Here is a 112,585-nt window from a genome sequence, read left to right as displayed (position 1 = left end):
AAATAATGCAAAACATAATCCATACTTTGTCTTATTTATGATAGTCAGACCATTATTTTTAACATTTACTTGAGTATACATACTTGAAGGACAGAACTTAGGTTGAACCTTTAAATTCACCCCACCTTTTAACACCAATCAAATTGACACATAAATCAATACTATTAAATTAGGAACATGACCTATTGATATATGTTTAGTCCAACTTAAAATATAACTGCATCTAATTGATTATCTAAATATATCATATAACCACCTTGATAAAATAATTTGTAACTTCCACTTTTATTCCAAAATTTTCAGATCCAATTATGTCATATACGAATGTTACTAATAAAATAATTTTGTAACTACTTCTCAGATCAGAGTGATCCACTACTTTCAATATTACAAACTGTCGACGATGAAGTCCAATAAATAAATATTATGTCATTTGGAAACAATAATATTGATACTATACTTTAATAAATATTATTTTCACCACACAAATTAATGGGAATGAACTAAGGTTTAATTAATGTTTTAAACACAGTCTAGATGTTGAATCTAATTATTTTCCGGTCATTGAGTTATTAGATTGAGGGCATAACTGGTTCAAACGCAGCGTTGCGGTTGCGGAAGTTTGCGGATGCGGGTGGTTGCGGTTACTAGCGGGTTTAAGAGATTTGTACAACTGGTTATGCGGTTAGAAATTGGTGCGTTTGTGGGATACTTAAGACTGGTTAACTACCAAATGCAACATCAGTTAAATAATAAATTAACAATATTTATATTATATAAAATTATAAAAATATCAAAAATCATAATATTATAATAGATATAAAAATTATATTTAGAAAGTTATGGTATAAATTTTTTTAGATAAAAGAAAATATTTTTATTTAAAAATTTTATAATATTAATTCAAATATAATAGATATATTTTAGTATTTTTATAATTCCAATTTAATTTTTTATTGAATAATTAAATTTTTGTATTTATATTGTTTTAAGAAAAAGAAAAAAAAAGTATCCTCCCGCAACTGTCCGCAACCGCAAACGCTAGCTGGAACCAGCTTTTGAATTTATGAGGTTTGGAGCGGTTCAAAACGATTTAAAACGGTTTGAGTGATTGTTGTAAAACGCCAACAACCGTTACCAACTGCAAAAGTTGCGTTTGCAGGTGGTAGCGGGGAAACCAGTCATACCCTCACTGTATATAACTATTTTAGTTTTTAATTTATTTTAAAATATAATTATAAATATATTAATATTAAAAATAAAAGAAAATCCCATGTTTAAAAACATAGTAAATTTTTAAATTTCAAATTATTTATTTTTTATTTCACATAAAAATATAATTTAAACAAATTTTATAACAAATTAAATTTTAAATTTTAAAAACAATAATTTAAACAAAATTAGATTATATATCAATCACCCATAAGCTCTCCCATAAGTTCAACATGCATACTCTGGTTTTAGCAGTTTTTGCGGGTTATCAAGTTCTTAATTGATGGATATTTTTTGAAACACAAACCGGATTCAAAAATAAAAACAACAAATGACATATAAATTTTATAATACATGAACAAATATTTAAATTTAACATAAAATTACTTATGTTTAAATCTTTGGTTAAAACCCCAATAAATATTTCAAATATCTCCAGTATTTCAAGCATTTTGGATTACCGTTGCCGCTTTAATGGGTTTGTGTACAAAACTCTGGAGCCACAAACTTATTTTAAATTATGATTATAGTTTTTCGGTTGTATCTAAAACTAAATTTCTTGAAATAATACAGAAAAATTGAAACAAAAGATATACCCGCCCTTTAAAGGGCGGGTCAAAATCTAGTTATTAATTAAAAAACAATAAATTAAATAAAAAATAACTACAAAAAATAAAAATGTTAATTTTAACGACGCTAACGCTTTCAGCTAAACCCTAAACCCTAAATTTTAAATTCTAAACCATATATCCTAAATTTTAAACTCAAATCCAAACTCCTAAACTCAAACCCTATACCCTAAACCCTAATCCTAGACCCTAAACCCAAATAATATACGCTAAACCCAAAAACTAGACTATAAACCTAAACACTATACCCTAAACCCAAATCTTAGACACTAAAGCCAAACCGTAAACCTTAAACCTAAACCATAAACCCAAATTCTAGACACTAAACTCAAATCATATACCCTAAACCCAAATTTTAGACCCTAAACCCAAACCATAAACCCAAATTCTAGATCCTAAATTTAAATCATAAATTTAGATTTAGAGTCTGATTTGGATTTAGAATCTAAGGGTTTAGTTTAGGATTTATTTCATGATGATATATTGGGAATTGATGATGAGATATACCAATATGTCGTAGGATTAGTAATCAAATATCACATTATCTTCTTCATATGTGAATTGGAAATTGATGTGAAGCTGAAAACCTAAAAGATGAGTCAAAAGATCACGTTCTCTTCTTGTTAAAAGGCGAACCCAAGTTTTTTCCTTAAAGGACTCCTCTGTTTTTAAAAACCAAACTAAATCCAAACCAAAACTAAAGTCTTACAAAATGCATATATTTGAATATCGAACATAAACCGAAGCTGTACCACATGCTATAACGATCATGAATAATACATGTTGGATTTCGACATGTTGAAGGGGGATGATGATTCATGAATTATATATTGGGATTTTTGAGCAATAGAGAGAAGATCTAATAATTTATTTATATTTTAATTGTTTCTAAGTTGATCACACAATATTAATCGATAAACTAACCGGTTTGTCTATGTAATATATAACTATATACTAACAAACAAAACGGAAATTTATGATGGAAAAAGTACAAAATGAAGAGAATTTTGTGAGAGAGAAAAAAACATCTTGAATTAGTTTTGTTTCTCCATAAAACTAAACATTAAGAAGAAAAAATCACCATCCAGCTTCCCATTTCTCTAACAACAAGTCTTGACCATTCGCAAAGTTCCAAAGATAAAGCCCATCAGTTTTCGCAGTCCAAACGCACTTCTTCCAACCACATCTATGGAATAAGATTACATCATCCCAAAACACTTGCACATTCATATGACCATCATCTTTACTCAAGTAGCACCAAAACAAAGTTGAGTGAAGCATGTTTTCTCCAAAATTCCATGAAAACCTATCTCCAAGACGCAGAGTATGTTCTCCTAAATCGTCTTCTTTAGATTTGCAATGGATGAAGAGAGTTTCAGACGTAGCTAAACCGTTGACTACCATGACTTGCCAATTAGAAATCTTGGGGCCTATGATGTCTCTCATGGTGGCGCTCCTGGCTACGACACGATCTTGACATGTTAAGACTAGAGAGATGTAAATGGCTAAGAAAAATTGTTTGATGTTGCTCATACTTTTGTTTCTAACAATGAGAGTACACAATGGTGAAGAGTTTTTTTGTTGGTTTCTTTTATAATGGAAGAGCGAAACGGTAAATGACGTTTAGTTAGATCATGAACTCTGAAGTTATTGCATTGCATTAGTGATGCGTCATGCTCTACATCATTTACGTGATCACGGGTTAAGTAGCATTGAAGTTGAAAGGTTATCTCCTATTGAAAAAATATCTGGTTAGTAGGAAAAATAAATCAGCAATATTATTTAGCTATTAGTTTTGAATATATTATCTATGCTGATAAAAATGTAGGATTAAATAAAAGGTTAAACTAAAATTGTGATTTATCGTTGGCAAAAAATAATAATTGTGATTTATCATCCAGTCTCATTTGAAACCTATAAATTTATTAAAATTATATGAAAGTACTAAGGATTTCAAAATGATAACTCCAATATTTATGTCAAATAAAACATTCAGGTAATTTTCGTTAGGACTTCAGCATGGTGAGTATTTATTTCTAAGAAAAAATATTTCAAAATCCTACAAAATTTTGGTTAATTATATCTTGGCAAACTTTTGGTTATCTTTTTTTTTCTGAACCAAGTACTTTTCAAGTTTTACGTTACATTGTCGGAATTAATAACAGTATTGGACACTGAAATGTCTGAAGAATTATTCCTTCCAATAAAAAACTTATATTTACAGTTCTCTTTAAAAACTAATCCGTTAATGAATAAAAATATTAAAACAAAAATTAATCCTTAGTAAGTAGTCAATTTTTAGAAAATATTAAATCAAGCAAATGCTTTTTCTTTGTGTTTGGCTGTTCCTTGACCCCTAGAGTCCACGTATGCAAACATCAAAGAATTTATATCCTGGGTTTATACTATAAAGTCTTATCTATAATCAAAAGTAATCATAGATGTTGACATTAACTTATTAAATGAAACACTCAAAATAGTCGAATATAATTTGAAAGCGGACCAAGCCAGCAAAGACACGAGTCTGATTCTAAGGACACCATAGTAACTTAAGACGCACGTTAAACAGCTAATGAAATTTTCGAAGTCCAAAACCTTACAAAGACATGATTATTATTGTTGCTCTCAAATCATCTTAAACTAGACCTTGCTCAAGGACCGTGCGAAACCTTGATCCAAAGTAACAACTCAAGGAAAATGAACTCCTCCGGTATTTCCTCCACCGGCTCCGGCACCAATACCACCGCCTATCCCATTTCCCAAACCACCGCCTATTCCATTTCCCAAGCCACCACCACCAAGTCCACCAAAACCAAGATTACCACCGGGACCAGACACACCACCACCGACGCCACCAAAAGGTAAACCATTGTCTCCGATGCCAGAATACCCGCCACCGTATCCGAGGTAGTTCTTCTGGTCAGAGAGTCCTCCTGGGTTGTTTCTTGCTCCAGAAGCAAAAGCTGTGGCTAGGGCAAGAACCAAGAAGAGTGTGAGAAACCACTTCGCCATAATCTTACTCAAGAGGTTAAGAACGGTAATATTGATAAAATAGTTGATTATGTTTGTTGCATTGCCGGGAAATCTGGGAGATTTGCTGGGACCTTTTAAAGGCAGAGACCACATACAGAAAAATGACCGGTGTAGATAGTTATTGCCACTGTAAATGCTATAACCAAACGCTCTGGTATCAAATTTAAGTTTATTTACATTCTGAAAGTGACTGCTGATTACGCGGTATTGTGAAATGTTGATAAAAATGACTTTTTGGTCCTTTTTGGTCGGTTGGGACAATTACATTAACTTTATTGCGGAATTTACATGAAGAAAGTGCCTTAGTGATCCGACGGTGCCGAGTGGAAGGGCCGTCGCATGTTTTAAAATGTGTTTTTTTTTGTCAATAATGCATTTTAACAAAATAACTAAACCGTTGGCGTTAATATGATATATTGAGTTTGATGATAGACCAAATAAGAAAAAGAGAAGGTGTAGGGTCTCCTGTTTTACAAAGAAGTAGTTTGAGTTTCTGAAATAATGTAGGCACACTTCGTTGACACAATCATGAAAGTTAACTACCATAATTATAACATGAGATAATTAGCATACATGGTAGTAGATGTATTTCGTTTGGTTAGAGGCTATAACTTCAGTTTCAAAGAAGCTCTTCTAGAGCAGCATATTTATGGATCTACCTACTGGTGGTTGTAACTATTGTTTAATCCCTTATCGGAGTTAAGTTGATATATATATGTGTGTATGTGTGCATGTAAATATTTGTAATAATTTAAAACTCATGATTCATGATCTGCGAATAGTTTGAGCTCCCACCGTATAGACCCTGCCACAAAACAGCCCAAGCAATGCATTATACTGTAGTCATCACATAATAAGATATACTCCGACAGTCCGACGATATTTGAGTGTCGACTCGATAGAAATTAGCCTCTTAGTTTTTAAACAATATTGTATCAACATACAACAACTTTCAAATCCAGTAAGATTTGGTTTTTTTAAGGGTTAGACTAGCAATATATATTTGCTGTCGACTGTTTTTATTTGGGTTAAAAGCCGTACATTGTTGGCAACAAGTAAATAAATGCTTAAATATAACAACGTACTGTATAAGCTAAGATTGTAAAACTGAATCTCGGCCATAATGGTTGAGAACAAAAATATATCGGTCATATTTTGATTTTTTTTTTTACAATGGAATTCAACAGCTGAAATTAACACTATGACGTATATATATATGTCAACTTTACAAAAGAGATTAAGTTTGATATTCATGCATGCAAACTGCAGTTACATGATCGAATATCTTGGAGCACAAGCAAGTAGACGGTTTTGCCACACGAAAAATACTCTATTTATTGATAGCACAAGGTTTCTCACAAGTAAGTTACAAAACAAAAAAAAAAGTTTCTCACAAGTAACTAATAACAAACAGCATAAAAAAAATACTTAAAACATAAAATTTGGAAAAACAACATGATAAACTGAACAAATATAAACCTTCTCGATCGATTTTTGGTTTACTGAGAGAATGAAAATAAACGCTTATATCATCAAGGGTGAGGAAGAACGTCACCGCAATCGCTTCCACCGCCAATTCCTCCCAAACCACCAACTCCGCCTATGCCACCTACACCGCCGAGTCCACCTACGCCGCCTAGTCCACCTGCACCTGCACCACCACCAAGACCTGAACCACCACCAATTCCTCCTATTCCACCACCGAGACCACCTACACCACCGCCGAGACCACCAATCCCTCCGCCTACTCCACCTACAGGTAGCACTCCAGCGACGCCACCTACTACACCACCAAAGCCTGCTCCAGCAGCTCCACCGACTCCAGCAAACGCAACAAAATTCTTTTGGTCGTCAAGACCAGCTCCGACATTCTTGGCCGGGGTCGGTCTTGCGGCGGTGACGGATTGAACCACCGTTAGAGCAACAAGAAACACTGCTAAATACCTACTTGCCATCTCTTGTTACGCTTTTTGCAACTTAATTTTGTTGTGTGTTTTTGTTAAGAAGAGCTGCAGAGTTCGTAGTGAAGAGTGCATAATACATTGGGAGGTTTATATAAGAGAATGATTGGTTAAAATTAGGGCAATGGAGTGGCAGATGGATAAGCAGTAAATGAATGTTGGTACATCTCATCTCTTATTTGTTCGATGCAGATTCCTCCACGTGTAAAGTTACTTTCTACCACTCTATATGTATAAAATTAATTAGCGTTATGACTTATAAAGTGACAAATGGGGAAATATATACTATTATAGCTTTGAAATTGGTTTAATCTCAGTGCAAAAGCTATGGGGTTAAAGATATATTAGAGCACCTGCAATAGTGTTACTCAAAGGGAAGTTCTTAGAAAAACTGTATTTTGATTTTTTAAATATTATTATTTATTTTTTTTAGATAAAATAAAATAAATATCAACCAATCGCGGGTCGCCACATGTCGTCGGGATCCGCAAATAGTGCAAGGATTCACTAAAAAAAAATCCTTATTTAAAAATTTTAAAGATTGAATCCTTAACTTTTGGTGAGGTCTACCAATTATTTAATTATTTTTTACTTAAGAACTTTTCCTTAAAGATTTCCATTGCGGATGCTCTTAGATCAACCTTCCCGTTTTAATTAACTTTCTTTGTTTGTTAGTAAAATATATATGCGCTCTTAGGATTTGCGCCATTACTCCTACGCAGATTACACTTGACATCAAGTGTTTATAATGATTCTCGTATAAACGAACGATTTGTAATACGCAATAACTTGGATTCGATATGTAGATATACTCAACGTATATAGTAGGAAGTTTAGTAGTATATTACATACACATACAAAATACAAATGCAGTAAATGAGAGCATGCTGAGCATGTGGCTGTACCCAAAACCCAGAGTTAAAGAGCATGTAAATGCATTGAATTGACAGGTTGGAAGACAAAAAGAGTAATATGGAGATTAACAAAATAAACCCGTAACAATTAGTATATTCCTCGCAAAAAAGGATGTAAGAAATTAAAGTATATCGTGACATGCTTTGTAAAGTTTGTTTCAAAATTGTCCACATTTTAAACCATTGAGAGAAAACAAGCTTAGAACATACGAAACATTTGATTTGTTTTTGTATATTTTAGAAGGGTTTGAAACGAGTCTATTATTTTAGGCATACGGACTTGGAAGGACGATCCATATATATATATATATATTTTTTTTTTGCCAAACCGATCCATAGATATGGTGAAAATCTCTGTTGAAAGCTACACACCCAAACAAGTGGAATATAAATGGCCAGTGAAAACAATAAATGATCACGAGATTTCGATCAGTTGCATAATGCATCTGCAATATTAAGAATGACAGCCTGAAAGTAACATGTAGTTGTTCGTTGGGCCTTACTTATAGTTCACTTATTTAACCTTTTTTAATGCTTTGTTGTCCCTCGTAACAAAACCAATTGATGTCTCTCGCTAAATTTAACTGACCAAACTAAAATCCTAAAGACTCCTAGATAGCTAGTAACAAAAACATTATACGTCTTAACAAATCTGACTGTCCGAACTTGGATTCTTCTTACATTTCACACTGAATTTCATACCATTACATAATTTTAAGCATTTATGATTCGTTAAATTAACAAAGATTAATTTATTGACTAGCGGGAAGACCAAGACCTCCATTTCGTTGGGCAAAGCCTGTTAAGAAATCTTTGTCTGGTTTAGGGACATCATCAGTGTCAACTGTGATACTTTGTAGTCATTCTCATTCATACCTTTCCGCTTCCGTCTAGGTGTGATTGACTCAGGTGACGGAGCACCAATTCGTGGAATTGATATTCCACCACTCCCAGTGAGTTCGCTGGAAGAAGAAACTCTAACCGAACCCTTAGTGAGACCAGCTGTTGCAGGACCAGTTGTTGAAGGACGTAAAGTGGAGATCTTGAAAAGCATTGTATATGGAGGTCTGATAGAAGCCAAGTTCCAGTTCATTGCCGTGCTACTTTTATTACCAATTAGTGTACTTGTTTGAGTGATTGTTTCCAAGTTCCAGTTCAGAATAACAAATTCCTTGTGTGTGCTTATTGAGTGTATTTGTGTGTATTTGCCAACATGGAAGAGTCAAAGAAGAATATGTATGCATTCAGTACCACCACGTATACTGGATTCCAATGCACCATTGATGAAGAAACATCTGAGAAGTTTAAGGGTGAGTTTACTGATTATGGAAAGCTTTTGATTCTCTTACTGAAAGTTTATGCTTGTAATCTCAATATACTGAAAGTCTATGTTTATGTTTAATATAAAAAAAATTTAAGAACCCTTAATTAAGAAACTACCATTGGAGCACTAAAATTAGGTGTTTCTTAACGAAAATTCTTAACTTAATTTTAGTACTTAATTATTCACTAAGAACCCACTTGGGAGTTGTCCCAATAAATATGCTCTCATATCTGTCGTCAAGGAAAATTAGAAGCGAGCCAAACTAAACCGATGCAACAGTCTTGATCTTCTTCGACTAACTCATTTTTCCTACACGCAACAGACCAACACACCACTTTAATACATGTTTTGTGATTACTGAATACACACTTTTTTATGTGTTTATTTATGTATATATACTTGACACTACGTGCATTAATTGTTTTATTGATTTTCTACACGTAAGCACAAACGTTTGTTTGTCTTTATACATGTTTAAAATTTAGTAATTCAAACATAATAAGAAAACCACTCAAAGTAGTGATGAACTCTGCTGCTTTGTTGATTGTTTCATGTGTTTTCTTGTCTTTCTTGACAACTAATCTTTATGGTAATTTTTTTTGAGTTTTGATTTCGAATTCAAATGGATAATACATTATATAGTTATATATGAATTAATCCCACCACGATTTTGTTTATGATTATAACATTTTTTATTTGTGTAGCATTTTCAATAGTAGAAGAAAATAGTGTGGGACAAAAGCGATGTCAGAAGATGATTGATGCAGCCAATTTTTGTCAGATTAGCAATTGTCGATTACATTGCTATAGTCAGCAGAACGGAGTTGGAAAATGTTTTGACGATCCTAAAGTTCCCGGAAAATCTAACTGCGGATCCCCCTTGTTAAGAAGAATATATTAATCCTAGAGTCATTTAATTAGGTATATAAAGTATAAACCATGATTTTATAAACTGAATCTAAGTATTAATGTAAAAATATTTGTAATGGGCTACTGATTATATTCCAGAAACGTCTATGGGTCTGACTGGTTCAAACGCAGCGGTTGCAGTTGCGGGAGTTTGTGGATGCGGGCGGTTGCGGTTTCTAGCGGTTTTAAGAGATTTGTACGACTGGTACTGCGGTTAAAAATTAGTGCGTTTGAGGGTGACTTATGATTGGTTAACAACCAAATGCGGTAGCAGTCAAATAATAAATTAACAATATTTATATTTAATATAATTATAAAAAATCAAAAATCATAAAATTATAATAAATATAAAATTTATATTTAGAAAGTTATAATTTTAATTTTTGAAAATTTATTGAAATTGTTTTTATTATAAAATTTTATAATATTAATTAAAATATAATAGATATATTTTAATATTTTCATAATTTCAATTTTAAATTTTTTATTAAATATTTTTCCTTTTGTATATATATTGTTTTAAAAAACATGAAAAAAATTTTACCCTCCCGCAACCGCAAACGCTAGCTGGAGCCAGCTTTTGAATTTATGAGATTCGGAGCGGTTTGAAGCGGTTTAGAGCGATTTGAGTGATTGTTGCAAACCATCGACAACCGCTACCAACCGCAAAAGCTGCGTTTGCGGGTGGTAGCGGGAAAACCAGTCGCCCCCTATATTGCCAATATTTTCTGCTAATGATATAGACATATACAAATATATATATATATATTGTTTTACATATACATATGCTAAAAAGCAGGGGCAAATCCATAAAATATCTTAATGGAAAATATATAAATTTATGTGTTTATTAAATATAATTTAATAATTTAAATTAAACTATAGTTTTTACAAGACACTACTCATTAATTTTTTTTCAAAATAAATAAAAAAATATTTTTCAGTTTTAAATATTCATTTTTAATCATATCATAAAATTGTATATACACATAGTAATTTCATTACAAAATTTATTTATTTTATTTTTGTCTTAACTATGGAAAAATAAACTTAATAAAATAATTGTTAAAGTTAAATTTTAATAAATTATGAGTTTATTATGAAAAGTATTATTTAAATAGTGATTGAAATATAATAAGTTTGCTATCGTGCACACAAAAAAAAAGTTTGCTATCAGTTTTAAAAATACTTTCAATAAAAAATACTTTAATGCATTTAGATTTTAGTATTTAAGGGGTGAGGTTAAGTTTATAGATTTTTATAAATGACTTAGTAAAGTTAGTTTAGTTATTTTTATCACACATTTAAGGTTTATGAAAATTATTCATTATTTAAAAGTAAATTTAAAAAGTAATTTCAATTTTTTGGTAAAATAAAAAAATATCCTATTAAAAAAAGTAAATAAAACAGTAATAAAAAATAGTTTTAGATAGTAAAATCAAAAAAAATATTTTATGGAATAATAGCTAAAATTGTAAAAAAAAATTGAAAGAACAGAGACACATCTCAAGGATTTGAACTTAGGGTGGGTGGGGGTTGCTTTAACCTTTAGGACCATATTAGCGACACCGTTCTATCTCTATTATTAAAATAGAAGTACCAATATAAATTGTCTTTAGTTTTCAAAGTTATTTACATTTGAATGCCACTGAAGTAATAAATTTACCTATTTTTTAGTATTCTTGTCTTTTATAGTTTAATTAATGCATTTTCCTAAAATAAAGTATAACAATTTGTGTTTATTTATTTAAAAAATGTTTCCTATAATCTGGGTAAACAATAAATTGTACTTAATCAATGTCAAAAATGTAACAAGATTTTATTATTACGGGATGGTTATTTTTTATTTTGGTATATTAACTACGTCTAAAAAACATAAAAGTGTTATAAAAATACATAATATAAACCACAAAATTTTAAATAATATATTTAATTATTTAATCGTATAAATCAAATATAAAAATAGATAACCATTTTATTTTACATTAAAATTTAGATCCATAAAAAATACATTTGCACGAACACACAATTCATATTTTAAAAATAGAGTTGTAACAGTTGACGGATCAAATAATAAAATTATTCATTATAAATTCTTAAATGATTGTGTTTAAAAATATATTAAATAATTATTTAATATATATATATATATATATATATATAAATTTTAAAAATATATATTACCATTTATATAAGATAAATTTTTTTTTTTTGCAAACAAAAAATGAATATCCATGCGGATGCGCGGATCAAGTTCTAGTTCTAATTTGTTTCGTAAGAATATATATAACGTAGCGTGTTGCACGTGCCACACCTACTCCCTACATGGGTCCGCTTCTGCAGTAGAAAGCCTGAAATCTCTGTCTCTCATTGTGCTATCCAAAATTAAAGAGAAGAAAATAACATTTGTAGGATTAGCAAGAACATGATCTGGTTAATAATATAATTACATATCTTAAAATTGTATTTATTAGCTAATAATACTACTCTGTTCATTATGTTGGCGGCAACTTTTATTATTTAAACGGTCCCTTATTTAAACTAAGTCCACTGCTATTAATTAAGTAACCTCATGTCAATTTTTTTTTATAATTTAAATAAGATCGATTACACTCTGTAGTTGACTTGATTGGTTAAGATAAAGAAACAAGTTAAGGAACGAGAATCACGTTTTTCCAACGTTAACGCCTGATTTGATCTTTGACTCAAAAGGGTCCAAATCTCATCAAGAAAACGTAAGCAATGGCGAAGAAGAATGGAGTGACGATGGACGTTGGAGAAGATGGTGTTGCTGTGATCACCATTTCGAACCCTCCTGTTAACTCTTTGTCCAGCTCAAGTACTAAAAGCTCAACACTTTTTGGATCGTTGACTATTTTACTGAACTGGGTTGTTTTTTATATATCTTTCAGTTCTTTCTGAGTGGAATGAGAAGCTTCAAGAAGCTAATCAGAGGAGTGACGTTAAGGCCATCGTCTTGACCGGTAAGCAAAAACAAAAAAAATGAAACTTTGAGCTTCTTTGTTTTAGATTTTGAAGGATTGTATGGCTCAATGAGTTTTGGATCATGTGTGGTTAGCCTTCTGTGTTCTTTCTTTAAGCTAAAGATTGTGACTTTCAATCCTTTTGTTTGCTTAGTGTCCTTGAATATATTGATCATTTCAGGGAAAGTTCATAAGACTGGTACAAAAGTTTCTTCTCTTAGTTTTTTTTTAGCCTGAAGCATGCTGTCTTCTGTGTATTGACAATCTTGTTTCTTGTCAGGTGATATGTCGCTTATGCCTGATATATCCTTTGATGTTGTGGGCACGCTGATGGAAGGTGACTTTAGTTTCAGACTATTTTTTTCTTTGAATTCTCAATAAGATAGACTGCAACTGTTATACTGATAATGGTTGCTGCTTATCAAAGACTCTAGGAAGCCCATTGTTGCTGCAGTTGAAGGAGTAGCTCTAGGTGGTGGTTTTGAACTGGCACTGGTGTGAGACTTTTCAAGTTTATTTTATCTCCTCTTCTTTCTAATGTTGTTGTGTTGATTATTATGTCATTTGAAATTCTTTTAAGGCGTCTCATGCTCGTGTTGCTGCTCCTAAAGCTCAACTAAGCTTACCAGAGCTGACACTTGGACTTATTCCAGGTTTTGGAGGTACCTATTTGTCTGTTCAGCTTTATCTTATTGTTTTATCAATGGATACAATTCAATAAACAAGATAGTTTTGTCTATGAAGGAACCCAACGTCTTCCAAGATTAGTAGGCCTTGCAAAAGCAATTGATATGATACTGGTACGGACTCACTTACCAATCCATTAGTATGATTTGCTTGGCTGAGTATTTTTTTTTTTTGTAGCTTTCCAAGTCGATATCGTCAGAGGAGGGGCATAAACTAGGTCTCATTGATGCATTGGTGCCGCCTGGAGAGTTGTTGAGCACGTCTAGAAAGTGGGCTCTAGACATTGCACTTGGACGTAAACCCTTTTTGCGCTCACTGTACAGGACGGACAAGATTGGTTCTTTATCTGAAGCTCGTGCTATATTAAAGAATGCAAGACAACTAGCCAAGAAAATAGCCCCTAATATGCCTCAGCACCATGTTTGCATTGATGTGATTGAAGAAGGAATCATCCATGGTGGATACAGTGGGATTCTTAAGGTAAATTTATCCTTAGGATTTGATGCTCACTGTATTACTCCTAGTTGCTCACAAAACTAAACTCAATGATTCACTATGCAGGAAGGAGAAGTTTTCAAGCAATTAATACCGTCAGACACTGTAAAGGCGCTTGTTCATGTTTACTTTGCACAGCGTGCAATATCAAAGGTGAGATTGGCAAAAACCTTTTAAGTGTAGTTTCCTTGAGATTAAGTAGCACTGCTTTTCTTGCTTCTAGTACTTCTAGTTTTCCACATTCAACCTTTCATTATTGGCATGTTTGAAAACACTTTTCAGGTGCCCAATGTGACTGACGTTGGATTGAAACCGAGACATATGAAAAAGGTTGCAGTTATTGGTGGAGGTCTGATGGGTTCTGGCATCGCTACTGCTCTCCTTCTAAGCAATATAAGAGTTGTGATCAAAGAAATAAACTCAGAATATCTTCTGAAGGGAATAAAATCAGTTGAAGGTTCTCAGCTCATCTTATCCAGACCATATCCATTTGAGTATCTATCTGGTCAGACCAACAAATATAAAATGGTGTTCTTAGATGAAATGTTGTCTATAGACACTTCAGTGAGTTGTTTTAGGCCAAAAGAAGCATATGATATGATGGAATAACAGATTATATGGTCTATCCATTTTTACAGTAAATGCAATGAAGTGAGTTTTTCTTTTCTTGTAACAGCAAATCTCAATAGCTTGGTCTCTAGGGGAAAAATGACCCAAGATAAAGCAGGAGAGGCCTTCTCTTTACTCAAGGGAGTACTAGACTACACAGAGTTCAAAGATGTGGACATGGTCATAGAGGTCTCTGCCTTCTCTTTGGTTTCCAAGTATATCCCACTCTAGTTAGTTTCAAGAGAGTGTCAACTACTGTATAGATATTTCCTCTATCATTTTTCAGGCAGTGATTGAAAACATTGAGTTGAAACAAAATATATTCAAAGAAATCGAAGAGGTTTGTCCACCACATTGCATATTGGCGAGCAATACATCAACCATCGACCTCAACGTAATAGGGGAAAAGACTAACTCAAAAGACCGCATTGTTGGTGCACATTTCTTCAGGTCATTCTTCACTTTCAATGTCACAAATACTTTTATGCTTTTCGTATATAAAATGTAACTAACAAAGGTTTGCTTTATCTTACAGCCCGGCGCATATTATGACACTTCTCGAGATAGTCCGCACAGAGAATACTTCTCCACGTGTGATTCTTGACCTCATGGCACTCGGAAAGACCATAAAGAAAGTTCCGGTGGTGGTTGGAAACTGCATAGGCTTTACAGTGAATAGAACATTCTTTCCGTATGCACAAGCTGCACATATGTTGGTCAATCTCGGTGTTGACTTGTTCAGAGTGGACAGTGTTATTACCTCTTTCGGCTTGCCCTTGGGTCCTTTTATGTAAGCCTCTCCTTCTACTTTGTGTGTATGTTTCTCTATGGTTATTCTCAGCGAACTTACTTCTCAGGCTAGGTGATTTGGCTGGACACGGTATTGCAATAGCAACTAAGGATATATATGACAAGGCCTTTGGTGACAGGATGTTCAGGTCTCCATTGACTGAGCTTCTGCTTAAAAGCGGGCGAAACGGTATGCCATTTGCTATTGCATTTGCAATTTTCTCATGTAACATCTGCTGCTTCAGGCAAAATCAATGGGAGAGGATACTATATATACCAAAAGGGAAGCAAACCAAAACCTGATCCATCAGTGCTATCAGTTGTTGAGGAATCAAGGAGGCTTACCAATATCATGCCTGGTGGGAAGGTAAGAAAGAAGAGGTGTTACCAAACACAAGTAGTATTACTATTTGGTAATGTATCCTTTGTCCTTGTTCTGCAGCCTATAACAGTAACTGATAAAGAGATTGTAGAGATGATCTTGTTCCCTGTGGTTAACGAGGCGTGCCGTGTCTTAGATGAAGGAGTTGTGATCAGAGCCTCGGACTTGGACGTTGCGTCTGTTCTAGGAATGAGTTTTCCTTCTTACCGGTGAGGACTTAACGCATAATCTTTTGTTATGGTGATGATCATATCTTATGGTAAGCCCTTTTTGATTGCTTGTTGCAGCGGTGGAGTTCTTTTTTGGGCAGACACGGTTGGACCAAAGTACATATATGAAAGGCTCAAGAGATTATCAGAGACTTATGGCGACTTTTTTAAACCGTCCAAGTATCTGGAGGAAATGGCAATGAGAGGAATGCTTTTGGTAAAAGTCCCCTCATGATCACAGTCTCAACTAAGTCCATCTGCGTTGTGTTAATTCATGATGTAACTCTGTTTTTTTTGGCTGCAGAGTGATCCGAAATCATCAAGGTCTCGGCTGTAAATGCACAAGAAAAGGGAGAGCTTAGTAAGCAAAATAACATAAGTTTATCAAGAAAGAGAGCCTGAAGGAGTGAAGGTGTTCATTCATGAATCATGATCAGAAATAATAAACAATGTTGTTTCACAATTAAACCATCAACATAAACTTACAGGGAAATCAGCAAATTCATACTTCAACAGAGGGCAGCGGTTCCGATTAGTACATGGTCATATCCATATAAATTTTTTTACTAATCAGTGTTTTTTTTTTAAAAAAACAACTTTATATTGATGCATTATTCATCTCCAAACCGAATATTTAACCGACTTCAAAGCTGAGTTTGATATGAGTAAAATATGACACGGTAAAGAAAATCACAACTAGACAAGTTCACAAACAAAAGAAAAAGCAGTCACAGGAAGGGAAGTGACTAAGGAAAGTTGATAGGAATCTGAAGCTCATCCAGGATGTATTGAAGTCTCTGTCTCTTCACGACGACCAGGCGATCAAATGGCAACACATCGTCTTCAGGTAACAAGCACATGCGAGACATCAGACGAAGGTACGAACGATGGAGCCACTCGAGCAGTTCCCAATGGTTAGCAAAAGGAATTGGTGGCTAAAATAATTGTTTCAAATACAAATAGTGTTTTATGTTCTTAAGTGTTTGTAGTGACTTAAAATTATGTAATAATCAGAAATAATAAAAAATGTTGTTTCACAACTAAAAACCATCAACATAAACTTACAACACATGTTAGTATCTATATATCATAATCCTAAATCTACACCAGCTAAAAGATTTAAAGAAGAAATTTTCTAAAACAAAGAAAAGAAAAACAGGAAAAAAAAACTTGACACAGTAAAAACTTGTGTTTACTATCTAATTACATGTCAATACACGCAATTGCCTTTAGAAATAAATGAAAAAAAATGAATAATACATGACTCGTTTTCTTCTATTAATGTTATATCCAAGGGTTGATGACGGCTATATCTCCAAAGTTTCATTTAGAATTTTCTTAGAAAAAGAATCCAAGAAATTAACATATCTGAGATTAGAGGGAATGACGTGATTGAAAATGATGATGCATCATCAAACAAATCATAAGAAATGTTTCAAGTGAAAGAATAATAAATATCATAGCTAAAATTGCAAAAGAAACAAAATATGATGCAAGTTTTGAATTTTTCTATATCTAGTCACATAGATTAGATGTATGTGGTTACAAAGCATATTATCTTTGTTGGTATTGTAGAAACTTCATAAATCTGAACTTTTTACTTTTGTTGAAAATTTATTTCTCGTGTTTTTTTTAATTTTTGATCAAAAATTGGTCAATTTACCAGAATTGACAATCAATAGTTATCAACTCTTTCCTTTTATCATAAATTGTCAAATTACTTTTCTAGTTTTATCATACAAAAAATAAGTTCATGAGTTGCTCTTTAGATGTGTGTTCATTCTTTAATATGCTCCAATTGGTGATCATATTTTAGGAAAAAAATGATAAATTTTTTGTTTCTCTAATTTTATACCAATCATGTTGAATTTTTGTCAATTTTATTACATATAAGTCCCGCTGAATATTTCTCTTTTCCTCATGTTTAGATGAATTAATAAAGACATTTATTCCTTCTAAATTTTGATTAGGAACAAATAGAATTTTCTTAAAGAAAAACATTCATCGATATTCCTTTTTATTTATTTATTCATTTCCTCAAATGAAAACATGTTCATTTATTTTCAATTCATTTGATTCATCTAAGTGCTACCAATTGAGCCATAATGTTTTAGTCTTAATATGTTTATGTTGCTCTCAGAAATATTAAAAAATTAAACAAAGAAAACAACTTAACAACTAGAATATGATTTATATAATTTATTTATATGTTGCTTGCTTATTCAAAACCTTAGAACACCAATAAGACGTTTTTGAAAATATAAATCACCCAAAATAAAAGTAGAGTAAATAGACTATTTAGGCTAACACAACCTACATAACAAAATAAATAACCAGACAAACGATAACACATTAAACCAAATTAAAATAAAATTAGAATTTTATAAAAATATCGTAGCGTAGTTGAATATTTTGCAAAATCAAGTAGATTAAAATATCACAAATCAATAACTCATAAATAAAGTCTTAACTAAAATATTAGAAAATATAAGACTACACAAAATAAAATAAATATTAATAAACAATTGTAATTAAGTTTATATCTTCTTTTTTTTTTGAATGAATAATTAAGTTTCTATCAGCTAGTACTTTATTGATTCAGAGGGTCTTTCTTCTCCGGTAAAGCTGGAGGTTTATGAGGATGATGAGTGCTTGAGGTATTTGTTGTGGTCTGCATCGGCTGAAACAGCTGCGGTTTGTTGACTGTAGGTTGACTAGTGGCTCGTGAAGCTCCATTCACAATTGGTGGTACTTGTTGTATCCCATTCTCCATTTTCACAGTATCGGTTGCTGCTGGGGGTGACTGTATATGCCTTCTTGCTAAATATGAACACTTTGATTCTGCAAAAACCAACAAACTTAACAGACTTTAGAGAAGAAAAGTTGCTTCAATGAGTTGTGTGAAGCACAAGAAACAACACTACAACAGTACCTTTAAATTCTGCGTAAGAAATAAGACGACTAAGGCAATCTCTGAGCTTGGTTAACACCACTCTCTCCAGCTCTGCGTAGTTCTGTGACTGCCCCTGTGAGTTTGTTCTGCAGCCACCAGGATCTACTGAACCATTAGGTTCAGATGCTGCTACCATGAACATAGTGTCTTCTTCATCATCACACATCAAAGCCAAAGTTGCTGGAGATAGCGGCTTTCCTCTAGACTTATCAGCTTGGTTTCCATCAGGTTCAGCCATCTCGACATCACCTTGTGAGTTTTCTTGTGCAGAAGAAGCTAAAGAAGTTTCTGTGTGATCTCCAACCCGGTTTTCATTTCTTTTATCTAATAAGTAAAATTCAAAGGAAGATCAATGAAACAGTACACATAGAGCCAAAACCACATCAGTACAGAGTTTTTTCATTCGAAGTCTCACCTGTTAATAATGTCTTTGCTGCTTCTCCGGCTACAGCAACCAAAACAGAGCAAAGCGCTTTCACATCTTGCGGATGGATTACATCTGCTAAGAGAGACCTTTAAAAGAAATACAGCATACAAGTCACTGTGATGCAGCTCTTTGTATCAACAATATAACTTGTGAAACACACCTATATACAAACTTTGATGGACCAGTTGCTGAAGATGTATCTTTGGTCGCATGGCTGAAGGAAATATCTTGGCCTCCTTTCCTTCTCTTAGAAGCTGGATAAGGAGCAAAGCCTGAGAAACCAACAGCGCCAGTAATGGCTGCATTACCTGCTTGTTGGAGGTAAGCCATGTTGTTGGCATGTTCACCATGAAACAGAGCTTGCCTCTCCTCACTTCCGTCAAAGTTTTTGCAATCTAAGCATTTGCAGTTCTCGGAGCAAAGAATGTTCGCTTGAAAGCACTCACAATACTTCTTAAGGCATCCTGATTTCTTGCAGTTGCATCCTTTGTTATGCTTCCCTAACAACACCATCTCCTCCTGCAAAAGGAAAAAATCAACAGTTTAAGCATCTCACAACACCTTTTATCAGTAACATTGATGATCCTTAAACTACTAACCCTTTTATCCCTCACACCATGAGCAATTTTAGGCCTGAAGGCATTTGGATTCCGCTCCAGAGTTGCTTCCACAGCGTCTCGTCTTGCAGGTTCATTGTCAACGTTATTGAAACAATTGATACAGTTACAACCGTCACAATATGTTCCGGACGCAAAGCATTCACAGTACCTGACAAGATAATAGCAGAATGTAAGTTTATGGAGGTTCAATAGCTAGAACAATCCTCTTGGAACTAAGAAGGGATGGTTCACAAAAAGACAACAACATAACAAGTTTTGATAAATGCTAAGATGAGTGGGAAGGCTTACAGTTTCAAGCAGCGAGAGTGTTTACAGTTACAATGCTTCTTCTTTTGAGGAGTCCCATCTCTACCTTCCACAATAGGCATTGGTCTAGATTGTGGAGATTCCTGCCTTCTGCCAAAAAAAAAAAGTTTAAAATTTAAAAACTATGGACAGAAACAATCAAACTAGTTTCACAAACCAGTTCTAAAGGTTGAAGATTTAAACCATTTGTCATCATCATCCCAAACCAAAAGTTTGAATTTTTTTTTCAGAAACTAGACTTACGAAAGCCTGATTGGCGCGTTGAGGATTTGTGATTGTGACATCGCCACCGGATGAAGCGAGGAAGTGACGACGGTAGGAGCCGGTTTAGGCCGTGAATGTTCATCGAGTTGCCTTGCTGGATCCCTCGCTGGGGCACCAAACCCACCGTCATTTTTTGGCGGGAGTTTACCTCCTCCGCCGGCGTTACCCATCTGAAAAACTTCGCGCTCCGTCGGGGGATACGGATCTAGGTTTTCTGAGTGTGATCTCTGAGCTGATTTGTGGAGTTTCTTCTTCTTCTTCTTCTTCTTCGTCTTCCACAGGCTCTCTCCTCCCTCTTCTCTAAACATATTTTCAAATTTCAATTTTTCTAGAGATTATATTGGACGGTTAGATCTACGTGGAGTCTGATCGTACGGTTAATGTTAGATACGATGATCCGACGATTTGAATTCATTGAGGCTTTAGGTTTCGCCGTCTTTCCACCGTTCCTTTTAAGTGTGCGTAATTCGATATCTACCAATTATAAACTGACACGTAGATAGACCACTCGTGTCTACAATGCGCACGTTTTGTCTAGTAAGCGAGAAGAACGGGGTCCTTTAAGAATAAGCGTATTTTTTATTTCGCCCCAAAAGTTTCTTTAGTTTTGCACAAAGAGCACAAATGTTTTGCAAACATTTAAAAATGGAACAAAAGAATCTAAGGTATAATACAAGGTCACATTGATTTTTTTCAGGAAAATTTTTGGACCGTCTAACTGGACTCCCAAGACATACAAAGTTTTGCATTAGTAAGAGTTTCATATCATGTCTCTGTCGCCACACTTATCGAAGTAACTGTTACGGCGGTAATCTCTGAGCGGTGGTGGACCTCTTCTTATTTGATGTGGTGGTGGACCGTCTCTCAATGGCGGGGATCTGCTCCTCTCTCTTGAATGTCGTTTCCATCTTCTCCCCCGGGGTGGACTGAGAGGTGGTCGTCTCTCAAAGTGAGGTTTTGGGAGTGGCTGAGGATGAACCCAGTCAGATACTATTCTTCTGTTAGGAGGGTAGTCAAGGTCTGAGTAACCCATCTTTCCATGTGGGATGGTCAAGTCTTGGTGGAGGGTAGTCTCTAGGGTAGCCACTTGGAGGAGAAGACCTGTAGCCGTTGAAGTTTCTTCTTGGAGAAAGATTCATGGGAGGTGGTGGCGGACTATTGACACGTGCATAGCGATGCCTATTGCACTTGTAACACACTTCTCGCCTCGCAAAGTTCAAGTTTCTGCATCTGAAATCTAGAAATTTCTGCAGAGGTCACATATAGAGCAGAAAAAGCCAAAGATAAACTTACAATGGATCTAGACAGTACCAAAACGACGACCACCAGCTCCACTTCTAACATGGCGTGGTGGTGAATAGTCTATGTATCTCCCAGAAGATTCCCTTATGCCGCTGAACTCACGCCCACGAGGAGGCGGCGGCGCACCTGAATGATTAAGATCAGAGCCGTGCCGGTGATCTTCATATGGACGATGGGGTGGTGAGGTGGAACTTGCACGAGTTCTATGTCCTACACAACAAAAAAAAAACAGTCAGCAGAAGGAGACTGGATCAACTATAGTCTCAAGACTCTTTCACCAAACAAGAGAAAAGTGAATGTTGTTATGAATCTCTAGCAGTATTTAATCTAAAGAGTAGCTTAATGTATTATGTAACTGAACTATTAGCTACATAATCAATAATAGCAAATGAGATTCTTATTACACTAGCCACAAGACAGAACAACAACCCCCATGACTTCGCCCAAACACGATATATTCATGAATTTCAACAAAATCCACAAAACAAAAAATCCGACACAAACCAATCAGACAAACATTGTTTCTCGTAAGGAGATTGTAATAAAGATGGAGGAGACACAAACCGTTGTCATCCTTATTGTAGACAGGAAAGACAAAGCACAAATGGCTTGGAAACAAAAGGAGAAAACAGTTTCAGAAACATCATGTTCTGTTTCTGAAACAGAGAAGAAGGAAGAGCTGGTTGAGTTTGGAATGGGCTTCGAGTTGTTAAAGGCAGAGACAAGTTTCACCAAGATGGGCTCAGAAGAACCAAACCAGAAGCCCATTCAAGGAGAAGTGAAACCAACGGCTACAAAACATCAAACCGAAAACAAAGAAAGAGACAAACGTAGTGGTCCTGCAACGTACGGAGGAAAGCAACCAATAGCATTGCAGAACAGATTCCAGCTGCTAGGATCCAATGAAGAAGTGAAGACCTAAAGGACAGCAAGGCTCAACTCTAGGGTTTTGTGTTTTTAATATAAATAGACAAGCTAAGTTGTAAAAGAATGTTAAGCAAGAAATAAGAATGAAAAGCTTCAAACTTGTTCTGTTTTAGTCTTTATCTGTTCTGCCTTCATGGTATCAGAGCACAGCTAGGAGATCTGGGCTTTGTATCTCTTCTCTGAACACTATGAAAGCTTTAGATCTTTATTCTCAGCCTAAACTCAACATCTCAAACTGTGTCACTATCAAGCTCACCGAACGTAACTATATTCACTGGAAGCGTCAGTTTGAGTCGTTCTTGTCCGGTGTGGGTCTTCTTGGGTTTGTCAATGGAGCTTCTCCAGAGCCGCTTGTCTCCATACATGTTCCTAACATAGCTGGTGGCTATAGAGATGTTCCAAACCCTGACCACCAACAATGGGTCAGATCTGACCAAATAGTGCAAGCGTGGCTAGTAGGTTCTCTCTCTGAAGACATTCTCAGTATTGTTCTAGGTTCCAACACAGCTCAGGAGGTCTGGATCGCCCTTGGGAATCACTTCAACAGAGTTACTTCCTCACGCCTTTTTGAGCTACAACGCTGACTTCAAACTGTCACCAAGGCCAACAAGACCATGAATGACTACTTAAAGGAATTCAAGGACGCTTGTGATCAACTTCACTCAGTTGGTAGTCCTGTCACTGAGAAAATGAAGGTCTTTGCAGCGCTTCAAGGCTTAGGTCGTGAGTATGAGCCAATCAAGACTAGTATAGAAGGTGCTATGGATTCTCCTACAGCTCCATCCTTTGAAGATATAGTCCCGCGTCTCACAGGGTTTGAGGATCGCCTCAAGTCATATGAAACTTCTCAGACCTCTGTCTCTCCGCATCTAGCTTTTCATGTGGCAACAAATGAACAACCCTTCACTCAAAATCCTTACTACACACAGCAGATGCCTCACTTCAATCAGTACCGTGGAAGAGGGGGAAACAGTGGAAGATTTGGCTATGGTAGAGGTAGAAGCTACTCTACAAGAGGGCGTGGTTTTCATCAGCAAGTCTCTTCAAACAACAACTCATCTCCTGGAGACACCTCAACTCGTCCTACTTGTCAAATTTGTGGTCGCTTTGGTCATAATGCAATGAAGTGTTACAGACGTTTTGATATATCATATCAAAGTGATGATCTACCTACTGCTATGGCTGCGTTGCAGGTTTCAAATGAACCTCCTGCCTCTGGTCAATCCTACAACGGTACAGAATGGTATCCTGACACTGTTGCTTCTGCGCATGTTACAAACTCACATCAAAATCTTCAGACTGCTCAACCGTATCAGGGACTTGATTATGTGATGGTGGCTGATGGAAACTTCCTTCCAATATCTCACATTGGGTCTACTCCTCTACAAACCACATCAGGTATCCTTTCACTCAAAGATGTTTTAGTTTGTCCAAACATTGCGAAATCATTGCTTTCTGTTTCAAAGCTAACAGTAGATTACCCATGTGAGTTTACCTTTGATTGTGATGGTGTGTATGTTAAGGACAAGCTAACCAAGCAAATCCTGACTCAAGGAAGCAGACATAAAGATTTATATGTTTTGGAAAACTCAACTTTTTCTGCTTTTTACACGGCAAGGCAAGTAGCTGCTAGTGCTGAAGTGTGGCATAGAAGATTGGGTCATCCAAGTGCTGAGATTCTTCAAACTCTATCAAAAAGACAAGCTATAAGCATCAATAAAAGTATGTCTAAGATTTGTGATTCATGTCAACTTGGCAAAAGTTCTAAACTACCTTTTCCTAGTTCTTTTTATGTGTCTAGTAGACCCTTAGAGAGAATCCATTGTGATCTCTGGGGTCCCTCTCCAGTTAACTCTGTTCAAGGCTTCAAATACTATGTTATCTTTGTTGACAACTTCTCTCGATATAGTTGGTTCTATCCTCTGAGACAGAAGTCAGACTTCTTGCAAATATTCATCTTATGGCAAAATCTAGTTGAGAAACAACTAGACAAGAAGATACTTATGTTTCAATGTGATGGGGGTGGGAAGTTTATAAGTAACAACTCTGTAACTCACCTCTCCAATCACGGCATCAAACAGATGATTTCTTGTCCGCATACGCCTCAACAAAATGGCATTGCGGAAAGAAAACATAGACACATTACTGAACTCGGACTTTCTATGATGTTTGATGGGAAAGTTCCTCAGAGATATTGGGTGGAAGCCTTCTTCACTTCATGTTTCCTTGGCAACCTTCTGCCATCCTCAAAGCTAGCTGATCACAAGAGCCCCTATGAAGCCTTGTTCAACAGAAAACCAGAGTACTCTGCACTTAGGATCTTCGGCAGTGCGTGTTACCCATCTCTCAGACCTTATGCCACCAACAAGCTTGATCCAAAATCACTTCAATGTGTTTTTCTGGGTTACAATGAAAAATACAAAGGGTACCGATGTCTTCATCCTCCCACTGGCAAGATATACATCAACAGACATGTTCTGTTTGATGAACAAATATATCCTTTCGCCTCTACCTATTCCCATCTTCATCAGCTTCATTCTACTCCTCTGATTCACGCATGGCAGCAAGGCTTCTTCCACTCCAAGTCGACTCCAAGTCCTCAAGACTCAAATGGATCAGAGAATGCTTCAACTTCATATCAAAGTGATTCTCCTCTAAGTGTCACTCCTATTCAGTCTAGGCCTCAACACAACTCTCCAACAGTTGTGGCTCCTCTACTAGAGAGCAATAGACCCAACACGACAACCAGAGTCTCAAGTGATCTACTATTGCCTTCTATCACTCCAGACATAGAAACGGCTTCCTCAATACAATTTGGCACCTTGCCACCTACTGGAGTTCAGAATATCTTCAAAGAATTCACCTCTTCGTCAGCCTCAAGAATAGCAGGAAATGTCTCCGGCTCAGATCCATCTTCTCAATCAGACAACACTGTCAACAATGTCCCAGTGAGCGTTCAACAAGACTCTGTCATACAAGCTTCATCTTCCGCTCCAGCAAATCCGTCTCTACATCCCATGATCACGAGGTCTAAAGTGGGAATCACTAAACCAAATCCACGTTATGTTCTCTTCACAGTAACTTCAACTCCAACAGAACCGAGAACTGTGACTGAAGCACTTAAACACTCAGGCTGGAATGGAGCGATGACAGAAGAAATGGTGTCCTTCGATGAGACTGACACCTTCACGCTTGTGCCTTATCAACCCGACATGCACATCCTTGGTTGTAGATGGATCTTCAGGGTCAAGCTAAATGCTGATGGAACTGTCAAATGCCTAAGATCTCGTTTGGTGGTGAAAGGATATGACCAAGAAGAAGGAATAGACTACCTGGATACTTACAGTCCTGTGGTCAAATCTCCAACGATAAGAGCTGTTCTTCATCTAGCAACTGTAAACAAATGGGATATAAGGCAACTTGACGTCAAGCATGCATTTCTGTATGGAGACTTGACAGAAACTGTTTACATGCATCAACCTCCTGGGTTCATAAATCAAGAGAAACCGGGTTATGTTTGCAAGCTGAACAAAGCTATTTATGGATTAAAGCAGGCTCCAAGGGCTTGGTTCAACAGATTCAGCGATTTCCTGTTAGAATTTGATTTTGTCTGCAGTTTAAGAGACCCTTCTCTATTCATCTATAAGAAAAATAGAGACACCATCCTGCTTCTACTCTATGTCGATGACATTGCTTTAACCGGAAGCAACAATTCCCTCATCACCAAGCTTCTTGAAACTCTGAATAAAGAGTTCAAAATGAAGGATTTGGGTCGTTTTCATTATTTTCTAGGCTTACAAGCTCAATTTCATTCTAATTGATTATTTTTAAACCAGGAAAAATACGCTGAGGACTTGCTTCACATTGCAGGCATGTCAGGAAGCACTCCAGTCTCTACTCCTCTACCTCAGCAGCTGAATAGAGTCCCTGATGAATCTGCATTGTTCCCACAGCCTACCTATTTCAGAAGCCTTGCAGGAAAACTTCAGTACTTGACTCTAACAAGACCAGATCTTCAATTTGCTGTCAATTATATCTTGTCAAAAGATGCATGCTCCAACAGAGACAGACTTTCATCTACTGAAGCGTGTGTTGCGATATCTCAGAGGAACAACACATCTTGGAATCTCTTTCTACTCTAACACAAATTCAACTGTCAAAGCCTACAGTGACAGTGATTGGGGAGGATGTTCTGAAACAAGAAGGTCTACTAGAGGATTTTGCACTCTCTTGGGTTCGAACTTAATCTCCTGGTCTGCACAGAAGCAACAATCAGTTTCCAGAAGCTCAACAGAAGCAGAATACAGAACTCTGTCTGACACTGCAGCAGAAGTAGTTTGGCTCTCAAATCTCTTAACTGAAATAGGAATTCCTCAAGCCTCTCCACTTGAGATATTCTGCGACAACCTATCTGCTGTTTACCTGTTTTCCACTCCAGCTATGCACAAGAAGTCTAAGCATTTTGAGGTAAACTTTCACTTTGTAAGGGAGAAAGTAGCTTTGCGCAAACTGATAGTACATCACATCCCGGGAGTACATCAACTGGCCGATATATTTACCAAGTCCTTGCCAACTCAAAGCTTTCAAGATCTACGTTTCAAACTTGGTGTGGTCGCTTCTCCCACACAAAGTTTGAGGGGGCGTGTAGACAGGAAAGACAAAGCACAAATGGCTTGGAAACAAAAGGAGAAAACAGTTTCAGAAACATCATGTTCTGTTTCTGAAACAGAGAAGAAGGAAGAGATGGTTGAGTTTGGAATGGGCTTCGAGTTGTTAAAGGCAGAGACAAGTTTCACCAAGATGGGCTCAGAAGAACCAAACCAGAAGCCCATTCAAGGAGAAGTGAAACCAACGGCTACAAAACATCAAACCGAAAACAAAAAAAGAGACAAACGTAGTGGTCCTGCAACGTACGGAGGAAAGCAACCAATAGCATTGCAGAACAGATTCCAGCTGCTAGGATCCAATGAAGAAGTGAAGACCTAAAGGACAGCAAGGCTCAACTCTAGGGTTTTGTGTTTTTAATATAAATAGACAAGCTAAGTTGTAAAAGAATGTTAAGCAAGAAATAAGAATGAAAAGCTTCAAACTTGTTCTGTTTTAGTCTTTATCTGTTCTGCCTTCACTTATGACGATCTGAGCGGCATATGAAGGCCAGTCACGGGAGACGTCTCCGGTGCCAGCGTGGCGGTCAACTTCTCCGTCGTTGCTTCCGGATGTACGCACGACGAGACTGCTAATGTGAGGCGCGTGATGCTGCTGCTGCTGCGTCGTCGTATGATTGTCGAGCGGAGAAGGGAAAAAACTGGAAACTTTTGTTTTATTTGATCTCATTGCTTGCTTGGTCTCTCAACTTTAGTCCCCTTTTTAAAACTAACCCCTTAAGTTAATTATTTAACATATTAGTACTACTGACTAATTTATGGAGTCAAGTCAAAGCTATGGTCATTCCTTCTTTGACTCACACTCACAGTCACAATTATGATTAGTTCTATGAGATTTTCAGGGTCAATGGCAGTAATTTGCAATTTATGTCAAAAAAGACATTTAGGATTGCAACAGTAATGATGATTCAAATGATAGTTCAATGACTAGATGACTGACTACATCTGGGACTGAGTATTTGATCTTGTAATTTGGTTAATTGAATTACCAAAAAAAAAAACTCCATGACTACTATGATTGACTTTACTCATGGCATCATTCGTCATTATGTCTCATTCAACAATCAACTTTGACCTCATTAGTCATTATGTCTCTTTCCTTTGACCATGATGAGAGAAAGTTATTACACATGTTGATATGAATATTACAAAATTGATAAACGGATAATACAAGACCAAATTTATAAACGATGAAGAAACATAGAATCAAATAAGCAAAGTTGAGTAAATATAAGATTTTTTTTTCTCATTGTAACTTGAGATGAAAAATAGGGTTAAGGCTAGCTTGAGCAACAAGAAAACTAGCTCTTTAACTAACTAAAGGCTCACACCAACTTTCCAGTTGTAAATGTTTACCGTCTTCTATTCCCAGAAAGGGAGAGAGACAACAACACAACACAATTTTGACAAAGTAGGCGGATTCAGGGAAGCCAGCGAATCAATATTCTCAACCTGCCATGGACCAATCCAAATACAAAACATTACAGAACATAAAGAGAGAAAGGAACTTAATGTTTGAGATAGCATGTAACAAGTTCTGGAAACCAAGTTGGTTCTCTCTATTCATCATCTTCATCAAACTCAGAATCATTCGCAGACTCACTCTCCGAATCACTCGGCACATACCTCATATGCTTCCTCTTTGCTCTTTTAGGCCTCGCTGAAGCAGTATCAGCCGCCACAGTCTCAACACTCTGCTCCTCACCTTCTTCCTCATTATTAGTATTAGCCAACCTCCCCAACACTAAACTACTCTTCTTGTTGAATGGTGAAGATCTCATCTTCCTCACTTTCTTCTCCGATGACACCTCAACAACCTCTGCCACTAGCTGCTGCTTCTTGCTCGCCGCTGGTGCTCTTTTTCTCGGAGCTGCCGGTGGTTTCTCTACTTTACTCGCGGCTGATGGTTTTCTCCCTCCTTTAGCTGGTGCAACTTCATCCACCTCCTCTTGACGGGCCATCATCAAGTTTTCTTCACTTAATTGAAGCTGAAAATTCACAGACGTATTGTCATAGTAAGCCCCAACGCTCTGCAGAGATAAGAAGAATGAATTAATTAATGAGAAACATATAAAAATTCAATCATAGTTTCTGACTATAGTCTATAGGCATTCTACATGAAAATAGGGAGTATTATTATTTGTCTTCAAAGCTTCCAGGAAATTCTTGTAATCATCGGTCCACCTTCTGATTGGTAGCTCCGTAATACGAATAGTTGTTTCATCAACCTCCTCATATACACCAGTGATGGTGTTGGTAAACCCACCATCTTTGGACGCAGTTTTCTCAATAGTTCCTTTGAAATTAATGTACCGTGGATCCATAGGCACCATACTTTCAGCATTAAGTAGACGCCTTATGTTGGCAACAATATCTCTTGGATTGTAGTTAGGTATGAAAGTACTCCACCCGGTTCCAATTCCTTTACAGCTATTCACAAGCACAGTTGGAATGATGGGCATGTACAACAAAGATTCACATATCAGGCAAACTAGTAACAAATGTACTAGATGGGCAAAGAATTACCAAGTTGGCTCTATCTTCCGCCCATCTGCATTCAAGTAATTAAGGAGGACATCGTCATCCTTGGGAAACAAGACTGTGGTTGCTGAAGAGAGCTTAGTGAAAATGTATCTTGCACTTGCTGCATCTTTTCCACCCTGCCACAATCAACGTACACACCAAGATGATTACAAGCATAGTCATAGATAAACAAGAACAGTTGAAAAGTAAGCTATACTTACCATATTCCGTGTACCAAATTGACCATCAGGTTGAAGCAGGTTGAGGTTGTTGCTACCAACATAATCCTGGGCCATACCGATGATCGTACTGGCAAGACTCTGCCCACCGTGGTGATAAGCCGAGTGTTCTGATACATAACCAGAGAATTGGGAAACCTTGGCTGCATTTGATGAAATTGCTTTTAAACAAACAAAACAGTATCTTTCTCTGGCCGGCCATGGAAGGAATTGACCTTTGAAGATCAGCCATGGAAAACAAGATTAAGTTCTTTGTTTATGAAACTGAAAACTGAAAACCAAATAAATTTTAAAGTTAAAAAATATTTAATAATAATTTTAGAGCCCAATGTAAGCCCATCTAAGACCAATGAAAGCCTGTTTATTTTCAAACAAGTAGCCCAAATTCGGGGAAGAACCAAATTAGCTAAGACCACCCGCAACAGAGAAACGTAAGTGGAACTTAGCGCGGAATTCTAGACAAATCCGAGTATAATAATAGTTTTATTTTTTCTTTAGCTAAGAAAGGGTCTTTAAATAAAGAGTTTAAGGACTTAATCCTTACGATATGTGGCAACAACTGATAGGCGAGGGGTGGGGGTGTCTTTCGCGTGCGGGAAAAAAAAGAATCACTTTCTTTCTCCATCACGAAAAAAAAGAACGCAATGGATACACTTAGTATGATACACCAGAGTTTGAAGAAGAAGACTCGAGTAGAAGTTCATAGGTGGATATGTCATATACTTCCAAGCCGTCAAATCTCTGTACTATGCTTGACATACGGAGTCAAGTTCGTGACCCGCACATACATGAACAATTGAAATATGATTTGATTCAAAATATTTGGAAGAAGTTTGGTAATGATAGAGATGTTTAATTATTGTATGTTTACATTTAGTCATTTAGTAAATAAAAATTTTAAATTTAAATGTTTTACAAATTTATTAATTTTTTTTAAGGATTCCATAACGGATAACACCATTGGAGCAACATTTGTGATTAGAGTCCTTAGTTATTCCAAAAAAAAAAAATTATCTATTGTTAAGGATTCCAATGGTGGGTAACAATAGCATAATATATGAACTGAAGCATCTATTGGCTCTTGTGTTGTTTTTTACATATGTTTTCTTCCTTTTGGTTGTTAATATTTCAATCATATTATGATATATTCGGTGTATTCGACATTCTTCTGCTTATACGTTCATAGTATTTTTGGTAAATGCATATGCTTACGCCTATTAACATGATTTGACCACCAAAAATAGCATTCTTAATTAGCTTGAAATCTATTTATTTAGTTATGTATAAAACAATCACATTATTGTTTCATAAAAACTTAAAATATAATAGAAGAGAGGCTACATGGTTTTGTATAGTTTAAAGTTGTCTGGCCGTGATAGAAATATCACATACCCTAATGTATCATGCATTATGTTCCGTGTTCGATTTCTTTTTTAGTGCTTTCTAAATTTAGGATACAATATTTCATAAGCTTTTATGAATGTTTTCAAACTTTTTTTAAAGCGTGTTCAAAGACAAAAATTGTAATGAAAACAAAAATGAAAGCGTGGTAGGTTTCTAGAATGCTCCAACTGCTAAATATTCTGTAACACTAGCAAACAATAAAGAGGACTAGTTAGTCCTAAAATGCTTTTCCCCGAGCTACACAACAAAGGTTGAGGAGTGATTGATGATTAGCTACGTAAAATGCAAGAGTCACGTGTTCCACCTACCTAATACCATGATTAATTATCATTCATAGGATCAGATCCACTGGCGAATCTAGGTGCACCAAGAAGGTGGCAAGTGCCCCCATAAAAAAATTTAAATTGCATAATATACCTCAAGTTTTAATTATTTAGTCCAATTAAATATCATATTTCAGCCATGTTTTAAATTTATATGTGATTTGCCCCCATTAAAAGAAAATTCTACATTCGCCACTGATCAGATCCAAATCTCGACAGGAGAGTAATTTAGTTCTCATCATGAGTTATCACCAACTACAACATAAAACCAATGAATATACAATCAAAACTCCTAAAACCCCTATATAAATAAAACAAATGCTATGGTGTTCAAAGAAAAAAAAAAGGCTTATAGTTGTTTTGAGCCAAAGAATATACATGGCCACATTTGACAATAGTCCAGTGAAAATTTGATTTTGGCCTCCAAACTTTTTTAAAAATTATATACATAAATATAGATTATAAATTATTTTTAAGAAGTCATTAAAGTTTTTGAGTAAATGTTTATGGATTTTAAAATTTCAGATCCGGTCATGTGAACACATCACATCTCTCTTATTCATGAAAAATAAAAGTTCAAGGCAGATACATCTTATTTTACGTTACATGCTCTTAGTTAAAATACACGACAACACTTATTATTCTGACTGAACCTTGCTTCCGCGGTATTGAGGCAACAACCCAACGAACTTCACAAGAACATCCACAGAGTTTACCGCAGCGAGGCTGCCGAAAATGTCGGCCTCGTTAGAGATCTCGGAGCCGCCGCCAGCGAGATCGGACAAGGCACGGATGACGATAAAAGGGATGTTTTGCTCGTGAGAGATCAGAGCAATGGCGGCGCTTTCCATTTCCACCGCGGTGGCGTTGAATTTGGAGCGGAGGAAAGTCCGGTAAGCGGCGTTGTCGACGAAGACGCTTGCACTCACTCCTTTGTCAACGATGGTTACCTTTGGTGGTCGAGGGAGGCACGTGGTGTTCACGCACTGTGGTAGCTTCGTGTTCTGTTGTTTTATTTGAAATGTGTATCATCAATCCACGTATACAGAAGACAATGATTTCATTGTAATAATTGAACTTACGTCAGTTTTATATTGATACAAAATATAACAGATCTCTGACCTAAAGAAATAATAATAAGGACAAATCTAAGGAATACTATATAGTATTTATCTATATATGTACATTTTCGAACTTATGTACGTACATTCTATGGACACATCTGATATTTTCTTATTTTCGGAATTATAAAGTTGGATTAGTAAATAGTTTTAGTGTTTATATTGATATAATCTAGCCATCTATAGGAACCACTTAATGGACTACAACGTGTTGTAAATATTTGCCGATATATACTGTATGTAACTTGGCTAAAAATAAATTATAAATATTGTCAACTAAACGAATCTAAATATGTGAGTTAAGTCATACCTCGAGTTTGCTTGCAATATCCAAGAAGTACTCGTCAACGGGAACCCAGAAGGCATGTTCCCGGACTTCTGGAGTTCCTGTGACCGGGAAGATTTCTTCCGGTTGGTACCAAATTCTGTTGAGCAAGTTGTCACTTCCAGGGGCGGATGTAGGATTAGTAGGGGGCACAATGATTTTTTTCTTTATGATTTAGTTTTAGGGTGGAAGCATTCAATAAACCCTATAGTATTTAGCAAAGAAAATTTCAAAACAGTTGGGGGCACGTGCCCCCGTACCTGTTGTCTTGCGTCCGCCCCTGGTCACTTCCGTTAGTGTACTTGGCAAACTCTAGATAACCAATTTCCCGAGTATTTTTTTTTTTTTTATAAAAACGTTTTATTCATTTTAAGGCCCATTACAGAAGGTACGAAAGCCCAGAACAATATACACAGGTCAAACGCAAACAGATGCACTGTTACCTACCTATTGGCTCCTGAAACCCCTAAAACTTTAGTTCCTGCCAAAAAAAAATTTAAACTGCAAAAAACGACATCCAAGTTGCAAGCACAGATGATTGCCCTGCTGTGAGTCTCTGTCTCCGAGCAAGGGGGTCCAACCTGAGTCTGATAGTCTGTTTAATCTCTGCTATTAGAGCCCCTGGAGGCTTCTCCACTGATGAATGAATCCTTGTATTTCTCTCCTTCCAGATCAAGTACAAAACCACCTGATGAATAAGCTTCATGATGAGATTCACGTTCCCATCTCTTGATGAGGCTTTCAACCATCTCAACACTTCATCAAAACCCTGGGGAGCTACCAAATGTAATCGACTGAGGAAGAAACTCCAAACCTGATGATTATAAGCACAGTCAAAGAACAGGTGCTGACGGCTCTCATCGTGACCTGAGAACAGGACGCAATTGGAAGGAACCGTCAATCCCCAACCAATAAGCTTATCCCTCGTGACCATTCTGTCTCGTGCTGCGATCCATGTGATGAATGCATGCTTAGGAATCCTCCCGAGTATAGTCTCCGCCGCCTTCCAAAGCTAGTTCGTTGTCTATCCCAGCTCCATACCTCTGTATTCAAAGGTAGAGTAATCATATAATGATATATGCATGTTACCACCAACTAATTTTACTTGTAAGAATTTTTTTAACATATGGAAATATGTATATTTAGATCTAAAAAGTGACTCGTTTCAGAAAATAACCAGTAAGTTTTTTAAAAAAAAATAACCAGTAAGTTTAACCACCAACACATAATTGTTATTGATATATAATAGTAGATTTTGAACATGTACAAATGATATTAATGAACAGAACCCAAAAGCTATGACCCCAAGTTTGAACGTATAAATTACAGGCCACAAGTGTATATACTGAAACCTGGTCCAATAGAGTTACGAGTCTTCCTACGATATATATATATATAGGTCGTTAACTATGCATGGATTCTAATAAGTGATAACCATATGTGAGATGTGTATGTTATATATGCATGGATTCTAATAAGTAAAATAGTGGACTCCACAATTGCATACACATATATACACGTATCTTCCAGGACCAAGTGTTTAGTTCACGATATGTTATATATATGTATGCAATTGTGGAACCCATTATTTTTGAATACTTTTGTTTAGAATACCATCCAAAAGTTCTTAAAATTGTTTTAAGAATTTTTGGATGGGGTTCTAGACAAAAAAATCTAAAAATAGTGGGCTCCACAATTGCATACACATATATAACATATATGCATTTTAAGAATTTTAACGAGTAGAATCTCCATTGGAGGTGTTCTTAGAATCGTCCCTCACCTTATTTTATAGTGATATATATTACTTTTGTTATTAAACTTTAAAATAAAAAATCCTTAGCTAATGAAAGAGCAACAGCTGAAAAGACAGTACTTAAGAATTGGTCAATGGTCTCTTTCCCACGAAACTGTATCCCATGATTTCTTTACTTCTCTTCTCTTCTATAATTATTTTTTTATTATTTAATATGTTAGAAATTTGCTAAGAAACTTTCGTTAAAGGTGCTTTAGGGCAGCAGCATCGGGAAAGTATCTCAAGCACATTTTATTATGCATTTATATCAATATTTTAAATAGAATTTATTTATTTGATTTAATTTAATAAGTGGAAAAATATTACAGAAATAGAATGATGATACTTGTGGAGTTCGTTTCTTCCAATTGCTCAAAATCTCTTTATGAACAATCGTACCTCCTTTTTTAGCTTTTCTCTCTCTTACTTTTACTGTTTTACATTTTTTTTTGAGGTACTCTTTAAAAAACATCACTAAGAGGAACTCCATCGGTTGAAATCTATTTTGAAGTTCTTAACAGTTTAATCTAAATATTTCTAATATAGTTAAATTAAACAATAAAACTTTAATAAAATTAACCAATAACTAAAAGACAAGTGGCTGTAGAGGATTAATACCGATTCTTAAATCACCTACTTTAGGGCATGTTTATCGCCAGATCTTATGATTAATGGCATTAAAAATAAAAGGAAAACATGAATTAAGGGAAGACCCGTCCCTTAATTATAGGAGGGAAGGCACGTCCCTTGAGAGCCACGTTTCTATTCTTCATTCGACCAAGCCGAAGTGCGTCTGTTGGTTTCGTCTCTTCTCTTCTTTTCCTTCTTTCTCTCTTCGTTCGCTCCTCTCCTCGCCGACCCAAAAGGCGATTTCTCCTCTTCTCGGGGTTCTCCTCCCCGAAACGTTGTCCCCCCACGGTGGCTCTTGTCGATGATGGAAATCTGCGTCCCCTTTATCGGTTTCTCTCCTCGGCCAAAGATAACGACGAGATCTATCTCGTTGTGGCTGCCGGAGACGAAGGAGAACGGTGACTGTTTCAAGCGAATCGAAAGGTAAAGGTCCGAAAATATGTTTTAATGTTTGAAGATTTCAACTTTTCATGTTGTAGATTGGGGCTATTTCATCGATAATCTTAAGAAGTTCTGTTACTGATGTGTGTAATTTTTTTTTTGTCTTTGTCTTGAGATCGATTGATCAAGAGGCAAGATCCAGGATAAACCTTTCTCTTTGTCAGACGAAAACCCCAAGATTTTTGTTAAAGGTAAAACCTTTGTCTTTGATATTTTGAATTGGATAAACCATTGTTTATACTTGTTGGTGGGTTGTGAGTTATGTTGGGATTGTTTGTGATTTTTATTTTTGTTTGAAATGAAATTCAATTGGATAAAACCTTTCTATTTGCTCTGTTTTTGATGTTTTCCAGTCTTTAGATGGGAAGATCAATAGGCATGCTCAAGGTTAAGGGATGATGAAGAAAGCAGAGAGTGATGGTTTCTCGGTCACCATGTCATTGTCTTGTGATAGTGGGCAAAACACATACCGATTGTTGATAGAGGTAAAAGCTATCTCGATTCTTTCGTCAAAAGCAAGACGTTACCGGAAGACTTGGTCTATATGCACTTCAAAAGTGTACAGTAGCTATTCGTGTGTTGGCATATGGTTCTGCGCTTGATGCGGTCGACGAATACCTCCGGCTCGGTGCAACCACAGCTCGGTTATGTGTGGAAGATTTTGTGGAAGCAATAATAAATTTGTTCGGCGATGAGTACCTAAGAAGACCAACACCGACTGATCTTCAGCGTCTTCTTCATATTGGTTAGCTTCGTGGATTTCCCGGGATGATAGGAAGCATCGATTGTATGCATTGGGAGTGAAAGAATTGTCCCCCTGCTTGGAAAAGCCAATATTCTCGTGGTTCGGGAAAACCCACAATCGTTTTAGAGGCGGTTGCTTCATATGATCTTTGGATATGGCATGCGTTTTTTAGACCTCCAGGTACCATAAATGATATTAATGTTCTTGATCGCTCACCGGTTTTTGATGACATAATAAATGGTCGAGCCCCAAAAGTGAATTTCTCGGTCAACGGAAGAGAGTACTATTTAGCTTACTATCTCACTGATGGTATTTATCCAAAATGGGTAACTTTTATCCAATCTATTTCAATACCACAAGGGCCGTAAGCAGTTTTATTTGCGCAACGTCAAGAAGCTATCCGAAAAGATGTCGAGCGGGCTTTCAGAGTTTTGCAAGCTCGATTTGCCATTGTTAAAAATCCGGCACTTTGTTGGGATAAAGTCAAGATTGGGAAGATTATGAGAGCATGTATCATACTCCATAATATGATAGTAGAAGACGAACGAGATGAAAACACTCAATATGATGTCTCAAATTTCCAACAAGGAGAAGGGAGCAGAAGTTCACATGTTGATCTCACCTATTCTACAGATATCCCTACTAATATCGCCAACCAGATGGGTGTTCGAACAATAATTCGTGATAGACAAGCGCATGAACAACTAAAAGGTAATTTGGTTGAACATATTTGGCGTAAATCCGGAAGTGATCAAGACAACAACTGAGCCTCGATGCCGCTTTGAAATTATTGTCGTTTATTTCCGTAATATTTGTTTTTATGCTTTTATGTTTCTATTTTAAAATCTATGTTTAAATGTTAAGTTTGACTTTGTTTTATTTAATAATTTTAATAAATAACGCAAAAGACACTATTATATAGTTAATGTGTTCGAAGGGAAAATTTACTTAGTACTGACACATGATAAAGAATACACTTACGAGCTGAAAGATGGCACATGGAAACTTGTAAAAGAGATATCGAGTTTCATATCCGATGATTTCGTAGAGGCTTGGTGTGAGATTGGGAAGGTAATATGCTGTTGCACTGACTCCGGTGATTTAATGTGGTCTGCCTCTGAGATTGAGGGTAGAGTGTGGAAAGAGATTAAGGGTTTGAAAAAATTGCAAGAGCACCCTACAAGAGGTTTAAAAACTGGGTATGGGTTTGCACTGTTGTACTGTGGTGGCAAACTTTTACTCCTGTGGTACTCCAGAAGCAGTTCTATGATCAAACGAGGAGACATAATTTTGTACGCAAAGATTTCTTTAGAATCAAGACGCAATGGACGTGAGGTGTGGGGCAATGTTGAGTGTGTTGATGTGCTTACCTTTCCTGTCGAATCATATTTTTGTATTGATTGTGTTGCTGCGTCGGTTTGATGTCCCTTCGAGTTGGTATGAGTTGTTCCTTTTGCTTCCAACATGTGTGTTTTGTTTCATTATAGTGTTTAAAGAAAATATTTTTGTTGCAAAATAAATGATGTTCTGGTTATTTTAGATAGAGTTTAATACATTTAAAATTTATGGAACTACAAAACAGTATTTTTATATTTGTTGAACTACTTTTATTCAATGACATTTTATATAACCAAAATAAATTGTATAAATATTTGTACTTTTTAATCATTGTGTAAAAATTTTAAAGCCTTTGGTTGAGCTAGTTAGCTCTAACCTATGCTCTCCATTTAATAAAGAGAAAAATATAAAAAGCAATAAGGATAAGAAGAAAAGGATGCATACTCTCCCATGAGAGTTGCTGCAATGAATGTGAGAACATTTTATGACAAATGTCATATAACAAGTGATAGATTTTAATTTTTGGTATAATTTATTTATTTAATATACTAATAATATTACTCCTTCCGTTTTTAAATATAAGTTTTTTTAGAATTGTGCACATAGATTAAAAAATCATTATTTTTTTATATTTTTTAAACAAAAACATCATTAATTATTTACATAACCACAAATTAACCAATAATAAAATAGAAGGTATATTATCATTGGTCATATAACATTAAGTGTTAATAAAGTTTACATAAAAAATCAAAAAGGTCATATAATTTAAAACATAAAAATTTATCTAAAATGACTTATATTTAAATCATAGGGAGTATTAAATTATGAAAGACAATGGAAACATCTTTTCCCAGTTTTGTTTTATGGCAAAAGGCGTTTCCCAGTTAATGATGCTCTTGACACCGAAATAGAAGGAGTATTAACATAAAGCTAAAATATATATGCATAGTTATTATCTTATATATTAAAACAGAAGTCACAATCTTGATTCATGTGTGATTTTTTTAAAAATGAACCTAATGGACCTATTCATAGAAATTCATATTACATTTTAGTTTAAACTAATAATAAATAGAAATTTTAAAATATTTTAATCATAATATCTTTTGACATCTTTCCATTTTAAATATAAATATATCTATACTATTATTTGCGAAGTAAATTTTTGGAATCGAGCTCTCACGTTAAAAGTTAGAGTGGTTAATATCGTTTATACCCTTAATAAATAAAACATATAAATAAATTAAAAAATAAAAACGAAATTTTAATTAATTTGATTAGATAATTGATTAATATTAATAATAGTAAGAATTATCTAAAATCTGAAAATATAATTTTAAAAGAGATAATTTTTGTATATATTGTATTGTTATCTGAAAAAATCTTTTAGTAAAAAGTTAAAAACATAAACTATATAACTAAAAGTTAATCAAATAAAATTATTAATTGTATTGTTAAAAAAGAGATATATATATATATATTGTATTGTTATCTGAACAAGTATTTTAGTAAAAAGTTAAAAACATAAATTATATAATTAAATATTAATCAAATAATTTTATTTAATTATATAATTAAAAATATAATATTGAGATATTTTAAGATTTATTTTAGTATAATAAAGATAGTGTACAAAGAATTTTTCAAAATTTTATGAAATGTTTAAGCCCGCATTGCGGGCAAAACACCTAGTTTATTTTAAATCTAACAAATCTGTTTAAAAAGATTTTTACAAGATATTCATTTTCGAAATTATATTTAAATATTTTTGCTAATTTCGAAATTAGTTTAAAATATTATTATACATTAATATATTCAGTTATATAAAATTAAAAAATAAAAAAATCTATAATATTTTATTTATTATATAATCATAATCAATCATATTAAAATAAAATTATTATGTATTTCTTTAAAGTTAATAATATAAAATTTTTGTAACTACTTTAATCATAATATATTTTCATTTTAAATATAATATATATTTATATATTATATTTTAAAAATTCTAATAAATCTGTGTAAAAATATTTAAACAATAACTTAATGTATTTTAAGTTATCGTTTAAAAATAAAAATAAATAAATTATATCATATTTTATCTACTTTATTAGTCATGATCATGTTAAAATTTAATTATTATACTAAAATAAATATGATAAAATTATATTCAATTGATAAATTTATAAATTTTATTTTCATAAATATAAACTATTTATTTAAAATATAATATGATGATAGAACAGCTTCAAATTAACAAATTATATAATACATGTCTAAAAATTAACATATCTTAGACTTTTATATATACAATAATAAATTATCTAAAATGAATAAGCATAAAAATATTGGTAAAAAAATTCAGTTTTGAAAGACGGATCAGAATTTAGCATAAATTAAATACAAAATAATTTTTAAATATATTTTCTCATTAATATATTAATTTGCTTAATAACTAAATGCAAATACAATAAGATAAACATATAATAAGAAGTGGTATACATACGATTTAAACAATTAATTAATTATAACATGTAAATTATAAAATTATTGTATTTGAAATAGTTATATAAATATTTAAGTATATGATTAACATTAAAAATATATACCACTTATGTTTTAAAACAATAATTTATATATAGAAAAGTGAAAACAAACACCTGTACGGTTGCACGGGTTAAAATCTAGTTAATAGTTGTTTTTACATTTTTATGTACACATTATGGCTCTGAATGGTCGACGGAGCGCATTGTCCCGCACCTACATTAATGGTAACAAAAAACATAAGAACTATATGTATACCTATATATCTATATGTACATATATATATATATCTATATACATATATATTTATATGAGAAAAAGACTAGAATAGCACTAAACCAAGTTTTTGTTCCCAAAGTAGCACTCAAGGCTCAAAGTCACAAAAATAGGTTTCATTAAAGAGGTAATGTACACTTATACCCCTAGGGTTAGTTAATCCAAAACTTAGGGTTTAGAGTTAAGGGGTGGGGTTTTGGAATTAGGGTTTAAAATTTTATAAATAATAAATAATAAAATAAAAAATAAAAATTTTAAAAACAGTTTCAAAAAGTATTTTTAAATTATAAAAATAAAATCTGAAAAAAAAATTTGAAAACATATAATCTGAAACTATAAAAAAAAATTATTTTTTTTTATTTTTATTATTTTTATTTTTATTTATTTTAGTTTGTTTATTTAATTTTAAACCAAGGGTATTATAGATATTTTACCCTTTAATGAATGTCATTTTTGTGACTTTCTCCTTCTAGTGTTATTTTTGAGATATAAACTTCAAAAGGTGCTATTATTGACAATTGCCCTATTTATATTTATATGTTTCGTTACTATTAGAACCACATCGCAATCACTTATATACATGTTTATCGATATATGTTTTGTTAATATTAGAACCGCATCGGCATCACAGTTGTCCGGCACGGACAATCCGAGATAGAGTTGGAATAACAATTTAATATTGATTATAAAAAAAGTTGTTTCAAAAAAAAAAAAAAATTATAAAAGAAGCCGGGGGTCTAAACGCAAATATAATTGCGAGATTGCGATTAGGGTTTAGAGGAAATCGGAGACGATGACTGAGATTGCGATCTTGCTTCCGAAGATCAGAGATGAACCGCCGCAGCAGCGTAAACGGAAATTGGAATCTCCAGGAAGCGCAGTCGCTACTCCTCCGATACAGAGTTTCCCCAAGGTTGATTACGATCACAATCCATGGGATGACGATGAGGTTGATTCTGTGATCGAGAAGGAGTACCACCGTCAATTTGTAGAGTCCGATGTAAGCTCTCTAGCAATTTGTGATTGGCTTTGATCGAATGAAAGCATTCCTTACGATTATTATCTTCAGGGTTTCGATGTGGATCACTTCTATCTTCCGTATGGTGGAGGACAAGTTCCTCACATCATGGAAAACAAATATGATTATCCCTATGACGTGGGCTTGTTTAGTAGACTTGGACTTCATTGTTACAATCTTGAGAAGGTAAACAACTATTACTTGCTTCGCTTCCTTTGATGTTCAATTGATTCGGCTGTTTGATCTTGTAGGGAACAAGCCTCAAATTGGCTGCTATAAACAAATACAACGATAAGCTGAGGTTTACTCGGTGCCTCTGTTACCACATAACGTTGGAGGCCATTGACACATCCAACAACTCTCTTTGCAATTTTCAGACGTGTGTTTTCAAAGATTTCCTTCCGGAGCAGGCATCCTTTCTGGCACAGACCGAAATTTCCAGACTAAAAGGTATATAATTAACTAGACTAGTCGAAAGTTGGTTCTCTTGTCTTTCTCCAGTTTTCAAAATATGGTCTGGAATAATCTGTTTTTTTAGTTCCTAGTGGCCCTCGACCTCCTACTTATGGTGGGCCTGATAGAAGATGGAAGGACGATGCAGTAGATGATTCTTACAAAGGTAAAATGCCCAAGTGGTTCACCAATGATGAGATGGCTGCAATTAGCACCAAGGGGCAGTTTTATGAGGTATATGCTAACTTTACTTCATCTTGGTTGATTGGGTTTTGATTTATAAGATCTATGTTTCACCTTATTTCGTGGCTTCACAGTTGCAAGAATAAGACTTGCAAGGAAATGAGTGGCTTCATATGTATGCTGAGTTTGCTTTCCACTCTAAGTGGATTGCACATGCGGTAAGTTCTTCTTTAATCGAGTGGCTTCTCATTCAAATCACTGATGGGGGGGTGGGAGTTTTCTTGCCATAACTTTTGAGTTTTTGTGTTATGTAGAGCGACCTGAGGCCATTTCTACCACTGGAAATCAAGAAGGTAACTATACAAACCAAGGAAGAGTCGCAGCCATGCATGAAGCTCAAGGCCAACAATGCCATCTTCTACATTATCTTCAAAGGCAATGGCGATCCGAGTGGTGCCCCTGTGGAGTACCAAGCGGTTGTAAGGAAAACCATGGATGGTATTCCTGGACACATTTGCTTGGAAGTCGACTGCTTGGCCTACAAATCATGTTGAAGAAAATTTTCTTTCGAGACTAATAAAATTTGATGTGTTTATTATCTTTTACTTTTATCAAAACTGAATAATTAGTAGTAGTGATCATATAGATTGAAAAATTCATAGAGAACAATGAAATGACAAGGAAGAAATATAATATTACCCTTCACGTTAAATATAATTTTAGGTGAATTGAGTATTTAATATAATTTTGTTCAAGAATTACAAGAATTACATCTAAAACTACAATATGTGAATTTTTAATATAATTTAGATTAGGTGTTTTGTATCAATATCTTGTTAATTTCAGCTAACTTGAGTTTAGCGATAAAGAGGAGAAATCGGTTAAATTCATGACGTTTTCGTTGATATTGCTTTGCTTTGATAAAATGTGAAAAATAAATACTGTAAATACATGTTCTACTTTTTATTCTTATAGAATTTCTATATACTTTTGAATTTTGTTTTGTTATATTATTCATTTTGAGTTATATCATGGATTTTAACTAAAATTCCATTTGGTTTATATCATATTTTTGTTTTAAATTATTTTAACAATATATGTTTTAATTACGTACTGATATTTAGTTGTTTTAAGTTATTTGAAATAATGACGTTTTAAGTTGTTCAGACATATTATGTAGAGCGACCTGAGGCCATTTCTACCACTGGAAATCAAGAAGGTAACTATACAAACCAAGGAAGAGTCGCAGCCATGCATGAAGCTCAAGGCCAACAATGCCATCTTCTACATTATCTTCAAAGGCAATGGCGATCCGAGTGGTGCCCCTGTGGAGTACCAAGCGGTTGTAAGGAAAACCATGGATGGTATTCCTGGACACATTTGCTTGGAAGTCGACTGCTTGGCCTACAAATCCAGTTGAATGAAAATTTTCTTCTGAGGCTAATAAGATCTGATGTGTTTATTATCTTTTAGTTTTGTAAGTGTTGCACCATCTCGTGGTGGACATAACCTTGGTGGTGTGTATGTTATCTACAGTTTGGAGCTTCCCTGTGGTTCCTAATGTTTTATTTAATGCTTATGACCTGAGACATATATCAAAATTAGCAAAAATACTATGTTTTGTTTTAACTATGGAGGGATGATTGTTTTTGGTGATTGGGAGGGGTGGAGTAATTGTCAGGTCATCTTTATGAAAAGAAGAATCACCATGATTAGACCAAAATATGGCAAGGGAAAATACATGGAGCTATGGTTATGGTGGCTCAGGGCTTGAAAGCTTTATGGAAGATGCAACAGGAGAATGCCTATTTTTGCTTTTGGCTTGACGAATCAAGTTGAGAAACAGAGGAAGCATCACCACTGAACATGAGTTTTTTGCTAAGGTTTTTAAGTAACATTCTGACAAAGCAACACATACTAATTCAAGCTCCAAAACAAACACATAAAGACGAGAGCAAACAAGTTTTAGACTCCAGAAATGAATCACAACCAAAAGTATCAACCAAAACTCGAGAAATGAAAAGTTTTAGACTGTTTGGTGAAGGCGCAAAATGTGAGAGGCAATCCACTTCCTGCCATCAACAATGATTAAATATACACTTACCAATACAAATATTCCTATATCAAAATATTATTTAAAAAATCTGTACCTTTTAGAGTCAAACTTGTAGAGGTGGAAGTTTCGGGAAACAAAAGCGAGAAAGCAAACGGCATGGTCGTGCAAAATCGCGATTAGCAGTTTTTCCCTTGTGTGGCACCTCAACTAGCATGGTATCTAAAGATACTCTGAAATAACCTTTATCCCCTAGTTCTGTGCCGTGAGTAGATTTCACAAGCGCAATGGTTTCTCCGTCTACAACTTCGATGGCATATATGGAGACCGCATGAGGACATTTATACACTGAATCTATGGATGTAGGTCCTCTGTACACTCCCTAGCAAATAAAACACACAGCACACAATATTAAAGTTATATTCAGTAACTTCTCTACTATAATCTTTCATAAGATATATATATATATTTATTGTCATTTACCTTTTTGATAGTGGAGTAATCCGGTAGGAATAGAGCCAAAGATGCTCCAATGGGATGAAATTGCAGGTGATATAACATCTCATCAGCAATGTGAACATGAGGATCATCCTTCGGTGGACGGTAAGCTCGCGGTTTCCTACAACCCTCGTATTTCCAATGTGCTTCTGTTGGTATTCCTCCATCCAGTATAAAATCTAAGCCTTTAGCTACAGAGTGAGTGTAGCAGTAATGCCTTTCTTGCTCGTAGTTCGCTAATGCCTTTGCTGGGTCAGCATAATCCACCAAGTACTGAGCAGAGTACTCAGTGAACTTTGTATCATACTTCAGAATGAATCTTATGGCACTGATCAACTCTGCAGTTACAACAGCCCAACAAGTGTCTGCAAAAAGAAAAAGAGACGAAAAATAATCAATTCAGGATCACAGCATAACAAAATCATGATTTGGTCTAATAATAAAGTGAATCTACTATGGCCTCCTTGATCTCTCATCAGACCCATGTACTTTTTCCAGTTTTTATCATTTAGAAAGCCTGGCATAACCTGAAACCAAAACGCAAGAGCTATATATAAATATATATCTTTGTACAAAAACTATTTGATTATTCCACGAACAGAATATTACCGTGTGCTTTCTCCACCTAGCGTATGAAGTTTCTTTGCAGCTGACAACCGTGACACGATCATTATCTGGTTTAGATGATATGATCATTCCCAAGATGTGACCAGGAATAAGCTTCTCTACACTCGCAAAGAAGTCAGAGACATGTTTAGGTACAGTGAAGTTTCCCTGCACACGTTATATATACCAATTATCTGTCTATAAATTTTGTGGTCACGTCTTAAATATGTATGTACATGAATGTTGTCACTTACGCCAAGAGGCATTGGAAGTGGACCTTGGTCACTCATTTTTTGGGGGGTCAGAAAGATGTGCCTGCCAAGTTGTAGAAGAAAACGGGTTAGAAGTAGACTTGGAGCAAGCATAGTTAAACCATAATTAGATTTAAAGATGTAATTGCAACAATAAACCAAAGAGCCACTATTGTTGGTGGCGTTTTCAAATGCAATTCAAACCAATTCCACATTTCACTCAAGCTATATTTCACATAAGATTCAAAGATGTAATGCAACAATAAACTAAATCCACAATTCTAGGTAGCCTTTTCCAAATTTATTTTATATTTTCCTCAAAATCAAAACCATATATAGAGTTCACTCAAAAGCTATTTTCTTTCCAAAAGGAAACATCCATTTGCATCCAGAAGAGTGACGATACTAAGTCTAGTGTGTGTGAAGTCTTATCATCATGCTCTCTTGGTTTCTTTGGATTCAAGCTTGACAAGTTGTTTCCCCTTAAATTAATCTCATCTCTATCTTTCTCACCACGAACCAAAATAACGCAACAAACAACACATAACACATGCCCTATATTTATATAATAATTAACCACATTCTCATCCTAATACACCAACACCTACACCTTCTTTGAGTTCACAAATTGACCACTTTCTAAAACCTTTGAAGTTCTTTCCATGTTAGATTTGGGGTTTGATAAGCAGATCTTAATTTGTCTCAAAATTTCGTTTCCATCACAGACATACAAAAGAAACAACAAAGGAAGAAAGTTTTCACCCTTTGTCGTCAACCTTCACTTTTGCCGAATGTAAGAAGAAAAAGGAGACAACTTTCTTCTAATTTCTTCCTCTGTGTCCCTGAAATCAAATGTAAGTTCCTCTTAGCAAGTAGTGTTTTCTTCGCTACGGTTAACTAAACAAGAAGAGAAAATGAAGAAACAAGAAAGCTCCTGCCTTTTTTAATCGCCGGCTAGCAAGCAAGAAGGTCAAGAGTACACAGAGTGGAGAAAAAGAAGAAACCTTTCTCTTTTATCCGATGTATATACACACTCTCACACGTATGCATTAAAAACGAATATATACACACCTAAACACAAACACAAGAAACTTTTTCTTACTCGGCTAATGTTTACTTGTTAATGCGACGCTAATGTCACTTAAGTCGTTTTTCACGTAGCGGTTAAAAATATATATATTTACTTACACCTCCATTGCGATTGGCATTCTAGCTTCCAACTTAAATATTTTGAACGATGGTGTAAGAAAACTATGTGTTTTTTTTTTAATTATAATAACATGGTATAATATAAAAATGTAACGTCGCATCATTAGTTTAGCAGGCACACGCCAATAGTTATCTTAGTCGGGCCTATATCAATATATATTATGTGAAAATATGAAGGTTAATCTTAGCATCATTAGTTTAAGTTGCACCAACCAAAAATGTTATTTTCTTGTTCTACAAGTTATTGAAGATGCGGAATGTTAAGACACTAAAAAATATATGTCTCATAAGACATTGATCCATTTAAATTGGAAGCAATATAAAGTTTGTGAATAGTTATGCACTAGTTTTAGGCCTAGATATTGCTGGATTTTAAACAAATTGGGTCCATGTTTACATAGTTTGGGATCCATTATACATTTACATATTTAAATATTGTCACTATACATGTTTGGGTTGGGGTCCTCATTGGACATGTACATGTATCCACATTACAGGTGTTAAGATCTTTATTTTTTTTTAAATATTATTTGAAAAATAAATGGTTATAAATAAACTCAAAACTATATAATAAATAGAATATATAAATTCCCTAGTATATCATTTTTTAAATTTTTGTCACAAAAATAGTCTTCAACAAAAAAATGACCAAAACAAGTTTTATTAAAATGTATAAATATATTTTTATTTTACCCTAGGATTAATTAATTTAGATTTAAGATTTAGAGTTAAGAAGTGGAGTTTTGAGTATAGGGTTTCAAATTTAAATAAATAAAAATTAAAAATTTCAAAATTAAAAATTCTATTTTGGTCATTTTCTTTTTTGAATACTATTTTGTTTTAAAAACAAAAAAAAATTATTTGAGAGAATTGAACTAACGAATATTTCTAGTGTTTTTAATAGATAATATAAGTGTTAGATTGAGTTATGTCAAGTGTTTATATTGAGTTAATGCTCAACTAATAATTGAGATGGACAAACAAATGTGTTGGCGATAATTTTTTTTCGCAAAGCTAACATTTGTATTAAACTTTATACTAGATTTTGATCGGTGCAACCGCGCTGATTTTTGTTTTCATTTATTTTTATATAAATATTGTGTTTTCAATTCTAAATTGGTATATATTATAATATGTGTCTATCAATTTCTAAAACATAAAAAGTTTACGGTATATTTTTTTTATTGAATAGATTGTTTCAAACTTTCACATGTATTTGTATATTCTTCTATATATATTTTCGGATTATTATTTCATTATTAAAATCGTAACGATATATATATAAAGATTAGTAAAATATTTTTTAATTTTTATATTCAAAGATATTGTAACATTTCACAAATTTAGAAAGTTTTAAAAAATTAAACTTTTCGCTTCATGAATTTATATTATCGAGTAAATAATTAAACATTTAGTTTTTGTATAATTTTTAAAATAAATATATAGTTTAAAATTTGTTTTCATTGGTTTAAGGTAGTAAGTAAATACTAATCATTGTTAAATAATATGGTTTTTGTTATTTAAAAAAAAATCTTTATAATTTTAAAAGTTAACATCGACAAATATTTAAATATTTAACATATGTAGGTATAGTATTACAACATTAAATTATATATATATATTTAATTTATACTACTTATAAATCTAATAGATCATCTATTGTTTAAATCCAATTATTGATAGTCAAATAAAAAAATTTGGTATGCCCAAAATTTAAATGATAAGATTAGAGATTAAATGTAACATGATTTTTTAGAAATAAGTCTATTATATCTATTTTTTTAAAAAAAATTACACATGAATCAAGGTTGTGATTTGTGTTTTAATATATAAGATGTTTACAAATATAAATATGAACGTATAGTAGAAATATGTCAATTCATATTCATTTTCGGTCTAGTTTAAAGAAATTGTAATTAGGATCATATGTAACGACTACAACAGCTCCGTGTAATGTAAAGAAGATACGGTGTGACTCAGATTTAAAAAGCTGAATTTGTAAAATAAGAAATAGGGAAATAAATAAATACAAATTTTACCAGAAAAAATACAAATTTGTAAAAAAGAAATAGATCCGTACTATGTCCGACACTGAGCACCAAGGAGCGACGCCGCGAAGCTGCTGCTAGGGTTTCTCTTTTCTTCTGATCGTCATCCTCCGTTTCAGGTTCTACCTTTATTCACTCTCTGCCTCGATTTCAATTTTCTGAGCTGCTTTCTTATTTATTTAGCCCAATAGCTTCTTTATGATTGAAATCGCTCTAATTTTTTTTAGCTGACTTTGCTTTCCAGCTCTATAGTTAGTGTTCTGGGTACGATTCTATGATGATAAGTCTTGAACTTTGGAGTGATTTAAGAGGTTTATGATAGTATTACCGAACCTAGTTCCCTGACAGATCTGCTTGCTTATTTGTCTTGTTAAGGTTTCTAGATCGAAAAGGTATCTTTCCTCTTTTGGTTATAGATGTTTTAAAAAGGGAAAGTGATGAATGGGTTCCTTTTTGTGTGACTAATGAGTTCTCAGATGACAGGGGATGTTGTAAAGATCTGTTGAGCTGTTTAGGATAGTCTGAACCAAAAAGAAATGGATGATGATAATGGGCTTGAGCTCAGCTTGGGTCTCTCATGTGGTGGAGGCAAAGCTAAAGGTACTCACAATACTGGAACCTCCTCTGAGAATCTAGAAGGAGGAGGTGATAGAAGCGCTAAAGTGATTGATGACTTTAAGAACTTCCTTCATCCAACAACTTCTCAAAGACCAGCAGCAGCAGAGCAGAGTTCTGAACCTCCTCCTCCTCCGCAGAATTTCTTCAACGACCTCTCCAAAGCTCCCACCGCCGACGGTGAAGCTTCCACGAAGCCTTTGTGGGTGGAGGATGAGGTAGTGAAAGAAGCAGGAAGCAGTAAAAGAAAGGAGGAGGCACGTGTTGATCTGCACGAGAAGAAGAAGAAGACAAAGGCGTCCCATGTTTCGAACGCGACTGATGAAGGATCAACTGCTGATAACGAAGATGTTGCGGAGTCTGAAGCAGGTGGTGCTGGTGGTGGTTCTTCTTCCAGCCTCGCTAAGGATGTGGTGGCGGGTCGTCCAGCCGCTGATATGGATAACTTAGCTGGTCAAAGAAAGAACACTGAAGAGTTTACTGCTAACCGCAACATGAGTTACACTGTACCTTTCGCTGGTTTACCTTACTCCTTACCACCGAAAGAGTCTGGACAACATGCTGCAGCTACAAGTCTGACGCAGCCTACTGCTAATGCTGGGAATCTCCCAATCATGTTCGGATACTCACCGGTTCAGCTCCCTATGCTTGACAAGGATGGGATCGTCGCAGTTTCTCAGTCTCCATTTGCTGGAAGAGGTCCATCAAACTCAGGTAAGCAAACATTTCCCTTAAAATGGTGTAGAATCATTACTTGCATAGTCATTAACTTCTTGTTGTCTCCCTAAAGCTACCGCGAAAGGCGAGGGAAAGCAACCTGTTGCAGAGGAAGGCTCATCAGAGGATGCATCAGAACGACCAGCTGGAGACAACAACAACAACAACATTAGTACAGCTTTCTCTTTCGACTTTTCCGCCATAAAACCAGGAATGGCAGCTGATGTGAAGTTTGGAGGATCTGGTGCGCGTCCCAACCTGCCTTGGGTCTCAACGACAGGCTCAGGCCCTCACGGTCGGACAATCTCCGGTGTCACATACAGGTACAACGCGAACCAGATCAAGATTGTATGCGCTTGCCACGGTTCTCACATGTCGCCTGAGGAGTTTGTGAGGCATGCAAGCGAGGAGTATGTTAGCCCTGAGTCATCCGTGGGAATGTCGGCTGCCTCGGCTCATACCTGAAGAATGTGTTGATGTTTGTAAAACAGTATGGGAAAGGGGTTTGTAACTCTCAGTGCCAAAGTTTTAACGGTGCTTTTCCGCTATGTTGTGTTTGTAATCTCTCTGCTTTTGCTTGTTTTGTTACACATTTCTACATTTATCTCTTTCGCTATTGTGTACTAGTTGTTGTAGTTTTGTAAGCCCTTCTCCTTTTTTTTGGGTTCAAATAAATGTTTAATCATCTGTGATATTAGAACCCCACTGATTTAAGAAATGGGCTTTAATACGTTGAAACAAATCTAAGATCATCGGTTTATCAACACTGTCAAGAGTGAAATACAAATCCAAGCCATCACACTCAATCATGAAAATGGCAAACTTTGACTTTTTCTACCGGGATTCTATGCAGCTGGTGGTCATTGACTTTATATACTTCCGGCGAGTGCAATAAACCCATTTGTTTATTTATTTTGAGTTCCTTTCCATTTAATCATTGTCAACAACTATCATTAATTAATTAATAAGAATATAATTTTGTTGTTGGTTATAAGTTAGTGATGGCTTTTCATATAGAAATATTTTGGTAGGGGTAATAGCTTTTTTTAAATATTTTTTAGACCAAGAACTAGGGCTGTTCAATATGGTAAAACCGAACCGTACCGAACCGAACCGAACCGAAATAGACAATATGATTTGGTTTTGGTATATACCATATAAACCGAATGGATATAATTTTATAAAAACCGTAGGATTTGGATATGGTTTGGTATATAACCGATTAAACCGAATAAACCAAACAAAACCGATTAAAAGTAGAAACATGTAAATATGTATCTATTTTATAACAATACATGAAAATCTATTTGTTACCTAAGTTAAATTTGTGTTAATAACTAAAAAACTTTAATTTGCAAAACACTTGAAATATAACTAAATAACAATACATCGCAATTCAGACATCTTGTTTTCTAAGTCTTTTTTTTGATATTTTTGCTTTATTTTAGTCTTTACTAAATTAATATAAAGATTATAATTTTGATGGACAATAATTAATGGAAAATTTTCAATTTAAAAAGCATGACTTTAATGAACACTAAATATGGAAGAGTATAAAAACTTTTCTTTCATGTTTCTGTTTTGTTTCATATTTTTATTTTCAAAATTTCAAGCTTTGATTTTAGTTATAGATTTGATTATTTTATTTGATGGTAGAAACATTTTTACTTTTTTGTTCATTTATTTGAACATGTAATATATTTTTAATATATGACTGTGTTGACAATATGACTCTAAAATTCATATCATATGATCTCAAACAAAATAATTATGTTTTTTGGTATAAAACCGAATAAACCGAAAACTGACGGTATATAAACCGAACCGAACCGAAGTAAATATGGATTTAGAATGGTAGTTATATTTTACTAACCGAAATACCGAAAACCAAAAAAAAACAAACCGAAACCGAACCGATATCCGGATTGAACACCCCTACCAAGAACCAAACTAAAAATCAGTCTAAAGAACTAAAATTACTAAATATATGATGCATGTTGTAATTTTCAAATATAAATGACAAACAACTTCCGTATAGTCTATGGTCTTGAATATGATCAAAATGAGGTCAGATAATAACAGCCCACCAAAAGGTAACTTGTTTTATAGTTAATGAAGAGAATAGTAGAAAACAATGAGAAAGCTATAGCTTATACAAATAACAAACTCTTGTATCGTAGATGACGTAATTTATATTAATTTATACTAATCAATCTCTCTAACATAATCTCATTTGCTTCTGCAATAAAACTATTTTAAACCTAAATCTTTCCAAGAAAAATAAGAAAAACATCTTCTTACGATGTATCTAATCTTTTTCTTCATTCTGACAACCATCCACAGCTATTACTATGTCTCTGCTCAGCCTCCTCCTCCTCCGCTCACAAACGGCGACCTCGTCGCCAACTTTGAGCCGAGTTTGGCCGTCGTCACAGTAGTTCTCGCCATCATGTTCTCGCTCACTTTCTTCCTCCTCGTCTACGCTAAGTGCTGCCACATCGATCTCCGGTCAAGAACCGGCGAGGGAAGACGGCAAGATCGCCGGATCATACAAGGAATATTCGTTAACCGGTCAGCTAACTCGTCGGACCGGTTCTCCGGTTTAGACAAAACAGTAATCGAGTCACTTCCTCTGTTTAGATTCTCAGCTTTGAAAGGATCAAAACAAGGGCTTGACTGTTCTGTTTGCTTGTCTAAGTTCGAAAGTGTCGAGATTCTGAGATTGTTGCCTAAATGTCGTCACGCTTTCCACATCGGGTGCATCGATCAGTGGCTTGAGGAGCACGCGACGTGCCCTCTCTGCAGAGACAGAGTCTCGATAGAAGAAGAGTACTCTGTTTATGGAAACAGCTTCCGGTTCTTGAATCAGTCTGAGGTGAGAGAAGATTCGAGCTTGGAGCTTTACATCGAAAGAGAACAAGAAGAAGAAGAAGTTGGTGGGTCATCGAGATTCAGCATCGGAGATAGCTTCCGGAAGATTCTTAAATTAGGTCACAAAGAGAAACCCTTACTTGATCAACACGGAAATGATAAAGACGAGAGGAAGCTGATGCATAAGTTCAATCATAGGATCATTGTGTCTGATGTTGTGTTCAAGAATCGTTGGAGCAATGTGAGTTCGTCGGATTTGATGTTTTTGAATTCAGAGATGGTTAGTTCGATTTCAAGCGAGAGGTTCTTATCGATGGATCGAGTTAAGAGAGGTGATGAAGAGGATGGAAGAGGTAGCTTGCAAGTCAAGGAAGATACGGAAGCCAAGAGAATGTTGGAGAACAAGTTGACTTCGATGAAAACTATGTTGTTGTCGGAAAATGGAGAGTCTGGTTCGAAATCAAGAAGCGTAATGGTCGAGACAGGAAGAAGATCGGTCTCTGAGATCACTGCAGTTCCTAGACTCGGTATTGCGGTTCATGGAGATTATAGCGGTTCAACCGCAGCGACTGCGTTAGAAACGGAGAGAAGACGGCGTTTGTGGCTGCCGATCGCTAGAAACACAGCACAATGGTTTGCTAATAGAGAATTAAGAAGGCAAATTAACACAACACACCTACACTTAGATGTTTAGTTTTTTTTTCTTCTTTAAGAATTGCAATTTTTTCAAAGTTACAGAATTAATTTATATTTAGTTTTGATCTATGTCTTGCAAAAAAAAAAAAGCACACACATGTTAGTTAGGTCAAAAGAAAATTATTTGTGTAAATACGATGAATTTATATATAAACAAAGTTTTGATTCAATACAAATTAATGGATTGAATTATTACTGAGTTTTATTCTGGTATTCCATTTTATAAAATGGTGATCATTGTTTTCAATAAATGGAACATGTCAGCTTACCTGGCTACAGAAGCAACCACGTTCATTTAGAAGTTATCGTTATGACTGCATCAAATTGTTGTGAATGACTGCATCATATCCTTATAACTTTAATACACACGTGTTACATCAAGTTATGAACTACCCCTTGGTTTTGTCTTTTGATATTGTGTTATTCTGTTACATTACTAACTCGTGTATATGATATTGAGCAGACTTTATTCGTATTTGAAAAATTTCCAATGAACGAATCATATAATACGAAATAGGTGAATGAGGCCAAAGATTCTTGTGATGTAAGAAATAAGTCATTGCATCATATCATGTGGTCCAACGTTATGACGATTATGAATGGACTGGCAATATTATTGTATATACTATATATTATTAAACTGAACCCCAGGAAATTAATAAAATATGATCAAGCTAAACAATAACTTTCATATGGCTTTAACAAACAAAAACTCTATTATGGTATAAGGCTTTCATAATGCTCTAACGAATTATTCGTGGTTTTCATTTTTTGTGTGGTTCATTCTAGCATTTGATTTCGAGATGATATGTATTTTGAAGAGTATATATAATACACTAATGACTAAATTACAAAAAAAACATCATAAGCCAAACATAACACAAACACATCATGTTACACAATTAGATCCTCTCTCACGGCCTGAGGTATTGTTTCCACTGAGGCTGCAGATACAACCTTCACCTACCTCATGGATGATAGATATGATGGTGGATGATGATGATTTTGCTAAAGACCGCAACAAACCAAGCAGTCGGATACGGCAGAAACACAGGCCGGTTGTACCGAAACCAATGCGTGACTCGACCTTTTTTTTGCCTGGCTTCATGAGCTCTCTTTGACATATTTGTTTTTTTGTTCTTGTTCAGATTCAACTGCTCAGTCGCTATCTTTGAATTTAAGAACCCCATGTTGTCTGTCAACATCTTCCTCTGAAACCTATGTCATTAAGAAAAGGAGAAACGTGTGCTCTCTCCTAAAGCCTCTGAGGACAGCTCCTAAAGCCTCTGAAGCTTGGCTCTGGATTTCTGCAAAGAATATTGTTATCCATTAACATATAAAATAGATTATCAAGCAGCAGTACAATAAGGCTAAGCCCAACTTATGAGCCTTAACACAAACTGAGTAACTAAAACTTGACATATATAACAATATAACAAATCTGGTGTAAGAATTATACAAAGGTTGGAGCAAATCTTGAATGAAAAGCAAACATACACTTCATGTCTTTGTGTGTGTGTAACACGAATGTGTTCATGGAAAAACACCATCCTCTATAGCTGCCTGTCCACACACATCTCAGATAATATACAGCAGAAATCAGAACTTGGTGTCACTAACACCTTTTTTAATCTTCCAAGGGCATGACTCACATTAATAGCTCACCATCTCAGACAATGTTTTGTTTTCTTTGCATCATTTGTCTGGAGACATGAATGATGAAGTCCAGCCTCCGGTTCTTTTCCCGCTTTCATACCCAGCATTTGAGGTTTCCGGAGGGAAACCTGATTGTCCGACGTTTCTTTTTGAGGTACCCGCAGGAGATAGTGAAGTGGATGGCATGTTCACCTGCAGTGGTGTTTCAGTAAATTAAATGGTGTCTTACAATTGACAATGCAATACGGGTTAAAGTATTTGTCAGGGAACCTTGAAGAGTAACATACATTCTTGTGGACGGGCTGATCAAAACCCAGAGTCCTCCCTGTAGCAGGATTGTTATTTATCTGTGGGCTTGGACCAATGGCCTTACCCGATCTGACACGCTCAGAGACGTCGGCTTCATAAGGAATATTTGGTCCCCCTACAAAACAGAGCATCAATAAAACAGAGATTTTGAGATAAATAACTGCAATAAGAATCTTAACATGCCACTAGTGCTAACCTCGATGATTGCTTGTGTCCATTGGCGTCGCACGAGTATTGCTAGACCCAGGAACTGCCTGCAGAAGAAATAACATATTTTGTTAGATAGTAACACGAGACGTGAACTAAGAAAGAAAGAAAATGCGTACACTTCAGATAGAGAAAACTAGATTGATATGTTATACCTGAGACTGATTTCTAGTTTTCTGTGCTTGTTGATACTTTATTATAGTCCAGTCAAATATATAGTCCATTTCATATCCTGCATAAGAAGAAAACCGTTAGCTGATGGAGGTAGGTAAACCACTGCTGGTGAATCCTTTCATTTTCATTTTCTACATGTACCTTCCCGTGAGAATAAATCACGAAAAAGCCGCTTCAAGAATCCATAATCAGGGCGCTGATCAAATGTCAGCGTGTGGCAGTAATGGAAATATGAAGCAAACTCCACAGGGTGACCTTTGCATAGAACCTGCAACAAAACGAGGTATGGATAATTTAGTCGGATATGGATTTTGAGAAACTAAAAAAAAGTCCACGGGACAACAGAGGGAAACAGACCTCAATAGGAGTTGAGATCTTCTTCTCGCAAATTTTGTCATACTTTTGCTTCTTGTCAATAGCCTTAAGACCCTGCCATGGAAGACTAGCAAAAAAAGGTTCATGAGAACACAACGTACGCAAGGGAAAGGTTAGCTAGTTTCTTTTCAAGCCGGAAAAGCCAACACACCTTCCTCTCAAGAAATACAGAAGCACATATCCAAGAGATTCTAGATCATCCCGTCGACTCTGCTCTGTGAAACAGAAACCAAAATATAAGAGTGTGGATGATCTACTATACACAAGGAGCAAAAAACTGGAAGCATTCCTTACCAATTCCAAGATGAGTATTGCAACTTGCATACCGTGCAGTCCCTGTTAAATTCTTGTTCTCCCTGTAAAATACAATAAGTTATATATAATACGACCTTAAAACTTAAACAGATAGATCTGTAGATGGAGCACAAGGTTACCTGTAAGGGATGTGACGGTTGGTGTTGGCATCACGATATCTCTTGGCAAGTCCAAAGTCAATTAGATAAACCTGACAACAAGAGACTTATCAATCACACCATCCCCAAAGTTTCAAATGGAGAAGAGAAACCACAGAAACAATACCTGATTAGCTTTCCTCCCTAGGCCCATGAGGAAGTTATCCGGTTTGATATCTCTATGCAGATATCCTTTGGAGTGTACATACTCTATCCTCGTTAGCTGCAACAGAAGATGATAAATGTATGAGTCAAAGAAGATAACAGGATCATCAAGATTCAAGAACAAGACTTATACCATTTGGTCAGCCAAGAGCAACACAGTCTTGGGAGAAAACTTCCTCCCACAATACACGAACAAATCCTCAAGACTTGGCCCAAGCAAATCCATCACTAAAGCATTCTCCGTCCCATCAACACCAAACCACTTTATCCGCGGAATCCCACCTAAACACATCACATAAACATTAGTTTCCTCTCAATCTAACAATCAAAGCTCCTCGAACGATCAGTAACAGCTTACTTCCTCCTTCGAGAACTCTGTATAGCTTGGCTTCGTAAAGAAGCTGAGGATGCTTCGTCTTGCTATTCTCCTGCCAAAAAAACAAATCCGTCAGCTACAAATGAAGAACAAGAAGCAGCAAAAGGAACAGATCCGAATCGTGAAGCTTACGATCTTAACCGCTACGATCTCGAACGAATCGACGTGAGTAGCTGCGGAGAAAGTGATAAAACACACAAAAGGCGTTAATTCCAAAGCTTTAGAGGAGAAGAAACGATAGGAGAGAGAGAGAGAAGAGGAACCTAGATAAATCTCTCCGAAGGAGCCGCCGCCGATCTTGCGTCCGAGCTTGTACTTGCCGCCGATGATGCGTTCCATGGCAGCTCTCCGATCAAGAAAACGAATCTGGGATCAGTTCGTGCGCGTCGTCGATGGAGAGAGAGAGATAAAGGATATAGGGTTGATTGAATACGCGAGGGTGTTTTCGTAATTGTGGATATGGTCAACTGTGTGTAGTTAAGGTTCTTTCGTTTTGTTTCCTAAACTGGAGATTATTTTTTGACTTTTTCAACTTGTTAAATAAACAGGACTTGTGTTTATTTTCACTCTTACAAAATCGAGTAGTAACTTGATAAATTACGCAATTAATTAATTTATCGAGTAATAACTTCATGAATTACGCAACTAGTTGAAGTATATGATTAACTTGATTAATGTAGTATGTGTATTTAATAACATTAATCACTATTTTTTTCTCTAATAATTGCGTAATTTATCGAGTTTAAGATGAAACTTTACGTAATAAACTCAGTGTATGAGCAATTTGTACAGTTTAAGATGAACTCTGGGCCTTTGTCTGGCACATGTTTGATGAGCGAATAGCATATCCTTTTTATAGTAACATATCCAGTTTTTACGCATTTATGCATCACATCTCTCTTATTATATATCGGTATCATAATATTACAATACCACTGTGATGTTTACCCCAGGTAACAATCTTTTTTTTTAATCATTGTTTGCCTCCACCACATATGTGCGATCTAAAAAATAGCTAATGCGGCCATTAGAAGGATCACTAGCGGTTGCATGCGCTCAGAGACCGGTCCATGTTAGCCCTTTTGAACAAATTTAGGACCAAGCAATGTTGATCGGTCCAAATGATAAGGACTGGACCTAAGCGGGCTGGATCCATTGAGTTGGTAATCTAAATAATAAGTTGATAATTTTCGGTCCGACTTTTCGAAAGCAAATACTATTTCGTCAATGGTGTGAAATGTGTAACATTGTAAACAAAGATCTTTCATTAGTTAATAAAAATTCATAAAGGTCAAAATATTTAAGACATCACTAACACATGTTTCAATGATATAAATCAAATCTAGTGATCAATCAAGAATTACTTTCGGTGGGTGTTCAATAGTATATGAATATTCTTATGTATTATATTCACAATAAACCTCGATCAATGGTAAATAGACAAATATTGTACGAAAAGCTTGATAATGAGTAAAAGAGCATACTGATCACGTTTTTATTAGTCTTGTTCAAAAATCATAATTATATGTTCAAAACTTTAAGTTTCATTTTTTATTTCTTTCCAATGCCATACCAATCACCATCAGTCCATATTACTGTATCACTTTTACTTTTAATTTTCCAAAATAAACTGAAGAACCCAACATCTTTTTTTGACGTCGTACCACTGTTGGCCCTTCTTACAACATATAATCATATAAAATAAGAATCACTTATAACATTTTAACTGATCCGAAATTACTTGTGTCTAGTTTTTGTTTACTTAGGATGTACAAGTATGCTCCCTCACAATGTGAAGAACCATTATCCTCGTTTCTTAAGTAAGTTTACGTATATGTTAATCCTATACCTCGTTCATGATCCGTCTATATTTGAAAATTTCAATCTACTGCATTTGCATGTCTTAAGTTCTTAACAATATACGGAGATGACTTTATGACTACTTTGATATATATGAAAATCATGTAGATTTACAAGCATACTTTGTCGAAAAGGTAAACATCTTGATGGTATCAAAATCTGATGCCCACAAATCAAATGATGACCTAAATTATATATTATTATTGTCTAACTTTTTGAGTGTAACAAATCCATGGGCTCTTTAAAAATAATATGAATTTATTCATTACTCAAAGTGATAATCTCAGCTCCAAATCTGGCTCAGTTGCGTCACTCGTCTGGAAGTTTTCAATATCCGATCCGAACGAGTTATTTCTCGGATCCTATATCAATGAGAAAAAATCATTCAAAGATTCATATATTATCACAATTTTGAGACACTAAACACAGATATTATGTCAAAATTAAGTTCCACTAAATCTCTTGACACATGATATATGTATCTACATTCTACATAAAAACTAACCTCATGTAAGAAGTGTCTGGTTGTGTTTGGTTCCACAAAATGTTGGCTCTCCAAGATACCGTAGTTCGGGTTCCAACTGTACATGTGTTGTAAAAATTATTAGCTTTCTTTACATATTACAGACATCTAGATGTACCATACCATATAATTAAATATTATGTATGATGAAACTCTAACAATGTGTACGGACCTTGGTGCTATGTAAGGCTGAGCATCTATGTATCTTGTGGTTGTTCTCTCGTATTGATCATTACTTGCATTCATCTGTGAGATCACAAATAGAATAATGAAGAATGCTTAAATAAAAACCTATAATCATACTATTAAGTATAATTAATGGATCTTATTTCATTCTTAATTAACGTCTATAATTAGTCTAAAGATTAGAATTCGATATGAAACTTGTTTAAGAATTCTTTTATGTTGATAGCTAAAAAAATATGATAATCAATGTGAGTTTAATTGGAGATTTTACATATTAAGTTTTTATAAGAAATTAAAATGATTTCAAATGCAATTAAGAATCTAACTGAAATTTCATATAAATCTAAAAAGCTATGCATTTAAGAACAATTATGTGATGTGTATCATAATTTTGTGAAAGCAAATAAATGATACTACTAGATACAATATATATTCACATACATACACAGGAATAAATGTGGCCTATATATTTACCATCATGTTTGGATGAATGCCATAATGAACCGACGACGATGAATATGGTATAGATGGATATTCTCCTTGACTTCTCACATCATCCTACATTATACAACCAGATGAAACAAGCAAAATGATGAAACTGTATCTAAAACTATATAGTTCAAAATTTCAATTTATACCTATGAAAACATAGATTTTGTTTTCGTGATGAATGATCATATGATGTGTTAAGCTATAAATGAAAATATGCTTACTTACTAATTAAACCTTAGCTGAAATCTCCAAAACATTCACACACACACACAAAGGCAAATACTTCAAACATTTAGTAATCATGATCAAACCAGAGTTTGTTCAAAAAAAAAAAGATCAAACCAGAGTTATTAATTCTGATAAAATTCTAAAAGGTTTGACTATATCTACATGGATCTATACATATATATATATATATACATATGTATATGTACGGGAAATTTGTACCTGAGGACTGAAAGTTGAGGGATGATAAGAAGGGTAAGTATTGAAACTGTTGCAATTAAGTTCGCCGTGTAATCTAATCTTCTCCAACTGTGCCACGCCCAGACCTCTCTGCGGCTGCTTAGGCTTGTCAGAACCATTCTTGTTCTTCCCTCTCTTTGCCGGAGAAGACGATGTTGGTGATGAAGACGAAGATCCACCCATTTTTGGTCTCCCAAAGAAACTACTACCCATTTCTTGATGTATTACACCGAAACAAATAATAATACCAAGACGTAGAAAGAGAAAGTCTTCTTAGAGAGAGAAAACGCAACAATACTTGTGTGTGTATGTATGTGGGGTTGGTTGGTATGCTTTGAGCTGAGGAATCGGAGAGATCTCCAATGGTGATCTCTTCTTTATAAGATGTTTATTTTATCTTTTTTAGAAAGAAAAAAAAATCTTTTTTTATGTTTTGGTTTTAAGATCAGTAACTACTGCATCGCTGGATCAGATTGTGTCCAAATTTCATTAGATACGTCCCACACACATAAACATACATACATTACATAGATTTTATGCCCTTATTTTGATTTCGCAATTAATTCTGACAAGAATATCATTTTATAAATTACAATGATTGTGTAATATTTTAATCATGATTTATCATATATTTTTTCTTGCTATTTTCCTCGGTTGTGGATGACTTCCAACACAAATGACTACAAAACATTTAAATATATAGATCCGAGCTTTCTAGTTATTATAATATTATCCTCGTATTGACCCACTAATTACATAGATGAATATCTAACGGTTTATTACAGTATTTTCATGTAGGATACTAGGATGTATCATGTATGGTCTATGTAGGAAATTAACAGTAAAGTACAAGGTTATAACTATTTCTATATATCTATACTATACTAAAAGGGGATATAAGCCATGGAGAGGGTGTCCACATAGTATAGAAAAATCAACCAATCAGAGAACCCGAAATTGCCATGTCATCTCATTTATTTTTCGTAAAAAATAAAAAAAACAATGCGAAGGTGAGAATCGAACCCGGGTTGGTATGATATATATATAGGACAGTTACCACTAAGCCATTGACACTTTCTTGGACACATATAAAGAACCACTAAGTATATAATCACAAACTTTTATGTACATTTACAATAATATGAATTAACTTTCAAGACTCCGATACTTTGTTTTGTAAAAAAAAAAGAGTAAAGTTAATATATTCTTAGAAAGTGTGAGAACGTTGACAAATATGAAAAAGCATAGATTTTTGTTTTCGTGACAAAGTTAAGAATTTTGTAAAAGTAAGTTTAACATATAAATTTTCGTGACAAATATGAAAAAGCATAGATTTTTGTAAAATTTTGACAAAACAACTCAAAACATATTTCTCTAATGTCTTAATAAAATATTATTTAAGGGTGTAATAATTAAATATATTAATTCAATAAATTTTGTAATTTATAGACAAAACAATAACACAACAAATTTTGAAACATTTGTTTAACCTATCGATTTTTTTTCATGAGAATCCAACTAAACAAGATAAAAAAAATTAGATTTACAAATATTTAATTACCATTTTATTCAATTTTGATTAATTTCAAATTGTCATAATGTATCTTTTTGAAGTTACAAATATGAAAAAGCATAGATTTTTGTACAATTTGACAAAACAACTCAAAACATATTTTTCTAATGTCTTAATAAAATATTATTTAAGGATGCAATAATTAAATATATTAATTCAATAAATTTTATAATTTATAGACAAAACAATACCACAACAAATTTTGAAACATTTGTTTAACCAATCAATTTTTTTTTTCATGAGAATCCAACTAAACAATTAGATTTACAAATATTTAATTTTATTCAATTTTGATTCATTTCAAATTGTAATAATGTATCTTTTTGAAGTTACAAAAAAATAATGTTCTTTCTTTATTACACTAGCATTGTATATAGATTCTATATACACAAAATAAATATAATATAACAACATAAGCTTGCTTTCCCCGATTCATATGAAAACTTTTTAAGTTATCCACCAAAGCAAATTAATTAAATCAATGAAATTGTTAAAATACAGCAAATTAATATATAATTTTATTTTAAATTAAATTATTTAAAAATTGTATTTTCGTTAAAATAAAATAATAAATAAGTAAAACTGATTTGATGGTAATTTTTGTAAGATATATATATATCAATTCTGTGAAAGAAATAGAAGCTTAATATGGAAAAAAATCTTAAATACAAAAACCTCTAAAAATTAACAAAAAAAACTAATAAATTAAACTATGATATCACTTAAAAGCTTCTTAAACCATATTAATAAAATATTTAAGCGATAATTAGACAAATTTGATTTTTTTCCAGCAAAAAATTTATTATTAATTAGCATCAGTTATTTCAAGATGTTTAAGAAATGGTGGACAAAAAAATAAGATGGACATTAATGATATATGAACTATGAATAGTACTTTGTGAAGCAGACTTAGATAACATATCTGCACATCCATTTCCAGTCCTTTTTGATGCTTAAATCAATTTCTTCAGAGTAGTTATTCCACAAATAGATCGTATGAGATATTGTTTTGATATGTAGATTTGTTTTTTCAATGTTAAGAAGATTGATAACTGTAAAAATGTCTCTTTCGAATATGATATGTCTATAACTGAGTCCCCAACATGAGACAAGTTTGTTTAAAAAGTAAATAATTTTATTTTTCTTATATTATATAATCAATATATATTATTTACTGATAATAAAAATATAGTTATTCATCTATCACAAATATCTATGCAAATATGTGAATCAAGTACAACAATCAAACAACATAATGATTTCCACAAAGAAAATTTAAAAAATATATTTATGTTATGAAGTCATATTTTATATTCTTTAAATAATGTAATACAATATTATAAATTATTTTTTAGAATTGAGAAATACATATATCAGTTAGACAAATTAAGCGATAATTAGACAAATTTGATTTTTATTTTGTGAGTAAAAAGTTTATTATTAATTAGCATTACTTATTTCAAGATGTTTAAGAAATGATGGACAAAAAAATAGGATGGACATAAATGATATATGAACTATAAATAGTTTTTTGCAAAGCTGACTTAGATAACACATATGCACATCCATTTCCAGTCCTTTTTGATGCATAAATTCAATTTCTTCAGAGCAGTTATTCCACAAAGAGATCGTATGAGATATTGTTTTGATATTCAGATTTGTTTCTTGATTGTTAAGAAGATTGATAAGTGTAAAAATGTTTCATTCGAATATGATATGTCTATAACCGAGTCCCCAACATGAGACAAGTTTGTTAAAAAGTAAATAATTCCATTTTTCTTATATTATATAATAAATATATATTATTTACTGATAATAAAAATATAGTTATTCATCTATCACAAATATCTATGCAAATATGTGAATTAAGTACAACAATTAAACAACATAATGATTTTCACAAAGAAAATATAAAAAATATATTTATATTATGTGGTCTTATTTTATATTCTTTAAATAATATAATAAAATATTATACATTATTTTTTAGAATTGATAAATACATATAATATCTTATCCGCGCGTAGCGCGGTTAAAAAATCTAGTATATATAAATTTACAGTATGGTTTTATGACAACACACATAAAATACGCTTACATATATCATAAAGTTATTGACATTCATGTCAGATGAAAATAATGATAACATAAAATTAATTGAATTCTTTTATTCAATAGTTAATTTTTAATTAATATTAAAATGCTAAAAAAATTCAAATAATACTTTTTGAAAAATAGTATTTTTATTATGTCCTCATGATAAATTGATATCACTATTTAATAATAAAAGGAGAATCACAATTTTAAAAATTTCTCGAGTTATATTAGAGATACTAATCTAATTAAAATCAACAATGTACCAAAAGTTTATCAGTTAAATAGCTTGAGGCTTGGGCATTTGTGTAGTATTTTGTTTTGTTTTTGTTTTCCTTCTGCCGCTTTATGGGCTGTGATTCACAACTTTCTCAAAGTATACTTGTTTTATTATATATTAACACTTTGTTATTATATTTATAATAATAAATCCTGTATCTGTCAATAACTTTGCTGGTTGTCAAAAAAAAAGAGAGAAGATTTTGTTGGGAGATCAATGAGATAAAAATAGCTTTATGATTCTTGTTTTACCTTTATGGGATGTAATATTCAGTAAGAGACATACAAGAAAAAAGCTGGAAAGGGAAAGCAATCGAACTATATAATATAACGTAAAACGACTTGAATGTAATTAATACATATCAAAGTCATGTTCATATTACAGATTCAAATGTACTTTTCTATAAAAAAAAAATAAGCTTCTTGTAAAGGACACGTGTGTACATTCACAAATTTGATTTCTAGTCGCAAATTTACATTTTTATAGTTTTTTCTAACTCCATGTATCGATTCGCAACTAATGTAAATTAAATAATACAGTAAACTGAATAATGTAAAATCTGATCTAATGATCACTATCTTATATCGATTTTTTATTTAGTGTACGCTAAGCCTAATTTTATTAAAAATGTTAAGAAGTACTTTAACCAAATTTAAATAAATCAATGCTACTATATCATATACTCACACGTATCTAAATCGAGAAAAAGTCCCAGTTATATACACTACATCTATACACCCGTGCTGTCTTTCATATAAGGGAGTTAAAAGGTCATTATGAAAATAAATTTATGCTCTCAAAACGTGTTTTAATTCTGTTATGATTATCCAACTAAAAGTCAGAGACATAGTCGATGCCGTCCTTGCTTTGAGAATGGTCTCACCAAAATTAAATGATTTTTCCATTCGATTTATATCTAGAAAATAGTAGAAAAGTATTTAATTTCATAATTTAAGCACGTTCTCGTAAGTCATCTGAGGAAAAGAATTGAGCGTTAAAAAACACCCAAACAAAAAATTAATACTCTGACATTTCATCTCAATAATTTTAGTTGTTTAACCTTTTATAACCTTTAAAATTTTATTCAGTTCTGGTTCTGGCTCCTTAGCCTCCTTTATACGAGAGGCCGAGTTTTTGGCAATAGTATTACACTGGATACTTCATAAAAAAAAACGAGCATCGGTTAATTATATATTAGCTAAAATTAGCCTAATTTAGTAATAGCCCAACATAATACTAATTACTATAGGTTTATATATTAGCTAAAATTATCCTAGTTTATTATTATTGTAGGTATGTCGTGAATCATGTGATACCCCAAACATCTCTCCTAGCCTTGACAACTTCATAAATAAATAATTAAGTAGCAAAGGGTCACATTTTAAAAAGACAAGGAACGAACAGGTGTGTGCCACTTGGTAGGTCAGATGCTGACGAGTTAATATTCTTTCTTAGTAATGACGCCACTTTCTATTTCATTATAATAAGTAAACTCGATTTTGAGTGATCAATGTTTAATATACTTATAGGTTTTGAGTGGTAATCATATTTTACCTAAAAACGAATTATTGAGATAAACGTCTTCGGCTTCGGTCTAGCGGTGGACAGAGCTCACGAGTAGTCTCCATATACTAGTTGCACGTTTCGGATAGTCCAAGGCGTGTCGATCATATCAGTTCATTGATCAAATTTGCTACAAGGCTACAAGCAAAGCAAAAACTCAGACGAATGTAATTTTTTTTGAATGAATGTAAACTTTATGTTAACCATGAACTGTCATGTGGCTTGCGACAAATTCCATGTGGGTCTCTACTATCCATCTGCAGTAGGCATTATCTTCGCCTGATAATCGATTCCTCATTCAAGAAACTCTCAAGAACTATCAGATAGATCGATAATGAGAATTTGTGTCTTTCACATGACTTTAAAATTATTTTTCAAGAAATCATATTTTCGAAAATAAACATGCGGAATTTTGCTTCACGTTTTTTTGGGAGTAGATGTCAAAAACATAATGTACAAAAGATACAAATATCAAATCATACGCGTATTAATTAAACTTGGACGGTAAAACAATAACAAAACTTATAAAATCCCTAATATATCCTGATAACATAATACCATAAACCATAGCATAGTGGAGAGAATGTATACACCATGACTAGTTTAAAAACTATGAAATAATATCTACCGTAGATTTTGTCCACATGCATTATCCTGCTACACTATATTACACTCTCTATCCTTTTCTTTCTGTTTTTTTTTTAAATATTGTCATATTATTTTTTTATAAAATATGAATCCGATCGGAATCAAATCTTATTGATCCTCTTCATTACTTTGACAACTAATCAAACATAAAGTTTCATTTTACAGAACAGTCCTTAATTTACATTTTATCTAAATTATATTATTTTAATTTTGGTTAGATGTTTTGATAAGTAAAATTTGATGTAATCAAGTTTAAGTTTTTTATTTATATATGATAAAACTGAGGCTATAATTGGATTAAATTAAAGGCAATTTTTGTTGTTGTTGGTAGTCTTTTTTTCTTTAAGATGAAAGTTGACAATTAAACAAGGTAATCAGAGACTCAAACTTAACAAGTACTAACATGCAAAGCAAGCAAACGTCAAACAACAAAAACGAATCAAACAAAAGAGAAGTAACAAACAATTAAGAACTAAGCTAAAGTTTGAATAGTATAATTAATCATAAATAGCATGAATAATGATTAAATTAATATGAAGAGTATATTTTAAGCAGAATTATAGAGCATGCAGATTACTATTATATCTTCATCTTAATTATGTTTCACCCAAAATAGTCTTTCTTTTCTTGGATAATACCACTAAAACGATTCTTCATTTTTCATAAACTATTGACTTAATGTGACCTTTATTTGCAAAATATTATATAGTGGGTTGGAAAGCAGCGTTTTTGTAATCACTTTCATCACAGCTGTTTTTGAAGTAAAATTCAGGGTGCAACAAGATGTCACTGCCAATTTTGAAGTAAGAAAATAATCTAACAAGAAAAAACTATTTTCAAACTGTTAATAACCCACCCCCCTGATGTTAGGAGTTTTCAAGGCTCCTAAGACAAATGTTGTAGTATAGAAGATTGTCGAACCAGTTCTGAGGGATATCAAAGCACTGAGAATGCAAGTACTCACTTAATCTAAGTGCAACCAATGATTTAGAAGTGTTTTAAACTATGACTAAAACTAGAAAGCAATAACAGAATGATACTTTCTTGACTAAAGGGAAAGAGAACTCATGGGTATAGGGATTAGACCTTGGGTGATCAAGTATCGAACTAAGGATGGCAAATGATCAATCAAACTATCAACCTTAAGCCTAGACACAATTCTAAGCAAGCTCTATGTCTAGATGAATGCTCATTTGCTAACATATCTCAAACATCAAATGTCTTTGGTTGAATAATATGAAAGCAATCATTACTAACAAGTCTATTAGCTATCTTAGCATCTTTAACAACAAATGTCTTTGGCAAAGTATACTAAAAGCCTAGGAGAGTTGTCTCGGGCATTTCATCGAACACCTTTCGGGTGAGAAATGCCTAAGGATCAAAAACTGAGTGGCCAACTCAGAAGATGCATTATGATTACTCTACTAGCAAGGAAATATGAGTGATCTACACTAAAACATCCTAGCTCTAACCTAATCACCCTTAATCTCCCTAACCCATGAATTCCAAAGGTGATTACTCACTAATCTCCATGATTCCTCTTAAACCCATATTGGATTTCAGATTAATCATGTAGAGAAATAGATAAGAAATCAACAAGAACACAAGAACATAACAAATCAAAACCCAAGAGATGAACTTCTCAAGAGAGTTCTTGTGTCTTTCTCAATAGATCAAAGATAAAAGATAATCTGCCACTGGTGGCTACAAAAGATGTTTAAAACATAGGTTTTTCCAAGTGCAAAACGTCCAAAATAAATTGCAAAAAGGTCCTTAAGAAATCATGATTTTCGGCAGCAAAATAACGCGGAGCGACTTGCAGGTGTCGCTCCGGGAAGTCGCTCCAGGGCCGATTTTTGGTGTCTCCGGGCGAGGGGTCGCGAGCGACTTTGGTGTGTCGCTCCAACGGGTCGCTCTGGATCGGGAGCGACCTTGGTAGGTCGCTCTGAGAGGTCGCTCCGGGCTTCGCTTCTTGTCGTCTCGCCATAGAGACGCGAGCGACCTCGGGGTGTCGCTTTGGGAGGTCGCTCCGAGAGGGGTGTGAGATGCGAGCGACTGCACGGGGTCGCTCTAGCTAGGTCGCTCTGAGAGGTGCTTTGGAGCGACCTCATGACGTCGCTGCGGAACCTCGCTCCCATGCTCTGCTCGTCCAATGATCACCTGTTTCACGTCCTTTAAGCTCCAAATGCATCCAAATGTCCCCAAGAACTCCATGTGGCACTCCAACACCTAATGAGGACAATGAATGCAAAATGCAACCTAGACATGGCTAAATCCTAATCTATATGATGAAAATGCTAATGGATGAATGGATAAAACAATGCAAATATGCAAGATATCAACTCCCCCAAACTTGTTCTTTTACTTGTCCACAAGTGAACTTTCTAGAACTCATAGGGAGAGAGGTTGAAGGAGGGAGCACATAGCCAAAAGAAACACAACTAGCACACTCTCTTATTACACTCTAGCTTCTCTAGGCCTATCTCAAATCCTTTTGTCCCTACACTCATCATCAAGCATCCACACATTCAAATCAACCAACTCTCACATTCATTAAGCACAAAACATCAGGTGAATTCTTGCAAATGGTCCGTTGGTCCAAGTCACTTGGTTGGGTAAGGGAAGGCTTTTATTCAAGTGGTTCAAGAGGTTCAAAACATACGATCTTTAAGGTGATTTACTCTCAAAACAAGTAGCCTTGACATTGCACATAATATATCTAAGAAAGGGACCAACTCATGCATACAATGCTCGATCTCCATTGTTCTACCCTTTTCCCAAACATACCATTACACAATCATTCCCAAATGTCAAACCCAACTCACATCTCTCACCAAAAGATCTTAAGAACTTTAACTCTTTCTTTTTGAAATCTACAAGGGATTTTTCTACAACCTCAAAACATTTCTTAGCTCCTAACAACTTTGCTAGTCCCCTTTTTCTTTTTTTTTTCTTTTTTTTTTTCTTTTCTCTTTTTTTTTTCGTTTTTCTTTTTCCCTTTTTTTTTTTTTAGGCTGGGGGCCAAGACTTTTCAAAACTTGAGCTAGAGGCTTCTATACTTATCCCAGAAAATCAATTCACTTAAGCACAAAGAGTCTATCCTTTTTATTTTTCATTTCTCCCAAATCATGATCACAACACTCACCCTCCCACCTATAGCTAGACAAAAGAGTGTCCAATCTAGCAAAAATGAAGATCAAGCATTGTCGTTCCCGATACTCTCAACATTATGCGCATGTAAGACTTTCCGAAGAAGGCCTCACTCATCAAACAATGAAAGCTTAAAAGGAAGGAAAGGTTTTGGGAGTGGTCTACCACTAGAGTTTATCAAAAAGATTGGCATAAAAGATGTGACAACTCCAGTGTGTATAGCCATGACTCAGTACACAAGGGACCCTAAGCAAGAAGCATTAAGTTCATTCATTTCTAATAAGGTTGTAGTTGGCTTCAAAGACTGAGTTTCAGCAATCAACAAGTTTCAAGAAGAGTTTTCAAGGCTCGAAACATACAAGTCTTTTCGAGAGGTGCATGGCTACTCAATGGTGCAACGTAGTGTTCTTTACAAGGCATTTAAAATCATTGCTCCCAATGCAAGTGAATGCAACCTATATGCTCTAGACTCTCCTAATGGTGCAAATGATGCAAACTAAATGATTGGTTTTTTTTTTTTTTTTTATACAAATAGGTATGCAATGCATGACTCAATGAAACAACATCAAAGCAAACATGATCAAATACTTGGTACCTCCCCCAAACTTGAGTTACACAGTCTCTGTGTCGTCAATTAGAGAGAGATACCGAAAAGAAGACTAATATGCAAAAATAAAATGGTATATACAAGGGAGTGTGGTGGGTTACCTTCTATAGGGAATGAGTAGAGGGAGATGCTCCCTCCTCGTCGTCCTCAGGTGGTAACTCTTCAAGGTGCTCATCAGCAGGGGTGTCCATCTCTTCAATGTAGAAGACTTGCCCGAACACAGTTGGTTTCCTCATTTTCCTCTTGATGTCAAAGTGGAGGATGTTCTCTTTACCCAAATGGAGATCAATCGTGCCCTCCTTCACATTAACAATAGCTCCTGCTGTAGCTAAGAATGGCCTTCCTAGAATCAATGGATCTTGAGCCTCCTCACCCATCTCAAGCACCACAAAATCTGTAGGTATCTCATACCTTCCAATCTTCACAGGGAGGTCCTCTAAGATGCCCACAGGGTACTTCACTGAACGATCAGCTAACACCAGAGAGAGTCTACACTTCTTGTACTGAGTGAATCCAAGCTTCTTTGCAACAGACAAAGGCATCAAGCTGACACTAGCTCCCAAATCGCAGAGACTTTTCTCAAATACCATAGGTCCAAGAGCACAAGGTAGTGTGAAGCTTCCTGGATCCTCTAATTTCTCTGGAACATCAAGCCTCTGGATGATGGCATTGCACTCATGGGTAAGATTCATCATGCTTTCCATCTCCTTCTTCTTTGCAGCTACAACATCTTTCAGGAAATTGTTGTATTGAGGAATCAACATGAAAGCATCGATGATGGGCATTGCAACCTGAGCTTCACTCATTTGCTTCTCAAACAGAGCTTTGTATTTCTCTAGCAGCTGCTTCTTGAATCTACCAGGGAATGGAAGTTTGGGTTCATAGGGAGGAGGAACAAAAGAACTTTCACTTGCTGGAGTAACAACTTCACCATCCTTTAATGTCTTCTTCTCCTCTCCAACCTTTCCTTTACCTTTGGCTTCCACTATCTTCTCCAAGATCTCGTCATTGATCTTCTCATCAACAATCACCACTTCATCATCTATGTTGATGGCAACCCCCTCACCTAATTTCTCAGCATCCTTGGTGAGGGTTCTAGGAGGTAACTGCTTACCACTCCTAAGGGTGATAGCTTTGGCCTCCTTGGGATTTTGGTCAGACTTTCCAGGTAGAGATCCTTGCTGGCGATTCTGGTGAGTGTTCATGGAAGCAAATTGATTCTCTAAATTCCTGACTGTAGAAGCAAGGTGTGAGAATTTGTTGTTGAGCTCATTGTAGCTCCCATCAATCTTGGAATGAAGGTTCTTCAACTCATAACCAACTTGCTTCTCACTTCTAGTCTGAGACTCCAAGATTTGCTTCAGTAAGGTATCAGTGCTGCTCTCTTGAGGAGCAGAGGAACCAGACAAGGGGTTTTGCTGAGGCTGATAGCTGCTTTGCTGGTTGTTTATAGGCGGATAACCACTCTGTTGGTTGTTGGGATAAGATTTCTGTTGGTAGTTGTTGTACTGAAAATTGGGCTCCTTTTTGTACCAGCTACCATTGTTGTTGATGAAACACAACTCCTCTTGACCTTCCAAACCCTCAACCTCATTGACAGCAAGTGGATCTTCCTGCTTGGAGTTACCAACAAACTTCAGCTGCTCTTGGGTTGCTTTTTCAGCAATGAGTAGGTCGATCTTGTCTTCCAAAGCTTTGATCTCTTTCCTCGTCTGCTTATCATCTGTTCTACTGCCTCTGTCGTGGTCTCCACTGTAGACTGCATCACTCTTTACCATGTTGTCAACCAGCTCTTCTGCATCTTCCTCAGTTCTCCCTAAGAAGAACCCATTGCTAGCTGTATCCAGTCTGGCTCTGTACTTAGGAAGAGCACCACGGTAGAATGTGCTCAATAAGCTCTCCTTAGAAAAGCCATGGTGTGGGCACTGAGCTTGGTAGCCTTTGAATCTCTCCCAGGCTTCACTGAAGCCTTCCAAGTTCTTCTGTTGAAAGCTGGAAATCTCGTTTCTCAGCTTAGCAGTTCTTGAAGTAGAGAAGAACTTCTCCAAGAATGCTTTCTTGCAGTCATCCCAAGTAGTGATGGAGTCACTGGGTAGAGACTTCTCCCACTGACGTGCCTTATCTCCCAAAGAGAAAGGGAATAGCTTGAGCTTTAAGGCATCTTCGGACACACCATTGGTTTTTGACAACCCACAGTAGCTGTCGAACCTGTCCAAGTGATCAAATGGATCCTCTAGAGCCAAGCCATGATACTTGTTGTTCTCGATCACGTTGAGGAGTCCTGATTTGATCTCAAAGTTGTTGGCTGCCACAGCGGGTGCTCGGATTCCCAATCTATGACCATGAATGTTGGGGCGGTCGTAAGTGCCAATGGGTCGAGCTGCTCGCTGTTGGTTTTGAGGTATGTCTCCCATATCAGTACTCAATCTCTGCAAGTGAGCCTGTTGCTCTTCTTCTCTTCTATTTCTAGCACACTCTCTCTCTAAAGCTCTGATGTCTGCAGCTATTGGAACTTGGTTTGATGGACCCCTGCTCCTCAAGTTCATACACCTGTAGATTAAAGGGAGGTGAAGAAAGAGAATCAGTAACAAAAGAAAATAAAAATGACTTAGTCTCAAGCAAGTGACTAAATCTCAATGTTCAAATCTACTCAGAATTTGGCAACGGCGCCAATTTGATGTTAGGAGTTTTCAAGGCTCCTAAGACAAATGTTGTAGTATAGAAGATTGTCGAACCAGTTCTGAGAGGATATCAAAGCACTGAGAATGCAAGTACTCACTTAATCTAAGTGCAACCAATGATTTAGAAGTGTTTTAAACTATGACTAAAACTAGAAAGCAATAACAGAATGATACTTTCTTGACTAAAGGGAAAGAGAACTCATGGGTATAGGGATTAGACCTTGGGTGATCAAGTATCGAACTAAGGATGGCAAATGATCAATCAAACTATCAACCTTAAGCCTAGACACAATTCTAAGCAAGCTCTATGTCTAGATGAATGCTCATTTGCTAACATATCTCAAACATCAAATGTCTTTGGTTGAATAATATGAAAGCAATCATTACTAACAAGTCTATTAGCTATCTTAGCATCTTTAACAACAAATGTCTTTGGCAAAGTATACTAAAAGCCTAGGAGAGTTGTCTCGGGCATTTCATCGAACACCTTTCGGGTGAGAAATGCCTAAGGATCAAAAACTGAGTGGCCAACTCAGAAGATGCATTATGATTACTCTACTAGCAAGGAAATATGAATGATCTACACTAAAACATCCTAGCTCTAACCTAATCACCCTTAATCTCCCTAACCCATGAATTCCAAAGGTGATTACTCACTAATCTCCATGATTCCTCTTAAACCCATATTGGATTTCAGATTAATCATGTAGAGAAATAGATAAGAAATCAACAAGAACACAAGAACATAACAAATCAAAACCCAAGAGATGAACTTCTCAAGAGAGTTCTTGTGTCTTTCTCAATAGATCAAAGATAAAAGATAATCTGCCACTGGTGGCTACAAAAGATGTTTAAAACATAGGTTTTTCCAAGTGCAAAACGTCCAAAATAAATTGCAAAAAGGTCCTTAAGAAATCATGATTTTCGGCAGCAAAATAACGCGGAGCGACTTGCAGGTGTCGCTCCGGGAAGTCGCTCCAGGGCCGATTTTTGGTGTCTCCGGGCGAGGGGTCGCGAGCGACTTTGGTGTGTCGCTCCAACGGGTCGCTCTGGATCGGGAGCGACCTTGGTAGGTCGCTCTGAGAGGTCGCTCCGGGCTTCGCTTCTTGTCGTCTCGCCATAGAGACGCGAGCGACCTCGGGGTGTCGCTTTGGGAGGTCGCTCCGAGAGGGGTGTGAGATGCGAGCGACTGCACGGGGTCGCTCTAGCTAGGTCGCTCTGAGAGGTGCTTTGGAGCGACCTCATGACGTCGCTGCGGAACCTCGCTCCCATGCTCTGCTCGTCCAATGATCACCTGTTTCACGTCCTTTAAGCTCCAAATGCATCCAAATGTCCCCAAGAACTCCATGTGGCACTCCAACACCTAATGAGGACAATGAATGCAAAATGCAACCTAGACATGGCTAAATCCTAATCTATATGATGAAAATGCTAATGGATGAATGGATAAAACAATGCAAATATGCAAGATATCACCCCCCCCCCCTCTCCCCAAACTTCTATGTTTTCATGATTCCCGCAACTGTCATTGATTTAAAAACATTATTTTCTCTTGTAGTATGTACTTGAGCAGGGGACATATCACATATGGACATGGACGCATGGCCTTAAAAATAATTCTTTTGACACAAATAATTATCCACTGCTTAGATGTTTTCATTATATACTCAACCAATAATTAGTTAAAGATATATAATAAGGTATATCCAATAAAATTGGCTTCAGCTATGGAGATCAAATTAACTCATTAAACAAGGAGATCCCTGATCACATAAACACACATGCACAACGTACCAAAACCAACTGGCTGTTCAAATTTCAACAACTACATCAATTATATAAAATAAAACATCCGAAGATTTCCATACATGCAATTCATTTTCTTTTGTGGGATGTGCATACTTTGACATTCAACTACGTTGTAGTTAGGAGTTTTGTTTGTTGATGAATTATAAAGTTTACATACATTATTAAAAAAATGCTACAATGAAATTTTTTTTTGATAAGTATTTGAATTATCATAAAAATGAAGCTGTTTGTAACATTTACAAAGCAAGAGATGCGGTTAAGCCGTTTGCTGCCAAAAAAAGATAAAAAACAACAAAGAGGCTTTCATGCTAGGAAGATGATCGCTAGCAGACAACTAAAAATATTTCAGCCATAGTCTCATATAGGACCGAAACTTCTTACGATTTTTCCTTGCAAGGATGATATTTCTGAGTGTCCTGTCAATCACTTTGAAGAGAACTTGCGGAGTAGAGCGCAAGTTGTTGTGTAGGCGGTTGTTACGCTCAAACCAAAGTCGTGTGACTGTAGTGTGTGCTGCAAGGCGACGAAGAGTCAAGGGACAGGTTCTGTCCTTTATATCGAGCCAAGCGATAAGAGCAGTCCAAGTATGGAAGAGCAGAGGAGAGTATCCTAGGCGCTTAATAACCATTTTCCATACTTGTTCACTGAAGGAGCACCTTAGGAAGAGGTGGTCCCTGCATTCATCCACTTGGTTACAAAGAAGGCAGACTGTGTCTGTTCCCGGGTCCCAAGTAAATATCCTATTGCGAGTTGGTAGTCTGTTCAACTGAGCCACCCACATATGAAATGCTTGGCTCGGAATGTGTCCACTAAACCAGATCGCCTCTGTCCAATTTTGTTGTTCACCCCTGCAGCGAATGGCGTTCCAAGTATGGGACGCAGAGAAAGAAGTGAGAGAGATACCATCTACTTCCCAACTGTATCTATCAGATTCTCCAGTAGTGCAGGGGAGAGTAGTAGAGCAGAGTAGAATTTGGAGGTTCTCAGCAGCAGAGGATCTCGCAGGCCTCAAGTTCCAACCTGTGTCAGAGCAACACTCACGGAGCTTAGCATGCAGAGGGATTCCAATATGTCTTGGTCCGTTCTGTCCAAAAATTTTAATCAAAGGGCCAAGGGGACACCAATGATCAAACCAGAAGCTTGCACAAAGACCGTTACCAACATCACACCTAAGGAACCTTTCCGCTAAGGACCGCAGCTTAAGGATGGCTTTCCAGATCCAAGAAGCTTGTTTAGCTTCATCCAAACTCCATATGCTGGCTCCTTTGAGGCGATGATGCTTGGTCCAGATAGCCCACAAGGACTCATTTTCAGAGTGAAGGAGCCACACTAGTTTGAGACAAAGAGCTTTGTTCCAAGTGGCCAGGTCTCGTAGGCCAAGTCCTCCTTCAGATTTTGGTAAGCAAACTGATGTCCATGAAACTTTAGCTGCCGCCTTGCTGGTGATATTTCCATTCCATAAGAATCTGGAACACAAAGATTCAATAGCACTGATGCAACCTTTAGGCAAGATAAAGCTCGAAAGCCAGAAGTTGATATTGCTAAATATCACGGAGGAGAGGAGCTGCTTGCAGCCCGCGTATGTGAGTGCACGGGCTGACCAAGATGTGAACCGTCTTTTGAGCTGGTCTAGAAGCGGTCTATAGTCACAAATACGCAGTTTTCTATGCATCAACGGGAGACCCAAATACCGGACAGGGAGTGAACCTAGTGAGAAGCCCAGACTCGTAAGATCAACAGCTTCGTTCTGGCTCATTCCTGCAGTAAAAAGCTCAGTTTTTGCTCTGTTCATAGTAAGACCTGACCACTGTGAAAATCTGTCAAGCGTGTCCGCAATCTGCTGGAGCGAGCCACTTTCCCCATCAAAGAAAATCATAATGTCATCGGCGAAGGCGAGATGGGTGACTTCCGGGTTTGTGGCAGATGGATGAAACCCAATGAGACCTTGACGATAGTCCTTGTTGAGCATTTGCCCAAGAACCTCCATCGCAAGGACAAAGAGATATGGGGACAGCGGGTCGCCTTGACGTAAACCACGGGAACCTTTGAAGTATCCCCCAAGCTCCCCATTCACCGCGACAGAAAATCTGGTCGTTGTGATGCATTGAGCGATGAGGTTTACAAAGGAGTCAGGAAATCTGAGGGCTGTGAGGATGAACAGAATGAAGTTCCAGTTGAGGGAATCAAATGCTTTCTTTAGATCAACTTTCAGAATCGATCTTTTGGATATGTTCTTCCAGTTATATCCTTGAACAAGTTCAGTCGCCATAAGAACATTCTCAACAAGGAGTCTGCCAGGAATGAAAGCGGATTGAGTGTTGGAAATAACACTAGGCAGCACCTTCTTTAGTCTGTTAGCTAGGAGTTTGGCGATCACTTTGTAGACCGTGTTGCAACAAGAAATAGGCCTGAAATCTGATATGTTGACCGCATTTGGCTTCTTCGGTATAAGCGTGAGAATGGTCGCATTCCACTGCTGTAGCAACCTTCCTGAGGTGAAAAATTCCTGTACCGCATCAACCAAGTCTGGACCGACTGTTCTCCAATGAGCCGTGAAAAATTCAGCGGGATAGCCATCCGGGCCTGGAGCTTTGTTCTTCGGAAGGGCAAAGAAAGCAGACCGAATGTCTTGATTAGAGAAAGGAGCAGCCAAAGAATCCATAACAGAAGGAGAGCATCGATAAGAAACCAGACTTGAGATATCCTCAATAGTTGATGCTGAAGATAGGGAAGAACCACCAAGCAGATTTTCATAAAAATTAACAGCATGAGCTAGGATCGCCTCTCTGGTATTGATGATGGCGCCACTATCATCTTTCAAGAATAAAATTTGGTTTTGAGATATCCTAGCTCTGACTTGCCTGTGGTAGAACCCTGTGTTAGAATCACCTTTATCCAACCAGCAGACATGTGATCTCTGATGGAAAAAAGATTCCTCCGCTTTGGCTAAGGTCGCCCATTTCGCATAAGCTTGTCTCTCCTTTATGCATGCAGCCGGAGAAGGTGTAGATAGTAAAACTCGCTGGCAGGCTGTAAGCTCTTCAAATGATTCAGAGACCCTTTTCTCAATATCTGAATAATTGTCCCTACTGAATGTCCTGATGATGCCTTTCAGAGCTTTCAACTTCTTGGAGACTAGTAGCATCTTTGTACCAGCAAAAGGTAGGGAGTTCCAACAGTCTCTAATTATGTGCTCGAATTCGGGATTGTCATTCAAGAGAGTGTAGAACTTGAACGGCTGCTTTAGTTTTGGCTTTTGGGCGTCAAGGAACACACAACAAGGGCTGTGGTCTGAGATTCCTGGGTCACTGAAGACACCAAGGGAGGCGGGGAAACACTGAAGCCATTTATCATTGACGAGGATCCTATCAAGTTTCTTCGAGATAACTGACGCACCTTGATTATTAGACCATGTAAAGGAATTTCCACAGAATTGAAGATCCAGTAGCCCGAGAAGGTGTGTACAAGATTGAAACTCCCTCATGCCTCTGGAAGAAGAGAACTGATCTGCGAGAGAGTTCTCCGAAGGGTCTAAAATCTGGTTAAAGTCACCCATAATTGTCCAAGGAAGGTCCATCAGAGAAGGGGATGAAGATAGAAAACCAAGCTCAGACCAAAAATTGCGCCTTATTTTCTTGAAATTAGATCCGTACACAAAAGAAACTGCAAAAGCTGAGGAGACAAAATGCATATTTACAATGCAAGAAAGACTCTGGAGAGACTTGTGAACCACTGAAACCGAAACAGAAGAGTGCCACAAAACTCAAATCTTTCCCAAGTCCGAGAATTCGTAATTACATTCATACGACCAACCGGGGAAGACTCTATTAATGATAGACGCCGCCTTCCCGTCATTTACATGAGTTTGGCTACAATGAAATTCGTTTAGTGGAATTTAACATTACTTAAACAGTTTGAATAATAATGAGAACGATTATTTTTCTTGCAATTTTACAAAGTTAAATGTAATTCGTATAATAATACAGTAGCTCGTATATGCTTTTAATTGCACCTTTGCACGGAACACAACGAATTGAAGAATCCAATATCATACCATGTAAATATTTCGAGAAGTTCAAAATTAATTGAATTATTGCTTTAGATCAGCCATCATATACATATTATAAGAGTCAAGTGTTCACATTTAAAGGTCTTATAGTTAAGTTCTTATAATACAAATCGTACTTATTTAACTTGTGGAAGTAAAAAGGTTTCAATTTTAAACTACTAGTGCATAAGCTTAGGAAACAATAAAGAAAACAAAAAGCGAGGTGTTTGACAAAAGAAGAGCATCTCGCCACATGCAAGGGCTTCAGGATTCAGGAAGCTGATGTCGCAGTTTCCAAGGTCATCATCTCTATCTAGTTGCCTACAAAACTCACTTCCGATTAATACATATTTAATGGTATGATTTAGCTATAGTTTAGTAATTACACTGATTTTATTTAAACTCGAACCACTTCTAAAATTTTAAATGATCACAAAGTTGACCAGACATTTGTAAGCAAGCTATATTCTACGTCAAGATTGATTATTGGTGCACACCGGTATATAAATCTTGTTTTTTCATCTTAGATTGTATCTTTTATATAGAACGCAACCTTATACAACAATATCCACAAAATTATTGGTTAAATCGAGTTATATAGTTCAAACTTCAAAATATTCATGTTTATTTTACAGATTTAATATTCGTATTTATACTATTAAAGCATGATTATATTGTTCTTTTTACTTTAACCTATCATTTTCTTTACTAACATTGCATATTTCATTAAGGACAATCAAATAATATTAATAACACATTTATATTGGATCATTTTTTTTGGATCCAACTCACATCAGATCTTTCTTGGGCCATTTAGACCGATTAAAAAATCAGATTCAATTCTCACTTTTTTTTTATTTTGGGCCAGTGAGTCCAAGTTTAAATAATTGTTTTTCAACTATTCTTAATTATTATTATTTTTCTTAATATAATTTAAGCATTCATAAAAAATTAAATTTTTCATTGAAAAGTATAAATCTTTATTAAAAGTATATAAATTTTTTTATTAAAATACTAACCACATAATAAAATTAATTTATCACAGTTATACCAACTTAATTCATTAAATAAATAAAGTTTAATTTTTTAAACATAAATAGTTATTTAAAATGAAATATGATAAATAAAAAATAAAACGTTTAAGTCTTTTATAAAATAAAACACAAATATATGAAAATATGACATTTACTAAATAATTGTCCATTAAAAAAAAAGAAAATAAATCTGCGCTTTGAAAGCGCAGATCAAAATCTAATTACTAGTTCAAGTAAAATACATAGTTTACTTAGAAACAGTATATAAAAATCTATCAATCAAAAAATATATTGAAGTAGTATTCTCTACAATCTCGTAATATATCCTATAAAAAAAGTTCTAAAAATGCAAATTGAGTTTGGTCCTCCTCTCTCTTCCAAAGTATAACATAAAATAAAATGTGGACCTCAAACGACATCCCTAGCTAGTTGTCTTGCGTGATCTATCATTGGATATGGGCTTATAGACATGTTGGTTTAATTTTAAGGTTATGCCTAATGTTTTCTAATGTTATGCCTAAATTATTGGGATCATTTATATAAGTCTATGAATTATAATGTATTGTTTTATGATATATTCCCTTTAAATTCATTATTCATTCGCATCTATTTGTTGATGCCTTGATGGTTTTATTGCGCTGTCGAATTGAAAAAAGTAAGTTTCTTCGGTCCATTAACTCAATTATATATACATGTGGGAGCTTCGTTTTATACATCAAGTTGTTAGATTATACAGATGTGTGTAAAGGACGATCCATTTGCAATAAAATTTGCATTCAGACCGAAAAAAAGTAACGAACCATGCGTATTGAAATCATTCATGACAAGGAGCTTCGTTTTGTACTATCTATATTGCTAACATTCAGTAAACATCTGTCTTCAGATGCATAACAAAAATGATTCATATACATATTTATCACAGACTGGTCGATGTTGTTGATTGATTCACACAAAATGTACATATTGACTAATGCGACATCCATCGACTAGTTATATTGTTCGTCTCACGTGGGTGAAGGTATATTTAAATCATGAGACTCGTTGATCCCTGAATCTTTTATAAGCTTTTAAGCGAATAAATCAAGGAGTATCTCATATCTGTTCTATGAAGCTTCCTCCACCATTAGCCATTAGCCATTAACCATACAAATATTATTAATTAATCACGAATTTATAAACTGATTAGTCTAATACCTTTCCAACTTTCTCTTCTCTCCTTTCTGAATGATTATTACTTATTAAGTTTTAAACAATCTTTTAAATAGTACAGATTTGATACATTGGCTGATTTTGTATTAATTAATTAACTTGGCATCCATGCTGTTCCCTGCCACTAATCAAAATTATACTCCCTCCGTTTTTTAATATAAGTCGTTTTACAGCTATGCACGTAGATTAAGAAAACCATTAATTTCTTATATTTTCTAAACAAAAACATCATTAATTATTTACCTAACCACAATTTAACCAATAGAAAAATAGAAGATATATTACTATTGGTCATACAACATTAATTATTAATAAATTTTACATAGAAAACCGAAAACGACATATAATTTGGAACAAAAAAGTTTCTCTAAAACGACTTATAATAAAAAACGGAGGGAGTAGTAGTTATTAGTTTTTATTAATTAATGTATCTACTAAATAATGCAGAGTTTAAAAAATTAATAATAATAATGCAGAGTTTACGAGTGAGTAATTCTTGGGTTCACCCCCTAGGATGAACCTATAGGTTCACCAACCAATAGTATTTGAGTATTTGATATTTGATATCTTTTAAAAAAGGAAACAACATTAAATTTCCAAATAAGATTATCTTTTTAAAATAAAACAATAAAAATACATAAAAATATTTACAAAAAATAAATAAATAAATATTTTTAAGTCTTCAGCAAAATACTAAACCCTATATCATAAATCTTAAACCCTAAACCCTAAACCTTAAACTTTGGATAAACTCTAAACGTTTGAAAATCCTAAACCCTAAATCATACATTAAAAACTAAATTTTAATAACACTAAACCCTAAATTCTAATCACTAAACCCTAAAACCCTTGGGTAAACCCTAAACCCTTGGGTAAACCCTGAACCCTTGGATAAATCATAATCTCTAGAGTTTAATTTTAAATATTTTTGATTTACAGTTTATGATTTATCCAAGGGTTCAGGGTTTACCCAAGGGTTTAGGGTTTAGTGATTAGGATTTAGGGTTTAGTGTTATTAAAATTTAGTTTTTAATGTATGATTTAGGGTTTAGGATTTTCAAACGTTTAGAGTTTATCCAAAGTTTAAGGTTTAGGGTTTAGGGTTTAAGATTTATGATATAGGGTTTAGTATTTTGCTGAATACTTAAAAATATTTATTTATTTATTTTTTATAACTATTTTTATGTATTTTTATTGTTTTATTTTAAAAAGATAATCTTATTTGGAAATTTAATGTTGTTTCCTTTTTTAAAAGATATCAAATATCAAATACTTAAACACTATTGGTTGGTGAACCTCCTATGGGTGAACCCAAGAATTACTCTGAGTGAGTATAGTCTTTGAATTTTTTATACAGAAAATTTTGACTTTCTGGAATATGTTCTATCAAAAGGGACACTTCTGTTTTTAATTTAGTTTGAGTTATTCGATTATTATAATTAGTTTGTTCAAATCGAAAAAGATTGTTACTCAAATCTTTGGCTTGTAGAACATAAGTATATAAAATGCAGTTTGACATGAAGCTGTTAATGAACTTCCGTATATGAACTATATTCAGTCCATGCTTTAATTGGTTTTTGACATAGACATGTTCTTAAAAATACAATTATATTTGGAAATAACCCAAAGCCATTGATGTTGATATACTAACATGGTATGAATCATCTGGGATCACTAAACTTAACTGCTTAGGATTATAACGAGCTGAGCTGCTACAATAGCTTTAAGAAGTTCTCTTTGTTTTGTGAGTTCATATCATAAAATCCTTCCACATATAATCAGTTTTAACTCAAAAGCTAAACATTACATAATCATGGCGGTCTAGTTCTGCCTAGGCTCAAAACGCCAGAGATCAACCGCAATATCAACTTCTTTTCGCTTGTGGAACTTGTAGAGCTTGGGCAAGTCATAACGTAGCTGCAAGGGGAACAACATGAATACAAAGTTAGAATCTCCAAACACATTCAACATCAGAGTTTCATATGATGTTGACAGCCCCCAACCTCACATATAACTTCAGCACTTTTAGCATTAAAATCACGCAACGCTGCCCTTTTAATGTGCTGTGACAATGGAAAAATAGTCACAAAACAAAATATATATACTCAAAAAGTGTAAATAGTTAAGGAAGATGCTCACTTCTCTAGTAGATGTCTTATGCAAGGAGTAAACAGCTCGAGAGGCGACCTTCATAGCCGCAGAGAGAAACTCCATGTCAGCTCCTTTCTTCCGTGTACCAAAGGGAGGATTCATCACAACAGTATCCACAACCTGGCCTAAAACACCTCATGGATTAAGCTTAAAAGAGATTCATTCCATCTTCTAAAAACAAAAGGAGTCTTTATACCTTTTAACTCTAACTTTGTAACGTCACACTGAACAAAATCAATCTCCACCTGTTGAAACCAAACCACATTACAGCAAAGAGTATTGCTCAAAAAAAAACCAAAGAGAAGAATGTATATTACCAACCTCAAGCTCCTCTGCATTAAGTGTTGCTGTTTCAAGAGATTGTGGGTCGACATCAAAACCAATCACACAGCTGTTTTTGAAGCAAGAAAGGTGAATGAATATAAATAGTATTTTGATGAGAGTAAAGATGAAGACTTTAATATAACTCACGATGCATCTAGAAGAGCAGCAGCAGCACTAAGAGTACCACAGCCACAACCAAAGTCTGCAACTACTTTATCAGTTATGTCCCCATATGAATTCTCTGCCTAAAACAAGACACGTACTGATTCAACAACCCACACTAAATTCAATTAAACAGCTAAAGGAAGAAGCTTTTGAGGTAAAGAGAGAGACTTTACAGTGAAGAGCATGCGAGAAGCAATGTGAGGACCAGTTGGGTACTGCTCCAACTCCACCTGCGACACACAAAAAAAAACAACAGCAGCAAAGAGTTTGGTTCGATGGAATCAGCAACGAATAGAAAAAGATTCGATTTTTAATTAGAAAGAAGTAATCATTTTGGTGCAATACTTTGGGATTAGAGAACTGTTGAAGATCACCCAAGAAGCCTTCTAATTGCTTCAGCTTCATCTTCTCTTCTCCGGCGCTTTCTCAACGACAAGCAATAAAATAAATAAAAGGAAACAAAAAGAGAAACATAATGGGCCGATAATCTAGGCCCATTAGGCCTTTCTCACTCTCGCTCTCTCTGTTTCTTTCTTTCTCTCGCTCTCTCAAGAGGTAACAAACTCTCTTCGTGAATCGCGTAGCTCGGTGAGAAAGAGAGATGAGTCCTCGAGCTACTCAAACATGCGGAATCTGCGAGAGAGTCGTGTCCAAGTACAAGTGTCCTTGTTGTCTTGTTCCTTAGTAAGCCTTCTCCTTTCTTCGTCTTCTTCTTCTTCTTCTTCTTATAAGCTGCGTCATGTTGATCGTACATTCGTTATTGTGTGATGCTGCAGCTGCTCCGTTGGTTGTTTCAAGAAGCACAAAGGCGAGTTCTTTTCTTCATGTTAGCTTCATTGATTGATGTTTAGTTTCTAACTGTGACTTAAAGCCTTGGACTTTGTAATTGATGAATCGATGAGTGTAGCGTGTTGATTGTAATCCAATAGAAGAAGAATCTTGATTCACTTTGGGGGGTTATGTTGACGTGTGTTCTAACTATGTAATCTGACCAAATGATGCAGAGCTTCCATGTGTTAAACCTTCTTCAACCGACGAAAAGCCTGGTTAGTTCATTTTGATTGTTTCTTGATTCAGATTCAGTAGCCTTTCTTGGTTTGTTTGGTTTTGCATATCTGTGATGGTTTGAGTAGTGATCTGGTTTGAGTAGTGTCAGTCATGGTTTGAGTCATGATCTGGTTTTTGTAGCGACTTCTCCAGCAAAGGAAGTCCCAGTGGAAACAACTGATGTGGTGGAAAAGACAGAATCCAAGGCTGTTGGTAACAGTGGTATGGCTTTTCAAACCTCTAAAGTAGCCAAGAATGCCACCATCAGACACTGAACTTTGGTTTGAGTCACGTTGCCTGGGTTTTGTAGATGCGTCTCCAACAAAGGAAGCTCAGATGGCTGTGGCAATACCAGTAAATGCAGAGGAAGCAAAGCATGTTGTAGACAAGACACAGCTCGAGGCTATTGGTAAAGTAGCTAGAGATGTTAGCATCAGACAACAAACGTTTCAACTTTGGTTTCAAGTCACTTTTACATGGGGTTTTGGTAGGTGCGTCTGCAACAAAAGAAGTTCCAGTGGCAAGACCCATAAAGATAACTGCAGAGGAAGCAAAGTATGTTGTAGACAAGACACAGCTCGAGGCTATTGGTAATCTTCTTCCACCTGACTCTCGTATAGAATAACTGGCGACTTTTTTTTTTAATATTGGAAACTTGCTTGCAGCTTCTTCTAGTGAAATCCGAGAAGCTTTAAAGGACGAATCCCTACAGAAACTCATCACCAAAATCGATAGCTCTTCCAACCCTCTCAAGGTAAAAGCTCATCTACTACACACTACATGTATCCTCTTCTTTTTGGCTGTTATTGACAAAACTGTTTGTGGATGTATCAGGAACTCGATGAAGCCATGGGAGAAGAAGCTTTCCGCATGCTCAAAGACAAGGTACAGTCTTCAAAGAGCTTATAACAACCGTCTATGATCAGCCAAAGACTCTGCTAAGCTTCTGACCTTGTTATTTTTTGCAGATTCTATCAAACCTTTCCAAGAAGAAATGACTGAGAGCAATGAGAGCGTAGTCATTAGTCAACATCCAAACAGAAGTTCCAGAACTATTCTTGATTCATTGTTTTGCGTTACGAAGTTTCAGTCGCAGGAGTGAAATGTTCATATGACTTGTATATATAACCCCACAGAGGATTACAGAATACAGAAACTAAATCTTACATGTGTTGTGGATTTGCTTGGAGAACATGAGCCTTTTGTTTTACTCCACACACCAGCCTGCAACAACACGATGGAGATGTATCTTCTAGTCTTGACAATACACAATGGCACCTAAACCTAGCGTGTGACCCAAGAAAGCGTCATTTCAATCGTTTTGTTTCGTAATTTTCAATCAAGATTTTTGCAATTCTAAATATTTCTATAATGAAATTCTCAGACCAAAATAAGTACCGAACATAAGTTTATGGTTGAGAAGATAAACTTATTTTTTAAACGTTGTAGCTTGAAAGTTAACGAAACAAAACGTATGGTCGATTATGAACAAAAATAATATAAAGGCTATTATATAGTTAAGCATAATTAAACAACATTATATAGTTAAGCATAATTAAACAAGTACTGATTGATTATCAGGGTTTTGCTTGTTTCAACACAGAGAAACACATATTCTTTGCAATGGGATCGTAGAAGAATCCAACTTCATCTCCAACATCAAGCTCCTTCACCCTCCACATATTCTTCCCAAGATAAAATTTATCAGATTCACGATTATACCCGAAAATTACCTCGTCCTGGTACCCCATATCGTAATCGTCGATCTTGATCTTTATAGGATCTCTTTTAAGTAAGTTAATCGACTTGCACAAAGGTTTCAAAATATAGTTCTCAACATCACTGTTGTTATCAAAATAAATCCAACGTTCACATTTCTCCGTTAAGACCTTCCTTATCTTCCACAAAGATGTTTTGTTTGCTTCGCGTGTATCTTTCAAAGTAGAGGAACACGTTGAGGACTTTTCCATTTCTCTTTTCTCTTTTCTTTTTGTTTTTGTGTTTATAATTCTCGGATTATTTTGATTTTCGGTGTAACATACATACATTTACATAGTGGGTTTTATAATAGGTGTGCGAAAGCTTTAATTATTAAATTAATTAAGGATCAAGATTATGGATTTGATGTTATCCAGCATGGATTTTTGAAATAAGTACACATTAAATAAATATTTGTTTGAGATTTTCATGCAAATTAAAAAAAAAATGTTTAGAGATCTTTTCATATATTAAAAAGGAAATTGTTTAAGTGATTTTGGATTAGTATTGTTTATAGATAAATTTGAGAATCTGAAATTTAAAGCGATTTGATTTTTAACGAGGTTTTAGATGAGAATTTGAAAATTTAGTGTGATTTTTGTTAAACAACTCTAAAATCTCATCAAAAACCACGGGCTTTAGATTTTTATTTTTATAAGTAAGAAACTTCTCTCAAACACTCTAAAAAAAGACTTAAAGCACTTAAAAATCTTCAACTTAAATTTTGTTAAAAAAACAGTAGATTTCAAAATGTTTTATGAAATGACAAGTTCAATAACACCGGATTTTAAAGTGTTTTTTTTTTAAATCTACATTTGAATAACAACGGATTTGTCATTTTAATACAAATCATCTCAAACTCTTAATTAAATACACGCCCCCCCCTCCCCCACCAAATCTTAAAAAATATATTTTAAATTGATTGGTTGGTCAGTTTAATCCTTCTATATATTAGAAAAAAAAGATATTTAAGTGATTTTGTTTTATGTATCATTTTATGTATCGTTCATAGGTAAAAATTTAAGAAAGTTGTTATAATTTAATTGGTTGTTAATTATAATTTTAGTTAGTTTTAAATAAAAGGTAAGTTTAGAAAAAAAATTAACATCACTAGCCAACTAATCTTTAAAAGGTGTTACAAATAATTTTCAAAATCATAGAAAGATGATCATATTTGATCAATTATTTTTATTTATAAACTATATAAAATAATCAATAAAAACAATTATAGAAATCAATATAATGAATTTATATTATCATGTAAAGCACCATATTTATATAAAAGGTATTATAATCCTTATATATATTAATCGAGAATTTATTAAGTGATTTTTCTCACATATCGTTCATTAGTGAAGTCTTAAAAAATTTTTATTGATTGATCAATGATTTTTCATTTTATTTATTTTAGTTAATTTAAAAAATAAATATTTGCCCAATTAATATACTTTCCAAATAATCTTAAATGATATTACAAAGCATTATATTTGTATATAAGATATTATAATATTGATTGATATCAATGATTTTTTATTTTATTTATTTACTTAGTTTAAAATAAAAAATAAATATTTGCCCAATTATATATAATTTCCAAATAATCTTAAATGATATTAGAAAGCATTATATTTGTATATAAGATATTATAATATTGATTGATATCAATGATTTTTTATTTTATTTATTTACTTAGTTTAAAATAAAAAATAAATATTTGCCCAATTATATATAATTTCCAAATAATCTTAAATGATATTACGAAGCATTATATTTGTATATAAGATATTATAATATTATTAATGTTAAGACTTAATGTAGGAATAAGCAGATTTACCAATAAATGAGATACTGAAATTGTAAATCAGAATGGGCCTGTAGGTTTTCTGGCGCTGAAGATAAAAGAGGGTCCGCTTATAACGAAGATGCTAATGTCATCACAGCCAAACACGTGTCATCACACTTCCAAAAACTCACAAGGCTTCCCTTATCCTACGCGCCACTCACTCTGCTTCCTTCCACAAAGACGACGACGACGATGAGTCAAACGGTGCATCGTCTTCACTCTTATTTACGTTCGGCGGGGGCATGTCTAGTCTCGTCTCCCAGGCCTCCACCACCACGACTCGTATGTATTGCCACCGTAAGTGATCGTAGTAACCACCCCAACGTTCTGCTGTGGAAAGGGCGCGTATCTCACAACAAGCTCATCTCTATTGCTGCTAAAGCTTCTTCTTCAGCTCCGCAAGGTAAAAATATTTGCCAATAATGAGCTAAATAAATCGCAAGTTGAATAAATTTCATTTATCTAAATGCATCATCTTAATATATATGCAGCTGCAACTGAGAGAGTTTCTGAAACATCATTAGAAAAAGAAGTGTTAAAGGCATTGTCTCAGATCATTGATCCTGATTTTGGGACGGATATAGTTTCATGTGGTTTTGTTAAAGATTTGGTAATCGACGAAGCTCTTGGAGAGGTAATTTATTATTAATTAATACTACTGTATCAGTCAGGTTGCTGTTTGCTTTAGATCCTTTGTTGGAACTTTGAAACATATTTTTTTTTTTTTGGCCATAGGTTTCTTTCCGTTTGGAGCTAACAACACCGGCATGTCCAGTCAAAGATATGGTAAATAATGACCCTATCCCATTACAATTCTCCCTTTGAATGAGTAACTTAGCATCTTGAATTACTGTTTTTTTTTTGTAGTTTGAGAAGCAGGCAAATGAGGTAGTTGCAGTGCTTCCATGGGTGAAGAAGGTGAACGTGACAATGTCTGCACAGCCAGCTAAGCCTATATTTGCAGGGCAGCTTCCACCTGGTTTATCTAGAATTTCAAGCATTGTCGCTGTTTCTAGTTGCAAGGTACAACAACCAAAACTAATTTCATTCCTTAATGTTTCTCTCTTTGTACTAGTGTTATCTAAAGTATTGATTGGGCTCATGTGCCAAAGTAGTCCAGATGTGAAGATTAGGAAGATGTCAAATTAATCTCCTCGTATATATGTTTCTTGACTTGGATCTCTTTTTTAGTTAATGACAGACTTGTGTTAGCTGAACGTGTTTTCAGGGAGGCGTTGGAAAATCAACAGTAGCTGTAAATCTTGCTTATACGTTAGCTGGTATGGGTGCAAGAGTTGGCATCTTTGATGCTGATGTCTATGGTCCTAGTTTACCTACTATGGTCAATCCAGAGAGCCGTGTTCTTGAAATGGTACATATATATCTATTCATCTTGTGGTGTACGTACCAATAGCACGAAAGGGCTAAAGGGTTGTCATATATAATCAAAACAGGATCCTGAGAAGAAGGCTATCATCCCAACAGAATACTTGGGGGTGAAGCTAGTCTCATTTGGATTTGCAGGGCAAGGACGAGCCATTATGAGAGGTCCTATGGTCTCTGGTGTCATTAATCAACTCCTTACAACTACTGAATGGTTTTGTTTTATTTATTTTACATGACTTTTGATTATCTTTTTTTTTTCAAGAACAACAACTCATAATCTTTTTCTTTACCTGGTGGTGTTGATGCAGGGGAGAGCTGGATTATCTTGTTATCGACATGCCTCCTGGAACCGGTGACATTCAACTTACCCTCTGCCAGGTTCGGTTCTAATGATGGACAAGTTTTCTTTTTTTTGAATGCCCTTATTCAATCAATTTCATGATGCATTATATTACAACTCCTCAGGTTGCGCCGTTAACAGCAGCGGTGATTGTGACCACACCTCAAAAACTGGCATTTATAGATGTTGCCAAAGGTGTACGAATGTTCTCAAAGCTTAAGGTTTCTTCTTGGGACTTACATGGACTTTGCAACAAGTATGAACAAAATCTGAGATTTTATTTTCCTGTTTTGGTTGTTGTACGGAGTAGGTTCCTTGTGTTGCTGTTGTGGAGAATATGTGTCATTTTGACGCTGACGGGAAACGTTATTACCCTTTTGGGAAAGGTTCAGGTTCTCAGGTTAGCTTTGGCTTATGCCCCACTCTCTCTTAGTTTCCTTCACTTAAAATGATAACTAAGTCTCTGGCTACTGCAGGTTGTTCAGCAATTCGGAATACCTCACCTCTTTGACCTCCCCATTAGGCCAACGGTACACTATACAATTTTATAGAATTTTGTGAAACAACAGCACAACTGTTCTAAATAGTTTTTAGCTTTTTCTTTTGTGATTGTTTAGTTATCTGCTTCGGGAGATAGTGGAGTTCCTGAAGTTGTTTCAGATCCTTTAAGTGAAGTTGCAAGAACGTTCCAAGATCTTGGTGTTTGTGTAGTGCAACAATGCGCCAAGATACGCCAGCAAGGTTAAAAGAAATACATTATTCACAGAGAAACCTCATATACTATTATAAGGTTTTAATGCATTGTATGTTTTGTAACAGTTTCCACAGCTGTGACATACGACAAATATCTAAAAGCAATCAGAGTGAAGGTGCCAAACTCAGATGAAGAGTTCTTACTTCACCCTGCAACTGTCAGAAGAAATGATCGATCAGCACAAAGTGTGGTATGCAAGACATTTTACCCGAGAATCAATCCACTTTGTCATTTTTTTTAAATATTATTTACTTGAAATTATCTTCATATTATTTGTATCTTTTGTTCTTATCCTTGTTAAACAGGACGAATGGACTGGTGAACAAAAGATTCAGTTCGGAGATGTGGCAGAAGATATCGAGCCTGAGGAAATACGACCTATGGGAAACTATGCTGTCTCGATAACTTGGCCGGACGGGTTTAGCCAGGTATTAAAACTGATATACACTTTGAAATGATCATAATCCAAAATTTGGATATAAATATAGATTGCCGATAAATGTTTTAGATTATGAGTCTTGGGTTTGGTTAAATGTGATTTTATGTTTCTGCAGATTGCTCCGTATGACCAGCTGGAAACAATTGAACGGTTAGTAGATGTTCCTCCATTGTCTCCAGTTGAAGTTTGATTCTTAAAACGATAGTGTTTCCTTCTCGAAGATAAAAATTTGTATCTATCTATATTATTAAAACATGAGATCTTTTTTTGAGGTCTCCCTAGTATTTATAGAAGTGCCATTGCCTTTTAAATTTAATTGAAAATTATTTGAAATTACCAAAAGAATATTCCCTAAGTCAAAGAGTAAATGACAAGAGCAATGATCGTAGTCATATCCAAACAGAAGTTCCATAACTATTCTTGATTCATTGTTTCCGTTACAAAGTATCAGTCGCAGGAGAGAAATATTCTCAGCCTAACCTTTTGCCTTGTATATATAAAACCCCACAGAGATTAGACTACATAAACTAAATTTTACATGTTTGTTGATTAGCTTGGAGAAATGATCCTTTTGTTTTACTCCACACATCAACCTGCAACAACAAGATGGAGATGTATCTTCTACTTCTAGTCTTGTACATTAACTTATCTCGTAAGATAAAATGCCTGTGACCATTCCTTACTACCACTTTGCCTGGCTGAAACTCACCCATGTGGGACATGAACCCTTGCATATTATATCTGATGTATACATCGTTGGCATCATACAGCCGCCTCCCATGGACATCATCTGCTTACAACATTGATTCAGGGATTAATTAAAATCCTCTGTCATTATCCTGCAGATTCTTCTTCACAGTGCTGTGAACTCATCACTTAAGCTTTCATCTAAACTCTTTCCATTTTTCATAATGAAATCTCCATTAGTTTTTTTTTTTCTGTCAAGAATGCGAACTTCATTTCATAGAAATGTGCAGCTGATCATAGCTAATGCGTTCAACATGAAATCTCTAATAAATGTATGTTACGTACGTACACCTTATAACCTTATAGGGTGGTGTTATATTAATGAATAAGTAGTTGGCATCAAAGTATCCAACCATTTAATAATTATATAACAATATTATGTATCCATTAATCAAACCACAGTATGAATAGTGATATGTTATAGTATAATTAAACCCAATTAAACAAGTTATGATTGATCATCAGGGTTTTGCTTGTTTCAAGACAGAGAAACACACCCTCTTTGCAATGGGATCGTAGAAGAATCCAACTTCATTTCCAACACCAAGCTCCTTTAACCTCCATATTTCCCCAAGATAATATTTATCAGTTTCATTATAATACCCGAAAATTACCTCCTGCTGGTACCCCGTATCGTAATCATCGATCTTTATCTTTATAGGGTCTTTCTTAACTACGTTAATCATCGACTTGCTCAAATGTGAAAAAATATATTTCTCAACATCGCTGTTATTATCAAAGTCCAACCAACCTTCACTTTTCTCTGTTAAGATCTTCCTTATCTTCCACAAAGATGTTTTGTTTGCTTGGCATGTAACTTTTAAAGTAGACGAAGACGATATTGACTTTTCCATTTTTTGGTTTTTTTTTTTCTTTTTGTTTTGTGTTTATAGTTTTCAGATTATTTTGATTTTCTTATAGGTATGCACCACACATTTATATTATATACTAGATTTTGATTTGGTGTGCCAACTCATTCATTTCAGATTTAATTCTAAACTCATGCATTTAATAGTTATATGTAAATAAAAAAATTATTTGAAACTTTTTACACAAATTAAAATATAACTAGCATATGATCTGCGCCTATGTGCGCATAAGTTTTTTTTTTTTTAACTTTTTATAAATCAAGATGAAGATTTTTCATATTTTTAATTATATCTACATGGATTGGTTACTCATACCAGTGTTTGTTGTTGGAAATTCACCAAGCTAAATGATATGGTGTAAAACCTCATCTATCATTTGATAAAATTTAACCAAGGGATTTTTTACTTTTTGTATTCTTAAATGAAAATTACAAATCAACCTTGGTTAAGCACACTGGATCTGCATTTGACCACATTCCAGCAACCAGTGATAGATCATAGAACTCACTCCCCGAAAAAGAAGAAACGATCAGATAAAGGCTAAAACTTCGTATGTGGCACCTTTGATCACACTTTCAACTTGTTATCTAAGCTTGTGTCTCTATCTCTTTATTGCCTTGTATTGAATGTTTTCATTAGGATCGCACATGAGTCTTTGATGTTGCCTTTATATTTGTAACTGGCTAAATTATGAATGAAATATGTTGTGTTACAAAAAAAAAAAGGCTAAAACTTAAAAATATTTCCATAACTTTTACATTCCCCCTTAAAAAATATACAATAACGTCCCTAATCTTGAAAATATTTACACTCTACCATCCATACCATCAAGAAGACCGGTCCAGATTCCCTTAACCGGAGGAAGCTGTGCAACAAAGGCTTGCCATGGAGGATAACCCACTCCACTCCCTCTTACCCGCCCGTCCAAACGTAGTGACAAATACCTAAAACACTCACACTCTCAGCTCAAGAACCGATGCTAGAGATTCACTAAAACCATGTTTCAAATCAAATGCAAATAAACTGACTTACACTGGAGAGTCTGAAGACACACCAGCAAGCTTCTTCTGCTCATCTAACCACCTGCTCAAAAAAAAAAAAACTAATCAAAAACACATGTAAGCTCGACTCTCGCATCAGGAGCTTCGACTTGGACCAATCCACTTATTGCCAATTTATTTTAAATTAAAGCTTTTATATCAAAAGACTCTTTAACCTTTCCCATTCCGAAACAAAAACTGGAGCCACACGCCACAATCTCCTCCTACTCTGACTCACTTCTTCATCCTCACCATCAACCTCATCAAACTCCAAAACCGGAGTGTTCCCATCAGTAGCATAAGCCACAACAACCACACCTCTCTCAACAAGCCCCTGAGTAAACTCTTTACTCCTCTTAAACGCTTCTTCTATATAACCCCCAGGACCAGCGCAGATCACAAGCCTAGCAATCCCTCTAAGATCACCCACAGATATAACTTTATTATTCTCTTCCACCCTCATTTTAAGCTTCGCAAGATTCTCTTCCCTAGAGAGCCTAGCCATCTGAGCGTTCTTGGTCTTGTTTTCACGGAAGTAGAGGAACGCAAAGAGAGAAGCCGCACCAACGTCGATGCCTAGACCTTTTACTATCTCAAGAACTTCACCTGATCTCGAGGGGTTCGCTAAGGCTCCTATAAGCCTGGTGGTGGCTATTAGTCCTCCTAAGGAAGCGCTGGCTATGAAGGCGAGGTAGAAGAACATACGGACTGATCTGAATGGAGACAGAACCTCGCTGCGGATTCTTGCATCCGCACTGAAAAAGCATACACAGAGAGAGAGCTTCACCAAGTTTCTAACCTTTCAAGAACTGAAGAAACAGAGTGTTACCTGATCTCGGATGAGGAAGAGGGGGAAGGAGAAGGCTCGTCTGCTGCGAAACAGACGGTGTTGAGAGACAGAGGTTGATGCTTTCTACTTATCTTCAGAGAACAAGTTCGAGGAGAAAGAACATGTGTTTCTATGTGATTAAGACGGGATAACCTGCGAGGAGAGTATGGTTCTTTTGTCTGAATAAGAGCTCGTTTGATCAAGTGACAGTGGCAGATGTAAGCTTGGGAAGAGACCAGTGTAGCCATTGGTCTCTGTGGAATCTCTGCAACTTCTTCCTCTGTTCATAAGATGACTTCTACTTTTCATTTTGGATCACCCTCTTGGGGTCTGTGATCATAAACTTGCCACGCTTCCAATATTTAAACATCACTTTTTGGATTTTTTTTTTGTTGAAAATATTAGTTTAATTTTTTAGGTAAACAATATGAAAATATTAGTTTAATTTTGAGGGCTTGCTTAATGTATCTACATGATTAAAAGTGTATATGTTATTTAGTTATAACGTATTATTTGAATGAGGTTCATCAATGCATTGACAAAAAGAAAATGAGGTTCAAATGTTTACAAAAGAGAAAAAAACTCTTCCAAGCTCCGTATGCAAAATCTCCATCCATACCAGTTTCCATCATCGCCTTAAGTTTGATTGGTGTTGCCGTTGGCTTCAGCTAACATCAGTTCAAGATCTCCTTTCCTGTTCAGCTTCACTGTATCTGTAGAGTACAACAAGAAGAAGATAACGCAGTGAACTGAGGTTGAAGTAGATCCTTAGAAGGTGTAGAAATGATGTATGAAGAAACCAAGAGGGCGAGTGAGAGATAGAAAGTACCTGTGCAGCCACCAATGTGCTTGCCTCCTGGTTCATTAAGACCAAAAGGTTAGACACTATTATATGTTGTCCATAACCCGAAACTATATTGTTATCAATTCCTTTGAAGATGGATATAAGGTTGTATATGCTCCTTCTGAGTTTTTCAAGCAAATCATTCAACTCAATGAAGATATGTGATTGAAGCAAACGGATTGAACAACATACCAACGAAAACATTAGGAACAGTGTGTTGCCCAGTGAGTCTTTCCAGTACCTTCTGCAGTTGTGGCCCTTGTGGACCTGAAAGATGAGCCAAAGAGAAGCACATTTACTAGTAGAATAGCATCCCGAAGGTAAATCAAACAGAAAGATAGACCAGACTTTCAACAAAGTGTATATGAAACCAATTCCAAAGCTAACAAAAACAAAATGCTAATGGATACTACTTCTTCCAAGTTTTCTAACAACTAAGAAGGCATATTCTTTCATCCTCTCTCTATCAACACCATTGACCTATATATACTATAAGTTTTAAAATTATCATAATCAAGCAAATGTGTCACATATATGAAACTTTTTTTTAGAAACGCTAGGCAAATATAAACAAGCATACCAAGTTCATCCAATTCAATCACCAGTGGCTGAACACCAAGTCTCTTGAATAATGTCTTCACTTCAGTACAGTATCTGCAATACACACATGAACCAATCATCAACAAATAATATATATTTTAAAAAAAATAAATTGAAGATCTGAAGAAGAGAGCAAAAAACTGCCTACGAGCACCAAGTTTTGGAGTAAACAACGACTATGTTCTCAGTAACCGTTTTCCTCACGCTCTCCTCCATTCTCGATCCGAAAGAAGAAGAAGACGAAGCAGACATGGCTCGAACTGAAGAACACGACTGCTTTAGACATCTCATGAAAGGAGATCCGACGGAGTTTCTGATGCCGATGCTTGCCGGAAATAGCGAATAAGAAGTAGAAGAGGAGATTGAAGGAATCGAATCTAGAGAAGACGAAGATGCAAATTTCAAAGGGTTGAATGCTGAGACTGCCATGGGCGATGTTATTATTTTCTGACCCTTTGGATTCTCAAAAAGCCGACAGATTCTTGGAGCTTCTCTTTGCGTGTAGATGGTACTTGTTGTCTCGACGTTTGACTTGTTCCTTCTTTTATTACCTTTTCGTACTTCTTGTCTGTCAGCCAGCTTTACTGGGCCTTTACTATTCTTAATGGGCGTTTCTTTTTATACATTTTTTGTTTGATTCCTCTCTCTAAAATGGGCTTAATTGCCTTGAAAATTTAAACAAATCATGAGCTTTTTTGGTATATGTAAAACTGTTGGGTGTTTATCTTGTTAAGATTCGATAAACCATTTGGAAATCTTATATCAAACATTTTTATGAACATTTAAGGGAAAAAATCAATTGAACGTTAACGTGCATGTAGCCATTGACCAATGTAGTCTTAGTTTACACATGAGCCTATACTCATTGGCTAGCAGCAAACTCTTTGCCAAAACTAGTCGAACGCTTTTGGAAAAACCCAAATACCATGTACGTGTTAGCTAAGTTGCCATAACTAGCAACTATCGTGAGAAGTTTGTAAAACATTTCTCAAAAAAAAAAAAAAAAATTTGTAAATATAATAAACAACTCATCTATGGACCTCACTTGACAAGATCATGTGGGAACTTTTGACTAGAAATTTATGATTATTTTTCAATTTTTTTTTTTAAGATTATTAACATTTAGTTACTCCTGTTCCTAAAACTTAAAATCAAATTAGAAAATTTTGATATATTTTGAATTCAAACATTTACAAATAATTGTGATAAAAATTTTTAGTATTAAAAATAAACACAATTTAAAAATTTAGTGTATTAAAACAAATATAATCCTTGTTTAAGATATTAAACTAAATAGCAAAAAAAAAATGGATATTACAAATTTAATAAACTTTAGTTGAGGTATTTTTATGGAAATTTTCCAAAACTAAACTTATATATTTACTTGTCACATTTTAGTGAATTTTCTTATTTTTCATCTCTTCCATGATTTTAGGGTAAATCATTAGCTGAATTAATATTATTAGAATTTTCTTAATTCTATTCTCCATGATTTTAGTGAATTTTCTTATATGTATCTTTTTCATGATTTTAGAATAAATCATTAGCTTAATTAATATTATTATATAAAATTTTATATTAATATATATATATATATATATCATAATATTTAAGATAATTAATAAACAGTTACTTATTCTACCAATATATATATACTATTATTTTAAAAATATATATTTTAATATAGAGTTATCATGATATTTAGAATATTTAATTAATAATAGATTTTAACAATTGATATTCAGAATATCTATCGATAATATCATAATTACGTTAACCTTATATTTAGTTTATGATTTAATGACTAATACTAAAGCACGTTTCTCTAATTCTTGTTTGGAAATATTGATCCAAATACAGATTATTATAAAATTTATATATAAGTGTACTAACATATTTTAATTAATCGGTTTCTTCGATTGGATTGGTTAATATACTGAAGCATATCTATATACTGTGGGGTTTAAAATAAAATTCATTCGGTTCATTCGGTACTATCAAATCAAACTATTTTTTCTATTTCGATTCGGTACGGTTTTAAATGGTTCGGTTTTACAGGATTGAACACTCCTAAGATATTATTATTTTGTTTATGTTTTATGGGTTGTAATTGTTTATAATTTCTTTCAGTGCCACTTGGTTTCTTTTGAGTCCAAATATAATAAATGTTTAATTTCAAATACAAATTTTCTTTCTATAGAAAATGTTTTGATCTAAAATTCACATCCCATAAATAATATTATGAAACAAAAGAACATAATTTAATATATTGATTATCAATATGAATATTGATGTTTTATATCTATAATATTAATTAAAAATTTGTATCTAATTTAAGAATCTCTATAATAGTATTTGAGAAGTCAGTTTCTTATGTGTCGCGCTCACGTTAACTTTCACGGTGGTTGATTACACTGATAACCTTAATGAATTAAAAATATTTCATTTAAAATACTATTATTTATTTACTATTATTTACTTACTTTTTTTTATTTAGTTTCCTCTTTAGAATTTTCCAAAAACATATACATATGATAAAAAAAAAAAAAACTTTTTTTATAAAGTAAAAAAATGAATTGAAAAACGAAAGTATATGTATATATAATATTATTTTTAAAAAAGGAAACTTCACAAAATAGTAATATTACATTGAAAAACTATTTTGATTTCATTAAAAACAATTTATATATCTATCTATTTTATTAGATATTTACATAAAATAATTAAGTAACATAAATTGATATATGTTTAATTCACTAAAAATAGTTTATAATTAGTATTATTGAAATCTTTTATTTATTTTTCATATATTTAGTTGACTGTAATATCTTTCAATTACAGCAAATTATTTTTTGATAAATTATATTTTACTTATATAATATTATTTTCAAATATAATCACAATTTTGTTTACTGCTTATTTTATGAGATAATAAAAAAACTAAAAATAAACATCGTTTGAACAAATAGTTACAAAATAGTTTAATGAGGTAGGTATATTATATTTTATCATTATTAGAGTTATTTTTTTCTTAATATTAAATTTTGCTTTTACATTTTATGTTTTTATGTTTGTGGAACATAATACAACCATAATCAAAATACCACATCAAATCTGAATTCTCAATTTTAAGATTATTTAAAATAAATTTCAGTTGTCATTCCATAAATAAAAGGCATAAAGTTATTTAGTATTTATAAAATATATAAATTATTGTAAATATTGATATGGTTTCATGAGCTTTCAAAAATGTATCAGCTACTTATGCATGTGATTTCTTATTGATCATCGCTTTATTTTTTAATATTTTTTAAAAAAACATCAACATATAATTTGATAAATGTTGTGAACATACATTCACATTTAAACGATGAATAAAATTGATTTGACTTGACTTAACTTTAATAAAAAAAAATTATTTCATTTTGAATTTGAAAAAAAATATATGTAACTTAATATATTCACAACATGAGTGACTCGACTAATTCAACTTTTATCTAAAATAATAGATTTAACTACAATAAGAATATACAATTTTCTAAGAATAGTAATTTATTTTATAAATATATAGGACAACTCAAAACATATTAAAATGAAAATAAAATATTAACCAACTGCTATAATTTATTTATTTTGTAAAATTTATATATATGCATGAGACTTCAGAATATTATCGTTATATTAATTTATGTCATTTAGAATAAGACATTTTAGTTTATTTTTTATTTTATTCTAAGCACAATATATCTTAAGTTTTACATAATCTTCATTAAATATATATATATATATATATATATATATATATATATTTAAGACAACAACCACCTAAATGAAAATAAGAAATTAATCAAAATTTTAGAATAATTAGAATAAAAAATATTACAGTTGAATTCAGAGATGCAATCCAATTACTCAAATGATAACTAAATCGACCGTAAAAACAACAAAACCGATTAGAAATAACATATATAAAATCATATGTATAATTAAAGTAATATAATATTATTAATAGAAATGATGCATAAAAATTATAAATTAATTTAAAATTAAAATAAATAGCAATCAGTTATTATAGCATATTTACTTTAGAAATATAATATCCGTGCATGAGCACGGGAAAATCACCTAGTTTTTAATAAAATTAAAAATTGTTAGATATTAGTCCGCACAAGCTGCCTGACATCAACTAGTATTTACATACTTTGACCTAATTATGATCTATTATGTAACCTAAACTCTGGGTTTTATATACCATCGGCAAGTTCTACCAAACATGAACAGCGATGATGAAATCGCTGAGAACATTCTTGCTCGGGTCTCTAGCTGCAAGTACCCTAGTCTCTCTCTAGTCTCCAAGAGATTCCACTCCCTCCTCTCTTCTCCCCAACTGTACAAGACACGATCTCACATCAGAACCACCGAACCATGTCTCTATCTCTGTCCAAAATATTCTGAGGACCGACCTCCTAAATGGTTCACTCTGTGGATGAAACCTGTTGATGAAACCCTAACCGACCTCTAGATGCAACTACCCTAGTCTCTCTCTAGTCTCCAAGAGATTCCACTCCCTCCTCTCTTCTCCCCAACTGTACAAGACACGATCTCACATCAGAACCACCGAACCATGTCTCTATCTCTGTCCAAAATATTCTGAGGACCGACCTCCTAAATGGTTCACTCTGTGGATGAAACCTGTTGATGAAACCCTAACCGACCACGACGACAATCATCGTCTTCCACATGACGACCACAATCATCGTCTCCCACAAGACGACTATTCGTTGTTTCCGGTACCTTCTCCTTCTAATTCTATTCTAGAACCATTTTATACCTCAGTAGCTGTTGGTTCCGAACTCTACATAATCGGTGGAACTTACAATGCGCCATCTTCAGCTGTCCGTATTCTTGATTGTCAGACGCACATAGAGCTAGGTTGCGGGTCAAACCCGCTCCGCTGACCCGCCAACCCGCGGGTTACAAAGTTTTTTTTTGTCAAAAATCCGACCCGCACAACCCGCAAACAAATAAATTTGTACCCGCACCCGCCCCGCATAATTTTGCGGGTAACCCGCGGGTTATATTTTTGTTTAAAAAATATTTATTTAATTCAATTTTTGTAAAATATAATTTAAATAATATTTTTATAATTAAAATTTTAAATATTTTAAAATATTTTGATTATTATTTTTTAAAATTCCCATATTTTCTTTAAAAAATATATCTTTAAAAAATATATTTTTTAAAAAATATTGTTTTTTAAAAAATTACGGGTTGGCGGGTACCCGCGTTTCAAAATCCACCGACCCGCATCCGCCCCGCATAAAATGCTCATGATCCACACCCGCAAATTGATTTTTCTAAATTGTTTGACCCGCACCCGTCCCGCGGCGGATCAAACGGGCCGGGCCCCGCGGATAAAGAATCATATTCCCAGACCTAATAGGGCTGGGTTGCGGGTCAAACCCGCTCCGCTGACCCGCCAATCCGCGGGTTACAAAGTTTTTTTTTTGTCAAAAAATCCGACCTGCACAACTCGCGAACAAATAAATTTGTATCCGCACCAGTCCCGCATAATTTTGCGGGTAACTTGCGGGACCCGCGGTTATATTTTTGTTTTAAAAATTATTTATTTAATTAAATTTTTGTAAAATATAAAATAAATAATATTTTTATAATTAAAATTTTAAATATTTTTAAATATTTTGATTATTATTTTTTAAAATTCCCATATTTTCTTTAAAAAAAGATACATTTTTACTAAAAAAACATATTTATTTTTTTTAAAAATTGTTTTTTAAAAAATTGCGGATTGGCGGGTACCCATGTTTCAAAATCCACCAACCCGCATCCGCCCCGCATAAAGTGCTCATGATCCGCACCCGCAAATTGATTTTTCTAAATTGTTTGATCCACACCCGCCCCACGGCGGATCAACGGGCCGGGCCCCGCGGGTAATGAATCATATTCCCAGGCCTAGACGCACACGTGGCGTGATGGCCCTAGTATGTTGATGCCTAGGTGGTATTGGACGCATGCCAATGCGTTTTTACTCGATGAGAAAATATATGTGATGGGACGTTGGGGGAGCGACGAGTCTCAGCATAATTGGATGGAAGTGTTGGACATAACAACTCAGACTTGGAGACACCTGCGGATCCATGGAGTCGACAAGTTTGACAGCAATTGGTTTGTGACTAATGTGTTTGAAGGAAAGATGTACGCAATTGCTGAAAAGAAGAGCTATGCTTATGACACACAAGAAAGTAGGTGGGAAGTTGTGGAGACACACAAGAACTTCAGATTTATAAATGATTGGTGTGTGATTGAGGATGTAATGTATTGTTATACACACTCCGGTTATTGCATGTGGTATGACTCCAAAGCTGGAGACTTGATAGATATCCAAGCATTGCGCATGCATAGAACAAGTAGCTTAGTATGGTCATGAGTGCTTAAAGTACGCAACCTTGGTGGGAAACTTCTAGTTATGTGGATCCTTGAGTCCGAAAGAAACAAACGAGAACCTGAAGGGAGAATATGGTGCGCGAAGATTGCATTAGAGAAGCGTGAAAGTGAAGTCTGGGGTAAGATAGAATGGGCTAATAGTGTCTCCGAGTCGCGTTTGTTCTCGAGTTGTATAGTCTTGATTTGATGGTCAGTTAAAAAGTGGTATGCTCGAACGACTTTTGCAGTTATTATGGTATTAGTGGTTCTAGTCATAGTAGAGACCCTCTAGTATGCTGATATAAACACCCAAAAATAATATTAAAAAGCAACGAGAAAGCTTTTATAAACATAATATATGCCTTTGTGTTTGTTCTTTTACCATCTTCGATCCATGTTTGGTCTTTTACCATCTTCGATCCTTGTTTGATCTATCATATGTTACCCTTTGGATTTAATAATCAAGCATAATCCACTCACTTGCTTTGAAACTTCACACTTTGAATTTCGACTATCTTCGATGATGAGATGCATCTCATGTCTGAAGTTGTGAAGGAATTAATTTCCTTACAATCATCAGTGACAACAACAGCGACTCCAGCTTTGTATAATTGTATTAGATTAATCTCTAGTTTTTATATCAGTAACCCTTCGTGAGTGTTTTGATTGGAAATCATATATAGTGGAAAGCTGATTTAAATTCTTGTACAATTAATCAACCCACATGAATTTCCTTAAACTCACTCTCCATCTCATCCTTGGTGTATAACACAAAATATAAGAACAATTGACAAAGCCATTCACGCTCGTTGCTCTCCTATGCATCAGTTTCATTCTCCATTCTTCAAAATCTATGATGCATGATTTGTTGTGTTTGACAGCTTGAAAAAGTTTAATTTGATTGGATAAGAAGAGAAGGCAATATGGTAGCTGACAAACTCGCAAAGCAACGGCTTCCTCATCAACACACATTTCGTTTCCATTTCTATGTGTACTTCATTCACTACAAGAAAACATCGGGATACTGAGGGAAAAAATCGTCGGTATGTCGTCGGAATAACGCTATTCCGACGACATACCGACGAAAAAAGTCCTCGGAAATATCTCCTCGGAATTCCGTCGGAAATTTCCGACGGAATTCCGAGGAAACAAAATTCCGAGGAAACTCCGAGAAACATATGTTCGTCGGATGGTTCCTCGGAATAAACCGATGGAATTCCGATGGTCAAATCCTCGGAAGTTTCGACAAAACATTCCTCGGAATATTTATCGGAAAATTCCGAGGAACATATGTTCCTCGGAAAATTCCGAGGAACATATTTTCCCTCGGAATTTTCCGAGGGAATGGAGTTCCTCGGAAAATTCCGAGGGACAAAACTCCCTCGGAATTTTCCGAGGATTCCATTCCCTCGGAAAATTCCGAGGGAATTATGTTCCTCGGAATATTCCAAGGGAAGAAAGTTCCTCGGAATTTTCCGAGGAACTCCATTCCCTCGGAATTTCGAAAAAATTTATTTTTTTAAAAAAAATTTAAATTTTTTAAATTTAAATTTAAAATTTAAAATTAAAATTAAAATTGAATAAAACATTAAATAAAACATAGTAGATAATATTCAAAGTTAAATAAAACATTCAGAGTTTTTGGTAAAAAAAAAAAAAAACTACGGGTCTTGGATGTTCGGGAACACCTCGTTCGGGTACATCCTCTTCATCATCTCCATCATCTGCTCGTTGAGCCTCTTCTGGGTCTCATAGCCCGCCTGTTGAGCTGCCATCTGGGTCTCCAACGCAGATATCCGATCATCCTTGTCCTTCAGCTGAGCCGTAAGAACTTCCGGATCAACATATGGCGGTGGTGCAGAAGAAGGAGCAGCCGACCGGGAGCGACGACCCAAACCGACCATACGTCCCTTCTTCTTTGGAACCGACTGAAATATAAAAAACCAAATTTAGATAATATAAATTGATGATAAAATAAAAATCAAGAAATAAATAAATTGAACTTTTAAAAAAAAAACTTACCGATTCAACGATTTCGTTGATTCGAACCCGGGACAAGTTGGTCGAAGCCGTCGAATCGTCATCATCGGTTTGAAGCTGAGACACTTCGTCGTACACCTGAGTTTGGACCAGGTCGACCACGTCCCTCACAAGACCATCATCAATCTGACCGGTCTTCTTGTTGGTATACGCCCTTTTCATTAGGGCGAGATCATCAACCGGCTCGCCCTCATTTTCTTCCGCCTTGAAAAAAAAATAAATTAAACAAACATTAGAAATTTGAAAAAATGCATAAAAAATAAAATTCTGAAACTTAAATAATTAAAGAAAAAGCGGTTGAACTTACCATGCGATCCGCGAGAGTGGCAATAGATTGGGCACCCAAGTTATGCTTGTAGATGCCCTTCCCTTTACGGTCGCTCCTGCGGTTGTTGGAGTTGGTGGAAGAAGTTTCTTTCGTCTCTTCCTTATCCCAATGCTCACACAACTCCTTCCATACCGTGTCGTTCATCGACTTTGGGACCTTTTAATTTAAAAAAAAAAAAGTTTAATAATTTAAAAAATAGTTTAATAAATTAAAAATTGTTAATAAATTAAAAACTACCTTGTTTGCTTCCCACTTCTTCTTCCACTCGTACATCTGCTTCCCATAGTTGTCCATAACTTTATGGACAAAATGGTTATAGATAGAGAGCGTATCATCGGAATTCCAGTTGAATTCTTGCTGAAATAGTTTAAAAATAGTTTTTAAGCACAAAAATATAAATAGTTTAATAATTACAAAAATAGTTTTAATAAATAAAAAATAGTTTAATAAATATAGAAAATAGTTTAATAATTACAAAAAAAAAAGTTTTAATAAATAAAAAATAGTTTAATAATTAAAAAAATAGTTTTTAAAATATTTAAAATGTTTAATAAATATAGAAAATAGTTTAATAATCACAAAAAATAGTTTTAATAAATAAAAAATATAAGTAAAAATTTTGAATACTTACCGCAAACTGACGAAACCACAGATGCTGCTTCTCGACGGGGAAGTGAGTGAAAGTCGGATGTCCCTTGTCGAGGGCAGAGTACATCATACGGTTGATCCATGCGCTGATCCCGTTCCCGGATCGGTTGAACCTAATAAAAAGAACAAATTATTAATAATCAATCAAATTTTAAGGATAAAAAATAAAAGTTTAAATTACCATGTTTGACCATGTCCATGTGGATACTCAGTGAGATAGGGAAGATGGTCACGACCGGGCTGTCGAACCAACTCCGCAACGCTCATCACTCCCGGAGGACCGGGTGCAGCAGCGGGACCAGGAGCGGGTGCAGCAGCGGGAGCGGGAGCAGCAGGAGCGAGTAATGGAGAGGGAGATGTATGGTATGAGCTGTGGGGCGAAACGGAATCCTGAACATGGCTGGAAGAACCCCGAGACTGGCTCCCCATACCACCCCGGCTACGACGCTGGCGAGGCCGGATCTGATCATCATTAGACCTGTAAATTAAAAAAAAAACATATTTAAAAATTATAGTTTTTAATCACAAAAATATAAATAGTTTAATAATTAATAAAAAAAGTTTTAATAAATAAAAAATAGTTTAAAAATTTTAAAAATAGTTTAAATAAATCCCAAAAACATAATAATAACGAAAAATAGTTTTAAAAATGTTTAAAATGTTAAATAATTACAAAAATAGTTTTCATAATATTAAAAATGTTTAATAAATATAGAAATTTATATTTTACATATAAAATACATAAAACGTTTTATAACCACAAAAAAAATGTTTTTAAATATTATATAAATGATTTTTAATCTTAAAAAAAGTTTTATAGATTTTAAAAATGTTTAATAAATATATAAATGAATTTAAAATGCAAAAAATAGATTTTATATACAAAAAACGTTTTCAATATATATATATAATTTCAAATTCGATTTTTATAACCACAAAATTAATAAAAACTAAAAAAAAAATTCAAATCAAGTGAAATACATAATCAAACTCGATTTTACACAAATCTACCATTCACCCTAACAAAATCTATAAATCTCATTCCAAAATCATCAAATCTACTTAAAAACCATACAAATCTAACCTAAAAGAGTGGGATAGGGTTCTTACATGATTATGGGGGAGGATTAGGGGAGATTCGCCGGAAAAACGCGAGAGAGAACGGTGGAGTCGCCGGAAATCGCGAGAGGAGAGGCTGTGCGGCGCGGAGAGAAAGAGAGAAATGGGGAAGAAGATCGGGCTCGCCCTAATATTATGAGGGGTCCGACGGAAACTATCCGTCGGAATTTCCTCGGAAATATTTTATATTTCCGTCGGAATTTCCTCGGAATTCTTTGATTCAATTTTCCCGAAATATTTGGCGGCTAGGTTAACCCGGTTAAATGAAAATATTCCGACGAACAAGGATTCCTCGGAATACCCTCGGTAATCTCCGAGGAATTTCTGAGGAACCAGGGTTTGGGGTTTTAAAACATCGATTATTTTCGCCGTATTTCATTTCTTATACAATTATAATGCATACCATTGAGGATTCTTTGTATAGATGATCATAAACCATGAAATAACACAATTTCAAAAATAATTGTAAGTATTCCCTTTACCGTTTATTAAAGTGTATAAGTGTTTCTCTTATGTTGTGTGGTTTTCGTTCATGTAATCGTAAAAAGTGTTTGTTATTGGATAAAACACCAAAGTTCATAGTTCCAAACATCATAATCTGGTTATGACACTTAATGAAGGTTATATACGTGTTATTCAATCCGTAAAACGTTGTTTTCAATTTAAAACCCCAAGTTCCTCGGAATTTCCTCGGAATATACCGAGGAGATTCCGAGGAGATCCTTATGTTCGTCGGCATTTCCTCGGAATATACCGAGGAGATTCCGAGGAAAAAGAATCTATAATCAAATCCCCAATTCCTCGGAATTTCCTCGGAATTTTCCGAGGAAATGCCGACGAACATAAAGAGTTCCTCGGAATTCCCTCGGAAAATTCCGAGGAAATTCCGAGGAACTTTGGGTTTTCAATCGAGAAGATCTATTCCGAGGAAATTCCGAGGAAAACCTATTTGTCCTCGGAATTTCCTCGGAATTTTCCTTTAAAAAAAACAAAAAAAAAAAGGTCGACGCTAGTCTGTTTCCGAGTCGTCATCACCAGATGAATCTGAATCTGGATCTTGGTGAAACTCTCCAATCACTGGTTCATCCTCTACGTGAACGGCGGCTTCTTCTCCGAAGTCGGTTAAATCGACTACAAGGCCAACTCCACCTAAATCTTCTGCTGCACTTAAGTTGCCGGATGTGCTTGGTTGTAGTGGGTCTTCCAGCTCAGAACTTCCCTGAACTCGGCCTCTCGGGTTGAGTCTTGTAACAGTAACCCATGGATCATCTCTGTTCCTTACCCGGGGGTACTTGATATAACAAACCTGATCGGCCTGAGAAGCAAGAATGAAAGGATCATAATATTGCAGCTTCCGTCTTGAATTTACTGATGTAACACCAAATGCATCTGTTCTCACACCTCGATCTGGAGTGTTGTCGTGCCAGTCACAATAGAAAACAGTACAGCGCAATCCAACCATGCCCAAATACTTGATTTCCAAAATCTCATTTATGTGTCCGTAGTATACATCATCTCCTGATGCAGAACAAACACCAGCATCGTAAGTCGTACTCGAACGTCTCCTCTTCTGAGTTGTGAATGCATATCCTCGAGTACAAAATCTCGGATATGACTTCACAACAAAGTTTGGTCCAACGACCATCTCGCGTATCCAATCGTCAAATGTTTCACCTCTGGCCAAACCATCACTCACATAAGTAAACATCCATCCACCAAATTCTCTCTGCTTCATTTCTTCTAGTTCGTCATCTGTGGCGTATCTATATTCTAACCGCTTTTCTGCCATGAAAATCCTTTCATATTGAAGAACATCTTCGCAGTTGGTGAGTAAATATGTTTGCAAATGACTGCGCTCCTGATCAGTAAGTCGACGGTCCTTTGGTTTTCCGCTAAGTCGTCCAACGTCTGTGAAAATGTCTGGAACCTTCCAATGATATGTTGCCCGTTCGCCTCTATCATCATGCCGAGCAGGTCTTCTGTTTTTGGTCTGAACTTCTGCTGGAAAGTAGTACTCGGCAAAGTTTGAAGTTTCTTCATTGATCATCTGTGCGACTATAGACCCTTCCACCCTACTTAAATTTTTCACCATCTTCTTCAAATGGAACATATACCGCTCATACAGATACATCCATCTATACTGCACAGGACCACCAAGTTCCAATTCTCTTACCAGGTGAATAACAAGATGCTCCATAACATCAAAAAATGAGGGAGGAAATATCTTCTCAAGGTTGCACTGAATCACAGCTATGTTAGTCTTCAAATTTTCAATACCTTCAAGAGTCACTGATCTTGTGCATAAATCGCGGAAGAAACCACTTATCCCTGCAATTGCTTCATGAACATTTCGTGGTAATAGTTCCTTGAAGGCAAACGGAAGGAGGCGCTGCATCATTACATGGCAATCATGGCTTTTCAAGCCAGTAAACTTTCCTTCCTTTCTGTCGATACAGTTACGCAAATTAGATGCGTAACCGTCTGGAAATTCCACATCGTTTGAAATCCAATCAAAGAACGCATCCTTTCCCGCTGCATCAAGTCGGTATATGGGAAAAGGAGCCCTACCACTCTCATCAACATGAAGTTCTGAACGATCACATATATCGACTAAATCGAGTCTTGACTTCAAATTATCCTTTGTTTTACCTTGAACATTAAGGATCGTGTTCATGAGATTGTCAAAAAAGTTCTTCTCGATATGCATGACATCTAAATTATGCCTTAGTAGATGATCCTCCCAGTATGGCAGATCCCAAAAAATACTTTTTTTGTGCCAGTTATGTAGGTTTCCAACACCATCTACCGGAAAATGCTCATGTCCACCGACGTCTGGCGTCCTTTCTGCACCAAAATCTCTAAGTTGTGTCTTCAAATCTTTCCCACGAATTTCCGGAGGTGGACTGTCAAACACCCTCTTGTTCTTCGTAAACAAATTCCTACTTCTACGATATGGATGATCTGGTGGTAGAAATCTCCTGTGACAGTCAAACCAACACGTTTTCCTTCCGTGTTTTAGTTGGAAAGCATCAGTGTTATCTTGACAATATGGACATGATAGCCTTCCATGCGTTGTCCATCCAGATAACATACCATATGCTGGAAAATCACTTATTGTCCACATTAGTACTGCCCGCATTTGAAAGTTTTCTTTACACGAAACATCGTATGTTTCAGCACCTTGAGCCCATAGTTGTTGCAACTCATATATTAGTGGCTGAAGAAACACATCAAGTGATCTCTTAGGATGCTCTGGTCCGGGAACGAGAATCGAGAGAAACAAAAACTCTCGTCGCAAGCACAAGTTTGGGGGTAGGTTGTATGGTGTAAGAATGACTGGCCATAGAGAATACTGTCTTCCACTCTTGCCAAACGGGCTGAAACCATCAGTACATAATCCAAGGTAGACATTTCTTCTCTCATACGCAAAGTCGGGATACTTTGATTGGAAATGCTTCCACGCTTTTGCATCTGAAGGATGTCTGATCTCACCATCTGTTGAGTGCTCCGCATGCCATCTCATTGGTTGCGCTGTGCGTTCAGACAGATACAGCCTCTGCAACCTTTCCGTCAAAGGCAAATACCACATCCTTTTATATGGTACTGGAACTCTTCCACTCGTATCTTTATAACGAGGCTTCCCACAAAATTTGCATGAAACCCGCTGTTCATCCGCCCTCCAATAAATCATGCAGTTGTCTCTGCATACATCTATTACCTGATACGATAAACCAAGACCAGCTACGAGTTTCTGAACCTCGTAGTATGAGCCAGGAGCTACATTATCTTCGGGTAGAATACCTTTTACATAATCAGCAATCGCATCCACACAGTCTTCAGCCAAATTATAATCCGTCTTAATGCCCATCAATCTTGTAGCAGATGATAAAGCTGAATGACCATCTCTGCAACCTTCGTACAATGGTTGCTTTCCAGCATCCAACATATCATAAAATCTCCTAGCTTCGGCATTGGGTAAATCTTCCCCTCTAAAATGATCATTTACCATCTGCTCAGTACCTACACCGTAATCTACATCCGTTCTAATTGGATCTTCTAATCTAACCGCTGGCTGAGGTTCGCTAGTACTACCATGTTCATAATCAGTTTCTCCATGATGATACCAAATTTTGTAACTTCGTGTAAACCCACTCAAATATAGATGAGTCCAAACATCCCATTGTTTAATAACTTTTTTATTTTTACAATTAGAGCAAGGACATCTTAACATACCTGTTTTTGCTTCCGGTTGTCGGTGAACTAACCCCATGAATTCGGTTATACCTTGTTGGTATTCTTCCGTAAGCAATCTCGTGTTCGGATCCAAATGAGGTCGATCGATCCAAGAACGAAAATAATTTGAAGAAGACATGTTTTTTATGAATCAAATTCGTGTGTAAAGAAAGTGA

At 34.9% G+C, this 112,585-nt stretch overlaps 22 protein-coding genes and 1 non-coding gene across 32 annotated transcripts; 8 read left to right on the top strand and 15 right to left on the bottom strand.

Annotated features, from left to right (window-relative positions):
- Positions 1-1,616: 1,616 nt before the first annotated feature.
- Positions 1,617-4,058, bottom strand: LOC103861867 (S-protein homolog 74). Its single transcript, XM_033287629.1, has one exon. It carries the CDS (start codon positions 3,372-3,374, stop codon positions 2,919-2,921), a length of 456 nt encoding a protein of 151 aa, XP_033143520.1. The 5' UTR covers positions 3,375-4,058; the 3' UTR covers positions 1,617-2,918.
- A 238-nt stretch (positions 4,059-4,296) lies between these two features.
- LOC103861866 (acanthoscurrin-1) lies at positions 4,297-4,958 on the bottom strand. Its single transcript, XM_009139575.3, has one exon. It carries the CDS (start codon positions 4,851-4,853, stop codon positions 4,530-4,532), a length of 324 nt encoding a protein of 107 aa, XP_009137823.1. The 5' UTR covers positions 4,854-4,958; the 3' UTR covers positions 4,297-4,529.
- A 1,225-nt stretch (positions 4,959-6,183) lies between these two features.
- On the bottom strand, positions 6,184-6,924 carry LOC103861865 (glycine-rich protein 5). The gene has a single exon (XM_009139574.3). It carries the CDS (start codon positions 6,827-6,829, stop codon positions 6,407-6,409), a length of 423 nt encoding a protein of 140 aa, XP_009137822.1. The 5' UTR covers positions 6,830-6,924; the 3' UTR covers positions 6,184-6,406.
- Positions 6,925-12,112: 5,188 nt separating this feature from the next.
- Positions 12,113-16,738, top strand: LOC103861864 (peroxisomal fatty acid beta-oxidation multifunctional protein AIM1). Of its 2 annotated transcripts, XM_018657960.2 has the most exons (18): positions 12,113-12,821; positions 12,895-12,966; positions 13,121-13,165; positions 13,247-13,303; positions 13,394-13,461; positions 13,547-13,628; positions 13,711-13,766; positions 13,831-14,133; positions 14,215-14,301; positions 14,431-14,605; positions 14,825-14,946; positions 15,044-15,207; positions 15,293-15,547; positions 15,615-15,736; positions 15,792-15,913; positions 15,989-16,137; positions 16,216-16,354; positions 16,442-16,738. In XM_018657960.2, the coding sequence occupies exons 1-18, from the start codon at positions 12,725-12,727 to the stop codon at positions 16,472-16,474; spliced, it is 2,148 nt and encodes a 715-aa protein (XP_018513476.1). In that variant the 5' UTR covers positions 12,113-12,724; the 3' UTR covers positions 16,475-16,738. The 2 variants fall into 2 exon arrangements, with proteins under 2 accessions (XP_018513476.1, XP_009137821.1); XM_009139573.3 differs by lacking the exon at positions 13,121-13,165 and having other exon boundaries at positions 12,115-12,821.
- A 1,169-nt stretch (positions 16,739-17,907) lies between these two features.
- Positions 17,908-21,779, bottom strand: LOC103861863 (protein tesmin/TSO1-like CXC 5). Its single transcript, XM_009139572.3, has 7 exons — positions 20,687-21,779; positions 20,426-20,533; positions 20,117-20,285; positions 19,678-20,036; positions 19,506-19,603; positions 19,070-19,414; positions 17,908-18,978 (listed from the first exon to the last, which is right to left on the bottom strand). The coding sequence occupies exons 1-7, from the start codon at positions 21,013-21,015 to the stop codon at positions 18,728-18,730; spliced, it is 1,659 nt and encodes a 552-aa protein (XP_009137820.2). The 5' UTR covers positions 21,016-21,779; the 3' UTR covers positions 17,908-18,727.
- On the bottom strand, positions 21,721-22,444 carry LOC103862141 (histidine-rich glycoprotein-like). Its single transcript, XM_033287433.1, has 3 exons — positions 22,420-22,444; positions 22,050-22,219; positions 21,721-21,954 (listed from the first exon to the last, which is right to left on the bottom strand). The coding sequence occupies exons 1-3, from the start codon at positions 22,442-22,444 to the stop codon at positions 21,721-21,723; spliced, it is 429 nt and encodes a 142-aa protein (XP_033143324.1).
- Positions 22,445-29,114: 6,670 nt separating this feature from the next.
- LOC117132741 (DNA topoisomerase 2) lies at positions 29,115-30,103 on the bottom strand. The gene is made up of 2 exons (XM_033287624.1): positions 29,718-30,103; positions 29,115-29,630 (listed from the first exon to the last, which is right to left on the bottom strand). Exons 1-2 carry the CDS (start codon positions 30,060-30,062, stop codon positions 29,160-29,162), a joined length of 816 nt encoding a protein of 271 aa, XP_033143515.1. The 5' UTR covers positions 30,063-30,103; the 3' UTR covers positions 29,115-29,159.
- Positions 30,104-32,623: 2,520 nt separating this feature from the next.
- Positions 32,624-34,762, bottom strand: LOC103862140 (5'-methylthioadenosine/S-adenosylhomocysteine nucleosidase). The gene is made up of 5 exons (XM_018657399.2): positions 34,739-34,762; positions 34,527-34,578; positions 33,824-33,871; positions 33,521-33,654; positions 32,624-33,093 (listed from the first exon to the last, which is right to left on the bottom strand). Exons 1-5 carry the CDS (start codon positions 34,760-34,762, stop codon positions 32,728-32,730), a joined length of 624 nt encoding a protein of 207 aa, XP_018512915.2. The 3' UTR covers positions 32,624-32,727.
- Positions 34,763-41,980: 7,218 nt separating this feature from the next.
- On the top strand, positions 41,981-43,630 carry LOC103861861 (UPF0725 protein At4g28920). The gene is made up of 6 exons (XM_009139569.3): positions 41,981-42,307; positions 42,377-42,511; positions 42,577-42,775; positions 42,864-43,012; positions 43,096-43,179; positions 43,276-43,630. Exons 1-5 carry the CDS (start codon positions 42,101-42,103, stop codon positions 43,105-43,107), a joined length of 702 nt encoding a protein of 233 aa, XP_009137817.1. The 5' UTR covers positions 41,981-42,100; the 3' UTR covers positions 43,108-43,179; positions 43,276-43,630.
- A 291-nt stretch (positions 43,631-43,921) lies between these two features.
- LOC103862139 (protein HEAT-INDUCED TAS1 TARGET 4) lies at positions 43,922-48,825 on the bottom strand. Its single transcript, XM_033287620.1, has 6 exons — positions 46,373-48,825; positions 46,122-46,286; positions 45,967-46,039; positions 45,498-45,877; positions 45,112-45,396; positions 43,922-45,033 (listed from the first exon to the last, which is right to left on the bottom strand). Exons 1-5 carry the CDS (start codon positions 46,481-46,483, stop codon positions 45,121-45,123), a joined length of 1,005 nt encoding a protein of 334 aa, XP_033143511.1. The 5' UTR covers positions 46,484-48,825; the 3' UTR covers positions 43,922-45,033; positions 45,112-45,120.
- Positions 48,826-49,525: 700 nt separating this feature from the next.
- On the top strand, positions 49,526-51,650 carry LOC103861860 (AFP homolog 2). Of its 4 annotated transcripts, none has more exons than XM_009139567.2 (3): positions 49,526-49,745; positions 50,110-50,955; positions 51,032-51,650. In XM_009139567.2, exons 2-3 carry the CDS (start codon positions 50,163-50,165, stop codon positions 51,421-51,423), a joined length of 1,185 nt encoding a protein of 394 aa, XP_009137815.1. In that variant the 5' UTR covers positions 49,526-49,745; positions 50,110-50,162; the 3' UTR covers positions 51,424-51,650. The 4 variants fall into 4 exon arrangements, with proteins under 4 accessions (XP_009137815.1, XP_009137816.1, XP_033143507.1 ...); XM_009139568.2 differs by having other exon boundaries at positions 49,548-49,745; positions 50,103-50,955; XM_033287616.1 differs by having other exon boundaries at positions 49,572-49,756; positions 50,107-50,955.
- A 1,084-nt stretch (positions 51,651-52,734) lies between these two features.
- On the top strand, positions 52,735-55,613 carry LOC103861858 (E3 ubiquitin-protein ligase ATL42). The gene has a single exon (XM_009139566.2). It carries the CDS (start codon positions 53,261-53,263, stop codon positions 54,521-54,523), a length of 1,263 nt encoding a protein of 420 aa, XP_009137814.1. The 5' UTR covers positions 52,735-53,260; the 3' UTR covers positions 54,524-55,613.
- Positions 55,339-58,718, bottom strand: LOC103861857 (casein kinase 1-like protein 3). 2 transcript variants are annotated; one of them, XR_631625.3, is made up of 15 exons: positions 58,503-58,718; positions 58,372-58,412; positions 58,222-58,291; positions 57,997-58,145; positions 57,826-57,921; positions 57,681-57,751; positions 57,541-57,602; positions 57,398-57,461; positions 57,229-57,313; positions 57,013-57,139; positions 56,853-56,929; positions 56,687-56,744; positions 56,469-56,605; positions 56,023-56,373; positions 55,339-55,832 (listed from the first exon to the last, which is right to left on the bottom strand). XR_631625.3 is itself a non-coding variant. In XM_009139565.3 (14 exons), the coding sequence occupies exons 1-14, from the start codon at positions 58,576-58,578 to the stop codon at positions 56,221-56,223; spliced, it is 1,266 nt and encodes a 421-aa protein (XP_009137813.1). In that variant the 5' UTR covers positions 58,579-58,718; the 3' UTR covers positions 55,927-56,220. The 2 variants fall into 2 exon arrangements, 1 of the variants encoding a protein (XP_009137813.1); XM_009139565.3 differs by lacking the exon at positions 55,339-55,832 and having other exon boundaries at positions 55,927-56,373.
- A 1,441-nt stretch (positions 58,719-60,159) lies between these two features.
- LOC103861856 (protein SPEAR3-like) lies at positions 60,160-62,822 on the bottom strand. Of its 2 annotated transcripts, XM_009139564.2 has the most exons (5): positions 61,748-62,816; positions 61,283-61,366; positions 60,795-60,868; positions 60,605-60,680; positions 60,160-60,461 (listed from the first exon to the last, which is right to left on the bottom strand). In XM_009139564.2, the coding sequence occupies exons 1-5, from the start codon at positions 61,976-61,978 to the stop codon at positions 60,369-60,371; spliced, it is 558 nt and encodes a 185-aa protein (XP_009137812.1). In that variant the 5' UTR covers positions 61,979-62,816; the 3' UTR covers positions 60,160-60,368. The 2 variants fall into 2 exon arrangements, with proteins under 2 accessions (XP_009137812.1, XP_033143519.1); XM_033287628.1 differs by having other exon boundaries at positions 60,160-60,680; positions 61,748-62,822.
- A 10,766-nt stretch (positions 62,823-73,588) lies between these two features.
- LOC117133126 lies at positions 73,589-73,695 on the top strand. The gene has a single exon (XR_004456967.1). It is a non-coding gene; the product is annotated as a small nucleolar RNA R71 (small nucleolar RNA).
- Positions 73,696-84,055: 10,360 nt separating this feature from the next.
- LOC103861855 (methyltransferase-like protein 5) lies at positions 84,056-85,554 on the bottom strand. The gene is made up of 8 exons (XM_009139563.3): positions 85,447-85,554; positions 85,275-85,331; positions 85,084-85,181; positions 84,934-85,003; positions 84,809-84,857; positions 84,601-84,737; positions 84,465-84,524; positions 84,056-84,378 (listed from the first exon to the last, which is right to left on the bottom strand). The coding sequence occupies exons 1-8, from the start codon at positions 85,504-85,506 to the stop codon at positions 84,283-84,285; spliced, it is 627 nt and encodes a 208-aa protein (XP_009137811.1). The 5' UTR covers positions 85,507-85,554; the 3' UTR covers positions 84,056-84,282.
- A 53-nt stretch (positions 85,555-85,607) lies between these two features.
- On the top strand, positions 85,608-87,370 carry LOC103861854 (zinc finger HIT domain-containing protein 3). 3 transcript variants are annotated; one of them, XM_033287627.1, is made up of 9 exons: positions 85,608-85,785; positions 85,878-85,909; positions 86,106-86,147; positions 86,302-86,370; positions 86,459-86,557; positions 86,640-86,738; positions 86,814-86,902; positions 86,983-87,033; positions 87,117-87,370. In XM_033287627.1, the coding sequence occupies exons 1-9, from the start codon at positions 85,703-85,705 to the stop codon at positions 87,144-87,146; spliced, it is 594 nt and encodes a 197-aa protein (XP_033143518.1). In that variant the 5' UTR covers positions 85,608-85,702; the 3' UTR covers positions 87,147-87,370. The 3 variants fall into 3 exon arrangements, with proteins under 3 accessions (XP_033143518.1, XP_009137809.1, XP_009137810.1); XM_009139561.3 differs by having other exon boundaries at positions 86,290-86,370; XM_009139562.3 differs by lacking the exon at positions 86,640-86,738 and having other exon boundaries at positions 86,290-86,370.
- A 355-nt stretch (positions 87,371-87,725) lies between these two features.
- On the bottom strand, positions 87,726-88,118 carry LOC103862138. The gene has a single exon (XM_009139845.1). The coding sequence runs from the start codon at positions 88,116-88,118 to the stop codon at positions 87,726-87,728; it is 393 nt and encodes a 130-aa protein (XP_009138093.1).
- Positions 88,119-89,857: 1,739 nt separating this feature from the next.
- Positions 89,858-92,984, top strand: LOC103861853 (fe-S cluster assembly factor HCF101, chloroplastic). The gene is made up of 14 exons (XM_009139560.2): positions 89,858-90,152; positions 90,241-90,383; positions 90,485-90,535; positions 90,617-90,772; positions 90,978-91,121; positions 91,204-91,346; positions 91,444-91,513; positions 91,601-91,696; positions 91,786-91,875; positions 91,952-92,005; positions 92,093-92,216; positions 92,295-92,419; positions 92,535-92,657; positions 92,784-92,984. Exons 1-14 carry the CDS (start codon positions 89,942-89,944, stop codon positions 92,856-92,858), a joined length of 1,605 nt encoding a protein of 534 aa, XP_009137808.1. The 5' UTR covers positions 89,858-89,941; the 3' UTR covers positions 92,859-92,984.
- Positions 92,938-94,307, bottom strand: LOC103862137. The gene has a single exon (XM_033287631.1). The coding sequence runs from the start codon at positions 94,267-94,269 to the stop codon at positions 93,877-93,879; it is 393 nt and encodes a 130-aa protein (XP_033143522.1). The 5' UTR covers positions 94,270-94,307; the 3' UTR covers positions 92,938-93,876.
- A 649-nt stretch (positions 94,308-94,956) lies between these two features.
- LOC103861852 (protein LOW PSII ACCUMULATION 1, chloroplastic) lies at positions 94,957-96,520 on the bottom strand. 2 transcript variants are annotated; one of them, XM_009139558.3, is made up of 4 exons: positions 96,154-96,513; positions 95,501-96,079; positions 95,317-95,367; positions 94,957-95,228 (listed from the first exon to the last, which is right to left on the bottom strand). In XM_009139558.3, the coding sequence occupies exons 1-4, from the start codon at positions 96,399-96,401 to the stop codon at positions 95,090-95,092; spliced, it is 1,017 nt and encodes a 338-aa protein (XP_009137806.1). In that variant the 5' UTR covers positions 96,402-96,513; the 3' UTR covers positions 94,957-95,089. The 2 variants fall into 2 exon arrangements, with proteins under 2 accessions (XP_009137806.1, XP_033143510.1); XM_033287619.1 differs by having other exon boundaries at positions 95,015-95,228; positions 95,563-96,079; positions 96,154-96,520.
- Positions 96,521-96,626: 106 nt separating this feature from the next.
- Positions 96,627-98,067, bottom strand: LOC103861851 (glutaredoxin-C5, chloroplastic). Its single transcript, XM_009139557.3, has 5 exons — positions 97,746-98,067; positions 97,578-97,651; positions 97,190-97,264; positions 96,983-97,009; positions 96,627-96,866 (listed from the first exon to the last, which is right to left on the bottom strand). Exons 1-5 carry the CDS (start codon positions 98,024-98,026, stop codon positions 96,790-96,792), a joined length of 534 nt encoding a protein of 177 aa, XP_009137805.1. The 5' UTR covers positions 98,027-98,067; the 3' UTR covers positions 96,627-96,789.
- Positions 98,068-100,283: 2,216 nt separating this feature from the next.
- Positions 100,284-105,408, top strand: LOC108871199 (F-box/kelch-repeat protein At5g39560). Its single transcript, XM_033287432.1, is given in 4 exon segments — positions 100,284-102,113; positions 102,115-102,550; positions 103,162-103,198; positions 103,601-105,408. Coding segments are annotated over 4 exon segments (1,365 nt in total). The 5' UTR covers positions 100,284-101,870; the 3' UTR covers positions 104,250-105,408.
- Positions 105,409-112,585: the final 7,177 nt, after the last annotated feature.

Source organism: Brassica rapa, chromosome A03 (assembly GCF_000309985.2).
Source record: "Brassica rapa cultivar Chiifu-401-42 chromosome A03, CAAS_Brap_v3.01, whole genome shotgun sequence".
Lineage (NCBI taxonomy): Eukaryota > Viridiplantae > Streptophyta > Magnoliopsida > Brassicales > Brassicaceae > Brassica > Brassica rapa.
Note: the sequence above shows the minus strand (reverse complement) of the source record. Positions and strands in the feature narration are given on the sequence as shown.

Coding starts and splice junctions, on each gene's coding strand:
- LOC103861866 (XM_009139575.3), bottom strand. CDS start 4,853: ATGGCGAAGTGGTTTCTCACACTCTTCTTGGTTCTTGCCCTAGCCACA.
- LOC103861863 (XM_009139572.3), bottom strand. CDS start 21,015: ATGTTTAGAGAAGAGGGAGGAGAGAGCCTGTGGAAGACGAAGAAGAAG. Junction 20,286..20,425: donor CACTCTCGCTGCTTGAAACT/GTAAGCCTTCCC, acceptor TTATCTTGTCAG/GTACTGTGAATGCTTTGCGT. Junction 19,415..19,505: donor AGCAAAGACATTATTAACAG/GTGAGACTTCGA, acceptor TTTACTTATTAG/ATAAAAGAAATGAAAACCGG.
- LOC103862141 (XM_033287433.1), bottom strand. CDS start 22,444: ATGGGGGTTGTTGTTCTGTCTTGTG. Junction 22,220..22,419: donor GGTTGTTGTTCTGTCTTGTG/GCTAGTGTAATA, acceptor TTTGTTGTGTAG/GACATAGAACTCGTGCAAGT. Junction 21,955..22,049: donor ACTATTCACCACCACGCCAT/GTTAGAAGTGGA, acceptor TGACCTCTGCAG/AAATTTCTAGATTTCAGATG.
- LOC117132741 (XM_033287624.1), bottom strand. CDS start 30,062: ATGCCCATCATTCCAACTGTGCTTGTGAATAGCTGTAAAGGAATTGGA. Junction 29,631..29,717: donor ATAATACTCCCTATTTTCAT/GTAGAATGCCTA, acceptor TTATCTCTGCAG/AGCGTTGGGGCTTACTATGA.
- LOC103862139 (XM_033287620.1), bottom strand. CDS start 46,483: ATGCTTGCTCCAAGTCTACTTCTAACCCGTTTTCTTCTACAACTTGGC. Junction 46,040..46,121: donor CTAGGTGGAGAAAGCACACG/GTAATATTCTGT, acceptor TTTTGGTTTCAG/GTTATGCCAGGCTTTCTAAA. Junction 45,878..45,966: donor GAGAGATCAAGGAGGCCATA/GTAGATTCACTT, acceptor TTCTTTTTGCAG/ACACTTGTTGGGCTGTTGTA.
- LOC103861855 (XM_009139563.3), bottom strand. CDS start 85,506: ATGAAGCTGAAGCAATTAGAAGGCTTCTTGGGTGATCTTCAACAGTTC. Junction 85,004..85,083: donor GCTGCTCTTCTAGATGCATC/GTGAGTTATATT, acceptor CTTCAAAAACAG/CTGTGTGATTGGTTTTGATG. Junction 84,858..84,933: donor TTAATGCAGAGGAGCTTGAG/GTTGGTAATATA, acceptor TGGTTTCAACAG/GTGGAGATTGATTTTGTTCA.
- LOC103861867 (XM_033287629.1), bottom strand. CDS start 3,374: ATGAGCAACATCAAACAATTTTTCTTAGCCATTTACATCTCTCTAGTC.
- LOC103861864 (XM_018657960.2), top strand. CDS start 12,725: ATGGCGAAGAAGAATGGAGTGACGATGGACGTTGGAGAAGATGGTGTT. Junction 12,822..12,894: donor TAACTCTTTGTCCAGCTCAA/GTACTAAAAGCT, acceptor TATATCTTTCAG/TTCTTTCTGAGTGGAATGAG. Junction 13,767..13,830: donor AAGCAATTGATATGATACTG/GTACGGACTCAC, acceptor TTTTTTTTGTAG/CTTTCCAAGTCGATATCGTC.
- LOC103861853 (XM_009139560.2), top strand. CDS start 89,942: ATGAGTCAAACGGTGCATCGTCTTCACTCTTATTTACGTTCGGCGGGG. Junction 90,773..90,977: donor TCGCTGTTTCTAGTTGCAAG/GTACAACAACCA, acceptor ACGTGTTTTCAG/GGAGGCGTTGGAAAATCAAC. Junction 91,514..91,600: donor TTCAACTTACCCTCTGCCAG/GTTCGGTTCTAA, acceptor ACAACTCCTCAG/GTTGCGCCGTTAACAGCAGC.
- LOC103861854 (XM_009139561.3), top strand. CDS start 85,703: ATGAGTCCTCGAGCTACTCAAACATGCGGAATCTGCGAGAGAGTCGTG. Junction 85,910..86,105: donor TTGTTTCAAGAAGCACAAAG/GCGAGTTCTTTT, acceptor CAAATGATGCAG/AGCTTCCATGTGTTAAACCT. Junction 86,558..86,639: donor GACACAGCTCGAGGCTATTG/GTAAAGTAGCTA, acceptor GGGTTTTGGTAG/GTGCGTCTGCAACAAAAGAA.
- LOC103862137 (XM_033287631.1), bottom strand. CDS start 94,269: ATGGAAAAGTCAATATCGTCTTCGTCTACTTTAAAAGTTACATGCCAA.
- LOC103861857 (XM_009139565.3), bottom strand. CDS start 58,578: ATGGAACGCATCATCGGCGGCAAGTACAAGCTCGGACGCAAGATCGGC. Junction 57,603..57,680: donor AACCGTCACATCCCTTACAG/GTAACCTTGTGC, acceptor TGTATTTTACAG/GGAGAACAAGAATTTAACAG. Junction 57,314..57,397: donor CTGTATTTCTTGAGAGGAAG/GTGTGTTGGCTT, acceptor TTTTTTTGCTAG/TCTTCCATGGCAGGGTCTTA.
- LOC103861861 (XM_009139569.3), top strand. CDS start 42,101: ATGACTGAGATTGCGATCTTGCTTCCGAAGATCAGAGATGAACCGCCG. Junction 42,512..42,576: donor ATTGTTACAATCTTGAGAAG/GTAAACAACTAT, acceptor TTGATCTTGTAG/GGAACAAGCCTCAAATTGGC. Junction 42,776..42,863: donor CGAAATTTCCAGACTAAAAG/GTATATAATTAA, acceptor CTGTTTTTTTAG/TTCCTAGTGGCCCTCGACCT.
- LOC103862140 (XM_018657399.2), bottom strand. CDS start 34,762: ATGTGTTGGTGGTTAAACTTACTG. Junction 33,872..34,526: donor TTTGGAAGGCGGCGGAGACT/ATACTCGGGAGG, acceptor AAAAAAAAAAAA/ATACTCGGGAAATTGGTTAT. Junction 33,655..33,823: donor TGCCAAGTACACTAACGGAA/GTGACCAGGGGC, acceptor CCGCCCCTGGAA/GTGACAACTTGCTCAACAGA.
- LOC103861860 (XM_009139567.2), top strand. CDS start 50,163: ATGGATGATGATAATGGGCTTGAGCTCAGCTTGGGTCTCTCATGTGGT. Junction 50,956..51,031: donor AAGAGGTCCATCAAACTCAG/GTAAGCAAACAT, acceptor GTCTCCCTAAAG/CTACCGCGAAAGGCGAGGGA.
- LOC103861851 (XM_009139557.3), bottom strand. CDS start 98,026: ATGGCAGTCTCAGCATTCAACCCTTTGAAATTTGCATCTTCGTCTTCT. Junction 97,265..97,577: donor GATTGAATTGGATGAACTTG/GTATGCTTGTTT, acceptor CTCATCTTTCAG/GTCCACAAGGGCCACAACTG. Junction 96,867..96,982: donor GCACATTGGTGGCTGCACAG/GTACTTTCTATC, acceptor TGTACTCTACAG/ATACAGTGAAGCTGAACAGG.
- LOC103861856 (XM_033287628.1), bottom strand. CDS start 61,978: ATGGGTAGTAGTTTCTTTGGGAGACCAAAAATGGGTGGATCTTCGTCT. Junction 61,367..61,747: donor CCTCAACTTTCAGTCCTCAG/GTACAAATTTCC, acceptor TGTATAATGTAG/GATGATGTGAGAAGTCAAGG. Junction 60,681..60,794: donor CAGCCTTACATAGCACCAAG/GTCCGTACACAT, acceptor ACACATGTACAG/TTGGAACCCGAACTACGGTA.
- LOC103861858 (XM_009139566.2), top strand. CDS start 53,261: ATGTATCTAATCTTTTTCTTCATTCTGACAACCATCCACAGCTATTAC.
- LOC103861852 (XM_009139558.3), bottom strand. CDS start 96,401: ATGGCTACACTGGTCTCTTCCCAAGCTTACATCTGCCACTGTCACTTG. Junction 96,080..96,153: donor TCTTCCTCATCCGAGATCAG/GTAACACTCTGT, acceptor ATGCTTTTTCAG/TGCGGATGCAAGAATCCGCA. Junction 95,368..95,500: donor TTTGTTTCGGAATGGGAAAG/GTTAAAGAGTCT, acceptor TTTTTTGAGCAG/GTGGTTAGATGAGCAGAAGA.
- LOC103861865 (XM_009139574.3), bottom strand. CDS start 6,829: ATGGCAAGTAGGTATTTAGCAGTGTTTCTTGTTGCTCTAACGGTGGTT.
- LOC103862138 (XM_009139845.1), bottom strand. CDS start 88,118: ATGGAAAAGTCCTCAACGTGTTCCTCTACTTTGAAAGATACACGCGAA.